This window comes from Gossypium hirsutum, chromosome A02 (genome assembly GCF_007990345.1).
Source record: "Gossypium hirsutum isolate 1008001.06 chromosome A02, Gossypium_hirsutum_v2.1, whole genome shotgun sequence".
In the NCBI taxonomy this organism is placed as follows: Eukaryota; Viridiplantae; Streptophyta; class Magnoliopsida; order Malvales; family Malvaceae; genus Gossypium; species Gossypium hirsutum.
This window is the reverse complement of record NC_053425.1, coordinates 9,157,956-9,302,134: the sequence shown is the minus strand read 5'-3', so window position 1 is coordinate 9,302,134 and position 144,179 is coordinate 9,157,956. Positions and strand designations below refer to the sequence as shown.

At 34.4% G+C, this 144,179-nt stretch overlaps 7 protein-coding genes, 1 long non-coding RNA gene and 1 other non-coding gene across 24 annotated transcripts; 5 read left to right on the top strand and 4 right to left on the bottom strand.

The window, feature by feature from the left end:
- Positions 1-26,719: 26,719 nt before the first annotated feature.
- On the bottom strand, positions 26,720-26,826 carry LOC121217381 (small nucleolar RNA R71). Its single transcript, XR_005913485.1, has one exon. It is a non-coding gene; the product is annotated as a small nucleolar RNA R71 (small nucleolar RNA).
- A 44,717-nt stretch (positions 26,827-71,543) lies between these two features.
- LOC107951542 (rRNA-processing protein fcf2) lies at positions 71,544-74,244 on the top strand. Of its 2 annotated transcripts, none has more exons than XM_016886627.2 (6): positions 71,544-71,735; positions 72,074-72,329; positions 72,410-72,470; positions 73,254-73,328; positions 73,469-73,584; positions 73,961-74,244. In XM_016886627.2, exons 2-6 carry the CDS (start codon positions 72,082-72,084, stop codon positions 74,067-74,069), a joined length of 609 nt encoding a protein of 202 aa, XP_016742116.1. In that variant the 5' UTR covers positions 71,544-71,735; positions 72,074-72,081; the 3' UTR covers positions 74,070-74,244. The 2 variants fall into 2 exon arrangements, with proteins under 2 accessions (XP_016742116.1, XP_040946379.1); XM_041090445.1 differs by having other exon boundaries at positions 71,558-71,735; positions 71,903-72,329.
- Positions 74,245-86,178: 11,934 nt separating this feature from the next.
- LOC107951541 (novel plant SNARE 13) lies at positions 86,179-89,464 on the top strand. Its single transcript, XM_016886626.2, has 10 exons — positions 86,179-86,632; positions 86,877-86,969; positions 87,053-87,146; positions 87,403-87,440; positions 87,680-87,777; positions 88,226-88,305; positions 88,382-88,438; positions 88,521-88,613; positions 88,700-88,774; positions 89,153-89,464. Exons 1-10 carry the CDS (start codon positions 86,553-86,555, stop codon positions 89,246-89,248), a joined length of 804 nt encoding a protein of 267 aa, XP_016742115.1. The 5' UTR covers positions 86,179-86,552; the 3' UTR covers positions 89,249-89,464.
- A 380-nt stretch (positions 89,465-89,844) lies between these two features.
- LOC107951540 (DNA-directed RNA polymerase III subunit RPC6) lies at positions 89,845-93,862 on the top strand. 2 transcript variants are annotated; one of them, XM_041090439.1, is made up of 2 exons: positions 89,845-89,979; positions 93,041-93,862. In XM_041090439.1, the coding sequence occupies exon 2, from the start codon at positions 93,042-93,044 to the stop codon at positions 93,732-93,734; it is 693 nt and encodes a 230-aa protein (XP_040946373.1). In that variant the 5' UTR covers positions 89,845-89,979; position 93,041; the 3' UTR covers positions 93,735-93,862. The 2 variants fall into 2 exon arrangements, with proteins under 2 accessions (XP_040946373.1, XP_016742114.1); XM_016886625.2 differs by lacking the exon at positions 89,845-89,979 and adding an exon at positions 91,562-91,736.
- A 3,562-nt stretch (positions 93,863-97,424) lies between these two features.
- Positions 97,425-101,169, top strand: LOC107951538 (probable receptor-like protein kinase At5g18500). Of its 6 annotated transcripts, none has more exons than XM_016886614.2 (8): positions 97,425-97,858; positions 98,591-99,230; positions 99,325-99,429; positions 99,574-99,696; positions 99,781-99,951; positions 100,114-100,243; positions 100,336-100,548; positions 100,750-101,169. In XM_016886614.2, the coding sequence occupies exons 2-8, from the start codon at positions 98,611-98,613 to the stop codon at positions 100,873-100,875; spliced, it is 1,488 nt and encodes a 495-aa protein (XP_016742103.1). In that variant the 5' UTR covers positions 97,425-97,858; positions 98,591-98,610; the 3' UTR covers positions 100,876-101,169. The 6 variants fall into 6 exon arrangements, with proteins under 6 accessions (XP_016742103.1, XP_016742107.1, XP_016742104.1 ...); XM_016886618.2 differs by having other exon boundaries at positions 97,469-98,401; XM_016886615.2 differs by having other exon boundaries at positions 97,473-97,853.
- Positions 101,170-101,629: 460 nt separating this feature from the next.
- LOC107951539 (pto-interacting protein 1) lies at positions 101,630-105,018 on the bottom strand. 6 transcript variants are annotated; one of them, XM_016886619.2, is made up of 8 exons: positions 104,768-105,018; positions 103,892-103,984; positions 103,427-103,695; positions 103,208-103,334; positions 102,781-103,054; positions 102,359-102,491; positions 102,183-102,269; positions 101,630-102,079 (listed from the first exon to the last, which is right to left on the bottom strand). In XM_016886619.2, the coding sequence occupies exons 1-8, from the start codon at positions 104,877-104,879 to the stop codon at positions 101,942-101,944; spliced, it is 1,233 nt and encodes a 410-aa protein (XP_016742108.1). In that variant the 5' UTR covers positions 104,880-105,018; the 3' UTR covers positions 101,630-101,941. The 6 variants fall into 6 exon arrangements, with proteins under 6 accessions (XP_016742108.1, XP_016742109.1, XP_040946347.1 ...); XM_016886620.2 differs by having other exon boundaries at positions 103,427-103,683; XM_041090413.1 differs by having other exon boundaries at positions 103,892-104,257; positions 104,768-104,888.
- An 11,769-nt stretch (positions 105,019-116,787) lies between these two features.
- On the top strand, positions 116,788-131,303 carry LOC107951537 (squamosa promoter-binding-like protein 1). Of its 4 annotated transcripts, none has more exons than XM_041090391.1 (11): positions 116,791-117,286; positions 117,399-118,037; positions 118,337-118,501; positions 119,670-120,310; positions 120,800-120,874; positions 120,963-121,070; positions 121,161-121,278; positions 128,740-128,881; positions 129,043-129,193; positions 129,678-130,316; positions 130,605-131,303. In XM_041090391.1, exons 2-11 carry the CDS (start codon positions 117,788-117,790, stop codon positions 131,058-131,060), a joined length of 2,745 nt encoding a protein of 914 aa, XP_040946325.1. In that variant the 5' UTR covers positions 116,791-117,286; positions 117,399-117,787; the 3' UTR covers positions 131,061-131,303. The 4 variants fall into 4 exon arrangements, with proteins under 4 accessions (XP_016742100.1, XP_040946325.1, XP_016742099.1 ...); XM_016886610.2 differs by having other exon boundaries at positions 118,320-118,501; XM_016886611.2 differs by having other exon boundaries at positions 116,788-118,037; positions 118,320-118,501.
- Positions 131,304-136,643: 5,340 nt separating this feature from the next.
- On the bottom strand, positions 136,644-138,403 carry LOC121215576 (uncharacterized). The gene is made up of 3 exons (XR_005911496.1): positions 137,703-138,403; positions 137,543-137,624; positions 136,644-137,459 (listed from the first exon to the last, which is right to left on the bottom strand). It is a non-coding gene; the product is annotated as an uncharacterized lncRNA (long non-coding RNA).
- A 2,156-nt stretch (positions 138,404-140,559) lies between these two features.
- LOC107951536 (S-adenosylmethionine synthase-like) lies at positions 140,560-142,444 on the bottom strand. Its single transcript, XM_016886609.2, has 2 exons — positions 142,175-142,444; positions 140,560-141,963 (listed from the first exon to the last, which is right to left on the bottom strand). The coding sequence occupies exon 2, from the start codon at positions 141,951-141,953 to the stop codon at positions 140,772-140,774; it is 1,182 nt and encodes a 393-aa protein (XP_016742098.1). The 5' UTR covers positions 141,954-141,963; positions 142,175-142,444; the 3' UTR covers positions 140,560-140,771.
- Between the last annotated feature and the right edge of the window lie 1,735 nt (positions 142,445-144,179).

Here is a 144,179-nt window from a genome sequence, read left to right as displayed (position 1 = left end):
ACTAAGATTATGAAGGGTTTTGTAAGTGTTGTTTTTTTCTTCTTGTGTCAGGGGTTTAATCGTTGTGAAATCTGTTGATTTAGGTGAGAATCCTGAAGTTAACGTTCCTCTTGCGAATCAATTCTTGTTGGAAATCTCTGTTCAGATTGGGTAAGTAGTTGATTTTTTTTTGTGAGGTTAAGATTGTATCATTTGATGATTTTGCCATTTAAACATTTTAATTAGGAGTTTGTTACTAATTGGAACATTCTGAATACTGATTTTAGGTTTAGGAAGGCTCCTATTTGGTTTCGCATCAAAATCAGATCAGGTGTGTAACAAAAACCCAATAAAATAGTGAATAGCAAAAGCTGAAATTAGAGACTGCTAATGCCACATGGCGGTGTGGCAGGTCGTTTGTGACACATGACCGTGTGACAGGTCATATGCCAAACTGTGTGGGCTCAAATTCCAAATTTTTTACCTAAGATTGTATACGTCATACGAGTCAAACGTAGGCCTTCTGTAGGGTCCGTATGATACAAATTAAGCTATAAACCATGATTTCTGATATTTTATTAGTTTTAAATATGATTTAAGTATGCATGATTAATAAGTTTTATGCTAAGTATAATTTGTATTATGTTAAATACGATCTATTATTTGTTAATCATGATCTGAATCTGCTATAAAGAGCATGTATGTCATATACATTTTTTATATTTGTTAATTATGCATGTACATTGGAGTGAGAAATATGTTTATGGAGGGAGTGTGGGCAGTTTAATCTATTTGTCGTATTTGGTAGCTCAGCCACATATATATTTATTTCTAGCGGATTACTGCTTAATGATCTGGCAAGTAGACTACAAATATTCTGAAAAGTGACGTAAAGTCACTTAGCGGTGTGTAGAGCTGAATGGGTATTAAATACCCTATATGGTGTGTAGGGATGGTCGAAAATGGTGTATAGGGGATGGGGGTAGGATTTTAAATCTGTAGTTGATCTGTTCTAATTCCATTTTTGTTTATGAAATTTGTTTGGTTGAAATATGAAACTATGTCTGAAATCATATCTGATGAATTTTATTATTATATGTTACACACTAAGCTTGTAAGCTTATTTTCTGTTTTTTCATTCTTAGGTAATCCTCATACTTAGGTGAGTCGGTGCAATGGGAGCTCGGTTATTTATTTCTATTGCATATATTTGATTTATTTGTATTTAATCTGGTTTCTCATGGACTACTTTTGAATTGTTTTTAAAGTTTGGATTTTATTTTTCATTTTTAATTATTTAAACGTTTTTCTAATGGTATACATTTTATTTACAAAACGTTGAATTTTCAACAATAAACCGTATTTTCCAAAATTGAACTTGATTAAGAATTCGGTTGCAAACTTATATGTTTTAAAAGTATAGATAATCAACAAATTTACCTAATTAGTTAAGAATGGAAATTCCCTAACAACTGGACTTTTGCTTAGCAAAATTTAGCTTTGTTTTTACAAATCTCAAATGGTTTCTGGGTTTTCAAATGATTTGTAGTAACTTCTCCCGATCTGGCCATAACGTCTAGGCTAGGTTTAGGTTGTTATATTTGGTGGTATCAGAGTCTAGGTTCAAAACTCAGGCTATGATTCTGGGTTTAAATTTTTGTGAAAAGTGTATTTATTTCTATTTAAAACTGAAAAATGAGTTCATAAAATACTGAATCTCTAGCGCCAATCCTATAAGTTCTTCTGCCTTATCTAAACTTTTAGTTTAGAAAAATATTGTGATATTAGAATTAGTTTATTGTAGTTAGAGACTATAATAACTCTATAAAATCTTCTGATAAAATTTTGGACATGAAATACCTGATAACAAACTTCAAAACTGATACATAAAATTTTGGTAATGTAGATAATTTACTATGAGTACGCGTGGAACTCATGGACGAGGTTCTCGTGGGGGTGGTGAGCACCGAAAAAAGGCTCAAGCTGAGCCATTCTCAATGGGCACTATGCCTAATCTGATATGAGCAAGACTATGGCTACGCCTGCTGCCGAGACAGGGTCTCAAACTTATATGGCTGGGGACAATGCATTATCCTAATCCATGTTAAAAGTTCTTGATATGGTCGTTGGGACCCATTCTGGATCTGGGAGTTAAAGGTCAGTAACTGAACGAATCCGGTCTAATGGAGCAGAGTTATTTAGGGGCATTATTAGGGTCACCTTGACTGTGGCTGAGTATTGCTTATTGGCCACAAAAAGGATCATAAACGATTTAGACTACACTCCTGAGCAGAAACTAAAAGGTGTCGTGCCATTGCTTCGCGATGAAGCCTATCAGTGGTGGCTGACCATTGAGAAAGGTACTCAACCCAAACGGATAACTTAGGATTATTTTTGAAACGCCTTTCAGAACAAGTACGTGGGGGCGAGTTATGTTAAAGCTTATAGATGCAAGTTTATGGGGCTAACTCAGGGAGATAGGACCGTGGCCGAGTTTGAGGCTGAATTTTTTAGGCTGTGTAGGTATGCTTGTGGGTTAGTAGCGGCTGACTATAATAAAAGTATCCAATTTGAGGAGGGCTTGAGATATGATATTAAGGTGTTGGTGGTTCCACAGAGGGAGCGAATATTCGAAACTTTAGTGGAAAAGGCTAATATCATTGAGGATATTAACCACGCAAAACGCGAAAAGAGAGAGAAAGAGAAGGACTAAAGTAAAATTAAGACTGATTCGAGTCCTTCTAGAACTGTTCAATGGCCTAACGAATGGGCCAAGCTTGATAGGCCTCCAGAGATTGAGGCACCGGTTGCTACGTCTGAGATTCAATTATACAGGGATTGTGATAAGCGTCATCCGGGCGAGTGTTGGAGAAGATTGGAAACTTGACTACGATGCAGGCCTATGGAGCACTATATGAGTGATTGTTCGCTCTATTCTGATCAGGTGCAAGCTCTAGCTCCGGGTTTGGTTCAACCACAGTGGGCAAGCCAGAGGTGGTAATTGTTTGGGTAAGTGCTAGAGACGATCAGAGAGAGGTGCAAATTAGATTGAGGGCTGCCTAGACAGCCTGCTTTGGTATATACGGCAAGGTGCTGCGAGGAAAGAGACGTCGCTAATATGATAGCTGGTACGTTCTTTATTAATTTTCTTCTATATTTTGCACTGATAGATATTGGCTCAACTTACTCTTATATAGCTAGTTCTATTTCTCTAAATATGAGAATTCCTATTGAGAGTACTTCTGGTGAGGTTTCTATAATTAGTCCATTAGGTCAGTCGGTATGGATTAATAAGATTTATAAGAGGTGCCCACTAGAGATACAAAGAGTTGTGTTTCTGGCTAATCTGATAGGATTACCGTTCGGGGAGTTTAATTTGATACTGGGAATGAACTGGCTCGTAGAGCATCAAGTTAGCTTAGACTATGCTACTAAGAGGGTAACTTTGAGATCTAAGAATGATATGGAGATTATCATAATCGTGAACTTCAAGATTACTTTTCCAACGTGATCTCCGCTCTAGTAGCCGAAAAGTTAGTGTGAAAAGGGTGTAAGGCATTTTTCGCTTATGTGCAAGACTTAAGTTTCGTGGAATGTTATGTTGGGGTTATTTAGATAGTTAGATAGTTTTGGAATATTTTCTCGAGGAATTGTTGGGGTCGCCTTCAGATAGGGAGGTTGAGTTTGGCATTGAGATTTTGCCTGGTACAGCTCTAGCGTCTATTACTCCTTACAACATGGCACTGAAGGAGCATATGGAATTTAAAGCTCAGCTTCAGAAACTTGTCGATCGAGGGTTCATTAGGCCTAGTGTGTCTCCGTGGGGAGCATGAGTTCTTTTTGTAAAGAAAAAAATATGGTACTATAAGTGTGTGGACTACCACTAGCTGAATAGATTGATAGTAAAGAATAAGTACCACTTCCAATGATTGACGACTTGTTTGATCAGTTTAGTGGGACATTTGTATTCTCAAAGATTGATCTTCGTTTTGGGTGCCATTAGCTAAAAGTTAAAGAGGCTGATGTATATAAGACCGCCTTTAGGACTCATTATGGGCATTACGAGTTCCTTGTCATACCCTTTGGTTTAACAAATGCTCCAGCTGCATTCATGGATCTTATGAATCAAGTTTTCCATCAGTATTTGGATCAGCTCATCGTGATTTTCATCGACAATATTCTGGTATACTCTAAGACAGAGGATGATCATGATGAACATCTTAAAGTAGTTCTGTAGATACTACGTGAGAAAAAGCTCTATGCTAAGTTGAGAAAATGTGAGTTTTGGTTAAGGAATGTCACTTTTCTAGGACATGCAGTTTCTGCTGAGGGAACCCGAGTCGAACCTAAAAAGATCGAGGCTGTGCTTGAATGGAAACAACCTAGTAATGTGTTTGAAATTTGAAGCTTTCTCAATTTAGTGGGGTATTATCAGAGATTTGTTGAGGGGTTCTCGCTTATCGCAATTCGTCTAACGAAGTATTTACATAAAAAAAACACCTTTTGTGTGGATTGATGAGTATCAATCAAGCTTTTGAAAAGCTCAAGTCTGTTTTGACTTAGGCATCTATTCTGATACAACCTGAATCTGGTAAAGAGTTCGTGGTTTACAATGATGCTTCTCAATTCGGGTTGGATTGTGTTCTGATGCAAGATGGTAAGGTAGTGGCTTACACGTCCCGATAGCTTAAGTCACACAAAGGCAACTATCCCACACATGATCTTGAGTTGGCTGTTATTGTATTCACTTTGAAATTTTAGAGGCACTATGTGTATGGTGAGAGGTGTATCATTTACACCGATCACAAGAGCCTTAAGTATCTCCTTACTAGAAGGAGTTTAACCTTAGGCAACATAGATGGATTGAGTTGCTTAAGGATTACGACTGTACCATTAAGTATCATTCTGGTAAGGCCCATATTATGCTCGATGCTCTTAGTCGTAGGTTGGTGCCTAATTTGAGGGCGATGTTTGCACGCCTAAGTCTATTTGATGATGGTAGTCTGTTAGCTGAGTTACAAGTTAAGCTGACTTGGATTGTTCAGATTCAAGTTAAGTAGTTAGTGGATGATTCTTTGATTCTACGGTTTTAAAAGGTTAAAAAATGTGGGACTTCTGATTTTGGGCTGAATAATGATGGGGTTTGTGTTTTAGAGGTCGGGGTTGTATGCCTAACGATGCTGAGTTTAGGTAATCTATTTTACGACAATTGCATAGTAACCCCTATGCTATGCATCCTAGTGGAAATAAGATATATCGAGATTTTCGAGAGTTATATTGGTGACCCAATTTGAAACGGGAGGTGACTAATTTTGTCTCTCATTACTTGACGTGCCAGCAAGTTAAGGCTGAGCACCAACTACCTTCGGCTTTGCTTCAATCCGTTAAGATTCCCCTTTTGGAAATAGAAATGGGTGACTATAGACTTTATTAGTGGGTTGCCCTTGACACCCACTAACAAGGATTATGTTTGGGTTATCGTGGATTGTTTGACCAAGTCTACTCATTTTATTTTGGTCAGGGCTAACTATTCTTTGCAAAAATTTGCTAAACTGTACATTTCTGATATCGTTAGACTTTATAAGTTTCCAGTCTTGATTATCTCTGATAGGGACCCACGTTTCATTTCTCAATTTTGGAAGAAACTTTATGGAGCTCTAGGTACTTGATTGGACTTCAGTAATACATTTCATCCTCAGATTGATGGGCAATCTGAGAGAGTGATTCAGATTCTAGAGAATATGTTACGAAGTTGTGTAATTAACTTCTGAGGTAGTTAGGAAGAGTTTTTGCCACTAGCTAAGCTCGCTTAAAATAACAACTTCTATTCTAGTATTCAGATGGCACCTTACGAGGCTCTGTATAATCGTAAGTGCCATACACCTTTGTGTTGGACTGAGTTCGGTGAGAGATGGATTTTGGGTTCTAAGTTGGTTTCTAAGACTAAGGACAAGGTTAGACTGATTTAAGATCGTCTTAAGGCAGTTTCTAACAAACAGAAGTCATATTCGGGTTTGAAGAGGAGAGATGTTGAGTTTTTTTGTGGCTGACCAACTTTTTCTTAAAGTATCTCCATGGAAGAAAGTTCTTCAGTTTGGACGTAAAGGTAAGTTGAGCCCTAAGTTCATTGGGCCTTAACAAATTCTTAAACGTGTTGGGTCAATCACCTATCAGTTAAAGCTACCTCCTAGATTGTATATACGATGTGTTCCACGTTTCTATGTTTAGATTCTGATATCGATCTGACCCATCTCATATTGTATTTGATAAGGAGATTAAGGTAAGACCAGATTTGACGTTCAAGGAGGAGCTGGTTTAGATTCTAGGTTGAGACGTTAAGGTCTTGAAGAGGAAGACCATTCCTTCGATTAAGGTTCTATGACGAAATCATGGCACTAAGGAAGCCACTTGGGAACCTAAGGACTCGATTCGATAGCAATACCCACATATGTTTGAATTAGGAAAATTTTGAAGGCTGAATTTTCTTTTAAGGAGGAGAGTTGTAACGCCCCAAAGATTTGAATATTTGATTTGTTAATTTTCTTTTCATAATTAAGTATATGTTTCAGTGGTTAAGGGTCTTGATTGTGTGTTTGAAGTCCTGGATTCAAATCTCTCTTTTGGGAAAATTTTGTTATTTTTGTTCCTAAGCCTATCTCTGTTTATTTTATTTAAATATTATTTTCGATCAGCTTGTAACAGAATAAGCCTACTGGACAGTGGTGTAAGGTGTTAGCATACACATTAGTCTTGTGTTCGAGTTCCTAAGTAAGCAAAAAGGTAATATTTTTGCTTCCCGATATGTGTGCCGCATATGTAGTAGTGGTTTGATGGAATTTGAATTATGGAGAAGTTGGATGGTAGTAGTATACCGGCTTTTTTAGGATTTAGCGGGTAGTTGATGGAAGTGGGAAGTTCCAATTTATTTTTCTTAAAAAATTATTTTTGGTTTTATCCAAAATTCCCTCAATTTTGACTATTTTTGTCGTCCTCGAAGCCTCCTTATTTTGCATTGTTTTTCTTATCTATTATTTAGTTCTTCTACTTTAATTTGATTTCTCTTCTCTTATTCTATATTAAATCACTCCATTCGAATCTGAGTTTCATTGTGCCGATTAGGTTTTTTGATCAAGTGGGTAAGTGTTTTATACTAAGATTATGAAGGGCTTTGTGAATGTGTTGTTTTTTCTTCTTGTGACAAGGGTTTAATCATTGTGAAATCTATTAATTTAGGTGAGAATATCGAAGTTAGCATTCCTCCGGTGAATTACTTCACTTTGGAAGTTGTTGTTCGAATTGGGTAAGTAGTTGAATGTTGTTTGGAGAGGTTAAGGTTATATCATGTGATGTTTTGGTCGTTTAAATGGTTTAATTAGGAGTTCGTTACCCATTGGAACAATCTAAATACTATTTTTTTTGGGAAGGCTCGTGTTTGGTTTCACATCAAAATCAGATCAGATATGTAACCGGAACTCGAAAAAACAATTAACGACAAAAGTTGAAATTAGGGACTGTCAATGCCACACTGTAATAGCCCGATTTTAGCTAAAATAGAACAGTGGTTTCAGGACCATAAATCAGTGGTCATGAATTTATTTTAATATTATTTTTGGTGTTTACAGTATGTGATTATATATGTGTGAAAGTTTCGTGTGAAAATTTTATCGTTTAAGTGGTTAATTTGAGAAAATGACTAAATCGCGTAAAATGCAAAAGTTGCATTCTATTTGAGAAAGGTGTCTATTTGATAAGGCTTATTAAAATTGAGGTCCTTATGTTGTAAATAAACCATTTTTAGTGGATAAGGACATATATGACCTTATATTTGATGATTAAATGGTTTATTAATCAAAGGTAAAATGGTAAACATAGTATTAAGTTAAAATAAATAAAAGAAAAACAAATTAAAGCTTATATTCTCATATTTTAAACTGAAATTGAAGAAAGAAATAGGGTTTGGAATGCTTAAAACATTCGGCACTTGTGTGGCTTGATTAAGTTATGTATTTTGCTCGATTTTTGATGATTTCTACGTTTTTGTGATCATTGCTTCATGTTCTAGCTAGCCCATGCTTCAATTTTTGAAAGTTTTGATGATTTTTAAAGTTTCCATTGATGAATGCTTGAGTTCTTGAATGTTTGATGATGGAAAATGAGTATTTGTTGATAGATTATTATGTTTTGTAAAGCGATTTTTAGTGAAATTGCAAAAAAAAGGGTTAATTTGAGAAAATGTAAAATTTGGGTTAAATGTGTGAATAAATGATAAATATGGACTAATATGTTTACTATGAAAATTCGGCTAGCATGGAATTAGAAAGAAATTGTGTAATTTGTGATTTTTGTTAAATAGGGACTAAATTGAATAAATATGAAAATTTAGGGGCTAAAGTGCAAAAGTGCCCAAATGTATATTTTTGGATGAAATTGAATGAATAGGAGATTAAATGAGTTAATTTTGAATTTATATAGATCGAGAAAGAAAGGAATCGGATTTAGACCAGGAAAAATCGAAGTTTATCGAGTAATCGATCCGATTCGTCAATTCTGAGTATGAGGTAAGTTCGTGCGTAATAGACATTGTTACAATCATGTTTGTAATGCTTTAATATTGCATAAATTGTATAAATATGACTACAATTACGTACGACGACAAATCGACTATGTTTAGCACTTAGTGTGCGAATTGGAATAACTTCGGTGTTATGTGGCACTAAGTGCGCGATACTGAAATAGCTTCGGTTTAATGTGATGGAACTAAGTGTCTAATATTGTTATAGCTTCGGCTAAACAATTATGCACTAAGTGTGCGAGTTCTTAAAGCATTGAAAGATATCCAAACGATTTGATGTATTGAATGAATAAGTGAGAATAAAAGACATAAATACGGGAAAGTACAGGTACGTACGATACCTATGTTGTAGATGATACTATGTGTATGAAGCTTGATGAATATATATATGATAAATGGCCATGGATTAGAATTGAATGTTGATATGAGAACTACTAAGTGTTTATAAATTGATGATTTGTATACTATGAACTGTTGAGTATTTTTGGTACGAACTTACTAAGCTATGAAGCTTACTGTGTGTTATTTGTCTATGTTTTATAGATTATCGAAGCTAGCTTAGACTCGAAGATCATCAGGAATACGTCATCACACTATCGATCATCTTGTTGGTACTTTTGGTAGCCTTGTATATATGGTATATGGCATGTATAGGCTAGTGATGTTTTGGTATGTTTTGAGTCATGATATTAGCCTTGATATTTGACTTGTAAATGTGGTAGGTATAGCCATATAAGTTGGGTTGAATTATGTATTTGGTAAGTTTTATGATGTATATAATGCTTATGTGATGGCTTGGTTATGGGATGTTGAAATGGCAAGTTTTATGGCATGATATAGGTGTTAAGATGATAAAGATGAAATACATTTAGAAGTTATGCAAACTTAATGATTTTAGCATATTGAAATGATATGTTTTGGTTATGGAATTGAGTAATTGAGATGGTTGTGTATAAATGACATAATATATGCACAAATTGGTTGGTTTTGGTTGTTTATATGTGTGTTGAAATGGTACCATTTAGGTTAATTTATGTGCATGAGAAAAAGGTGGGCAAATTGGATTTTCAAATGGCCTATTTTGGTCCACACGGAAAGAGACTCAGGCGTGTGTCTCAACCGTGTGTGACACACGATCATGTTACACGGCTGTGTGTCCCCTAGGGTACCCTTTGAATTAAGGTCAGTATACCCTACAGTTTTGACATGGCCTAAACACATAGGCATGCCTACTGGTAGTGTATGGCACATGGGCTAGCACATGGGCATGTGGCCGACCGTGTGATCCAAGTCAGTAACCTCCCTAGTTTTCCCACGGCCATGGCACACGGGCATGTCCTCGGCCGTGTGGTACAAGTCAGTATATATGCCTTGTTTTCACACGGCCTGTGATGGGTGTGTCTGGTGGTCGTGTGAGGCACACGGCCTGTTCACACGAGCGTGCGACTCTTAAAAACTTGAAAATTTTCTATGTTTCTTAAAGTTTACAAAATTTATCGGTTTAGTCCCGAACTTCATTTAAGCATGTTTTAAGGTCTCGTAGGACCTTATAAAGGACAAAATGATTGTGATGAATGGGTTAGAATTATGATTGCATAAATGTATGATTTATGTTGTGTATTGATTGGTAATGCCTCGTAACCCTATTCCGAAAACGGATACAAATTAGGGGTGTTACACACACGGTCGTGTGAACCACACAGTCTGGGTCAATTAGGCCATATGGGCCACATGAACGTGTGTGAGACCCTATGCCAGGCCGTGTGGGCCTAAATTCTAATATTTTCCCCTAGGATCGCATTCATCGTATGAGTTGAATGTAGGCCTTTTCTAGGGACATATGATACAAATTATGCTATAAACCATGATTTCTAATGTTTTGTTAGCATTAAATACGATTTATTTATGCATGATTAATAAGTTGAATGCTAAGTATGATCTGTTATTTGTTAAGGATGATCTGAATCTGCTATTAAAAGCATCTATGTCATATGCATTTCTCGTATTTGTTAGTTCTGCATCTGCATTGGGGTGGGAATTATGTTTATGGAGGAAGTGTGGGCAATTTAATCTATCTGTCATATTTGGTGGCTCAGCCATATATACATATATATATGTATATATATGTATATATATTTGTTTCTAGCGGATTACCGCCTAATGATCTGGAAGCTAGACTGCAAATATTCTGAAAAGTGACATATAGTCATTTAGCGGTGTGTAGGGTTGGATGGGTATTAAATGCCCTATATGGTGTGTAGGGATGATCAGAGATGGCGTGTAGGGATGATTGGAGATAGTGTGTAGTGAATGGGGTAGGATTTTAATTATGTATCTGATATGCTCTGATTTTTTTTTCTGTTTATGAAATATGTCGGGCTGAAATATGAAAACATATATAAAATTGTATCTGATGAATTTTATTATTATATATGTTACACACTGAGCTTGTAAGTTCTTTCTCTATTTGTTTGATTCTCAGGTAATCCTTATACTTAGGCGGGTTAGTGCAGCAGGAGCTCGGTTATTTATTTTTGTTATGGATCTTTGAATTATTTTGTTCGTACAACTTCAAACAGAAAAAAAAAACTGTTCATGCAATTCTATCAAAAAATATAATCTGTAAAATAACAACAATAAATTTAAATTCCATGTATTTTATCAATCCCTATGCAAAATGGTTGACAGAGATATTAACATGATGTTTAATCCCTTATTGGTATCTTGTATTTTTACAGGACTTATTAAATATATTAATATGATCGTTTTTATAATTAAACTAAAATAAAATTTATTTTCAATATCATTAAGTACACCTTTTTTAGATTATTATAAAGTACACTTGTTTTTCTTTAAATTTTCTGTTATACTTAACAAAATCTTAAATGATGAATTAATCGTCTTATATTAACTTCCGTTTTATTGGTAACTTGTATTTTTATAGGAGTTATTAAATTTATTAACATGTTCATTTTTATAAATAAAATATATTTCAATATCATTAAGTACACCTTTTTTAGATTATTATAAAGTACTCTTGTTTTTCTTTAAATTTTCCGTTATACTTAACAAAATCTTAAATGGTGAATTAATTGTCTTATATTCCGTTTTAGATCTCAACTAGGCCTATTTATACATTTTAATTGGGCATGGGTTTTTTTAACTTTTATTTTACAAATATCTTAATTTAACATTTTAGTTTACCTTAACAATGGCTTTCCTTAAGCATTTCTTCTCATTTCTAATGTTGATGATTTACTTGACTTCAGTGATGACCGATATGCAAATACACATTGATAGTTCAATCACTTATCAAAATTCACCATTCTACGATGATATCAATGGTGCAGGACCCATGTGTAACTGTATATATAATTTTTTTGCATATACCTTTAACACATATTACAAAAGATTTTTTTTCTCCACATGCATTAATAATTCAGGTCTTGGATAAACTAAATTAATACTTCTAAATTTATTTCAAATTGTGTGCTTTTAAGCTATGACTCATCTTAGGTGATGTATTTAAAATGCGGTGATGTTAATAAATAAAACTATATAGGTCAAAATTGTTAAATAACTAACGTGGTTGTTTAAATTTTAATATCTATAGATGTAGAAGGAGACAAGCCGGTGGCTAAATCAGATGCAAAATCAAAATGTTGCAATAACCATCTTGAACTTGGGAAATGTATTCCTGGGGAAGATGATAACCCTGACAAAGATGGAAAATGTTGGAATTACTGCATTGTTGATTGTGAGAGAGGAGGTGTTTGTAAACTAATGTCGGATGGTCACCATGAATGTCATTGTGCTTGTTAATTTCCTATTTTCATCCAAATAAACTAATAAATCATGTATTGATGTAGTTATGAGATAATTGATGCTAATATTTTGTAGAATATGTAAGAAGCCATACACTATTTTGTGAAGACTATGTTAAAAATAAGTTTTTTTTATCATTTCAAATTTGGGAGGGGATAGGCAATGTTGCAGATAAAAATGTTTTGAAATCCCGCCCTACAAGTGACACAAACTCAAACAGTTTGTGTTTGCTAACAAACAATGACTTTATCACTTCAACTATGTTAAATATGACTCCTATTTTCAGTCAATTTTGAAAAATAGTCTATCAGTTAAACTATGTTTACTTACTTCAATCAAACACTGATTAGTTTAGATTATTTTATTATTATTTGATCTATGAATCTAGCCTATAAATAGGCTCTTTTACAGCCTTAGAAAATACACCCATTAAAGATTAGAACTCATAACACATTTAGAGAATTTTGTGTTTACGTTTTGTGGGTTCTTTGTTTTCGGATTTTCAGGGTTTAGTTTTTATCTCCATCTTTTGTACTCTTCGTTCTTTTGCCATTATAGTAAAATTATCTTTGCCCGTGGTTTTTTATCCTCTTTGGAGGGGTTTTTCCACGTTAAATTTGTGTGTTCAATTTCTCAATTTATTCTGCTATTTTCTTGTTCGTTACTTAATCGGGTTAAAATCCTAACAAGTGGTATCAGAGCTAGTTTAATTTTCATAGATCATCCCGTTCAGAGATGGCAACAACAAGGTTTGAAACTGAGAAGTTCGATGGTGAGACAAATTTCAATCTATGGCAAGTTTGGATGATGGCAATTCTAGTTCAATCGGGCTTGAAAAAGGTTGTTATCGGGAAAAAGCCTGAAAATCTAAATAAAACAGAATGGGAAGAGCTTGATGAAAAGGCTTTGTCAGCAATCCAGTTGTGCCTCGCGAATACAGTTAGAAACTCATCCGCCTTGTGGAAAAGGTTAGAAACTCTTTATGTGACTAAGTCTCTGGCTAACAGTTTAATGTTGAAACAACGTCTATTTACGTTTCGCATGAACGAAGGTGAGTTTGTTAAAGATCACATCAGTCAATTCATTACTCTTTTAAATGATTTAAAGAATGTTGAGGTTCATATTGACGATGAAGATCAAGCTATGCTATTATTGTGCTCTTTACCCCCTTCATACAAGTCTTTTAGGGAGACCCTGATTTATGGCAGAGACAAACTCTCATTCGAAAATGTGAAGGGTCATTTGTTAAGTAGAGACAAACTCGACAATGGGCTTCATTTGGATAGCAAGACAGATAGGCAAGCTTCCGTTTTGGTAGCATCAAAGAAACAAGATAAAAGGTGTTGCTATTGTAAAAAGCTAGGTCACGTCAAAGCAGATTGTTATAAACTGCGAAATAAAAAAGCTGCTGAGAGTAACGAGGAAGATGTAGCTGGTGCCAATTTGGCCGATGAAAATGGGGATGATTTCTTGTTAGTGTCAACAAGTGATAACACCAAGCTCACGTCCGAGTGGATCCTAAATTCAGGATGTTCTTTCCACATGTGTCCCAATAGAGAATGGTTCTCCACATACAGTTCAATTGAAGGTGGAGTTGTGCGCATGGGAAACGATTCATCTAGTAAGGTAATTGGTATTGGTACTGTTAAAATTAAGATGCACGACGGGACGATTAGGACACTCTCAAATGTCAGGTATGTACCTGATTTACGAAAGAATCTCATCTCCTTAAGTATTTTAGACATGAAAAGATGCAAAATCAATATCAAGTCGAGCGGTATTAAAGTATCTCGTGGAGCTCTCGTTTTGTTAAAAGGTAAAAGAACCGGCAGTCTTTATATTCTGGAAGGTTATACAGTGACCGGTGAAATCGGACGTCCTTCGTCCGTTACGGAGTTGAAGTCAACTTGTTTGGAGTGGAGGCAACTTGGTCATAGGAGGGAAAAAGGTATGACTATTTCGTTGAAGAGAGGTTCTCTTTTGGATGCAGGTTTTTAAAAGTTAGGGCACTGTGTTCGTGAAAATCAAACCCGGGTTAGTTTTTGATTTGGCAGTGTACAAGTTGAAGGCTAGAAGTCTTCCAGTTTCTAAGCATAAATTCGACTCAGTTAATTCCCTTCATAGTTCAAGATAGGCTCGTGGCGGGCTTTGGCAAAGATGGTGTTGTGGAAATACGAGTCAAGGTGGAGATTTGTTAAATATGACTCTATTTTCAGTCAAATTTGAAAAATAGTCTTTCAGTTAAACTCTGTTTACTTATTTTAATCAAACACTGGTTAGTTTAGATTATTTTATTATTATTTGATCTATGAATCTAGCCTATAAATAGGCTCTTTTACAGCCTTAGAAAATACACCCATTAGAGATTAGAACTCATAACACATTTAGAGAATTTTGTGTTTACGTTTTGTGGGTTCTTTGCTTTCGAGTTTTCGGGGTTTAGTTTTTATCTCCATCTTTTGTACTCTTCGTTCTTTTTCCATTATAGTAAAATTATCTTTGCCCGTGGTTTTTTATCCCCTTTGGAGGGGTTTTTCCACGTTAAATTTGTGTGTTCAATTTCTCAATTTATTCTGCTATTTTCTTGTTCGTTACTTAATCGGGTTAAAATCCTAACAAACTATAACTTCAATGGTATATTTGACCTAATAATTCCAAGGACAAAATAAAAATAATTAAAATACAATATCATGAACATGACACAAACTCATAAATTTTATATTCAATAATGATGATTTCCAATCATTAATATCAATCAACGCATAAATTTTTATTTAAATGAAGGGTAAATTTTGAAATTTTCTTGCTACGTGAAAAAAACATTAATCAAATAGATGATTAAATTTTTATACATTCATATAATAAATATGTTTTTGAAAAAAAAAAGAATATTGTAATACTCCATCATTTAAAGTTAAAGTTTGAATAAGTCGTTCTCAATTTTTTTTTAAAAAAAAAGAAGAAGAAAAAGAAGCAGTACATGGTTGATGCATTCCCACGAATTAATTAATACTATAGCTATGGTGAGTACAGATATCGTTCCCACGAAGACTAAATGTCACATCCTAAAAATTAGTTTAGAAGAAATTGGGTTATTGGAACCAAGAGTGTTCACATCCTGATTTTCAGTTATGATTGTGAAATTTATGTTTAGCAAATTAATTTAGTTCAGTGTTTAAGTGTTGTGCTTGTGTATCAGAGGCTTTGAGTTCAAATCCTTTTCCTTTCATTTTTGTTAATTTTTTTCCCAAACCCTAACTTTGGATATTAGAGTTATATATTATTTTTGTTCAACTAATGATAAGAATGAACTTGCTGGTTTAGTGGTAAGTCTTTAGCTTATCTTTTGGTCCTATGTTCGAATCCCTATGTGTGCAAAGTTGAATTATTTTTGTTTTAAACTTTGGGAAAAAATTCAATAAGGATAAGGTATATTACAGTGGGATTGGTAGGGGAAGTGGTAAGTTTTTAAAAATTCTTATTTTTGAAATTTCCTAAAATTTTTCTTCAAAATCCTCCTTTTTCTGCCGTCCACTTCTTGCCATACTGTTCTTGTCATTTTTTTATTTTTTTCCGTTCTTTTTGCTTTATAAGTTTTGTTGTTTTTCGTTCTCTTTTTTTCCCTACTATTGTCTCTTGTGTTATTCCATTTGCAAGTTGTTAAATCTCTGTTATTTCTCTGGGTAAGTGTGGTTCTTCCTTCATTTCAAGAGGGTTGTTTTTGAGTATTTGTTATTTGAGGACTTTTTAGTCGGTGGTAATTGCATTTGATGACTCTCCTTGGTGTGGGAATCCGTTAGTTGAGGTTTGTGAATCGTATGACTTACTTCCATGGAAGAAGAAGAAGAAGAAGAAGAAGATATGTATAGTGATTTACACCATAGAAAAACTAAGGAATGAAAATAAAAGGGAGAGGAGACTTGGGAAAATAAATAAATAAAGAGAGAGAAAGATACTAGTGTAAAATGGCAGTAAAGAAAGTCAAAATAATGCTTGTAGTGATAATTTTTTAGGATTTTTAACCCAATTAATATTAAATACATAAAAGGGGAACTTTGTATGTCACATCCTAAAAACCGGGTTAGTAGAAATTGGGTTAGTGAGATCGAGAGTAGTCACGTTTTGTTTTTGAGTTAAGGTTGTGAAAATTTTAAAAAGTAAATGATCTGTTCATTGGTTAGGTGTTGTGTTTTTGTGTGAGAGATCCTGTGTTCACAACCCTTCCCTTGAATTTTTATTATTTTTGTCTTAACTCCTATCTTTGAACATCTAGTTTATATATAATTTTTTTCTAAATTGATGTCAAGAATAAGCCTGTTAGTTTAGTGATATTGTGTTAGAATCCTATGCGTGCAAAGTGAATGTATTTTTACTATTCCCTGTTGTGTCGTCCATATGGTCAGAATTTGGGTTAAGTTAAAATTATGGAAAGAAAAAAATAGATAGGTTAGGATATTTATTCAATATTATTTTTTATTTCTATTTTAAAATTTTAGCTCCTAAAAATTCTCTAGGATTTTATTTTGACGTTTCATTACAATTTTTTCCTATTTTCCCAGTTTCTCCACATTTCTCCTTCATGTTAGTTACTTTTTGGGATTTTCTCTTTATCATTTCTTCTGCTTTCGTATCTCTTTCCCTTCTTTTTTTTGAAATGTTATTTAGTCCCATTTGATTCAGGTAACATCCCTCACCCGTACTCAATGCCGGAATAGGGTTATGAAGCATTATCGGACTTACAACACTTTTAAACATACACTTCATATACAATTTATAAATTCAAATACAATTCAAACATAAACAATCATAGTGTCCCTTAAATGAGCCTACAAGGCATTAAACATGCATTGAGAGTGGTTCGAGACTAAACTGAATACTTGGGAAATTTTTCAACACTTAGTAATTTTTTTCTCAAAACAGGGGACACATGCCCGTGTAGCCAGGCTGTGTGTCTCACACGGCCACCAGACACACCCGTGTCACAGGCCATGTGGACATTCAAAATGGGAGCACATGGTCGTCTCCCAGCCCATGTCCTACCTCGTCTCCAAACAAATGAGGTTACTAACTTGGGTCACATTGCCAACCACACGCCCGTGTGTCTAGCCCGTGTGCCAATCAAAAGTCACCACACACACCCATGTGCTAGGTCATGTGCTAAGCCGTGCCAAAACTATAAGGTATAATGACTTATGCAACATGGGCAAGTCAAACGCCCTTGTGCTAGGACGTGTGCAAATTATAGGGTATACAGACTTGTACCACACGGCCGATTACACGCCCGTGTGTGAGACCGTGTGGAGTATACTGACTTCATTTCAATTTCAACACCAGGGGACACATGGCTGTGTAACATGACCGTGTGTCAAACACGCTGAGACACACGCTCGTGTCTCTGCCCGTGTGGAGAAAATAGGCTATTTACCAAGCCAATTTGCCACCCCATTTGATACACACCTTCACCTACACATATGGCACCAAAACAAAACATAGTAGGCAACCCAAAACTACCAAATCAAACATAATTCCTACCATTTCATCTAAGAATTTCTTCGCCTAAACCTCAATCACAAACATCAACAATTCATCAACCATTTCCAGGTAACATTAAACACATCACAAAATGGCATTAGCACATCTAAAAACATTTACCAAACATACATCATTTTGCTCCAATTCACAAGCATGATACCAATTCCACAAACCTCACAAGTATAAGCCATAAGCACACTTATATATATATAAGAAAACTAGCCAAATTAAGCCAAGTCTCATAACTATACATAGATACAAACCAAAACATAACCATTCACAAACCATCTCAAATGGCAAAACTCACTACCAAAACATAACCAACATGAACATAATCGTATACATGTCATATGACCAAACCATAAGCTCAAAAATACCAAAATGATAGTTGGATAGTGTGACGTAGTCTTCGACGATCCCTGAATCCGAGCTAGCCTTGAAATCACTATAAAACATGGGAAAAATAAACAAAGTAAGCTATAAAGCTTAGTAAGATCGTATGAAGTATACTCAACAAATCATCGAGTTGAACTATATAATATATAATTCATGATAGCAACAAACCTTCCATATGTTTAATCATATGCTTATATGTAAATTCATAACTTCTTCTATTTGAATCTCATACTTTATATGTACATACCTATACAATTTCGTAATGAACTCATACCTTTCCGGAATGTTGTCGAGTATTCAATATCTCGCACACTAAGTTCTAATACATAGTCAAAGCTATTATAATCCCGCACACTAAGTGCCTTATATACTTGAACATATCTCGGTCTCGCACACTAAGTGTCATATATAGCCGAAGCTATTTCGAATTGCAGACTAAGTGCATATATAGCCGAAGCTATCTCGAATCGCACACTAAGTGCCATATATATATATCTAAATCATTTTCAACCATGAATATAATCTCATATACACAATTTATGCAATATCAATGCATTTAAAGAATAATTGTAACAATGCTTATCACATACAAACTTACCTCAGATGTAAAAACGATAACGAGAATTAATTAATCTGACACCTTGTTCTTACCTCGATCTAAGTTTGTATTTCGCTTTTCTTGATCTATATAATATCAAATTCACTCATTTAATCATCTATTTATTCAATTTAATCCAAACTTCACTTAAGGCATTTTTACATATTTGCCACTAATATTTCACATCTTTTTCAATTTAGTCCTTATTTCATAAAATCACAAATTAATGAAATTTACAATAGACCCATGCTAGATGAATTATCATAATGCCCCTAGCAGCCCATAATTTTCATTTATTTCACAATTTAACTACCATATTTACACATTTCACAATTTAACCCCTAATTGACAATTTTGTCAAAAAATCACTTTACAAATGTTGTTTATCTAACAACAAGCATGCATTTTTTACTATTAAACATCAAAATACTTCAACATTCATCAATGGAAAAACCCTAAACCTTTAGCAGTTTTGAAAAATAGTTCTTAGGCTAGTTAGATTAAGCTGCAACAATCTCAAAAACGTAGAAATCATTAAAAACGGGACAAAAAATCACTCACCAATTGCACAAATCAGCTTGGCCAAACCCTAGCTTCCAAAATAGCTATTTCTTCTTGATAAATTCGGCTAATGAAGATGAATGAATCAAATTTTATGTTTTTGTTTTATTAAATTATAACTTAATTACTTATTTACCTTTTTAACCTTATTACTAATTCAAAATTTCAATAGTGTCATGCCATTATCATCCAATATCCCATAAATGGATTAATTACCACATAAAGACCCTTACTTTTAAGTTATATAGCTATTAAACACCTTTAGCTATTAGAACACTAATTTTACACTTTACGCTATTTAGTCTTTTTTTAACAAATTAAACACTCAAACGATAAAATTTTTAAACGAAAATTTCACACATACATAATATCATGATGTAAACACTTAAAATACTATTAAAATAATTTTATGACCTCATATTTGTGGTCCCGAAACCACTAGTCCAATTTGACTAAAAACGACCTGTTACAACTCTCCCCCCTTAGGGATTTTCATCCCTGAAAATCTTACCAATGAATAGGTTAGGGTATTGTTTTCTCATAGCTTCCTCAGGTTCCCACATAGCTATTCGATATCGTGACGATGCCACAAGACTTTTACTAATGCTATGCATTTATTTCTTAACTCTTTGATCTCTCGAGCTAAAATTATGATCAGTTTTTTGTTGTATGTCATATTGAGTTGGATTTCAATTTCAGACAGAGAAATCACATGTGATGGATCTAATTTATATCAATGCAACATCGACACATGAAATACGTTATGAATCTTCTCTATCTCAACTACTAATGCTAGTCGATATGCCACTGGCCCTATTCATTTAATAATCTCATATGGCCCGATGAAACGCGACCTCAATTTACCTTTACGACCAAATCGAAGGATTTTCTTCCACAGAGTTACTTTCAGAAACACTTTGTCACCGATCTGAAATCCAATGTCTTTTCATTTTAAATTTAACACCCCAAACTCGGTCTAGACATTATGGTCGAATCTGGCAATGTCACATGGAATGGGATTTAAATTCGAATTTATCAAGTTAAACTGCTTCTGTTTATTAGCTTCTATTTGTCTCTTGTCCATTTCAAATTTATCTTCTTGTTAATTTGATTCGTTTAAAACATACTCCGTGGCGGAAGCTTTTAAAACCGTGATTTTAAAGGAAACTGTTCGTGTTTAGGAAAAATGTTGTTTTAATTAAACTGAGTTTTCATTGAGTTTTGCAGTTTAAAAGTCCATGAAAACAGTTAAAATCCAAATAAAGGAAAATAGTCCAAAAGTCCCAAATTACATCAAAAATAGGAAATAAAAAACCGTAAATGAAATTAAAGCTGTTCAAAAGACATGTGGCCACCGTGGAGTCCTCCGTCGCACCGATCTGTCTAAGTCGGGGGATTTCCTATAAAGATAAAATAGAAAGGGGTGAGTTTACGTAAACTCAGTGTGTAATCCCCATAGAAGACATGCATACAGTCAAACAATAGTTATCAGTCAAATGCAGTCTGGGGCCTAAGCCCATTACAGATTCAGATACAGTTTAGGCCTTAGCCCATTCAGATACAGTTTCAGGTATAAATAAGGGCCTTAGCCCATCTCAGATACAGTATACATATAGTAACGGAAAATTAGTATCCTATCCACTAACCTTTACACACTATGTGGGGTTTAAAACACCCACCTAGCCCTACACACCAAGTCGTATCGAATGCGGCACATATCAGTAATATTGCAGCTGAGCTACCAGATAATAGGCATGAAAGCCTTTCAGTACACTTCCTCCAATAATCAATCATTCCACCCCAATGCAGATGCAACTAAACATGCTCAATGCAGACATACAGAAATACATGCCCACATGCTAGAACTCAGTTATCAGTCATACATATGGATTAGTAAACATGCATACATTTTAACATGCTCAATACATACATTATATATATTCAGGTCACATGATTTAGGGTCTAAGTAGCACTTACCGACCCTACAGTAGGTTCACAATCGACTTGGGCGACCCATGCAACCCTAGAAAATATTGTAGCTAAATGGGCCCACACACCCATGTGGTTTACCCGTCTGGGCCCACACGCCCAAATTGGCCATTCTCGTGTAGATTACACAGCCTGGCCTAGTTATCACACGCCTCTGTTGCGTGTCTATGTGGGCTCACATGCCTAGTTCGATTTAGCCCGTGTAGCCCACACGGCCACACCCCGACCATCACACGACCGTGTCTTGCGCACGGCCGTCTCTTACGCACGGCCTGACCTTCATCAATCACACAGCCGTGTTGAAGCACACAGCCTACCACACGAGTGACTATACGCTCGTGTAGAGCCTATAGTGGCCTTTTTCGGCTTTTATCGAAAGCATGATTTTTGCATTTTGGGTACACACCTAGTTTGATATTGGAACACTTGCAATCCTAAAACCACCAGAACCTAAAACGTAGTGTTCAAATGCCCAATTAGCAGTCAATTAGGAAAAGATACCAAATCCTGAATTAACGCATAACACTTACCGACAACTAGCACAGATAACAACATGGTTCTGATAAACCGTAATTTATACATATTTTTACCCCATGCTTAGCATATTTTTGGATGAATTATCCTTATATTTGGTGAATTTGATGCTCCTAATCCTTTAATTTCATGTTTTATACTTAGGTGAGCATAGGAAAGTAAAAAGAGCAAGAAACGGGCCGAAAACGGAGAAAATGGACCAACATGTGAAATCAACAAGGCCTGGACTTTCGTACACGGGTAGATTACACGTCCGTGTCCATTTAGTATAATCGAGCACGAATTACACAGGTAGACCACACACCCATGTCTATTTAATAGCCTTAAACATAGATTGAAGAAATCGAACACGGGCGTGACACAGGCGTGTCCCTGTTGAGCCTAAGTTTAGTCCTATTCGGAAAAGGCCACTCTTGAGGGCTTTTAGGCATTCTAAAGCCTATTTAAACACACTAGAGGAGGATTAAAGGGGACACATGGAGTAGGAGGAAAGGAATTACTAAAGAAAAGCCGATTGATCCATCTCAGAAGCCGGATTCACCTTCAAGACTGAAGATCTCCCTTCAATTCCCTTCAAGAGTTCTTGGATTTTCTTTATGTTTTGTTATCATTATTCTTTTAAGATGTTTTCTTTCATGAATATGAACTAAACCCCCTAAATACCTAAGGGGAATGAAACCTAAGATGGATCTTGTTATTATTATCTGAATTATATGATAAATATTTGACTTGTTCTTAATTATGAGTTCTTAATTCTTGCTTTAATATTCCAGGATATTGATTCAAGTGTTGATGTGCTTATTCAGAGGAGCAAAAGTCTCTGTCTAAGAGTAGATCTAAAAAAATTAAGCGGAGTTGATTGCACGCCTAGAGATAGAGTGACATAATTTTGCTGGATTAGGGTGAAACCTAATAAGGGAATCCATAAATCGAGTTAATGCAACACTAGGGTTTTTAAATAGAAAGAGATTTAAATTAATCAACCTAAGGTTAGATGTTGTTAGTCTCGAGAGAGATACTAATATAACTTAAGGATTTTTACGGATCAAGTCAAGTGAATAAATCGTCTGATTCAGAGTAAATAACAAGTGAAGTCTAGGTGGATTTTTCCCTTAAGTATTGTCCAAATCATTCAGTTTTCCCACAATTTATTTCCCCAATTTACTTCCTGTGCATTCTTAGTTTAGTTATTAGTTTAGATAAAAAAAAACCCCTTTATTTCAAGGCTAGCTAATAAAAAGAAAGTTAATACTAGTACTTTTAGTTCCTTTGGGTTCGACATCCTGATAATCTATACTACTGTTCGATAAGGTGCGCTTGCCTTTGTTGTGATAATAGTTAGTTTTCAAGAATGAACATTCATAAATTATAAAACTTATCAAGATTCACATCACATCAAGTTTTGGCGTCGTTTCCGGGGAGCTAAGATGTTAGGAACACTCAATTTTTATTACTTTAGCTATTTTACTTTTATTGAAATTTAAATTTTTATTTTCTTTTCTAATTTTTCATTTATTCGCTTCTGGTAGGTTTTTATAATTTATGACCAGAAGAAACCCGTCAGGACCATTACTTTTTGACAGTGAGATCAATCGCACAGTTCACAGAAACCAAAGAGAAATAAGGTGAAGCCTAAGATACACAGAGAAAGAGAAAGAGCAAGAGGACGATATTTCCACCACAACCGAGGAGATGGTTGAAAATTAGGAAAACCTGCTACCTCCTGCGATAGTTGCTGATCCAGTAAATCAGTATCCTGCTCCACGCACTATGTATGATTATGCTAAACCTACTTTAACAGGAACTGAGTCAAGTATAGTTAGGCCTATTGTTGCTGCAAATAATTTTGAACTGAAACCTAACACAATTTGTAACATCTCGAAATAGGGCCTAAATGGAATAGTGGTTACGAAACCACAAATTTGAGATAGAAGAGTTTATTTCGATTAATTTTTATGATTTACCGAGTGATTAGATGCATATGTTAGAGTATTGATAAGAAATTTTATAGATTGCATGTTTAATTTGCCTATTAGGGCTTATTTGCAAAAGTTGCTATAACAGCCCGATTTAGGGCCTAAACGGAACGATGGTTTTAGAACCACGAATTTGAAGTCAAAAAATTTATTCCGATTAAGTTTTAAGGTTTATTTATTGATTAAATATTGTGTAAAAATATCGTTAAGAAATTTTACTGATAAAGTGCTTAATTGGACTTTTAGGACTAAATTGCAAAAGTTGCAAAATATGTGTTCTAATTCATAAGTACTTGATTGAAATGGGGTTTTAAAGAGGATGCCCTTAAATGGTAATTAGACCATTATATTTTGTTTGGACAAAAATAGGCATGAATAGGACAAAATTTTAAAGAAAGCCCTTAAGGGCATTTTAGTCATTTGGTAATTAAAAGAAATAAAAAGGGAAAATAAAGCCAAAATTGACTCAACTTTTTCATGCAGGCTGAAATTAGCATGGGGGAAGCCATGGCTAGGGTTTTCAAGCTTTCCAAGCTCAATAATCCCGAAAAACGATATTTGAACCTAGAATGGGAGAAAAATCAAAAATCGGGAAAGTTGGTAAAATAGTCGTTTTAGTATCGAGGTAAGTTCATATGTATAATAAGCATTAATTTATGAATGTTTCAATGTAAAATTGATATATTTACTATGATTTCCGAGGTGTTGAAAGTAAGTATAATTATGATGATTTAAATGTTCAATATTAATTCGACATGGAAATGAGAAAGTATGTAAGTTTGTATGTAAATAATACATTATCTTTATTACGTTTTTATATTTCAGCATATTTTATGTATTGTAGCTGATTTTTGAATCATAATTGACTATTAGAAGAATGGAATAAAGTATTAGAAAGTGAGATACTTCCCGTTTGAACCTTCGGAATCAAAAGATACAGATGGTATGTAGCTAGGTCACATGTGTAATACGGGATGTATACCATGTGTACAAGAGAGCTACGAGACATTATAAGGTAGCTAGGTCGCATGGGTGATACTATGTGTACACCATGTAGACAAGAGAGCTACGGGATATATGTAGCTAGGTAATGTAGCTAGGTTGCATGTGTGGTTCCAAGTGAAGGACACCATGTAAACAAGAGAGCTATGAGATAAAGTGGCTAGGTCACATGGGTGGTACTAAGTGTTCACCATGTGTACAAGAAAGCCAAAATTATGTGTACAATCGAGCTAGTTCACATGATTGGTGCTAAGTGAAGGCCACTATGTGTACAAGAGAGCTTCGATTTTAAAGGTGGGCTGTGTGCGATACCATCGCGTATCTGTTATTATTCCGAAGCGTTCAACTGGGAAATTGATTAAATGAAATTGTGTATGACTTTGTGATGATAAGTGTAAGTATATACGTGTGTAACTTATGAGCAATATGCTCGATGTGTGATTGGAAATTGGAAAGATTGTTATGGGTAAGTGATGAATACAATTGAAGTGTGAAAGATCAAAATTGACAATAAAACTATTCTGGATAGTTGCAGTGATGAGAATCTAAAAATTTACCAAAAATAGTATAAACTGAATCAGAGACTGAATGAGATATCAAATTAAAGCTTAACGAGTCTATTTTCATATAACAAAAACAAAGTAAGCAAAGGAATTCTATATTCTGAGATATTTAAGTTTCTATGAGACTGGTTCAAAATGACTACGTGATCCCCTGTTCTGACTTTGAAAAATCATTATAATTGTACAAAAATAATTATGGCATATAATTTATATTTTTGAAATCCTTGATGAGTCTAGTTTCAAATAAAATAAACGATAACATCATATGAGTTCTGTACGAAGAGAAAATTTATTTGTAGTGAAGAGTGGTCATGGCAGTTGAGTAGTGAAATAGGGGTAAATTCAATGAATAAACTGCACTAATTGGATAGACCAAAAATTATGAAAATTTTATGGTAAGAATATACGTGAATCTGGTTTCAAGGAAAATTTACAGTTTGTAATTTGGAGTTCTATAGCTCCAGAAATAAATAATTTAGCTACTGGTACTCTGCTAGACAGCTTATTTTGAACCTGTTTATAATTGTAATAGTGAAAGTATGTGTGTTTGTGATGGTAATATTCCGGGAACATATTGTGACTTTCTTTAATGTATTATAATGTATTGTTTATTAATATTTACATATTTACTTACTAAGCTATAATGCTTACTCACTCCCTTTCCTTTTTCCTATAGTGTCGCAGATGTTAGCTCGAGTTGGAGGTCGCCGACGTTAAATCACACTATCAAACTATTGATCGATATATAAAGGTTTTAAAGCATGATATGGGCCTTGTAAGTTTTTTTTAAGGGACAGTTTGAATATGTTTGAAAAGTTTAAAATTTGATGAAATTTTATGTCTCGGTTTTAAATGATTACAAGTACTCAAGTCCGGTAATACCTCATACCCTGTTCCGGCATCGGATACGGGTAAGAGGGGTTACACAATTCAAATGATCCAACAGTTTGTTCAGTTTGATGGCTTGCAGGACTAGGACCCAAACGCTCATTTGACGAATTTTTTAGAGTTTTGCAACACTTTTAAAATCAATGGCATTTCTGATGATACCATTCGCCTTCGGTTGTTTCCCTTTTCGTTGAGGAACAAAGCTAAACAGTGGTTGAACTCGTTACCACGAGGGTCAATCACTACTTGGGAACAAATGACAGAAAAATTTTAACCTAAATATTTTTCACAAGCTAAAATGGCTAAGTTGAGGAATGATATCTCTTCTTTTTTGTAGATGGATCTAGAGATACTCTATTATGCATGGGAGAGATACAAGGACCTATTTAGAAGGTGCCTTCACCATGGGTTACCTTTATGGTTGCAGGCTTAAACGTTTTACAACGGCGTGAACCCCTCAACAAGACAACTTATCGATGCAACTACTGGTGGGACTATCAATAAAAAGAACACCTGAAGTGGCTTACAAATTTATTGAAGAGATGTCACTGAATAACTATCAGTGGTAAGTCATGAGAATAAAGCTGACGAAAGTAGCCGGTGTTTTCAACCTCGATGCAGTTACTATGCTATCTAACCAGGTAGAACTCTTAAATAAAAAGATTGGTGGTTTGTGTGGTTCTACTCAGGCACATCTAGTGTTGAGGTGCGATTCAAATGGAGGAGGAGCATACACAGAATATCAACCCTTCAACCCTAACACCGAGGAGGAACAAGTTCAATTTATGGGTAATAATAATTCTAGATCTTAAAATAACCCATATAATAACACATATAGTGCAGGTTGGAGGAACCATCCCAACTTCTCGTGGGGTGGTCAAGGGAATCAAAGGTCACAACATCCTCCGGGTTTTTAACAACCACTTTACCAACAGGAAAAAAAGCCGAACCTTGAGGAGATGCTAACTAAGTTTATCTCGGTGTCGAAAACTCGCTTTTAGAATACTGAAACAGCACTTAATGATCAACAAGCGTCGATCCAAGGGCTTGAAACTCAGATAGGCCAACTCGCCAAATTGATTTCTGAACGACCACAAGGTAGCCTACCGAGTAACACTGAATCTAACCCAAAGGAACAGCTCAATGCAATTACCATTCAAGATAAAGAAGATTTAGTCGAACCTGAACCAGAATCGAGGCAAGGAATTGTGGTAAGTAAAAGCAAAGGTGAGGTAGAACACAGTGAACAAACACCGGTAAGTAAAAAGTACAAACCTCGTGTGCCATACCCCAATGCAACAAGGAAAGACCGTACAGATGAACAATTCGGTAAATTTCTTAAATTATTAAAAAAATTACATATTAACTTACCGTTTATTGAAGCCCTTTCGTAGATGCCAAAAGCAGTGAAATTCTTAAAGGAACTTTTAACAAATAAGTGGAAGTTGGATGAGGCGTCGCATGTGGAGTTAAATGTAGTTTGCTCAGCCATACTACAGAATAAGTTGGCCAACAAATTAAAAGATCCAGGGAGTTTTACAATTCCTTGTTTAATTGGTATCTTAGATGTTAATAATGATTTGGTTGACTTAGGGGCTAGTATCAATGTCATGCTTTATAAAATGTTTAAACAACTAGGTCTTGGGAAACCCAAACAAACTAGGATGAGCATTCAGTTAACATACAATGAGTTGGCTTCGGGCCATGATACAGCACTTCAGGTGTGAGATAAACCGATTTGGCTTCGGGGCCATGCATATCACTGATTTGGCTTCGGGCCATGATATCAGTATTTCAGATAAATTACCTTGATTTGGCTTCGGGGCCATGGTTTAAGTACTTATCGTGTAAGACCCTTGGGTATCTGGCTTCTATTTCAAATGGTTCAATGAGTAAATGAAAGACAAGAATGTGTATGAGATTGTTACAAGTAGGTACAGGTATGTACTTAAACCATATTAGTTTTGAATTGAAGAAATGGTGAAGAAAGTTTATAACTTTGTGAATGAGTAATTGAAACGTTTGTTAGTTGATATGAATTTATGTATCTATAATCAATTGTTGAATTATGTGTTTATGATTTTATCGAGTTTATTTCATACGAGCTTAATAAGCTTTACAGCTTACCTGATTTATTTTTCCTGTGTTTTATAGTGTTATCAAAGCTAGCTCAGATTCGAGGATTGTCGAAGATTGTATCACACTATCCACCTATCTTTTGGTACCTTTGAACTTTGGTAAATTAGGTATATGGCATGTATAAGGACTTTGATTATTTTGGTATATGTGGCATGATTTTGGCCATTTGTGTTGGTTTGTAAATATTAAGTGTTTGGTTTTGTGATAGCCATGTAAGTTGGCTTATTTTGGAAATTATGTGATGTGTATATATATATATGTTTCAATGCCTCCTAGTGATGTGGTTCATGCTTCCTTGGTAATAAATTGTTGAGTACAACATTCTAGGTAGCTAATGGTTGATGAATTGTGAATGGTTGTGCTTATGGTTATAGGCTAAGAAATATTTAGTTGAAGTGGTGCATATTAATGTTTTGGAAATGTGAAATGGCATGATTTGAATAGGCCAAATTATGGTATTATAAGTATGTTAGTTATTGATATTGAAATGGCACATTTTAGTCTTGGTTGTGGTTGATTTGGATGTCCAATTATGCTATGATTTGGTGCCATTTTGGTTGTGTAGGTATATGCATATTTGGGTGGCAAATTCTCTTGGTAAATAGCCTATTTTTGTCCACACGGACAAAGACATAGACGTGTGTCTCAGCCGTGTATGACACACGGTCAATTTCACAACCATGTGTCACTTGGTGTTGAAATTGAAATTAAGTCAGTATGCTCCACACGGCCTCACATGGACGTGTGACTTGGTCGTGTGGTATAAGTCAGTATACCCTACAGGTTTGGCACGACCTAACACACGGCCTGGCACATGGGCGTGCGAGGCCACTTCGAAAGGCACATAGGCTAGACATACGGGCGTGTGGTTGGCCATGTGACGTAAGTCAGTAAGCTCACTTGTTTGGACACAGGGTAGGACACAGGCTGGGACATGGCCATGTGCTCCCATTTCGAATGTCCACACGGCCTGTGGCACGGGCGTGTCTGGTGGCTGTGTGAGACACATGGCCCGGCCACACTGGCGTATGCCCACTATTTGAGAAAAATTTTTTAAGTTTCATAAAAATTTCTTGAGTTATTGGTTTAGTCCCGAACCATTCCCAAAGAATGTTTAGGGCTTCGTAGGCTCGTATTAGGGACAAATTAATCGAGATTGAATGATGAATGCTTGAATTGAGAAAATGTTTGCTAAATGGTTATTTAATTATTTTATAAGTTAAGTAACACTCCGTAACCCTATTCTGGCATTGAATACGGGTGAGTGGTGTTACATTTATTAGTATCAGAGCTACGGTTTAGTTAATTCTAGGGCTAACATAGCGTATGTGAGAGTCTAGCTATACATGCCATATATAAATTGTGATAGTGTGATGGCTCCTGACATTTTAAAATGTGTTTTCATATAGTAAATGGATCCCAATCGAGCTATAGCCGATGAGGTTGAAAGTAATGTGCCCGCTCTCGCTCAAAGGACAGTGTCGTCTAATTCTAAACCCGTGTCAAGTAGGTAGGGAGGAGAAGCTAGAGAAGCCTTCTTCCAAATGATGAACAAGTAGTTCACACAACATATTTGAATGAACCCAGCTACTCAACAACCTTCACCCCCTCTTAATCCCCAACTGGTTCCTATAGCTCTTCAAGGTGTTGAGCTTTTAAGATTGAATAAGCCTCTAGTTGACAAGATCCATAAAAACTGGGCTGAAGAGTTCAGAGCTAATGTTGATGATGATCTTGAGAGAGTCAAGTTTTAGCTTGAAAATACGATTCGAGTGTTTGATGAGTTTTCTTGCACACCGACTAAATGTTTAAAATATCTTATACCACTTCTGAGAGACACCGCATATCAGTGGTGGAATACATTAATATTAGTGGTGCCGAGAGAGTGTCACTAAGGAGTTCTTTCAGACCGAGTTTCGGAAGAAATATATATGCCAAGGTTTGTGGATCAAAAAATAAAGAGTTTTTAGAATTGAAACAAGGTCGTATGACTGTAACCGAGTATGAGAGAGAATTTGTACGGTTGAGTAAATATGCTCGGGAGTATGTTTCTACTGAAGAGATTATGTGCAAGCGGTTTGTTGATGGACTGAATGAAGATATTAAACTTCTAGTCAGAATATTAAATTTAAAAGAATTCGTTGTGTTGGTTGACCAAGCTTGTAAAGCCAAAAATTGTAGTCGAGAAAAGAGGAAAGTTGATTCAGAGGTTAGAGATTCAAGAAAAAGATCAATGAATAAACCTTATCATTCTTCGTCAAAGAAATCACAAGATTTTTATAACCGATCCAAAGCTTCAGTGGGATATCAAATTAGAGATCATGGAAATCAATATGTGAGTCCTAAAGCTCAAGCAACTTCTGTCTCGAGTATTGGCAGTGCGAAAAACAACAAACTCGAGTGTCAACAACGTGGGAGAAGACATTTTAGAGAGTGCTAGAATAAGAGTGTTAAAGCTTGCTTCAAATGTGGTTCGCCAGATCATTTTAATAAAGATTGCCTAGAGTTATCCAAGAAAGCTAAATTTCAAAATGCAATACCAAGCAATACTATTGCGAGAGGGAGACCACCGTGAAATATGGGGACTATGTCTGGTTGCAGAGGTGTGACTAGGGACTTCACTATGAGATCTGAGGCCAGAGCACCTGCTAGAGCCTATAGGTCACACGAGCTGGGTTAACTCAGCCGTGTGGGCCACACGGGCTTACATTTGACTGTGTGGGCCAAACAGGCTGGGCCAGTTAGGTCGTGTGGGCCACACGAGCATGTGGGCCCATTTTTTGAAAATTTACCCTAGGCCCATTTTTTATGTGGGAATTGAATCTAGGCATTCCGTAGAGTCCATAGTATATAAATGATACTATAAAATGTGAGATATGACATTTTACTTTTGCTAATATGATTTCTGTAAGCCTGATGTGTATCGTATGTGTGAGTTTGATATTTGATATTTGAAAGTGATATCGCATGTGCAACATCTGCAAGCATGTCAGTAGTGTGTGATTCATATCTGAGTTGTAAATTTGGGAGTTCTGTTTTCCTGTTTTCTGTTTAGTAAGTTATATCTGATTAATGGTGAGCTATGTGTTGTTTCATTCCATAGCATGTGACATTTTTGCTTTTTAGGTTAAAGTGATTTTTAATATGATATATCTATCTGTAAAGCATACAATTGCTTGCTTACTAGTTTCTGTTAAAAATATGGATGCATGTTCAACATGCTTATCATTTTGTTTCTATATATTCATGCCATGTCACATTGCATGGGATTGGGCTAATATGGTAAGGAAGAAGTTCAGGCAGTTTAATGATTTGCACTATATGGTGGTTTAATCGCATACCTATTTTGGCAACTTGGCTACAATATGGAAGGTTTAACTGCAACTCTGGTGGCTTTGTCCACAACCATTTGTTAGTGTATGTTTGGATGGATGAGTTCTGGGGAACTCAAATTTTGGTGTGTAACGAAGTTGAATAAGAAGTTTTCTGAAAAAAATTATGCATTTTGTTTTCTGAAAATGATGCATCGACATAATCATGCAGCATGATTTTGTCATACAAATTTGTTGAAATTCTCTGTAATGTTTTATTGGTTATTATGTTATTTGTGTTTTTTTATTGGGTTTAGTTACACACTGAACTTGTTAGCTCACCCTTCTAAATTTGATCTTTCAAGTAAAAAGTAAATTTAGGGCCGGAGGGGTGCAGGAACTCGAATTGGTTTCTCGCTTAAGATAGTTTGAATTATTTTTAGTTAAGTTTTCTAGACTTTTGATTTTTGGACTAAGTTTTCGGTTTTGGTTTTAGGTTTTGTTATTTCCTTAAGTTTTCTACATGGTTCCTGTTAAGTTAAAGAAGGCTTGATTTTTAAAATTAAACAAATATAGATTTTTAGCTGCAAATTTGAAATAAGTTTTAAGAAAGTCAACAACGGAAGCTTCAGATCAGGCACAATAGGTAACTATATGTTTCCTCTAATCTATATCATGGTTTTCGAATCAGCTACATCGAAATTTCCACTGCAAATCTTGGCATCAAATTAAGCGTATTTTTGTAAAACAAATACATTCTGCATGTGATTTCATAATAAACTTGTAAGTGTTTTGACGTAAATAATATTTTCAAAATTCGCGATTTCTAAAGCTAGATTTAATTTTTTTGGGTTTTTAAACAAACGAATGTAATTTCTCCAGATTCAACTATAATTCCTAAGCCTAGTTTGGGGTGTTACATTTAGTGGTGTCAGAGACAGGTTGTAAAACTCGAGCTGTGATTTTTGGGTTCCAAATTTTCCTTTATGAAAATTGTTTTAATTTGGAATTTGGAATTCGGAAAATAATTGATATCTGGTTATAAAATGTAAATTCAAGTTTCTGGCATCGATCCAAGTACGAAACCCTATACTTTAGTTACTTTAGTTATTTTTACATTAGTATTTTAGTAAAATTGTTGAACTTTAGAAACTATAGAGTAAAACTTTCCTACTTTAGGAAAAGAGATTGAGTTATTTATGTTAAACATTAAACTTAGGATTTTTAATAATCTAAGCTAAATATTAGATTTCTGAATTGTAGGTAAATATTATGAGTGCTCGTGGTGTGCGTGATTGTAGTGTGTGAAGGCGCGATGAGCGTAGTTAAGTGGCTCACGCTGAGTCCTCTTCATCGGGTAGCATGCCTAATCTGGAAATAAGTGAGATTGTGAACACGCTTGTTTTTTAGGGTAGTAATCAGTAAGCTGGGGACGAAGAGCTACCAAGAATTTTGAATAGGGTTGTCGAGCCCCAATTTGGATATGTGGACCAAGAGTCTGTGATTGAGCAATTTCAAACGAATGAAACCAAGTTAACAGAAGAGAGTGATCACTTAGAGGGCAAGAATAAGGAAAGGAATAAATTGTTGAATAACAGGGATTTTTGTCCTGCTGGCTCAAATTCGTGACCTTGGAAGCGAGCTAGAATGGACAAACCAAAGTGGGTGGGGCATCTATGAGTGTGAATTAGGATCTGATTTGTGCTCTTTGCTATATGCGCCATCCGAGCGAGTGTTGGAGGAAAAAAAGAGTGTGTTTCAGATGTGGGTTTGTTAAGCACCGAATTAGGGATGGTTCACTACACTCTCTTATTCGGATGTAAGCTTTGGCTCAAAAAAGGAATCAGAGATTGAGTTATGCAACCAGGTATCGAGAGGATCAAGATGCATCTAGAAGCGATATATGTACTTTTGTGATTCATTTCAATTTTACTTTATATTGATTGAGGATTGGTAGTACTAAAGTGTCTACTGTCAATTATGTATCTGAGAGTTTGGGGGTGGAGGAATCATTAGTGATATTTTAGTAAAAAGTTTCTTAAGACAATTCGAGATAGTGAATAGAAATTTCATTAGATATATTGTCTGGATTGGGAGTGAAATATTGATTGCATTGCATTAAAATCAAAGTCGTGCAGTGATAGTGTGGTGTGATCAGTTTAGAAAAAGTATTGTGTTTGTGTGTATGAGATCCTATGTTCAAATCCCTTCCTTTGATTTTTTTTTTTGTCTTAAACCCTACCTTTGAGCATTTGGTTTATATATTAATTTTGCTTAATTAATGTCAAGAATGAACCTGTTGGCTTAGTGGTAATGTTTTAGCTTACCCTTTGGTCTTGTGTTTGAATCCTGTGTGTGCAAAGTGAAAGTATTTTTGCTATTCCTTGTTTGTGTCGTCCATATTGTTAGAATTTGAATTTAATTCAAATTCTTCTTTCTGGAAAGAAAAAAAACTGATAGGCTAGGATATTTATTCTATTTTATTTTATTTTATTTTATTTTATTTTATTTTATTTTAAAATTTTAGCTCCTAAAAATTATTCAGGATTCTATTTTGACATTTCTTTACACTTTTTTCCCATTTTCCCAGTTTCTCCACATTTCTCCTTCACTTTAATTACTTTTGGGGATTTTCTCTCTGTCATTTCTTCTGTTTTCCTATCTCTTTCACGTTCCTTTTTTTTTAAATGGAAGTTAGTCCGATTTGATTCATTTGTTGCTACTTCTTCTATTTTCTACCCTGTTGCTACATTGGACTTGTGTCATTTCTATTTGATCGGTTCTATTTAAGTGAGATTTGGGGGTTTTAGTGTTGTGGGTACATTATTTGGTAAGTGCCATGTTTCTCTTTTTACGGGACAGTTATGTTATTATTTTCGTCTTGATTTCAATTTCTAGAAAGGAGTTTTGGGGAATGTGTTGGTTAAGCGATAAATTGTGTGTTGATTATAAATTTTTTGTTTTCGATGAGGAAAAGTTTGAGGGACGGGTGTTTCTCTAGAAAATTTAGGATTTAAGGAATATTTATACTTTGGGTAAGTGGCTGATCACCTCAGTTTGTGGCTAGTGGTGAATTTTGGCAAAAGTCGAATGTTCATTTATGTTTGGTTAATTTGTTATTTGAGTTTGAGTTGAATGTTGAGTTCGATCATATTAATTCGTGTTAGTTGACAGTTTCGAACAACTTTTGTGCAGTGTTATTGTGGTTGGAGAGTTGGCATTGAAAATTGATCAGGTGTAATGAGAAACATGAAAAACAACAAACGGCATGATATCGGAAGGCCTACTTTTGACGTCTCAAGGCCGTGCGCAGGCCATTTGGCAGACCGTGTGAGCCACACAATCGTGTGCCAGGTCATGTGGGTCACACTAGCTAGGTTAACTGGGCTGTGTAGGCCACACGGGCGTGCATTAAACCGTGTGGTCCACACAGGCTGTGAACACCCTTGACCCATAACCAATTCCGGAATAGGTTAAGAGGCATTACCGAACTTGTAACTCAGTTCAGAACAATCATTTATCAAAAATCTTCTCAATACAGTCAATATTATCTATTCACATTCAATATATCTACTTAAATCAAGCATACAAAGCTTAAATCATGCATTTAGGTTTAAATCGGTAACATATTAAAATTTTAGATACTTAGAAAAATTTCAACATTTCAAGTGCCACACGCCCGTGTGAACAGGCCGTATGCCTCACACGGCTAGTAGACACGCTCGTGTCTTGGATCATGTGAAAACAAGGCATACATATTGACTTGTGTCACAAGGCCGGGGACACGTCCGTGTGCCATGACCGTGTGAAAACTGGAGAGTATACTAACTTATCAACACGGCCAAGTCACAGGCCCGTGTGCTAGGCCGTGTGTCATTTAGGGGGTATACTGACTTGAACACACGGCTAGTCACACTCCCGTGTGTGAGGTCGTGTGGAGCATACTAAATTTAATTATATTTCAACACTAGGGGACACACGGCCGTACAACATGACCATGTGTCACACACGACTGAGACACACATCCATGTCCCTACCCGTGTGGACAAAAATAGGCTATTTGCAAAGCCATTTTGCCACCAGATAAACACAAACATTTATAAGCATAAATGACCACATCTCGCAACTTAGTTGTCAAACATTTCATAGCCATTTCATATACAATATATATCAATTCAACTTGACATTCAATTACCTATTTAATACCTCACTTTCATACTTTCATTCAAACATTACCTTACCAAAACATATCATATTTAAACACATATACATAACTAATATTTAGCCAAGTTAAGCCAAATCACATGGCTTAAAAATATCAATGCATATAAGTTTCAACAGCTAAAATACCTCATATATCTCATACAATTGACTAGCCTATACATGTCATATTATCAATTTCAAAGAGTTCAAAAATACCAATTCAACTCTTGGATACTGTGATGAAATCTTAGATGACTTCCAACCCGAGCAAGCTTTCAAATCACTGTAAAATACGAGAAATAAATAAAGCAAGCTAATAAGCTTAGTAAGCTCGTATGACTAGTATGTACTATATACCATTTAACAATTAATTCACAATTAGATAAGCATGAATACATATACATCAGTTCCATCAAAATTAACACTTATTACAATAATAACTTGATAATTCCTGTATGTATTCATCGGTTTTCACTTACGTATCATATGAAATTATTAAATATTACTTACATGTCAAGTGTGTCTCGTATACCTAAACTGATTCATATTATCATTTCAATTCTCGTACCATTATCTTATCCATTGAACCATAGAGATAACATCAAACATTCTGTAGTTTGCACACTAATGGGCATATATGGGGTTAAACCACCTATATCTCATTTCACATATAACATTTATTCGTACGTCACAATAACCTATATTTTCACTTCAATACAATCCAACCAAATTTTCCGAATGCATAAGCATATAAAATCATCAGTAGATTAGTATCATTATATAGATGTAAACATTAAGTCACCATATCATGAAAATAATAATTATTCAATCTCAAGTACATATAACTTCATTCCATATTTAATTCATCAAATAACATCAATACCATGTAATTCACATAACATTATGGCAATTCATTTTTATTCGTATAAACTGTAATTTATTCATTTCAACTTTTCAACATAGCTTATTATCATTCCAATTTCATATATCATGTATAACATTAATAACATTTATAAACCGTAACTCATATGTATAACATTATTTAGGCCCGTTGAACCTATTAGAACTTCAAAGGATAGTCGAGTGAACAATGTCAGTAATCCATCAACTCATCATCATACATGCTCTTTCGAGTCATGGTCAGTAAGCTCCTCCTAAGCTGATGGGCAGTAAGCTCCTATGAGCTAAAACGGAAACCTCTATCGAGCTGAACAGTAAGCTCTATCGAGCTGAATTAGTAAGCTCCAATGAGATGAAACGGTAAGCTCTTACGAGATGAATTGGTAAGCTTTAATGAGCTAAAATAGTAAGCTCTTACGAGCTGAATCGGTAAGCTCATACGAGCTGTAGTGAGTCCGCAACAAATGCAGGAGCTCGACCATTACGGTAACCCCAGTAACATGTTACTCGTATCCAATGAGTTCTTATAGTTCAAATGGGGCTTAGTAACGAATACAATATATCATTAAAACATTCATATTTCAAGTTTATCAATTATATACACTTAATTCAACAATTACAAGTATAGAAAAGTTTGATTCTAATTATACGAACTTACCTCGTAACCTCGGATAAAACTATTGGCTATTCGTCCACTTTTCGTTTTCCCCGATCTAGTTCTCGTAATGGCTTATCATGATCTAGATATAATATCAAATTAAATATATTAACTTCCAAATTTTCAATTTAACATATAATACGTATTTTGGAAAAATTACGCTTTTGCCCCTAATGTTTTACATTTTTATAATTTAGTCATTATCACGTAAAATTGCAAATTCATGCAATTTAAGGAAAACCCATGCTAGCCAAATTTTACACCTTCTACAAGCAGCCCATATGTTCAATTTAATCACACATCTAACCATGAATTTCACACTTTTCTCAATTTAGTCCTTAATTGACATTTTTGTCAAAAATTACTTTATAAAACTTGTTAATCTAGCTTCAAACATTAATAATCTATCATAAAAAATCTAAACAACCAAGAATTCAAAAATGGAATCATTCAAAATCTAGAGCGGTTTTGAAAACGAAGGTATGGGCTAGCTAAATTAAGTTGCAACGAGCTCAAAAATTTAGAAATAATTAAAAATCGAGCAAAAACCACTCACCAATTAATCTTCAGAGCTTGGCTGAATGTAGCTTCATCCATGGCTATTTTATTCATGCATTTTCGGTAGAGAAATAGATGGAAGATGGTGATATTTAGTTTTGTTTTATTTTATTTTATTATTAACATTTCAACCATTTTACCATTTTAACCTTATATAATATCATAAATTTCAACAATACCAAGACATAGAATTCCACTATCAACAACTATGGGATAATTACCACTTAAGAACTCCCACTATTTAATTTCATAGCCATTTAATACCTTTAACTTATAGAATTTAACTTTTACACTTTACGCGATTTAGTCCTTTTTACCGAATTAATTACTCAAACGGTAAAATTTCTCTACGAAATTTTCACACAAACATTCTATCATACTGTAAATCTTAATAAAATAATAAAATAAATATTTTGACTTCGGGCTATGGTCCCGAAATTACTGTTCTGATTAACCCAAAAAATAGGCTGTTCAACTCTCCCCCCTTAGGGATTTTCGTCCTCGAAAATCTTACTAAGAAACAGATCAGAGTATTGTTGTTGTTTTTTGTTTTTTTTTCATAAACTATTCAAATCATGAGGAAATCTCTTCAATCCTGTGCCGATACAAAAAAGAATACTTTTAGTAACGCTATTCTTTTGTTTTTCAGCTCTTTGATTTCTCGAGCTAAAATCCGGATCCGCTCTTCACTATACTATATATATATACTGATACGTATCTATTTCTCACCATTTCATATCTTCGATATATCTGTTGAACCATTCGAAATACTATCGGATACTCAGGAATCTCACACCCTAAGTGCCAAAACATAACCGAAGCGATCACAATCTCATATCACATATAATGCTCACTCTCGAGCTATCAATGGGTCTCCTCACACAAGTTGACGGTCATGACGTAGCTACACGGTGCTACTCACACAAGCTGACAAGAATCCGTAACACATGTCGGATAACTCAACCACTGGTAGGATGTACGGACCAGCGCCCAAAACAAATAACCCTAACGACATGTCATTTGTATCCTAATCTATTAAGGTTCAACTGGGATTTTTCAATGCCAAATCTTTGTTGATTATATCCACAAGATCTCATTTCAAAAATAATTTAATTGTAAGCATTTAAAACACAATTATATTAATGCTTCTTAACATACGAACTTACCTCGAATGCAAAAACGACAACATGAGTCGATTAGTCCAACACTTTGTCTTTCCCCCGATCTAAATCCGAATTTTGCTTTTCTCGATCTATATGTAATAAAATTAACTTATTTAATTATCAATCTATTCAATTTAGCCCACAATGCATATTATGGCAACTTTACACTTTTTCTCGTAATATTTCAATATTTTTATAATTTAGTCCTTATCTCATAAAAACACAAATTCATGCAATTAGGTCCCTAGCCATGCTAGTCAATTTTTATATAGCCCCATAGCAGCCCATATTTTTCATTTATTTCACAACTTAACCACAAAATTTACACATTTCACAATTAAATCCCTAATTGACAATTTTGTAAAAAATCATTTTACAAATGTTGTTTATCTAACAACAAGCATACAGTTTCTACCATCAAACATCAAAATACACATAGGTTCATCAATGGAAAACCCTAAACCTTTAACAATTTTGCAAAATAGTCCTTGGGTTATCTAGATTAAGCTGCAACGATCTCAAAACATAGAAATCATTAAAAATGGACAAAATAACACTTACATGCAAAGAAGTAGCTTGACCGAACTTATCTTCCCCTGTAATGGTGTATTTCGGCCATGGTTGAAGGAAACAAGAAAGATGACAACCTTTTCATCTTTTAATTCTTTTACACATTCAATTATTTAACAAATTACTTTAATAACCTTTTTAATTAACCTTAAAAATCACCTAATTTAAGTCCATCTTTGTCCACTAACGATATAAATGGGCTAACTACCACTTAAGGACATTTACTTTAAAGTTATATATCTATTAGGCACCTTTAGCTAATAGAACTCAAGTTTTACACTTTACGCGATTTAGTCCTTTTTATCAAATTAAGCACTCAAACGATAAAATTTCTTAACAAAATTTTCACAAAATCATATTATCATGCTGTAAACATTAAAATAATAATAAAAAAATGATTTTAACCTCAAATTTTTTTCTCAAAACCACTATTTCGATTTGACTAAAAACAGGATGTTACAACTCTCCCCCTTTAGGAATTTTCATCCCCAAAAATCTTACCAGAAAAGAGGTTAGGGTACTGTTTTCCCATAGCTTCGTCAGGTTCCCACGTAGCTTCTTCAACCCCATGATGTTGCCACAAAATTTTCCCTAAAGCTATGTTTTTCTTTTTCAACTCTTTAACCCCTCGAGCTAAAATTCTGATCAGTTCTTCGTTATACGTCATATCAGGTTGAATTTCAATCTCTACCGGAGAAATTATGTGTGACAGATCTGATCTATATCGATGCAACATCGAAACATGAAATACATTGTGAATCTTTTCTAACTCTGACGATAAAGTTAGTTGATATGCTACTGGGCTTATTCTTTCAATAATCACATACGGCCTGATAAATTGCGAACTCAATTTTCCTTTGCGACCAAATCGATGAATCTTTTTCCACGGAGATATTTTGAAAAATACTTTGTCGCCGATTTGAAACTCAATTTCTTTACGTTTCAAATCCGCCTAAGATTTCTGTCGATCTGAAGCTCCTTTCAAACTGTCACAAATTACTTTCACTTTCTCTTTTGTCTCTCTAACCAAATCAACCCTGTGAATCTTTTTCTCACTAAGTTCGGTCTAGCATAACGGATTTCGACATTTGCGAACATACAATGCTTTATACGGTGCCATCTTTATACTCAATTGAAAACTGTTGTTATACGTGAATTCAACCAGCGATAAATATTTTTCCTAGTTGCCTTCAAACTCTAAACCAAAACAATGAAGCATATGTTCGAGAATCTGAATTACTCTTTCAGACTGACCGTCGGTTTGAGGATGAAAAGCAGTACTAAAATGCAATCACGTACCTAAAACTTTTTGCAACTTCTTCCAAAATCGCGACGTAAACCTCAGATCTCTATCCGAAATAATAGAAATTGGCACCCCATGTAATCTAACGATCTCAAAGATTACAACTCAGCTATTCTATCAAGTGAAAAGTTTGTACGTACCGGAATGAAATGTGTCTATTTCGTCAAACGATCAACAACAACCTAAATAGCATCTTTCTCTTTTTCGGAGATAGGGGTAATCTTGATACGAAATCCATCATAACTCTATCCCATTTCCACTTTGGTATCATCACAGGCTGTAATAATCCCAAAGGCACTTGATGTTTAGTTTTAACTTGTTAACAAACTAAGCATCTCGACACAAACTCTGAAATGTCTCATTTCATGCCCGACCACTAGTACAATTGTTTTAAATCATTGTACATTTTAGTACTCCTCGGATGAATAAATAAAAAACCACTGTGTGCTTTTTGTAGAATTTTCTGAATAAGCTCGAAATTTTTTGGTACATAAATTCTATTTCGGAACATCAAACAATCATTAGATTCGATCTGATACTATGAATCAGTAGTCGACTTGCACTGCATTCTTTTAGCTTGCAATTCATTGTCACATTTTTTAGCTTCATAATTTGTTGAAGAAATAATGATTTAGCTTTTAACTCAGCTAAAATCAGACCATCATCAGATAAAGTTAACTGCGTATTCATCGTTCGCAACGCAAACAAAGATTTTCTACTCAAAGCATCCGCGACTACATTATCATATTATCATGCTGTAAACATTAAAATAATAAAAAAATAATTATTTTGACCTCGGATTTGTGGTCCTGAAACCACTATTCTGATTCGAATAAAAACGGGCTATTACAAGAATTATTTGGGGAAGCATTTCGACAGGCTCATTTTCCATTAAAAGCACCTATGGGAAACTTCGAGAAACATCTTAGAAGCCAAAGGAGGATGTGTGGCAGATTCCTTGGAAGTTTCAAGGACCTCAAAAGGTTAGATTCTTTATTTGGCTTGCCTTCAAGCAGAGGTTGCTGATTAATATGGAAAGAGTTGTCAAGGTCTCAGGCACAATTTAGTGTGTAGGGTTTGTGGACATATTTATGAAGATGTGTTGCATGCTATTAGAGACTATAATACGGCATGTAACATTTAGAATCTTTTAATCCCCACTGATCAACATGACAAATTTTATTCTAACAATCTACATGAATAGCTCACCTCAAACTTACAAACCTTCATAATTTTTGCTTAAGTGAGGCTGATTGGAAATGTTTGTTTGGGATTATTATTTGGTGTACTTGGAAGAACTATAATCTCTTTATATTTCAGGGTGTTTCTTGGAGTAGTAATGATTCTATTATGGTTTCATATAGTTGGGCCAAGCATTTTGCTTCATCTAGTAGGGCCCTAACATGTTCAACTCAGATTTCGTCTCCTTGCACACATTTGTTAAGGAATTGGGCCTATTTGAACTTTGATGGCTCTGTAAGGTATGGGAATGATTCTGCTATTGCATGGGGAATTGTGAGAAACTAAAATAGGGAGTGGATTTTTTTTATTTTAATAGATTCTTGGGGAGTTGCTCAGTGTTTGAGGTTGAACTTTAGGGCATCTTGGATGGTTTAGGCATTTTAATTGATCGGGGCTATGATCACGTCTTAACCTAGACCGATAGCCTTAAGACAACTAAGGTTATTCAAAATAGACCTATGGAAGGATCTAATTCCACCTCGATTAGGAGGTTTCTTTAGCTACTATTACAATTTGATCATTGGAGTATTTTGCATATTTCTAGAGGGGACAATCAGGAGAATGATAGTCTGGTCAAGCTAGTGCATGGGGGAAGCCATGGTTTGAGAATATTTGAAGTGTCCTCGTTTGGGGGAGCGGGATAGTTTATGTAATCTATGTTTATTTTATTTTCTTCACTGTCACCAAAAAAATTTGTAGTTATTTACTTACCAAAAATAATAGTGATTACTTATGCAAAAAGTATTCATCTATTTTTTTAAAACAACTAAACCTATAATCTATCTCAATTCGATCAATTTTTTATTTATTTGGAATTATGTTATGATTTTATCACCACTAAATTTAAATTTTTTTTACATACATCCAAAATTTTGTCCATACAACTTCAAACAGAGAAAAAAATTGTCCATGCAATTCTATCAAAAAATATAACCCATTTAATAACAACAATAAATTTAAATTGCATGTATCTTCTCAATCCCGATGCAAAATGGTCTACAGAGATTCTAATTATTGGGCATGGGTTTTTTTTATCTTTTATTATACAAAAATCTTAATTTAACATTTCAATTTACCCTAACAATGGTTATCCTTATGCTTTTCTTCTTATTTCTAATGTTGATGATTTACTTGACTTCAATGATGGTCGATACGCAAATACATATTGATAGTCCAATTATTAATCGAAATTCACCATTCTACAATGATATCAATGATGCAGGACCCATGTGTAAGTTTTTTTTTTCAATACCTTCGATACATATTACAAAAGATTTTTTTTTCTCCACGTGCATTAATAATTCAGGTCTTGGATAGACTAAATTAATACTTCTGAATTTATTTCAAATTGTGTGCTTTTAATCTATGATTCATCTTAGATAATGTATTTAAAATGCAATGATGTTAATAAATAATACTATATATATATCAAAATTGTTAGATCTTTGGTTTTCAATTGATTGGTTCATTCAAACGAGATCTTAAATATTTAAAAATGATTTAAATGTTAAATCAATATTAGGTTTAGTAAATAATCTATAATATTATGTATATAACTTAATATATTATCTTGATATGTTTATAAGATTTCATCAAATTAACTGGAGATTGGGACTTTGCTATTTTAATGAAACTTAATTAAAAATGGAGATTGATTTCAAATTAATAACTAATGTGGTTGTTTAAATTTTAATATCTATAGATGTAGAAGGAGGCAAGGCGGTGGCTAAATCAGATGCAAAATCAAAATGTTTCAATAACCATCTTGAACTTGGGAAATGTATTTTTGAGGAAGATGATAACCCTAACTAATATGGAAAATGATGGAATTATCGCATTGTTGATTTTGAAAGAGGAGGTGTTTGTAAACTAATGTCAGATGATCACCATGAATGTCATTGTGTTTGATAATTTGTAATTTTCATTCAAATAAACTAATAAATCATATGTCAATGTAGTTATGAGATAATTGATACTTATCTTTTGTAGAATATGCAATAAGCCATATGCTATTTTGTCAAGATTATTGTAAAAATAAGATTTATTTTATCATTGCTAATTTGGGAAGGGATAGGCGATGTTGCAGATAAAAATGTTTTGAAATCCACCCCTACAAGTGACACAAACTCAAACAGTTTGTGTTTGCTAACAAACAAAAACTTTGTCACTTTAACTAGACTTCAATGGTATATTTGACCTAATAATTCCAATAATGATATAAAAATAATTGAAATACAATATCATGAACATGAAACAAACTCTTAGATTGCACATTCAATAATGATAATTTCCACGCATTAATATCAATTGCCGCATAAAATTGATTTAAATGAAGGGTAAATTTTGAATTTTCTTCCTACGTGAAAAAATTTATTAATTAAATAGATTATTAATATTTTATACATTCATAAAATAAATGTGCTCTTGAAAAAAAACATTTTAAAATCAATCATTTAAAATTAAAGTTTGAATAAGTCCTTCTCAAATTTATAATAAAGAAGAGGAAGAAGAAAAGAAGCTCACCCATGTACATGGTAGTATATATGTATAGCAATTTACACCATAGAAAAACTAAGGAATGAAAGTAAGAGGGAGAGGAGACTAGGAAAAATAAATTAAAAGGAGAAAGAACTAAAGTAGTATAAAATTGGAGTAAATGAAATCAAAATGATGCTTGCAGCGATAAATTTTTGGGAGTTATAACCCAATTAATATTAAAAGATAACCCTAATCATGCCAACCCTAAATATCATAGGGTGGGCCAATTTCATGCTAACCCTAATCCTGGCCTACCCACTGACCATTTTTTATAAAAAAAACTTGACTAGAAACTCAATTTTTTGGAAAAAAAACCCCCTCCCTATGGATCAAATCGGCTCGAAACCTATCAGTTTTGGGTTTTTTTTCCATCCCTATTCAAACTCCTCTATTTAGGTCTGTAAAATTTTTATCCCAACTAGAAACAAATTCATCTTTCTACTAAAAAATGGCAAGGAAATCACATATGCAAGAGGGATTAAAGTCAAAATACTCTCCTCTCACATAAACCTTTATATAATTCTTGGACTCTTTATCAGCAATGTCCTTCTAAAAGTGAGTGTAGAACTCTAGGACAACTGTTATGCCCTCAAAGTAAGGACTAGAAGTTAGAGAGAAAAATAAAACAAGAAAAAAATTTATGCGATTAAGTGGCAGAAGAGAAAATACGAATTTAGAAATTTTAGGAAAGTGAAATTTAGGTTAGAGAATAATAACTAGAATTTTGGATGAGTTAAGGTGAACAGATGACTGCCGGCTAAAATACATTGGATGAACCACTGGTTGAGAAGATAAACTACCGACTACTTCCTCCGTTCAAATCGTCCCACCTCATGCAATACAACATGGCATGCTGTAACATGCTTATAAAAAATATAGCAGCAATAACATGCATATAAAATATATATATATACAGTAGCAATTATCATCCTTATAACAAATCATGACAATAACAATAAACTTGCTTAACATGTATTTGGTTTAACGATAGAAGTAGGCATGTATGTCATGTAATTAGTAACACTGTGGTATGGAAAACATTGTTTGATCATCAGAATTATAGTGATAGTAAACATGTAATATTTTCATATCATGCATATATAGTAATAATTTAGTTAATCAAATTAGGGATTCGAAAATATTTGTATTATTAGGGACTTAATTGAGTGAAATAAAACTCTAAAAAATATTTGGGGACTAAATTGAATAATACACAAAATTATGGGTGAAACTGTAAAGCAAGGGACACACGGCCGTGTGGCCAGGCTATGTAGGATGTTATAGATCGTGTGGAAGGGTTACACGACCGTATGGTCAGGCTGTGTAATAGATTGTTGACCACCCTTGGATGTACTAACGTCTAGAGTGTAAATCTTGCAACCAAATATAATCATTATGCAATATAGATTTATACAACGAAGTATTAGAGTACCCCGAGAATCGTACCCAAGGGAGGCAAAACTAAACTAATTCTAACTTCCACATTAATAGATCTACTTAGTATTAAATTAAACAATATTATGATAAATCCTAATGTGATGAAAAATCATATTTTATAAAAAAAACATAAAAATTAAGATGGGAAAATAATTTGTAGACTTTATCAATTCTAAGGAAGAAAGACTAACTTGCTTTGGTGATCATAACTAACTCTTATTTTGGGTTCTATTCAATCAACTAGTCATTAACCTAGTAGAATCTGTAACACCCCTTACCCATACCCGAGACCAGGACAAGATACAGGGCATTACCGGAAACATATACAGACATTTCGAAAAATATGAGTTATAAAATTTCGTTCTAATTTAAAACCAATCAAAAACATCATAGTGTCCCTATTAGGGGCCTACGAGGCCCAAAACATACATTGAGAGCAATCCGAGACTAAACCGAAAACTATAGAACATTTTAGTAAAATTACTAGGTTATATCTCATACACCTGTGTGGAGGCAAAGCACACGCCCGTGTGCTTAGGGACACGCCCGTGTCCCTTACCCATGTGGAATTAATTGAATTTATTTTTCATTTCGAACCTACAGGGGTTTTCACACGGCCAAGCACACGCCTGTGTCCCACACATAGCCTAAACATGCCCGTGTCATCGCCCGTGTCCAAAACCCAGACATCCTATTTATGACATCATCATTCACTTTGAGGCACACACCCTTGTGCTAAGCCGTGTCCTCCACACGATTGAGACACACGGTCATTTCTCTGTCCATGTGTCTACTACCATGCAAACTGACCTAAAATTTTAAGTGCAGGGGACACACAGCCAGACAACACGCTTATAGGGGCTGACCGTGTGTCACATACAGCCTAGACACATGCCCGTGTGTCTCTACCCGTGTGGACCTTTTTAGGGCTATTTTCCAAGCCTTTGGTCACCCTTCATCATCTTTACACACTTAGAGACTTCAATGGTAGGTAACATGGCATAATTATACTCTTAAACAACCTTGACATAATTCATTGCATGTTAACCTCATCTCATCGGTTTAGTACATGTTACATTATCCTTTTTGCATTAGGGATTAATATTGCATATTTTTATCTTTTACACTTAGGCCATATTATAACCATATACCATTGTGTGCTATGTCCACTCTCAATTTATTAGGTTCCATTTCAAGCATCCATCCGTGATAAACCTCATCATCATATCTCATGAAACATTTTAAACATAAACATGCATCCTTAATAGGTTTACAACCTATATCAATATGAGCCATATCTCATGGCCATATACAAAAGAATAAGTATACCAATTAAGCCCTTACATTGGCTAGCCAAATGACACATATAACAAAATAACCAAAAAAATCCTATACATGTCATTAAACAAAATAAAGTATCTATATACCAAAGCAGGACAAGTCGATAGTGTGTTGATTCTCCAACCGCCTTCCAATCTTCACGAGTCCATGAGCTCTGTAAGGCAGGGAAAAGAGAAGGGGGTAAGCATTTATATGCTTCGTAAGTTCGGATAACTGGAAAATAAAGTTACCGGTTAATTAGCATCCAACCCTATTCAGGCAATAATTCCAACAAGCAAGAAATAGTTTCCCTATCACATGCACTCAATCATCAAGTTAGTCTCATAACAATGCATCATGTCATTCATCTTAGATGAGCTCATCAATTCAATATTTCCATTCATTGTTACTTATGTCAATCTCGTTGAATTTCTCAGAATATCTCGATGGATAGCCCAATAATCGCCAAGTCATACAAGTGATCATCTCAAGAATGCACTCCCGCGAACATTACATCTTACGGTGGGATTACCAGTCCAGGTTAAATCCCCCAGAGTAATAACTCATAGAGCAATGTCGTGATTACCAGTCCAGGATAAATCCCTTTTACGATAATTGCTCTCATAAGCTCGGATCTGAATTGCCAGTTCATACTAAATTCAGTCCTTAATCGGATTACCCGTCTCGGCTAAATCCTTAATGCACCCATATTCTTTGGGAGGCTCGATCACTCAAGGAACACCCGTCCGACTAGATCCTTTCTATTTTGAGATTATTGGATTACCCGTTCGGGCTAAATCCTTTTCTGCAACACATGCAGGATCTCATGTCACGTAAGCCATAATTTATCCATCGGATCTCTCTTTATATTTCAATCGGGATATTTATCATCTTTTCATTTACACTACCACATTTCATGGATTATCATAAAATGAATATCAAAATTTATCAACACAATATTTATCATGCATTGTTTCACAACCATTATCAATGTTATACTGCATACATGAATATACATTTTTAATGTAATTTAAATAGTTTACATTTGAGTTACGCAAACTTACCTAGTAATCGTTTCGGATTTAAGTCTCGGTTATTCTGAAACCTTTCGTTTTCCACGGTCGACCTCCGAAATTGGTTCCTTGGGGTCTATATCAATAAGGTTAGATTATTAATACATCACATTATTCGTTTTAGGCCTAAACTCACCCCTGGGCAAAATGACCATTTTGACCCTAACCTTTCATAATATTTACAATTTAGTCCTAAGGCTCGTATAATGAAATGCATGTAATTCCTTGGCTACCCAAGCGTAGCTGAATGTTATTCACACTCATAGCAGCCCATGTTTTCCCTTCATTCTATATTTTCTTACCTCTTTCCACAACTTTTACAATTTAGTCCTTTAAGCCATTTCCATGAAAAACCACTTAGTAAAAGTTGTTTACCATCCTTTAAACTCTCATATCCCTCTATAAATCATCAAAACACAAACATCTCATGCATGGGTAAGTTTTTGAGCATGAACCCTAGCTTGAAATATGGGTAGAAATAGAGAGAGCATGTTACGAGGATCTTAAAAATACGAAGAATGTTAAAAACGGGGCTATGAAGCACTTACTATTGAGCTTGAAAATGTTGAAAACCCTAGCTATGGAGACCCTTTAATTTTCGACAACCATGGAGAAGAAATGGCTGAATTTTGCTTCCTTTTTCCCTTTTTATTAATTATATTACCAAATGACCAAAATGCCCTTCCTTACTAAACTTCCAAATTTTTCCATGCATGCCCATTTTTGTCCAAAAACTTAGAAATTGGGAAAATTACTCTTTAAGGACCTCTAAATAATATTCTATAGCAATTTCATACTAATTGCTTCTAGAACCTAAGTTTTTCAATTTATTCAATTTGGTCCTTAATTTCCAATTTGACTACACTTAGAATTTCTTCATGAAACTTTAACACATGCTTATTTTCATATCCTAGACCTCATAATGATCATAAAATAATTTATTTTAACGTCTAATTTGTGGTCCTGAAACTACTATTGTGACTAGGCCCTAATTCGGGATGTTACAAGATCTCTTCATCTTCCATTAAATTAATGAGTCAGTAAGAACTACTTATCTCTCAACCTCAAAGTCCAAACCAGATTGGGGTAAGGTGTTCACGAATAGGCAATACCAATTTTGGGTTCATTCTCACCTAGATAACTTCCTAAGGTTGCCAAGCCAAGTGGTTTTAAGTTCTTCCTAACCCAACCAATTGATCCAGTAAGAAACCCTACATAAAAGTTAATTACTCCCACGTCCACTCGTTAATCTCCCATAAAAGGATTAGTTCCTCATAGATCTAATAAACATTATAAACTTGATTGAAAAGATAAGCATAAATAATAGATCAAGAATAAAGTTTAAGAAGGATCCTGATATGTATTGATAATTGCGAGAATAAAAATCCACAAAGAATTGATGAATCCACAAATCGAGTCCCATGACGAATGAAAATAACCTAAGTGTAAAATAAACTAGAAATAAACTAGAAATAAAGTTGTCTATATATAGGCTTAGGGTTATGTAACACCCCAAAACCTGGCCTAGAAGTTTAGACTGGATCCCGGAGGTTACAATAACCACCCTACACACCACATATTGTGCAACTAAGCGAATTAAATAATAATATGCAGCTATGCTGACATGTGTATCTTGCAGACGTATAGCTATCAGATTGTTATGCAGTTTAACTGCCCAGAACAGTCTTCCTTCTTTTCATATCCAAAATCCAAAATTTAATGCATATGCAAAATTGTTCAGCACATACAACAGTCATACAAAAGCAGAAATACACATATTCAATTCATAATTCATATCACGTTAATGTTTAACAAGTTGTTAAATTAACTCTATAATTACAAATACTCATACGAGTCTAAGCTGAAACAGAGTCCCAAACACAAATACAGAGGCCACAACGAACATTGGAAGACACAAGAATTGAAACGGGATAATTAATGTCACAAAAAAATCTGCAAAACAAGGCCATACGGCTATGTGCCCCGGCCATGTGGAACGGTCTAGGCCATGTGTAAAAAAAAGCCCGTGTGCAAGAAGCGTACACCCTTGTAGAGGAGACACATGCCTGTGTGTCCGAGTTACATGGCCGTGTAAGTAGCCCGTGTAACTCACTGTCCAAACATGTCAAATAAAGGAGCAAAGCAGACACGGCCGTGTGAAAATCTCACATGCCCGTGTAGCTAAGGGACACGACATTGTGCCCAAGGCACACGCCCGTGTCGAAACCAACAAAAACCTCCCAAATAGTAGCCACACTACTGTGTGGCACCAAAAATCATCAAAAACCCTAAATTCCAAATGTCACATGGTCGTGTGGACCGCTCATGTGTGGCACACGCCCATGTAGCCACCCGTGTGGTCACAAAACCACACCGAAACAGGCTAAAAACTGTGTTTTTCTCATCAAACCTTTGATAGTTCAAAAAATACCAAAATTTCATGTAATTCAACAACAGTTCCTAAACCTAAATTAAGTAGTTTTAGAAACACACCTGATTTCATGATCTAAAGCACCCGAAAGATCGAACGTCACCACCTACCTAACTAAAATATCAACTCCACAAACATGTTAGTCTAAGAATTAAACTAATTAAAAAGAAAATACTAACAAAATAAATCAATCAATAAACCCCAAAAGACTACACTTACCCGATACTTTTGACGATGAAAGTGTAACCAAATAACAAACAAGAAGCATAACTCGAGTAGCAAAAATAACACAAAATTGATGTCAAGAGAACAACTTTTTAGAAGCAAAAGACTAAGTTTTGAAATTTGGAGAAAGGAAACAAGAATGTAAACTAAAAAGAAAACAGAAAACGTGGGATGAAAATAAAACGTACAACTTTTATGAGATTTTCTATTTTCAAAACAAAATAAAAAGAATAAAAGAAAAAGTTAAAAGAATAAATAAATTTGATGTAAAAATAATATTTACATAAATTAAAACAAAATTTCCCTTATTCACACATCAGGATTCAATTTCAGGACCAAGAGTAAGCTGAACATCTAACCATAGAAACACATGCTCATCTTGTTCCAAAATCGCTCAGAAAAAATCAAACCTACTCGAAGTCTCTGACTTACACGCAAAACCTCAACCCTTCTAACCCCTACTTTCGAGATGTTACAAGTTGGTTGTCACCCATTAACCTAATTTAGATAATATTTTTGCGTTAAAGTTTGTTGTGAGGATCAAAATGCCATTGGGTTTTTAATTCTTCTCATCAATGAGGTGTCGCGACACCCTCTAGCCTATGCAATGACACTGATGGCAGTTTACAAGCTGAGGCTTGATTACAATGTTGTGTCGTGACACACTCTGGCTATGTCATGACACTGAAGGTAGTTTGCTCCTTTTGAGTGCTCTGCTCACTATATTGCAACATCGAAACTCCATTGCAACACTGCATCTAGTCTCATGTTTCTATGCCTCCGAATGATGTCCTGAACACACACTAAATGTGTTAGCCTTCCTTTAAGCCTATAAGGGAGACACGGTCGTGTGGTAGATCATGTGGCAAATGCAAAAATTAACCTACAAGGGAGACACGGTTGCCTGGCAGGCCATGTAGTTCACGAACTAGCCTAGGGTTTCAAAGGTATATGGTCATGTGAGGGGTCGTGTGTTCCACTTGTGTGGGAAACCATGTAGCCCTATTCATAGACAGGGTTTGTCCTGATTCACTTGTAAAAGAACATACACCTTTCACCAGGATTCCAACTAACATTTCTTATGCTCGTTTTTGGTCTAATTCACTTAAATCGGGTTTTTCAAACGACATTTATACACGAATTAATAATATATTTCAAGATTCATCAAGATTAACAATAGGTTCTGCAAGAACCGTAAAATTAACAATAGATTCTACAAGATCCGTAAAAGATTAATTAATCAAATGTAAGATTAGCATCGGATTATCTTACGAAAATTCGGGATCTAAACATTAGAAACAAGATGTACTTACCGATTCTTGGCAAGAATAGGGATTCTATTGACGAAAACTACCAAAAAACTGATAGAAAGAACAATTGTATAGAGGATGATTTGATTTGGGAAAGCAAAATAATTATTAACAATTAATATGAAAATATGGTGTAAAGAAATGGGAAATTAAATAAATAAATAAATAAATAAATAAATAGAGTGCAAATTCTATTAAGATTTGAAAATGGGCAGTATGATAATTTAATTAGAAAAATATGAGAAAATGATATTGACTCTATTAGAATTTTGAGGAAGGCCAAGATATAAATTCTAATTATGAAAGAATTGGGTCAATTCTTGGGGTTTGTAACCCTAGGGGTATCACTTGCAATTTCCCCAAAGCTGGTTGAATTTCAAAAGAAAATGAAAAGGAAGGGTGTGGTCCAAACCTAATTGTACATATTGTTTTCTTTTTGGCGACTTGTTGAGTTCCTAAAATAAAAAGGGAAGGAAAGATTTGAACCTAGGGTCATATAGGGAAACTAACGCTTTAGCCATTGAGCTATCACTCATTTCATATTTATTTTTTACGCTTAATCATATAGAAATGTTTTAGGGTGTTTTTGTTGAAATTACAAAATTAAAGGAGAAGAAGTGACAAGAACTTGGGCAATAAATGGAGAGGAGTGGCATGTTAACCATTAGGCCGACGGCCTATTTCTTGCTTAACCTTTACTCTTAATTGTATATATTTTAATGTGGTTTTTATTCTACGTTGTTGAAAATAAAATGAGAGGAAATAAGTGGAATGGAGTTTGAACTTAGGACTTTTAGGATAAGATAGTAACATTTAACCATCAAGCCTATTATTATTTTCTTGCATAATTTAGTCACTGAACCATACATATTTAATTTTTTTAATGCACATAACCTTTGTTCATATTCATCAATTCACATTTTTTCACATATTTTTTAATAGAATTAAAACACATTATTTTCTAATTAAACCTCTTAACCTAGTTTCGTTTTAGATTAATATGATAAAACCTAATTATATTATTTTAATACTTTAATTAATTATTTAAGACCCTAATTTTGGTATCTATTTCAAACCCTCGGTTTATTTACAAACACACAAAGTTAACTTTATAAATAGAGGCGTGACCACTCTTAGTTTTTACAAACTCGATTCTCCTAACCCCATTTTTGAGATGTGACAGGACTACCTTAGAGGAGGCACATTAAGAGGAACCTCCTTATTAGATCTAACTTTTATTATGTGGATAGAGGAAGGGCTTGCCATAAAGTCTTATCTACAAGATCGATAATTTTGTGCTCTTCATCACATGTCCTTACATCATCATCAACAAAAGCATCGAGTCACACATCAAAACCTTCAAAAATCAAATTAGGTTGCACTCCACCCTTGTCAACCCTTTCAGTAACACCCTATACCTAGCTCGGTCGTTGATCCAAAGAAAGAAGATGCTACACTTATATCACATCATCAACAAAGCATAATACATCTTATTGACATTTTATTATCATCATAATCAAATAATTATAGGAGGTTTAAGTCTAAATTACCTTAGATGAGGTTAAAATTACTAACCATACATTAAATAACCTTATAACGAGTTAGAAGCTAACTTAAAGACCACTTAACGAAAATTTCTGAATAAATCACGTAGGTATCGGGACTCATATCTAGTATCGGTATTTCTCTTAAAGGGTATCGATACAGTTTAGAAAATCGGTACCTTTTTAGTATTTTGTTTCTCAGCAAAATTTAAAACCTCGCAATATATCGATACAATTCAAAAAGTATCTATATTTTCACCCCGTATCGATACTCGAAAAAGGGTATCTATAACAAACTAAGCTACTGACTTCCTGTACATTCATTTCAACATGGAGGTATCAATACTAAATACCCGATTATCGATACCTCTGCACAAAATAGCAGAAATAACACCAAAATAGTGCATTCAACACAATTAGACATATACCACTTCAACAAGTTTATAAAACCTCAATATTCATCAACAAAATGTCCATATTTGTGGTTCAATGCGTCATCAAATATTCAAGCCAAGCAAACCAACGAACTAATAGCAAACGTCTATGAATTCTATGAGTTATAAAATCAAACATTTAGCTAAAACATTATGGCAATAATCAATCAAAAAATCTACCATACGGCCTTATTCCCACAGTTCAAAATAATAGCTATAAAATCACCTACTCAATTACTAAGTCTAACTTGGACCACTCCCTTGGAATTTTCGCACCGCCCACACCAGTAACACTAACTATCTGTAAAGGTTTAGAGAAGAGTGGGTGAGCTTAAGCAAGCTCAATGAATGATCAAAATAACCACCAAATAAAAATGAATTCACATGTTAAATGAAAACGACCAAAGAACAATTACATAAACAATTTACTATAATGACATACTAAAAAATTCATGCAATTCTTACCAACTCAACTAGCTTATTAATCATATATTTAACAATACATCACATTTATAATGTCACATTTAATGATAAATTGGCACTTGAAGCTATGAAACATAGAAGTGGGCTCTATCACCACACATTGGATACATGGATCTCCAACAGACCAATGACTCGATGAGCCAAACATATCCCAAAAGTCTAGCATTTAGCTAACACTCTCCAGTACACCAACATATCCCGCTGAACAGAGCTTAGTTCTCATTCATTTATCTCTCCAAACTGTCCCAGGCCTCAATGCCTCAAATTCACAACACATGGTTGAGTACTCACAACCCTATGGCATGCCAACTATATCCAATGGTCCCAAAAGGTCATAAGGCCAAAGTTTCCACAATTAAAACACACATTTTCTTACCGTTTTCTGCACTCTTTCACTACATATATACATCATTAACACAACATCGTCACTTTCATTTAGCAAGTTTAACATGCCCACAATTAACATATTCCACATTAGCTATCTCAAGCATACATCTCATATCACATTTACACATCATAATACACAATCCACTTCGCATAATCACATATCACAGAAAAGTAATTATAGGAATAATAAAGCTTACACTCGAAACTTACAATAGGGGTTTGGGCAACTCCTAAGCACCCATTTAACACTATTAATCGTGTCTACAAGCAACGATACCAAACACTCACCGTTCACGCTTTCGCCCAGTCGCCGAAAGCCTAAACTAGCTTTTCCTTTCCTTTTGTCTTGCTCGTCAAAAGCTCCATCAATTTTGAATCTTTAACAAATTTAACCACACAACAAACATAATTAATATTCAGCCCCAAACTCACCTAAAGCAACCAAAAACACAAGCCTAAGCTAGATCCTCTTGAAATTGAAACTTCGACTAGCTTAGCCGAAATGCAAAAATCTCAACTCCTACTCATTCCCATTGCTTAAAACTGATTCCCATCATCTAATTATATATCTAAGAATAATTCTAAACCTTCAAACTACACAAAACTACACAGATTCATGGTTCCAAAATTTCAACATACAATGGCAATTTTCATGAAAACTCAATAAAACCTTAGAATTATTTAACAAAACTTTAGGAAGGTTTAGAAACCTTATAATCACATCAAAACAAGTTAAAAACTACTTTGAAACATCATTTTCATTCAAAATCTTGAATTTCACCATTAACGACCCAAATTTCGGCATTTATTCAAATTTGACAATTAAATAGATAAAAACTCAATTTAAAAGGTTAAATATCATCAAAAACTAACAAAAAATGAATCATTACCTTCAATGGGAGAAAAATCAGTGTTTTATTGAAAATTCAAAAAACCCATGAGTTTGAACAATGGTAAAATCAATGGTATTTGTGGTTTTTCTCTTTGTATTTGGAAGGGATTTGGTGTTTGGGATTTGATAAAAATCAAAAGGATTAGATTTTGGTGGATCAATATAGATTATTGAGGTTTGGGGTTTCAATGGACGACACAAATAGGCGAATATGCTCTCTTTTTTTAATCGTCAAAATAAGCTGAAAATGGGGAAAGAATTAGGCTAATTTAAAACTTAGTACATTTGTTTTAAAACTACTCTTAATTTAATCCCTTTTACGAAATATTCCTCTTGTAAAATTAGAGGTCTTTTCTACATTTTTTTTCAAAAATCTATTTAACTACCAAAAAGCCATAATCGAATATATTTTTGGTTTACCATGCTTCAAATTTCCAAACACATTTTGAGCTAAAATCCATAAATTACCCTCAAAACTACTAGGCCCAATTTTAGGGTGTAACACTTTTAGTGATGTCAACCAACATCAGAGAACTTGCACTGCAACACCCCTTAACCTGTATCCGTCGTCGAAACAAGGCTATAGAGCATTACCGAAACTTTCAGAACGTCTTTCAGATAACTCATGTAACTGTTCATTAACCGAGATTATTCATGTCATCCCTTAAATGGACCCTCGAGGCCCAAATACGAACATTAGAATCGATTCGGGACTTAATCGGAAACTCCAGGAATTTTTCATGACATTTCAAAATTTTTCTAAGTTACAGGACTCACACGCCCGTGTGGTCCAAGGGACGCGCCCGTAATAGAGGTCGTGTTTGACCCCGTGTAACTCTCTGACTTGTGCACACAGCCATGCCACACGCCCGTGTGCTAGGCCGTGTGGTTAATTAAATTCTTTTGAAATTAGGTCCAGGTTTCACACGGCCAAGACACATGCCCGTGTTCTAGGCCGTGTAGTACATACGGCTGAGGCACACGCCAGTGTCTCTGCCTGTGGGCTCAATTCTGAGCATTCTATTTTCTCGAATTTAAGGTGCAGGAGACACACGACCTAACCACACGCCCATGTACCAGGCCGTGTGTCACACACGGTCTAGACCCACGGCCGTGTGTCTATCCATGTGGACAAAATAAAGCCATTTCTAGCTTCATTTCTCACCTAAAATCTCACCAATGACCTGCACTTAAAACTCACATCCAATACCAACCAATTCAAGCATTCAAATTAAACAAATTCCATCATTCAACAAGGCATACCATTGCATGCATACATGTTTATAATCTTCCTTTGGTATATTTCATATGATAGGCATAACTTGAACAACCATTTAACATGTATGTAGCTACCATAGTATGACATTACAAGTATATCAAAAACAACCATTACTAATCATTCCAATGTCTAGGTTAGAAACCATATAATTAAGCCATCTATGGCCAAGTTAGCATATACATGCTATTATACCAAAATGATTTTACTATATATATACCTAAAATAAGCTAGTGGATAGTGTGATGATGCTCCAATGATATCCAACCTTCGCAAGCTTCCAAGCACTATAAAACAAGGGAAAATTGATAAATGCCAAATTACACATATTTTTACCCCAAATACTTAGCATATTTATGGATGTTTATTACTAGATTTTTGGATTTTGGTGCTCTTAATCCGGTTATTTCATGTTTTGTACTCAGGAGAGCACCAAGAGTCAAACGGAGCCAAAAACGAGCAAAATGGGGACAAAACATACCAAATCGATAAGATGACATGGCCTAAGCCTTGCCACACGGGCAGCTCACACGCCCGTGTCTTTCGAGGGTGTCGACCAAGGCTTTCACGATTCACACGGCATGGCCATTGTCCCATACGGCAGTGTGCAATTTAACAGATTGAACACGGCCTGGCAATCACGTTACACAATCGTGGCACACGGGCGTGTCCCTTTTTCAAAGAATTGTATTTTACACGAAAAATGATACTTAGGGAGGAAGAAAGCCAATCCAAAGCCTATATAAACACCTTATCAACAAGAGAAGAAGCCAAACCTTGAAGAGATGCTATCAAAGTTTATTTTAGTGTCAGAAACTCGCTTTCAGAACACTGAGATAGCACTTAAGAATCAACAAGCATCGATCCAAGGGCTCGAAACTCAGATAGGCCAGCTTTCTAAACTAATCTCCAAACAACCACAAGGTAGCTTGCCAAGTAACACTGAACCTAACCCAAGAGAACAGCTCAACGCAATTAATATCCAAAATGACGAAGGAGTCGTCGAGCCTTAGCCAGAACCGAGGCAAGAAACTGTGGTAAGCAAGAGTCAAGGTGAGGTGGATCAAAATTCAAACAAACTGGTGAATGAAGAATATAAACCTCGTATCCCATACCCTAACGCGACAAGGAAAGACCGCTCAGACGAACAATTTAGTAAATTCCTTAAACTTTTAAAAAAATTACATATTAACTTACTGTTTATTAAGGCTTTGTCACAGATGCCAAATGCAATGAAATTTTTAAAAAAGCTTTTAGTAAATAAGTAAAAGTTGGACGAAGCGTCGCATGTGGAGCTAAACGTAGTCTGCTCAGCTATTCTACAGAATAAGCTACCCCACAAATTGAAAGATCCAAGGAGTTTTACAATTCCTTGCTTAATTGGTAGTTTAGATATAAGTCATGCATTAGCTGATTTAGGGGCTAGTATTAACATAATGCCTTACAAAATGTTTAAGCAACTAAGTCTTGGGAAACCTAAACAAACTAGGATGAGCATTCAATTGGCAGATAAAACTATAAGATTCCCTAGGGGTATTATTGAAGATGTACTAGTGAAAGTACATAAGTTCATATTTCCCGTTGATTTCATTGTTCTAGACATAGAAGAAGATAATAACACCCCTTTGATTTTAAGGAGGCCCTTTTTAGCAACTGCTAAAACAATTATTGATGTTGGCACAGGTGAGCTTACACTCCGTGTGGGAGACAAAACGATCACCCTTCAAGCTCGTACTTTTGGCATCCCATCGAACAATGAAGGTAATAGTCCACACCAGTCTACTAAAACTGACAATATGACACAACCTGCTTTGCAGAAATTAAGTTTGAAAGAAATTTGTGAGCCATGTTCCAGCAATGATAGAGGGCACATTCATGAAGAACGAAGGCTACGGATAGAGGAGCTAGATGAATGGCGCCACACAAACCAAGAACACATGATAAATCGAAACTACGCCAAAACAAGCCCGATACCTCTCCAAATCAACATAAGGTTGGCGATAGAGTCTTACTAGATGCTGCAAACCCCCACATTGTCACTACCACACCGAATGAGGAAATCCCTCTTACGATACTCAGTATTTTTCCATTCGGTACGGTGGAGGTGAGTCATCCCAAGTTCGGCACTTTTAAGGTAAACAACACCCGATTAAAACCTTATCTTGATGAGATAGATAGCAGGAATGAGGAGTAAAAACTCCTCGAACCACATTGACCATTCACTAGAGAGGTAAGTCGAGCTTAGACTATAAATAAGCGCTTCTCGGGAGGCAACCCGAGCACTAACATATTTAGATTTCTTTATTTTTTTTATTTCTAACACTTTAAATCATTAAATTTATCTTTGAATAACAAAGTTTTTCAGCACACACGGCCAGGCACACGGGCGTGCCTAAAGCCGTGGCCAAACAGGGGAAGAGACACGGCCGTGCGATACTGTGTGTGGAAATAGGACATGATTTCCCCAAAACACGGGATGCGATAAATCCCCACGGCCGAGCGACATGGCCGTGGGTGAACTTGATAGGTGAACACGGGCGTGGGAATAGAAAAACACGAGCATGCCAGGGGCAAGGCTTGATTCTGTTTCTTTGACATGGGCGTGCGACACGCCCGTGCCGATAAGCCATGGACAATAATACACGGGCGTGGTACCCTAACACACGGGCGTGGGAAAAGCGAACAGGGCTAGGGACGGTCGTGCGATATGGCCATGTGCCACACACGCCCAAGACACACGGGCGTGGGATAGTAGCCGGGCACGACCTAAATTGAAAAGTTTAAAAAATACGGGCTCACCTTCAGAGTACACGGGCGTGGCCCTAGGCCGTGTGGCCCTCCCCTATATAAGCAAATCACTGTTCATTTTCTTCTTCCTTTCAAAACCCTAGCCGAAATCTCCCCTTCTACACTCCCTAATCCTTATTCCAGCCGCCATTCCCCAGATTCTCACTTCCTCAACCCCCAAACCACCCTAAACTCCACTCCCCCTGCGTTAATCCTCACTTTCCCCTCTCTTTTCCCTCTATTTTTCCCCCACACGGTTGTAACCCCATGCCACACACCCGTGCTCGCCACCAACACGCCCGTGCGCCACCCTACAGTAGCTTTTGGTTCACTTTCTCAACCTGAATACCTTAGGAATTTGCTTTAGTATTTTCTATATTTGAACTATTTAAGTTACTAAATAGCATATACTAGTTATAGGATTCTTGCTTAACTAATGATGCATCTTTGATTCCAGTAAATGTTTCTGAATAATCATATAAATTTCTCACCTCTCGCTTGATATCATTAAATGTTAACATATCTTGGACCTACGATATCAATGCTTATACATTTTCAGGTCCATTATATCATCATCGAGAGGCAACAAGGCTGCAGTTCCATCCTCAAAGAGACGTAGGGGACTGAGTTCTTCCTCGGTACGTGCTACAGTCGAAGTTCGGCACCCATTCCTTGAGTTTCCACAAGCTTCGCAGGAGGAGCTATTTCAGATACTACACACGCGACCCCTCACTACAGGTCACTGTATCGACTGGGCTGCCGTAGAGCAAGTCTAGCTAGCTGATGCCATCTGTGCCCTCCTGTCCACAGACCCATAGGAACGGTTCTTCCCTATTACCGAACCCACTTATTTAGAACTAACTTTAGAATTATGCTCTACTTTTCATTTACAGGTGGTAATGACGAACAATGACGACCCCGTCACCATTCACTTCTGATTAGGTAGTCTAGTTCGCGCGATGAGTGTCCCAAAGTTTAGAGTCGCTCTAGGACTTTACACCGATGAGTTTATGGAGGAGGAGGACATGAATGCACTAACACGCAATATCCACATTTCTCCCTCCTTGTGCTAGAAGGTTTTGGCACCACTCTCTCCCACCTACAACCCCAGCCGCTCGAAGGCCTCAGCTCTCGCCCCCTTACGATATCTCTATGCCATATTGGCACACACCTTGACCGGAAGGAGAGAGAGCACCGGTGTCGTCAACACCCACGATGCCTACTATTTATGGTGCATGGCGAACGCACACGTGACTGACTTGGCATACTTCGTCGCTTTCGCCATTCGCCATCAGACCGAGCGGCATCGGAAGGAAGTAATCTCTATCGGCCCCTACGTGATGCGCCTTGCTAGACACTTCGGTATCCTCAACACCGTGGGCCAGTCATCAGCGCTTACACTAATAGGTCAGATGTCCCCACAGGGCATCACGACTATGTTACACATGAGGATGATTGAGCGTCGACGTGGGACCGATCCTCCTCAGTACCGTCTTACTCATGCCATTGACAAGGAGGATATTGAGGACATTCCTGATGATGTCCCCCCATAGCACGAGGAGCCTTCTACCACGCCACCTAGGGAACGACCAGTTTATGCGGCTGCTTCATTGGCACACCTTTCCGACCGACTCGCTCACTTCGAGCAATATTGCACTACCCAGTTCGAAATGATCCACGAGCGAGATCGGCGACGTGATAGACAGATGGATGACATGCAAGCCATGATCCAGCAATTGTGCCAGCACTTTCACATCGCCACTCCAGCGCCACCACCTGAGGGCCCCACTGACGAGGATCATTGAATCCTCTTATCTTTTTATTTTATTTTTATTTTTATTTTTATTTCAATTTTATTATTTTCTTTTGAAAGACATATCTATATTAGTAAATTTTACTTTCTCCATTTTTCTGATATTTCTAACAAGTAATCCCACTACGCTCTCTTCCACACCAACTCTTAATAAGCTCTTCATGATTCTACAGGCTTCCAAGCAAAGCTACTAGGAATATTTTACGGAATAAGAAAACAAATGGGGAACAATACCTCACGAGTGCCATGTTCAATGACCCAATTTCTTCATCTAGCCAAGAACAATGGCAGCTACCACTTTCCCCAAACACTCCAACCTCAAAATCAAGCTCCGCATCCATATAATAGGGAGTTTCACCTCCTTCCCTCTTATGATTTTCTTTATTTTGAATAGTCTATCTTTGTACATTGAGGGCAATGTACATCTTAAGTGTGGGGGGTGAACATGAACATGATACCTAACTTTTTGCATTATTCTCAAATCCCTAAATTTGATCTTGTGCTTAAGTGGCTTTCTCATAATGTTGATAGAATAAATTCTGATTGATCTATAATTATTGTTGATATGTCATGAATTAGACCATTGGAGTTATGCATGATTATTCGATTATAGGACATTAGAGAATCGAGCATGATAAGTTGATATTTTGAGAACTAAAATTTTTAGGTTATTGTCCTGAATTGAGGTATTATCTTGAAATCTTAAATATATAGGAATGACATCAAAAACCCAAATTTTTTATGAGATTTTTGAGCCTTTTGAGAATATAGCTTTCTTTCTTGCTCACTTCTTTTGTGGTTTGAGTGTGTCAACATTGAACTGTTATTCTAGAACTTGCTTCGATTATACATGTCGAGATCACGTATGATTTGATATACTGAGATGATAAAGGCACTTAGGATTTAACCCACTTACTCCATAAAAAGTCTTCCCACATAATTAAACCATTAGTGAACCCCCTTAAGCCTACTAACCCTTTTTATTGATTAACCCTCATCATTAACCCATTAACCCATTATTGTTGAAATCTTCTTACTTAATTTGACCCTTTTTATCGAGATTGAATTTAATATTGTTACCTCACTATGTTCACCATTTTTTGTTACTGAATCATGAAGTATGATTTTTATATTGTATTGACTTGATTTGTTATGATTTCTATATTGTATTGACTTGATTTGTTCTTAAAAAAAACTCAGTATTATTATTGTAATCTTCAGCAAGCTAAACTTGTCATGAAAAAAAAAAGAAAGCTCATGTAATATAGTTCTAGATATTTGTTTGTGATTCAGTAATTAAGTTTTTTATAGTGGGGTAATATATTGAAATTATCTCGATTCTAACCTTTTTCTCTTCAACTTGTATCCATACCCATAACCTAAACCCCGTTACAGCCATGCAAAGACCTTTTGATTTGTGTATCATATCATTTACAAGTGGTGGAGATTTGATTTTCATGCAAGCCTATGGTAATAACTTCTCATGTTAGACAATCGAGTGCTTAATCATAAACCTTAAACACTTTGAGTGATTTGAGTGAATCTTTAGTGAGGACGTCATCTCTTGTATATTTAGGACTAAAGTTAATTACTTAGAGAAAGGAGATTACCTATGATTTTATTATCAAAATATTCGATTTAAATTGTTTGAGGTTTCTAATGCCCCTAAAGTTGAATTCTCACTGTATGATTTTCCGTGGAATAGTTTGTAACATTATCAGTAATGATTATGTGATTGAAAAGAATGAATTCTAGCAGTAAATGAGCGTTTTTCTTGAGGACAAGCAAATGCTTAAGTGTGGGGGTATTTGATAAACGCCAAATTATACATATTTTTACCCCAAATACTTAGCATATTTATGGATGTTTATTACTAGATTTGTGGATTTTGGTGCTCTTAATCCGGTTATTTCATGTTTTGTACTCAGGAGAGCACCAATAGTCAAACGGAGCCAAAAATGAGCAAAATAGGGACAAACGGACCAAATCGAGAAGATGACTCGGCCTAAGCCTTGCCACACGGGCAGCTCACACATCTGTGTCTTTCGAGGGTGTCGACCAAGGCTTTCACGATTCACACGGCGTAGCCATTGACCCACACGACCGTGTGCAATTTAACAAATTGAACACGGCCTGGCAATTACATCATACGGCCGTGGCACACGGGCGTGTCCCTTTTTCAAATAATTGTATTTTACATGGAAAATGATACTTAGGGAGGAAGAAAGCCAATCCAAAGCCTATATAAACACCCTAAGTATGACTTAAAAGGGCTCCCCTCTAGAACTTTTCTGGAATACAGAACCATACATCGGGAATTACTTGAAGGAAGCCAGACGATCCATCCCAAAAGTCGGAGCTACTCCAAGACTGAAGATCTCTCTCAGAATTCCTTCAGAGGTTTTAGAGTTTTCTTTATGTTTTGTTATTTTCATACTTTTGAGATGTACTCTTATTTTATTATGAACTAAACCCCTTAGATACCTAAGGGGGTTGAAACCTATGACGGATCTTGTTATTATTATCTGAATTGTATGATAAATACTTGATTTGTTCTTAATTATGTGTTCTTAATGCTTGAGTTAATATTCTGGGTATTAATTCATGATTTGATGTGCTTATGCAGAGGAGCAAAAGTCCCTGTCTAAGAGTAGATTTCGCATAATTAAGCAGAGTTGATCGAATGCCTAAACATAGGGTTACGAGATTTTGCCGAATTAGGGTGAAACCTAATATAGGAGTCCATAGAGTGATTTACTGCTTCCCTAGGGGTTTTAATTAAGAAAGAGATTTCAATTAATTCAATTGAGGGTTAGACGTTATTAGTCTCGAAAGAGATAATAATATAGGTTAGGGAGTCTCACGGATCAAGTCAAGTGAATAAATCGTCTGGTTCAGAGTCAGATAACAAGTGAAATCATAGGTGGATTCCTCTTTGGGTGTCGTCTTTATCAATTACTCTTCTTCAAGTCTTTTTCCAAAGCTTCTATTTGCCTTAGTTTAATTAGTTAATTAGTTTAGTTAATCAGTTTAATAAACAACCCCCCTTTATTTCTAGGTTAAATAATAAAAAGATAGTTATTACTAGTATTTTTGGTTCCCTTGGGTATGATATCCTGGTCTTGCCATTACTATATGATTGTTCGATAAGTGCGTTTGCCTTTTCGTCGTGATAATAGTTAGTCTAGGTTTGATCTTCATTATAAATATTTATTACTTGTTACGAATCACGCGATCAAAAATAAAACAAAGTAAGCATTACATGCTTAGTAAGTTCATATAACAGAAACTAAACTTACCAATCCCGTTTATTAAATCTAAGCATACAATATCATGTTTTCCATCAACTTGGAAAAATTGCCTAAACACATGCATTCAATCAAATATGTTAGTCACAAAATTTCATATACATCAAGTAAACATAGATGAGCTCATCATGCAACATCATTTCAAGACTTTATCATTTCATCTCGTAATTCTCTCATCATGCCAAGAGTTTTGTCTGTTTAATCATTGAAGTTCCGATGAATGCTCAAATAGTACACTCGAGGTGTACGATTCAATAATCCGTCAATTCTTATTCAAGAGTACCCATTAGGCCATTTAATCAAGGAACACATTCTCGAGCCACATATCGTATAACAGAATTACCAGTCCAGGCTAATTCCTAATTGTAACGTAGACTCGAGAGGTATTATATCAAGATTACCCGTCTGGGCTAAATCCTTTCTATAACTAGGACAATAGGATTACTCGTCCTAGCTAAATCCCATCAATAACAAATGCAGGACCTCATTCATTTCGGGAAGCACATATATTCATCGACATTCAATATTCAAACGAGACTTTAACCTTTTTTCTGACATTTTCGAAGATGTAATCATTTCACACATTTATAATATTCACATAAATATAAGTCACATTCCATACAAACACAAAATTCCATTTAACATATTTACATGCTCGATTAAGTTACACGAACTTCTCTCGACACTTGTTCGCGTAAATAATTTACTAATCCGAAACTTTTTCTTTTCCTCGATCTAACCTCGAATTTATGTTGATTAATTTCATACATTTCATACTCATTGGACTCAATTTATGTCCTAGGTAAAATTACCATTATGCCCCTAACTTTTCCATAAATTCCTATTTCATCCCTAGGCTTGGAAAATGAAACTTATGCAATTTACTCCCTGTTCCAAGTCTAACGGAAATTTCAAAGTAGAATTTATAGCACATATTTTCTATAAGTTTCAAAAAATTTCATCAATTTTCACAACTTTACATTTTAGTCCCTAAATCATGTTTTCACCAAAAATCACTTTGTAAAAGTTGTTTATCTATCAACAACCTTTCATTTTCTACCATAAATTTTTAATTTTCAGCATATACATCCATGACCCAAATTTCATACTTTGATAACTGTTCAAATTGATCCCCCAAACAGATAGATTAAGCTATCCCGATTTCAAAAATATCAATATTACTAAAAACGGGACAAGGAAACTTACCCAATTAAGCCATGAAAGTTTATTCTCTCTCTCCTAGGGTTTCCATGTATTTTAGGTTGAAGATGACATAAAAATAAGATGATATATTTTATCATCTTTTTAATTAATTATTTATTTTTCAATTTCCAATTTAGTCATTGCCCTTTTTTCTATATTTCCATGGATGAGTCATCAAAATATCTACATACTTTTCTTTAATGGTCTAATTACCATATAAGGACCTCAATTTTAAATTCCTTAGTTATTTAATCCTTTCAGCTACTAGATTCAACTTTTGCATTTTATGCGATTTTGTCCATCCCGAAATTAAGCATTAAATTGATAAAATTTAATTATCAGAATTTTCACATGACGTTTCTAGCATATTATGGACCATGTAATAAAATGAAAATAAATTTTATTTTTGGATCGGATTTGTGGTCCCAAAACTACTGTTCCGATTTCACTAAAAAATGGGTTGTTACATAAATCGTCTCCATGAGCCCCTCGTTACATCTATTTTTATTCAAGGCAATGGGCATATACCACCAAGAATCTTCTTGATTCTTCTATCTGGTCTATTAGAAATTTTCTACATGATAGTTCAACCACATACTAATATGCATAAGCCTTTCTCACCTTCTTTAAGTCTCCTCACCAAGTTCTCATCCTTGTAATTATTGGGCTCTTCCCTTCCAAGCCATGTAAATAAGAATTCTTAGTGTGATCTACTTTTCTACCTCCAAGAGGTTTCCCTAACATAGCCTATAAGATTGCTTCATCGCAAACTCATCGATCAAAGGCAATCTAAGGTTGCATTACCAAGAAACGACCACCTTATAAGAAAAAGGAATTCTTTGGAAAATAAATGGTTAACCAAAACATATTCTTCCTTATCTGAACAAATGATTATTTAGGATATGCTCGATCAACATCTCTTCTTTACCTTGTTATTTTGTGAAATATAACATCCCTTGCATACACTAGTCCTCCCTTTGAACTCTAGACATAAGTTTGAAGAGGTTTTAAAAATAAGCTAGATGTGAAAGCTCCTTATAAGTATGATAATTTAAGAAGAAAGTGGTTAAATTCCTCCAATGCATGCCTACAAATTTTGTGAAATCTATACAATATGATTTTAGCACCACACAAAAAAATGATGTAGAGGCAAGTGAAAACCTACCTCGAATATATCAAATGATTAAGAAAAGAAAAGCTAGAACTCCCATCAAGATTGTGAGGTAGGTCGCCTAAGTAGTATATAGGCTAAGGAAGAACTCAAGCTTATATTTGTTGATATACAAACTGCAACATTGCAATAACCTTTTCAATTCCAACCTTGTAGTAGTTTAATCATTTACCACCACATCTTCCGACCTTTTCTACTTCAAACCCATAAGCTTATACTTACTGAACTATAATTCTCCTCCCACCAATGGTTTTCCCCTGACCAACCATTATCATTAATGAATTTCATAAGTAGCAAAGAAAAAGAAATCTAAAACTTACCAAAAATTTGAATGCAACATCATCATCCAAAATTTTCTTTTATTAACTCCTTACCTTAAAGAAATTTCAAACTCAATACATTAAATGCGAGAATAAATTTCAAGGAAAAAAGGAAGATCTTAAAGAAAGTAAGGAAACTATTGAGGTGTGGAAATGATAAGTGTTAACATGTTTTAAACTCATTCTTAATGCGTTTTTGGGTGATTATTCGATGTTAATGGTGAATTTTATTCTCTTAATCCTTCAAATTCATGCTTTTATATTTAAGAAAGTATTTGGAAGCAAAAGAAGCGAGAATCGGAGCGAGTTATAGGAGCTACACAGGCTAACCCTTTCCACACATCCTGGCCACACAAGCTGCCACACGGTCATGTGGCAGGTCGTGTGAATTTCACAAATTTGGACCCTAAATTGCAATAAAACAAACGTATATATGACAAATTATGAAGATAGGAGTGAGTCATCATACAATACTCAAGAAAACAACTCGAAAAACACCATTGAAGCCAATTCTGAAGAAGATTTCCGTCAAGATTACAGACTCCCAATTGATTTCTTAGGAGATTATAATGAGTTTATTCCTTTCGGATATACTATATTTTGGATGTTTTTATTTTCAAGCACGAACTAATTTTCTAAACACCTAGGGGAGATGAACCCTATGATGAATTTTATCGTTTGATTTTTTTTTACATAATAAATACTAAGATCATGTTCTTAATTATGTGTGTTTAACTCTTTATTTGATATTTCTAGACTATTGATCCATGTTTGATGTGCTTAAATCAGAGGAGGAATAGACCCTGTTTAAGAGTAGATCTAACGTAATTGAGTGGAGTTGCATGAAATCCTAGAAATAAGATAACATAAATCTACCATATTAGAGTCAAATATACTAAGGGAATCCATAAATCGAGTTAATGTGATAATAGGGATTTAATTAGAAAGAATACTAAGTAAATAAATTGCGTAATTTAGATTGATAGTGACAGATGAAGTCTAGGTGAATTCTTTCCTGAGTATTATTTCGCTTATTGGTTTTTAATCGTTTAATTTCCTAAATTGTTCTTTGTTGTGTTCGTAGTTAATTAATTTTGTTAATTTTAGTTTTTAATCAATCACTCGAGTTTATCGATTAAATAATAGAAATATGGTAATTACTAGTACTTTTAGTCTTCATGAGAACGATATCTTTGCTCATCGTAACTATATTATTAATTGATAGGTGCACTTGCCTTAATTAGGTTTTTAGTTAGTTTACTACTCATCAAGAAATTCAACATCAATGACCCCATAAAGGTTTAAGGAGTAAAACATGCTAAAAAAACATGACAATGTGTTCCCAAATAAGTCGCTCCTCAAACTAATATGAAAGTGACACGTAACCCATCATCAGCTCTCACATCAATTACACCAACTATAAAGCATGTTCCATCTTAAACTATATTCCCATCAAATCAATATTTATCTCAAGTTTCAAATGTTTTCAAACTTTTGAACTCTTAAAATGTTCTTAAATTTTTTTCCTAAGTTCAAATACTTACACTCCCTAAAAATGCTACACTTTGCAAGATTAGGTACCTTGCACCCTGCGACATTTGAAAAACTAATTTTCTTAATAATTTTGTTTAGAAAATTATCTAAAATGCCAATTAGTTATTAATTTGCTCATATGTTAAAAATATGTTAAGTAAGGATATTTTTTTTTGTTAAGTAATTTAATGGTGTTTTTGTAAATGATCTAATTTGTTAATAATTGAAATGGAATGATTTAATTTGATTAAATTAAATATTTATTATTTATTAAAAAATTATGTTAGGTTTATACTAATTATATCTAAATTATATAAACTAAATTATGTTATACGCCATGAGTGAAGAAAAAATTATATAAAAAACTAAAAAATCAACAATAAGGATTCAACTATACAGAGAAATTTAAATATTTAACTTAACCAATTATCCATTTTGAGATGTATTTTAAAATTGTAATTTCAATTATTTTTTTAAAAAAATTATAAAATTATTGAGAGACATAAATATTCTTATAATAAAATTCATTTAAAAAAGTTGACTTTTTCTTTCAATTTTTAAATTGTTTTCAATTGAGAACATGTTTAATATAAAAAATAATATTTTTAACAATTTGATTTTTTAAAGGTGTTGGATAATCCATCATGAAGACTACTAGATTATTTTTTTCGACAAAAAAAAAATGTAGAAAATTATAAGTAAATATTTATCACTTAAGAGAGAATAAATTCGATTATATTTTTATTTTATTGTATTTCATTTAAGATTATATTATTCTATATTAAACAATCTAATTATATTTAATTTTAAGTAATTTACCAAACAAATTTTATAACTTTTTTTCAATATTTATTTTTCAATTATTTTTTTCATTTTATAACCTAAATTGATTCCTTGTACCTCGTAACAAAGTTCATTAGTAGTATAAATTTAACTTATTATTATTAGGTAAACTACAAATTGAATCACTTATGTTTGGTTTAAATTACATTTCGTTCATCAAACTTTAAAAATGTTATGATATGGTCACCAGGATTATCAATTCTTGACATTTTGGCCACTTATTTAGTCCCGTTCTTGACATTTTGGGGGCCCTAAATAAAACAATGAAATAGGGTTTTAAGTCCCTTAAAAGTTGGAGAAAAAAATTTCAAGTTAGGTTGTAAAAAAAAATTTAAGCCTTTAAAAGCTAAAAAAAAATTTGCCCTTTAAAATTTGGTAAAAAAATTTGACTTTTAAAAGTTAAATTTTTTTTGAACCCATTAAAAACTAGAAAATAATATTTTAAATCACTTTTAGCCTTAGACCCTAAACGACTGCACCTATAGACGACCTAATGGTCGAGCCTGCACTTATTATTAGGGTAAACTATGAATTGAATCACTTATGTATAATTTAAATTACGTTTTATTTATCAAACTTTAAAAAATTTATGATTAAGTCACTATCATTATCAATTATTGACATTTTAATCACTACACCTTTAATGACCAAAATATAACAAATTAATAATATTAACAAATTAATAACATTACTCATCATATCATAACTCTTGGAAATTCAACCACCAAAAACATAAATTTAAATCACACATAATTTACCCCTATTATTTGACGAACTAACTGTCTATTGACTACTATAATATAAAAGATTTCCTTAAAAATTTCCGACCCTGTCCAACCCTCTTCACACATCCCCCGCCGCCAAACAAGCCTCTCGCCACTCTGTCACAGCATCGTAAACCCTCTCTTGCCTTCAAATTTCCGACTGGCCTCGAAATTAAGTAAGGTAATTTTTTGAAACCCTAAACTTGAAGATTGATTTCTATTTACACTCTCCTATATTTGGTTTCCTGTTTTTGATCCTATTGCTTGTTAGTTTTTGTTATCGAATTTTATATAAACCTATCGGTTTAGCTGAAGTAGCGAACAGTTATCCCCTCTATTGTCTGTTAGACTGTCATTTGCGGCCGGGATCCAATGCTATTGATGTAAATTGATTTGCACCGCTATTGATGTGTTAGGCGGTGGCGAACGGCGCCGCCAGCTTCGCCACCTCTATTTTGAAACCTTGCTTGGAACATTGCTTTATTTCCTCAAATCTCATACTTTCAACTTGAGCGACAGGGATAAACATGCCAGAAAGCAAGGCGGTGATTGGTCTGAGATGGGAGCCCAAGCTCCCTGCATTGCCTTTCCAATCTAAAACCGCCTCTATGTCTGGTTCTGGGTCTGTTTCTAAATCCGGGAATGAGCCGCAAAGCACTTCCCTCTGGAAACCCAACCCACAACTCATCGATGGCCTTTTTCTACCGCCTAATGATCCTTCTAAGGTTAACAAGTTGCTCAGAAAGCAAGTCAAAGACACTGCTGGCACCGCCTGGTATTCGTCATATTTTCCCCCTTTTTTCCTCTTTTTTTTTTTACCCGCCCACATATAACTCCCAATTCTTACTTCAACAGGTTTGATATGCCTGCCCCAACTCTCACCCCAGAGTTGAAGAAAGATCTTCAATTACTCAAGGTGCCCTTTTGCATTCCCTTTTGTTTATGCATTTTTGTAAATTTTATCTTTTGCAGCATTCGCTTCTTAGATGTTGAGCCTTGTCTAGGGCGCAAGGCACACTTTAGCACTAAAACCCTTATGTTACCTTAGGAGCAAGGCACAAAACAAGTGCTAACCCAAGTGAAGTGAAGCTCTATATGTGTGTGAGTTTTTGCATGTGTATATATAGCTTAAGATATATAGTGAAATCTAAAGTATGGTCTAGTTTATTTACAAAAACTTGAACTTTTTTTTTTGTCCAATGTGCATGATTTCCTCATGGTCAATTTTTATTGTTGAATGCTCAAATATTGAGAAGTATAGGGTTTGATATTATTCTATTTCTAATTGAAGGTTTATCAAACGAAAAAAGTGAAAAATAAAAGAAATTAAAGAGAACTTCAATCATATGGATCTTTTCTATGCCTATTGCCTTACAAAAATGTGCATCTAGTCAAATATGCCTCACCTGAATGGGTTTGAGGCACTTTTGTTGTATAATGCTAAGGCGCAGGTGCGCCTAGGTGCACTCCTTGACAAAAGTGGATCATGTTGTTTTATATCCAATGGTTGATTGCTATATCTTCAGTTCATGTTCAAAACTAATGACCCTACCAAGATAATTGCTTTGATTTTTAGTTTGAATTTGAGTTCACTAGATTTTTTTATTCTAGGGGTTTATTGTTTTAGGATATTAAATGTTCATGGTTTCCAATGGACCTAATTCTTGACATTGGCTACTTGTGTTTGTTTGTGATACAGTTGAGGGGAGCCATTGATCCCAAGAGACACTATAAAAAGGAATCAAAATCCAAAGCACTGCCGAAGTATTTCCAGGCAAGTTCACTAATATAGTATAATGCAAAGCAATACACGAGGACATGATGAGACTTTGCATTGTTTTTATTGTCCTTCTATTTTATGTGCATCCTATAATTGGTTTATCTGCAATATTTAACTCTTTGGCAATCAAGCAGGTGGGAACTGTGGTAGAATCTGTGACAGACTACTACTCAGGTAGAATGACAAAGAAGGAGAAGAAGCCAACCCTTGCTGATGAGCTGCTTTCTGACCCTGCTGTTAGGCAATACAGGTGAGATATTGGATTGATAAGTTCCTTCAGATGTCATTTATTTCCAGTTAAATGCTTGATAGCATTATATAAGACCTAGTTCCGTGATTGAATAAGAAGTGTTTGGCCTGGAAATACTACCGATTCCGCTGTTGCAGAAATAAAGTTCTAAGAATAAACTATTGTCACAACTCATAACTACTGAATTGGTTAGTGTGGCCTGCCTTAGATAAGTGTCTAGCATAATCTGCATGCATAAACGGAAGAGAGTACCATGTATCAACTTCTTCATAGTCAAACATTGTTGCTATCTTTTTATTATTATCATTATTATTTAGGCAATAATGCTTTTGTACGATAGTGATGAACCACTCATTGTCTGTCAACTATTTTACAGGAAGCGCAAGGTTCGGGAGATTGAAGAACGTAATCGACCAGCCGGAAATGAGAAATGGAAGATAAAAGGTCGTCAAACGTTCAAGCGAGCAAAGCAACGAAGGCATTAATGTTTCCACACTATATTTTGTTTTGGAATTTTGACCCATGTGTAGTACTAGAGTGGAAGGAAAGTTTTATGCCCAATGTCCCAAGAAACAAGTTGAACTATGGATTTCTTGATTCTAGATATTTTAGCATTTTGATTGAGCTATTTATACAAAAATGCAAAGGGGTTTTGAGTAATCTGCTATCATTTACTAGTTACCAACATTTTCTGCACTTAAACATGAAGTCTTTGCAAATTTGCATTGGTTTTTGATTTGTTGTTGTTGTTGGATTAGAATTACAAAGAACTGCAAAATGATTAGGCTTTGTTTTGTTTGTTGTTGGATGTTAAAAGTCATACTGACAGCGCATTCCAACCAAAATTTGGTATACAAAATTATTTTCATGTAGACTACTTTATTGTATCTTCCAACCAGCTCAGATCCATGCTTCACAAATAAATAAAATAATTTCCTATATATAAATGTAGTATTTTTCAATGACAATGTCCTAATGATCCTCAAATTCATCATCCCCTTTTGCTGTCTACTTTTTCCGTTAAACTCTTATCAAATTTTATTGTGATATGCAAAGTATAATTTTAACTAAACTATTAATGCTAAATACTCAAAAAAAAAAAGAATACCTAATGGAATGAAATAAAGCTAAACTGGTTTAATAATGCCTTCATAAGTTTTTTTTGTGAAATTTTAAAATATTCATTTTAAATTTGGTGGTTTAAAGTAAAAAATATAAGTTAATTGAAAATGATGTTTAAATTTTTTAATATTTTAATACATAAAATATTAGTTTTAAATATTAATATAAATTATTTGTAAAATTTGATTTGAATATATAAATAATATTTTAGATATTAAAATAGCATACAATAACTATTATAAATTAGTGAAAGTTTTCATAATGGAAAGAATAATTGACTCGAATTCAAAGTATATTTCTTTTTTATGTCATTATTATTACCATGATGTCGCATTATTATTATTATGGTATTAATAAAATATTCAATTTAAATTATAATAAAACATAAAAAAATATTTTATAGTACTTTTTAAGTAATTAATATAAGTTATTGAAAAATTTAATTTAAATAAATAAATCAACCATATTTATAATTTATATAAATAAGAGTAAAATTTATAATTTGCCAAAGAGAAACTAGCTTTTAAAAGGCAACTTAAACTAGTTTTAAAAAGATTGCTTAACATTTGTTTGGGGATAAAATCACTCATATTTCACTTAAAAAGCCATTTGAGAAACAATACTAATTGCAACTGTTATGGATAAATATGAAATTTACACAAGTCTTGATAAAACGTAATGTAATACATAAATTTTTGTTTTTATTTTGTAATTATACACATCAAATTTTGATTTTGATTTAATTGTAAATATAAATTTTTGGAAAGAAAAAGGGAAAGTGTGTCCAACTAGACGCGTTTTCCTACAATGATCAATTCCAACGGCTTTTTGAACGTTGGCTGGCAAAGGTAAAAAAATTTAAAGGCCCAATAGTCAAATTTTTTTCTATAAATACCATCCCATTTTAAAAAAAAAAATCACTCAAATCCAACTCTCTCAATTCTTTAAACTCTCAACTCTCTTAATTCTCTCAATTTTCTCAAGTTCTGTTCTAAATTTTCTAATATAGTGGTTTAAAAATATATTTTTTAATTATTTCGTATTAGATTCGTTTCGATTAAATTTTCACGAATGAAAACTTCTATGATTCATTTCAATGACAAGCACGTTTCTGTTGCTCAAGTGATATAGGTAAGACGAAATTTTAAATTTCGTTATTTTCAATTAAGTTAAATTTAAATTTTTTTATTTTTAAAATATTTTAAATTACTTTTTTTGTCGATATAAATAGGCGAATGATCGTGTTTTGAAGGGTTTCATACACAATTTGTCAAAGGTTCCAATCATCGAAATTCGTGGTTACTTGTAAGACGCGGGATTCTTGCATACGTCTCGTATGCTCAAGGGTTGAAAAATTGATCCTACACTCATCAGCTTGTTGGTGGAAGGACGGAGGTCGGAGACACACTCTTTCCATCTTTCATGCAGGGAGTATACAATCACACTAGAGGACGCAGCTCTACAACTCGGTTTATCGATGAAAGGGCCAGTCGTCAATAGGTTAGCGGTCGTTCTCAGTAAAAAGGACATTTGCGAGGCATTTTTAAGGAAGGTCCCGAACAAGTTTCAAGGTGACCGGATAGAGATTAAGTAGTTGGAAACCAATTTCAAAGAGCTTCCTCCAAATGCAATCGACGTCATTAAAGAACAATACACCTGAGCATTTATTCTGAGGTTAATCGTGGGCATTTTAATGTCGATAAATCTCAAATTTTGGTACACATAAGGTGGCTACTACACCTAGCTGACTTTAATGAATACGGACGACTGAGTTAGGGATCAACCGTGTTGGCCAGGTTGTACCAAGAGTTGTGTCGGAAACGAAATCGGATAAAATATCAATTAGTGGTTGCCTGCTCCTGTTGCAGTCGTGGGCCTGCTGACAACTACCATTTCTACGTCCTTGAGTGAATAACCCATACATGTCCTATTGGTGACAAGGTAAAAATCATTTCTTAATAAATATGTAGTTTGTCTATTAAACGTTATTTATTTATTATAAGTTTGAATTAACATATCACTTGTATAGGTGGAACCATGGGCCGAGTTACGTGGAACTACCTAACCAGCTTGAAGATATCAGGCTGCTATTAGATCAACGCTCGAAAGCCAATGTTAGTTGCTTATTTTTTCCAACCTATAATAATTACACAATGACTTGTAAAATAAAATTCTATACATAATAAAATTTATAATTGTGCACTACAATTTGAATAGATGTTGTATACTGAGTCAATTGATAGTGTACGGGACTATAGAAATGCACGAATCGAATCAAGTGATGCGCCATTTCGAGTGGAGGCAGCAAATTTCGTCGCAACCACGAAACATGGATGAACTACACAATGTGGACCTATAGGGAAAAACGATGATAATTGGTGAGACATTCACAAGGAATACATCGATACTTAGGATCTAGGAGGAATTCTTACCCATCCACGGCCTATTTTTCTTATCGAACACGGTGGCCTATTTTGAGTACTTGCCATGGTTCGGACTCGCAGGAAACCATATCTGCTATCCCTTGAGGTAAGTAGTAGGCAACTTTGTCAGAAGAGGGAACGACGATCTCCCCAGTAGCGTAAGTCCAAACGCTGTCACACGTCGAGTTTGTCATCAACTCCGATTGAACAAGCATCGCATTTGTCTACTCCACATCCCAGTCAATTCACTCCACTTATTCTTGTTCATTTCACTGACCCCGTGTTTTTTTCACAATTACCACACCACACACCACTGCACATCCATATTTTTACCTCTCTTGTAGGTACATATTTCAAGGCACTGATGTCTCCTACATTTTACACCCTCATGTCGATATCAATGTTGACACAAATGTCAAGCCAGATGTCGATGCATGTCCCATCACTGATGCCGACACCGATCCAATCATCAATGCTAGTGATAACGCCTTAGTCATTGCCAACATATTGGGGTTTTACGACACCTTACGGCTACAAGTCAATAGTGTCACAAACATCCACAGCATCATTGTTTTATCGGGGTGGGTCATCAACGAAACCATCTTCTCGTGGAGTGGAGGATACATAATGGGAGGCTAGGATGGCACCGTACTTGAGCACAGAGGAAGCCAATGAAGATGAAGATGAAGTTGAGTGTGGAGATGAAGATTAAGACAATGATGAAGATGAAGATGAGCTCAAGGTAGAGGTGAAGACAAAGTAGATGAGGACGATGGTCACGATCCAATGGAAAAGCCAGTACTACTAGTTGTACGCAAAAATTCTATACGCACTAGTTAACCATAACCATGTGGCACACATTCGACTCAACAATGCTAATGATGTATTTTTAATTTACTTGTTTTGATATAAATATAAAAGACATCAATAAAGAAACGATGAATTGTTTTGGTCTATTTATATTGTAACTCATATTTGTCTTTCTTAAATTGTGATGTAAATTATACGTAAATTTGAATATTTCAAATCCTTGATAAATTGAAAATGGTAAATACAATTGCAAATACAATTGGAATGCAAGTTTCAATAAAATAACAAATTTTTTAAGCAAAAAAAGTAAGCATTGTAATCAAATTTATATCGTAAAAAAAATGAACGCTACCGACTTTGAGGCCCCAACGTACCCCTCAATACAGAACATGTTGTCTTCATATGCACTCGATTTTTATAGCACACACATAGCCTTTATTGGTTGTCCCTCTCCTGAATATCCATATAGGTGCATATCCGAGTGGAATTTGAGCGACCTTTTGGGACTCGACATAGGTTCATGTTTGGCGATAACTCATACAGCATGCTGGACATTGGTGGCCACGTTCTCTCATCTGGGATGGTTAAGAATTCAAAACTCCACACACTGTGCATGCATTTAAGTCTATACACATAGTTGATATAAAGCATGTACTCAATTTGTAAGTTCATATATACGACAATTACAGGCATGCATGGGAACCAAAGTGCTTGAAACCTCTCACAATCACAAGTCCCTCCCAATAGGTGAACACGATATGATGCCCCTAACATGTCCTGGTCAAGCCTAACGTACTCCATGACTCGAAATTCCAAGTTTCGACGCGAGTTGCAAACTACATATATAGTGTTCGCTTTCGTTGTATTCCGTCTAATTTCTTTCATGACATCCTAGCACCAAACATGGTCGCTTGCTATCTGTCTAGCATAGATGCCTATTGCTTTGGAAATAAGGCAACTAGGTGAAAGTATATTTCTTTGACAATCAAGATTATTGACAAATAACACATCTCCTTCAGTACAGATTTTTTGTATTCGACTAAGTTGGTCGTAATGTGCCTGTACCGTAGACCCCTGTCATACGATTGCTTCTACTGATCGAAGTGTATGTTCCTTAGGTATGCCACACCATATCTATTAGTGGCATGCAGGTTTTCCAAAATTTCATAGAAATGATGTTGGATGAGCTCGTACCTTGTTGAGAAAGTCATACCCATGAATGAAAACAATAAACAAAATATGGTTATGCATAATTGGGAAAATAGTAACGACTACATACCCATGTCAATGCATTGATCTCAATCACTTTTTGAAAGCCATTTTTGGTAGTAGTTTGAGTCAACATGTCGTATGTAGTACTTATGATAGGTGCAGTCCCAAAGGCTACCCAGTCACTTAATAACAAACAAGATCCTCGATCCCCTATTTGACATGACATATATCGAGCTGCAAGCAAATGTGGTGACGTAATCGGCTAAGGAAGAAATCTAAGTCATTTGCCTTTTCAGATGAAGTTATTACAAACGCAATGGGCAAAATCTTCTTATTACCATCCTAAGTAATGACAATCAACAACCGATATTGATACCTCCCGTATAGCTAGATACCATCAATTTGCACAAAAGGCTTGTAATACTGGAAAACTTCTTTACATTAATCAAAGGTCCAAAAGAATCGATGGAATATTATTTTCCCCAAGGACCAGATGATCGCCGAAGTACGTCTGGTGCATTTTTCAAATCAGTTATGGAACCTGGTACATACCGCTCTAGCACCTGGCATTATTGCCATAAATAGTTGTATGAACTATCCTAGCTATGATGCAACTTATCTATAGCCTCTTTTTTTTGCGACCTACGCTTTGTAATACGAGGGCGTGTAACCATGCTGGCTACGGATGTTGGAATAAAAATCGGGACGAGAATCTTTGGAATCGCATTCACCATTGTTAGAATGATGTTAAAAATCATGTTTGAGTCTAGCCCAGGATGATCCTGACTTTTACCAGCAAATTTTGGGTTAAAGTTACGTAATTGAAAAAAATAAAAACCTCGATCAGGTCTTACTATGTCAAAAAATGTAAAGATCGCATTATGCACTCGCCGCAACAAAAGTATGTAGACTGGAATATTTCTTTATTATCCACAGTCTGGTTTTCTTCCACAAAGATGTCATGATTTTCCATTTTCACCTCACGTCGTACATTGTGTACTTTCTCTTGAACTTCTACGAATAGGATTCCGTGATGTGGTAGTTCACATCTTTCCTAAAGTTGTACCACTTTAATGCAACAAGGAAATCATCGTTGTTTGGGTATTCCATTCCAACCTTCAATGCCAAGTGTTCTTTTCAGTAGCTACCGAAACACTAAACCACCATTGGCGAATAGGTCGATGTTGGTCATGTGGGGTGAAAGTTCATATGCCCTAAATCACAAATCTGGATCCGGAGTATTATCTAAGCCATTGTCATCAAAACCACAAGGTTCTTGCTCCGTTGGAACTAGCTTTGGTTCACAGAAAAGTGTCACATCTAAACCATCCAGATAGCACTGCGTCAACCACATTCGCTGCCCCTTCTTCCTTGACTGCATATTCTTCATCATCTGTGCCTTCATTGTCATCTTCCACCAAGGGGTTCAATGTATCATCGCCGAACTTGGTCGTAAGAAGTAAGTTATCAGTTCTTCTGTAACCCAAGTGCTTGTCAAAATCTGCACCAGATTACTAATTGGTGTATGTCGGTGCTCTCCGGTATAAGTATTTTTTCCCCAGGACATCGATCCACTGAAGTTGAAATCAAACGCACTGATTAAATGTCGTGCCTAAGTGTCAAGGTTCAGGTTACGCTTAAACATCGACTGATTGTGGCCACTGAAATTTAAATTAGTGTCGAAAATCGAAGAATGTCTACCTGTTACTATTTTGAGGATGTTATAGTAGGAGCTCTATAACAAATTGATAAACCCACCACATAACAGTATAGTAGGACTTTCTACTTTAGCTTCAGTTCCAACATTAGTCGCAATGGTAACTAAAGATGGGTCAGCTTCGTCAGCCTCAACAAACCCAACATATAACTTCATTACAGCATTTTTACTTAGGCAATGCGATAATATCACCATCTCTAACTCAACCTCGCCTTTCACATCAAATAGATCATACTTAAATAAGTCATATGATGCAAGAAATCTACATTACGATTTTGAAACCCTTTCTCGGGTCAAACCCTCTACTTTCCTTCTAATTCTAGTCTGTAACTCATGAAGTTTAATTGTATGGTTGAAATCCAATTCCACAGACTAAGTTTCATAGAATACGACCCCGATTTTTGTATTACATATTTGACCGTCGTAGTAAATGACAAATTTCACTCGTCAACTCATTCCAATATCATATGTGAACTGGATGAAAAGTTTCAAGAAAACCTTTCGACGATTATCCAAATCTATGCAGACGCCTCTCACAACTGAACTATTCAATGTTTGATATGAATTTGTTGTGTGTCTAAGTTACGAACATTTCGTTACTTTAATAGGATAATAGACCAATGAGAAAGGGTTGTGATTCAAAATTCATTTCTTAATACGCGCTTTAATGTGTGATTCAAAATTCATTTCTTAATACGCGCTTTCATTCAATAACGATAATAACACGTTATTCGGTGCTTGAAAGTGTGTGCCAGACATCATGTAAATTTAATTAGAAGAATGCGTATTCAGTGCCTTAGAAGGTGTACCAAATTTCACATAGATTCTCGGGGTCATGTAACTTTCTTTTAGCTTTCAAAAATGTTAGAGAAGGCTCATCCACTAGGCGAGCTTTCTTGCTATGCCAGTATGGCAGCTCATCCTGCTAAACGAGCCATCTTTAACATTTTCAAAAGCTGAAAAACAAGTACCTAACCCCAAGAATTTTTAGCAGATTTTAAGCACGTTATGAATATATTCGATGAAGACACTAGTCTTGCGGCGCATTTTCAACTATAGGAATTTTCTACTTTGCAAACCCACCTTTTCCCGCACTTATAAAAGGGGTCTCCCACTCCATACTTCATCATCCCTTCAACATCTTCTCTCTTAGCCTCTTCATCCCTTCATTATAAAACATGTCTTAGTGTTAAAAATTTCGGTCACTAATAAAATTTCGACCATTTGAGGTAGTTTTTAGTCGTTAATGGTGCGATATCACTCTAAGACTCACACATTTCATCTATCCTACTGAGATAGGACCATTACCTCCCAAGCCTATCCAATAGAAGTCGGGTTTCGAGGCGATTTTTCTTTGTATAATCACGAGTGGAAGTCTACGTAAAGGTCTCGATCGACGATCGTTATGCACTCATGGATCGAGGTATAACGGGGGAGCCAGTTGACAGTCGTTACACAACCATGAGCTCAAACTTTTTGAATACACAAAAATTTTGCATTATAAATACCATACAGAAGTTTAAGGGCATAATTATAGGGAAAAACTGTAAGGTTTTCCGCTATAATTAATATAATTTTTTCTCCATTTGTTAGCAATCGGTACATTCTTATCCAAAGGCCGGCACTGTCGTGGACTCATGAAGACTCTTAGGCAGAGAGTGGCTATTGCGGTGTAGTAAAGATGATGCTCTTTTTGGAGTGACGACAGTTGTCGTTATTAAACAATCTATTAATAACAATAACCGCTGCCAAGCCGACCCGAGTTTGACATTTATTGTACCAAAACATTTGCTCTTCACCTAAGAGCCCTCTTGTGTCCATCTCGGTGTCAGCCTTCGGATAATAATAAAAGGTTAAAGACACTGGTTACTTTGGAAATAGAGAAAAATTACATCGATTACATAAGAAATCCTCCGTTTTTCCCTATGATAAGACATGAATCTTATGTATGTTATACATAAGGCATTATTTATGGGTATCCAAAAAGCTTGAATTCGTGACCGTATAACGGCCGTCAACTATTCCCCGATTATACTCTAACCCATGACCGCATCACAGCTACCGACTAAAACCTCCACCTAGACTTCGACCCATGACTATATCAAGTACTATCACCCTAAAACTTAACTTTTTTAGGATGAGTTTCGGGGTAATGGTCCTATCCCGCCATGACATATGAAATGTATGTGTTCTGAGGCGCATTATTGTTGGGAAATATACCCATATCGTAGTAAACATGTAACTATTTTCTATGTATTTGAATGATGAATAAATTTCACGTTTCATTGTTATGTCTTTTGTATTTTTTTCTTTCATATTTTTCATGCATAGCGAAATTGTGAAAAACAAATATTAGCTCATTGATTGTCGAAGTTCAAACAGATGATAAGTGGCATTGTAAGAACATTTACATTACAAGGAAGACAACTTACTTTAGTAGATAATCTAAATAAGTTTGTAATCCCATAAAAGAATCAAAGTGAGCATTTGATTCAAATACTAAGAAGTATTATTATACTGTCTACAATTCTAATTGAGGAGATGACTAGTCTTGGCTATCGGAGCAATTGACTCCACGGGTAGAGACAGATGTATTCATTGGCAGAATGATACATTGGACTGGACCCAAGATGAATTAATTCTTAATCCATTTGTGAATTAATTCACTTGTAACATTCATGTTGATTTACCTAAATCCTGAGTTAATCATTGACCATGCATATGTAACTTATGTGCTTTGATATAAATAGAGGCTTAAGCTCTGACTTGTGTATGACATGACTTTATTTGGAATCCATAGTTTAATTAAAGAGTTAACGACATCCTCTCATTGGCATTGTGTGGATTGATAAATATGGAATGTAACCACGGGTTGTTAGTTCTCGAACAAACAATTTATCATAGCCATTTGTTGACAGTGGTCATATTAATCATTAAGAAGACACAATGGTGACAATGAGATAAAATAGGATGATATTGAGTGAATTGTATTGAGTGAACGGATTTAACTTAAAGGAATCAAAAGTATCATATGAGGGTAACACATTGGACAAAGCAGTTGAATGAATAGCTTTCCTAAAAAGTATAAAGTAAGAAATTTTCAATCATGGTACTTCTTGTGGACTGACTCCATGATTAAATAATTGCGAATTATCAGAATGATGTTTATGGACATAATTGCAATTACTAAAGTCTAATTGTATATGTTCAATGGGTCCCTTCGCTAGCTCAACAAAAGTTCGATCAAACTACATTTGAATTAGAAGTAAATTTTACGACTTTGAAATAATTTAATTGAGTCAATTTATTCTATGTGAAATTAAATTGTGTGGTCATAAGAATTGTTCAATTAGAGAATCTGATCAAATAATTTTCTTGAAAAATTAATTTGGAAAATCTAAATAATTTTTGAGAAAATTAATTTTGATCAATTAAAATTAAATTAATCAAATTACTTAAAATTAATATGTTTGGAAATTAATTTTCAAGTTAGACAATTGGCTCAATGGGTAATTGAACTTGAAAATTGGACTTGAGATCGTAAATTGGGCTAGGGAGCCCAAAACCAAGACCAAGACCCAAAAATTTGTCGAACCGGGTCTAGCATGTGAAACCGGACTGACGGTCCAATTGGTGGTTGGACCAGACCAGCCGAATTGTCACTAGCTCAGGTCGAACGATAGAGACCGAACTAGCTCGGGGTGTCTACAACATTCTGGTAGCCAGAAAATAGTCGGCAGCGATGGTTTTTCGGTGGTTAAGCAATGGAAAATTACACTCCTATTGGGACTCTACCAAAAAATTTGATCTCAGATTAATTATTTTAAAAATAATATTATTTTAATAGATCTAATATTAAATTAAATTTAATACTTATCTTAATAGTATTTTATTAATTTAATATTAAAGTGAGTATCTTAATCTTCATAAATATTATATTAATTTAATGTTAAACTGATTACGTCTAATCATAGTTGAACTCTCTAAATTCTTTTTATATAAAGAGAGTCTTAGGTCATTATTTTTCGCATAGAAAATTCTCTGAAGAAATTATTTCAAAAAATTTCTAGAGATATTTTTTTATTTATAATTTAGCCCAAAAGTCTAGAGAAATTGCAAAATTACCCTACTAGTAATTTTTATGAAAAATTTTATGATTCGAAGCGAGCCCACACTCGGTAGACGTGAGTTTAAGGAAGTTTGAGGATCGTAGAGAAGACTATTCGATCGAAGCGTTCATCCTAGACGAATCGAAAATGTATAATTTTGAATAAATGTTTATTAGTTTAGATATCACAACCATTTTATTGTTTTAGAAAAAATTTTAAAAATTTGATTTTTCCTTAAATTTATTATCGTTGCGTTTTTCAAATATGATTTTCCAATAATTATCACATCCTGACCCTTCAAATCTACCTATTTACAAACCCTTCAAAATAGCTATAATTAACAACTTTAACCCTAACCCCAACAATTTATTAAAATAATATAATAAATGTCATTTTTTGAGAGAGAAAGGAATAGTGTGTCTAGTTGGATGTGTTTTACTGCCACATATTCTTTCTCCAAAAAGGGTAAATTTCTCAAAATAAATAAAAAACGACCTAAAAGGTTAGATAAAAAAAAGTGACATATTTTGTTAATTTAGCCAATAATAAGTAGGAAAGGAATACATACAAAAAAATAAATGCATAATAATAATTTTAGCCATCAATATTTATATTTTCTATTAATTTGATTTTTATTCTATTTTTTAAAATAAAATTAGTTATTATCTTTTCAAAAAAAAGTTGTATCATTTTTTTAACGAAATTATTAATTAAAATATTAATTTCTTTAATGACAATGACATAACAACCAACACTATTTGTTTAATTTATCAGGTCAACAAATAATTTAAATTTTTTAAAATATTAAAAAAAAGTAAAACTCAGAAAATAAAAAGTTCATAAAATTAAAAAAAATGAAATACATATAAATTATCATATAAATTGTAGTTTATATTTAAAAACTTCAAAAATTTTAGTTAATATTTCTGTTTAAAAAATAACAGTAAATTTTTTTAAAATTAATAATTTAATTTAATTTATTTAAAAACTTGAGGTCAATTTTAACTAAAATAAAATAAGTAGTAAAATGAAAAAAAGATACAAATACATTGCCCTTACCTGCCGACTAACGTATGTATATTACAAATACAAATATTGAAGTACATAATAATACTAATAGTAATTTTTTTAAAATATTATAGTTTATTTGATACATTATACTTTGTTTTTATCTGTTGGTAGTTACAATAATAATCATATAATATATTTTCACAGAAAAATAAAAATCATCTAAAAACAATAAAATAATAAAAGACACACAGAGACAGCGATTCTCTTGATATCGATCTCTGTGTTACAGTTTAATTCCATTCCACGCTTTGTTGCTTTTATCCTAACTTTTGTTTTTTCTCTCTCTCTCTATAACCCTTCAATTTTCAATTTCATTATCTTTCCAAATTTCTCCCCTTTTTTTTTCCCTAAAAATAGAGAAAATTTTGGGAAAAAAAGAAAAAAAATTCCCAGCGTGGGAGTGAGTGTTTAGGGTTTTTTTTTGAATTTTGTACTGTGGGGGGTTTTGAATGAGGAGAACTGAAATACTTTTGGGAAATTGAAAATCTTCAATCGGCGGATTAGATGGCCACCACGGAGTTGCAGATGAGTCCTCAGTTGGAGCAGATCCACGGCGAAATCCGGGATCTTTTCCGTGCTCTTTCGTATGTTCCTCCCTCTTTCTTCTACTTTTGACTTGTTTACTTGCTCCAATGGTTTAGCCAATCTACAAGGGGATTTTTGTTAATTACCATGTAATGTAAATCTGCAATCAGTTTCTCAGCATACTAGTGTTTGACTTCGGTTTTTTTTTTGTGTTTGACAAGATTTCAACTTTGTTGTTTTGAGTTGTCGTTCATGCTCTAAAATTTTGATAAATGTCTTAAAACTTTGATGTTCTGCTTTCAGAAATGGCTTCCAGAGACTGGATAAGATGAAAGATTCCAATAGGCAAAGCAAACAGCTGGAAGAGCTTACTGGCAAGATGAGGGAATGTAAAAGGTAAGCCCTAGTTTTTGCATTTTTCAAGGAAAGCTAATTGTATTTGAGATATTTAATTTCCTAACTTCAATGAGTTGTTGCAGATTAATCAAGGAGTTTGATCGTGAAATTAAAGATGAGGAAAGCAAAAATCCTCCCGAAGTGAACAAGCAACTCAATGATGAGAAGCAGTCTATGGTAAGTTTTTTTTCGAACCTTTAATTTCCTTACTGTTGGCAACAAAAGGAGTACGCATGATAGAGTGTTTTTGTAGCCTGGAGGTCAGCAAATGTTTTTTGTTATCATATCTTAAAAGGGTTTAATTGAGGAAATAAGATTGCCCTTGGTGGAGGGAGTTTAAATGGGTAATCATATTGGTTTATTGTTGAATTATCTCCCCTAATATAAATTCCTTTTGTGTTATGACCTCTAATCCATATTTTTCTTTTGGCAGATCAAAGAACTGAATTCGTATGTAGCTATGAGGAAAACGTAAGTTTGCCTGTTTTAAAGGGAATATGGTGATTTTTAGTTTTCTGAAATTCAATTTGATTTATTTATAATAATGTCAGTTGAGGTGTGAAGTTTGGGGAATATCCAAGTCTGAAAATTGGTACTCCTAGTGTAGGATGTAACCAATTTTTAAGTGATAGAGTGCAGCCTTTAAAATCGGATGTGGCTGCCTTTTTTTTCTTTTTGTAGTTTTAATGTCTTTCTGTGTATAACTGCAGATACATGAATACCCTTGGTAACAAGAAAATTGAACTCTTTGATATGGGAGCTGGAGTCAGTGAACCTACAGCTGATGAAAATGTTAAAATGGCATCATGTAAGATCTTATTTCTTCTAACCCTTCATTGAGTTTTGATTTATATAGAACATTTACTTTGGATCAAAGACTCTAGTTCTGAAAATGATGGGTATGCTTTCATTACCTGCCATTGGTTTTTTCTTTTAATTTGATGTATTTAAATATATTCTAATACCAAAGTATCTCATATCAATTATGATTTTGCCGATTTAGTTGATTTTATATATTGTCATGCTATATGCATTTTCAATCAACTACTGCCTAGAAAACCGGGATGTGAAGTCTTCTTTGAATGTTGGACAGTTTGGGAACAAGGCTAAGCATTCTCGACTTTGGATGCTACAAGAAAATTGATCTAGTCCATTATCTTTACCGAAAGTTATGAACTTAATAACAACAGAATCTCAGCGTAGAGGTTTACTGTACTTTTTCATCAAACTATCTTACTATTGCATGACTTGCACAGCAATGTCAAACCAAGAGCTTGTTGATCATGGGATGAAGACAATGGATGAGACTGATCAGGCCATTGAACGCTCAAAAAAGGTAAATTGAAACAGCTTTTTGTTCAGTTGTGCAGTCCTCAGGCCATCTTTTGTTTTCTTAACTTTATGATTCACAGGTTGTTGAACAAACAATTGAAGTAGGAACTCAAACTGCTGGTACTCTAAAAGGACAAGTAAGTTAGATTAAGCTGTCTTATTATTTTTTGTTTCTTCAAGCTGTTGTGTTGCATGTGTATACTGATAGAAGTTATACAGACTGATCAAATGGGCCGTATTGTAAATGAGCTGGATACAATTCAGTTTTCAATTAAGAAGGCCTCCCAGCTGGTGAAGGAGATTGGTAGGCAGGTTAGTTGATTGTTTGCACTCTAAATTCTACCTTTGTTCGGTTTGACTATTTTATGCCATATTAAATATGTTTCTTCGTCCTCCAGGTAGCCACTGATAAATGCATCATGCTATTTCTTTTTCTTATCGTATGCGGTGTTATAGCCATCATAGTTGTGAAGGTATTCTTTTCCCTTACCGATTTCAATTTTGTAGTCTATTAAACTTAATGACTTATTACAGTGGAAGTGTGAGGTGTGCTATGGTGTTTTTATGAAAATAAAGCCTTTCTAAAGAGATATTTGTGAGGACTTGACCTCCAGGGATATTTTCCCTAAACATATACAGCTGCTCTATCATCTCTTTTGTGATATGACTAGATGGAAGTGTTGAAGGTGACAAATGTTTGTCACTAGTTACGGTTAAATAGTAAATTAAACCACTCAGTACCTGTGTTTTTTTAAGTACATTAAGAGAGATTCAGATGCAGTCTTAACAATGTTTGTGATGGTACCGTGCAAAAATTTCCATTTTCTAATTGCAATGCGGAAAAATTTCAGATTGTGAATCCGAACAACAAAGATATCAGAGATATTCCAGGATTGGCACCTCCAGCACCTTCGAGGAGATTGTTATATCTAAGGGACCCGCAGTAAAAAGGTGATCATTTCAAATAAGTGAGTGGTTTTGTTCTGCTTATGCTTGAATAGAGACAGGAGTGGGGAGTATTGGGAAGTTGGTATTTGAGGGATGTGATGGTTTTTCGCTTTTCGATTTTATATGATTGATTCTTGCCTGAGATGTGCATATACGGTTGGTGGTGTTTGTTGTCTTTGTAAATTTTATGGGAGCAGTTGAATTATTTGAATGAACTTTGAAGATTATTGTAGGGTTAGAAATAAGTCATCTCTGAAGTGAATTCCATATAATTTTCAAATGTCCTTGGGGGATATACATGTATGAATTTTGTGGCCAAGCTCATCTCAACCAAAAATAGGTATCTGGACCGGGTTAGCCTAGAACCAGAACTGGAGCTTATCATAAAACTAGTGCTCAGCTGCCAACTTAATGAACACATCATAATACATACTTGCTGTGACCATTTGTGAATGACAAATATTGGGCCCAGTTATTGTAGACTCCGAAAAAACAACAGAGGAAAGGGCAATCGGTAACCAGTCCTTTAGAACGCCAGCCAGCGACCCTGAAGGTGACAGCTCCAGTTCTTCCAAGTTCAGAGCCCAATGCAGAAAGAGAAATGGAGAAAAAGATTCGGTAATTCGATTGTATATATGGAACTGCAATCCTAGGCTTCTCCAGCTGAAGGCACAAAAAGAAGTACCAGACTGCAAAAAGGGGAGATCAAACATTGACCCTTCAGCCACCGGTATATTGCACTTAATATATAATATAATAAGATCTACGTACATTAAATTTTGCCAGCGAGTTGGGCATTTGTGTTTTTATTTTTTTAAAATCTTTTTTTCATGTTTCAAAAAGGACATTTACTTTTTTAAAAAATTTAAAGTATTTTTGAAAATTTTAAGAGATAACAATTATAAATATTAAATTATAAGAGATAATAATAATTTTAATGTGAAAACCACATTTAGAGGAATATCTTACTCTTTTTTTTAATTCTAATATTTTTTCTTATAGATTTTTGCTTGCACTTCTTTACAAATTTAAGGTAGTTTTCTTTTTTAATATTTTATTGTTTACTATAATCTCCCAAGGTTCTTCATTCATAATTTTTTCTACTGTTTTTTTTTTATCCCTTATTCCAGATTCTTACTTTAGCTTAACTGATCAAAATGTTTATGAAGCAACATTCATTCGCATACATATTATCCAATTTAGAACAAAAATTACAGGGCAATCTTTCTCAATCTTTATTTTAAGGTAACACTAGAACTTCCGTTTTTTTTATATTAAAACTTTCCCTTTTTAACCTTTTCTTCTTTATTTTTTTGTCTACTAAAACTCCTCTTTTCATCAATTCACTCAAATTCTCCCACTCAACAATTCGGTAATGTTTGAAAAACCACCTAATAATTAAATTTTGGTGTAATTGATTGTAATTACACAATAATTGACGGGTATCACTAAATTGAGTATAATTAGAGTACCCCAACTATATTTTCCGATTCTTAGGAGGGAAAGTGAAAATTAAAGTAATTTATTTGGGTAATCCAATTACCTTATGGCTTTCAAAACATTCATAAATTATTTAAATTTAAGAAATTATTTTTATATAAGTTTAAACTATAAAAGTTATATTATAAGCATAAATGCGTATAACTATTTAAGATGATTATGACGAAAAATTTTAAATTTATATTATAAATCTTAAAAAAATATATTATAAAAAATAATTTATGTGTATTTTATAAAATTATAACCACAAATTAGAAATTTTCTAAAGTTCTGATTAAAAACTATATTATAAAAAAGAATTTACATTTTATAAAAGACTAAAGTGTTATAATATACTTATTTATAAAAAAAATGAAAAAAAAAGTATAGAGATTGCTTATTTACATATTTATGCTATATATTATAAGCAGAAATATACTTATTTATAAAAAAAATATTTGACTTGCAAATTTTTTAATTACAACTTAAAAATGTGGTTGAGACGATATTTAATATTATAAAAAGAAAATATTTCCCTTATTAACAAAATTACCTTAGCATAACATAAAAAAATAAAATAAAAGAAGCAATGTTAGAAATGTAGTTGAGGGTTAATTTTTTAAAATTATGATTAAATTGATATAATATATAAAATTTTAGGGTTAAATTTATTATTATACTATTTTTTTAACTGCCACGTCAATTTCTCGTTAACTAAAATGAACAAACTATGTAATATGAGTGCTTAAATTGCAAAGCTTTTTAGAACCTAAAATGAAAATTTTAATAGTTTGGTGACTATCTGTAAAATTTACCCTTTTTTTCAAATATGAGGAAAAAAAAATCCTCCCAAACAGAGCCTAATTACAGTTTCCCATAGAACTACCATCTCTATTCCGTCTTCACTTCACTCGTTCCCCGCCTCCAAACAAACCTCTCTCACCACCACTCTGTCACTGCCTCCTAACCCCTCTCTTGCCTTTCAAGTTTCCGGCGAAATTAATTCAGGTAAGTTTAGGGTTTAAGTTAGGAATTAGATTTCTATAAAAAATCATTGGAGATTTTTTTTTCTTTTGAGTTATATGCATCACCTTGAAGCAACGACATGGCTATTCCGCCTTCGTACCGGTGTCGTACGGGTGTCCGACACGCCACGGATACGCCGGAATACGATAAGCCATTCGTATTCTTCCACAGCTTTCTTGAACTGCAATTTCGTGTAATCAGATAACCTGTTCGTTGCTGTCGTTGACGGCGCTTCATACATACGAGTACATTGTTGCAGTTCAATAAAGCTGTGGGAAGATACAAACAGGGCCAAAAGTCAGTGATTTAAAATTCAACGCTCAGTGCTTCTTGACATGATCTGAGTATGAATATATAGATTATAGGTCAATGATTTCCATGGATTAGTTATACCTAAATGTGTTTTCTCTGTGTTCTTTTTCGGTACAATCGAAGCTTACGTTACAATGTACGCGATGTTAATAGTAAAACTCGAATTTGTCTCTTTTGAAGTAAGCACTGTAAGCAAAAGGAGATAGAAAGGGGAGTGATAAACTGTAATTTTGGTGCTTGGATTTTCTATAGGTTTAGATTCTTGTCTTTGCTGTGTTTTTCTATTTTTTCTCCTCACAGTTCGTTTTTGGATCTTAATTGTGTTCTGTCTTAATTTTTGTTTTAACTATATAATAGAGTTGCTCGTACTCGAATATTGAGCATTAAAGTTCTTGTTATATTGAATTTTACCTTAAGGATCACTTGCATTATCAGCCTTTTGGCCTAGCCTGTCTCATTTGAAAAATCCCCACCCAATTGATCAAAGTTACCATACTTAAAAGTTCATCAAATTTCATTTTGAAATTGAAAATGAAGCTTTATATAACCCTACCTTTTTTTAGTATAATAAATAAAAGTATATAAAAAATATTTTTTATTGCCGTGTCCTGCCATACCCGTATTGTGTGTCCGTGCTTCTAGTGCTTCACTCTGCTATATTTTGTTCTTTTTTCCCTTTTTGATCATACTGCTTGTTACTCTGCCTCATCTCATTTTCTTTCTCTCTGTTTACTTTGTTGAGAAAGTGAATGTTTTTATAAAGCCGTCAATTTAGCAGAAATAGTGAACCTTTATTGATCCATTACGCTGCTATTCGCAGCCAGGATCTGCCACTATTGATGTGCTACTGAGGTCTTTAGCAGTGGCGGACAGTGCTGCTAAAGCAAAAAGGATAAAAAACTTATACAAAATTTGTATATATATTTTTTCTGATAATTTAATATTCAATTAATTTCTTTTTTTTTATATGTTAGAATGAATGCGAAAAGGAAACGCCCGGATACGATTTCTGATTCTGTAACAGAACAAGAACGAATTGTTCATGAAGTAATCCGAAGCAAACAAGACATGGGAATATCGCAACAAGACATTAAACGCGAAATTAATCTTCACAGCAACCTAATCGCCAAATGTATTAAGTCACTGGTATCTAAGAATCTCATAAAAGAAGTGAAAAACATCCACAGCCGGAGACAGAAGCATTATATGTCCGCGGAGTTTGAGCCTTCCAATGAAATAACTGGTGGGGCATGGTATGTTGAAGGTAGCCTTGACAAGGAGTACATTAATGTTTTGAAAGAGCAGTGTTGGAGGAAGATTTATGGTTTGAAAGTTGCTACTTTGGAAGGGATTGCGGATGCTATCAAGAGGAGCAATGTTTCGCAGATTGAGTTGTCGAAACAGCAGGTTGAAGAGATTGTGAAGGCTTTGGTTTTGGATAATGAGGTTATGGAAGTGAGAAGTACTGGAACGGGGGAGTTTGCGTCGATTCCAGTTGGGAAAGCTTGCTATAAATGTGCTGGTAAGAGAGGTTATGGAGGAGAACCCAAGCTTGGTGCCTTGGCTTCCATTCCTTGTGGAGTTTGTCCACAGATAAGTCGTTGCACCCCTGATGGAATAATCTCTCCCATCACCTGTGAATATTACAAGAAATGGTTAGAGTTTTAGTTTGATTGCATATTTTAGATAGTTGATGGTTGATGGATTTGAGTGGCTGGCCAAAATTTTACATTCCTGAATGTTTTTTAAGTCTAGCCTGATATATATTGCTCATTTGGTTTGTTGGTTCTTGCTTATTGCTTGTTTGCATCACTCTTTATTTCTTTCTTTGAATGATACAGTGATTTGATTATTTCTGCAAGTGTGAACTGATCCTTGATAAAACATGCTCTGCAATGTTTGAGAGTTGCCTAGACTGCTACTGTTGTAGGTCGAAATTCAAAAGTTTCATAGGTGTTATATACATTTGATTATGGCTTCTGGTAGATATATTAGACTACATAAGCACATGCTAGATATGGAAAAGAATATTTTCGGTGTCTTTCCGTCTTTCTTTGGTTAGCTTTTGGTTCACAAGTGCTACTAGTGACCATACACTGTAGTTTTGGTAAGGTTGAAACATCTGAGAACAAGTGGGATAATTTGCCATTGCCTGTTGGACATGATACAAATGTGGTATGTATAGAGCAAACAAGACTTGTCAAATATTCTAGACATGTTACTAGAAAACAGCAGATGTTAGATTTTGTATTGCTAACAGAGATTGTAATTGAGAAGATGATGAGAGCAATCCTCTTTTTTACTTCCCTTTAGAGAATCATCCTTCCACTACCTCAGCATATCAAAGCCTTCAAGGTAAATGCTACCCACTTGTGCTTTAGTACAAGATTGTTTTAAATTAGATTTTCTTCTTTTGCTTCCATGAATGTGAGATACAGAAGTTGCCATTTTATTTATAGGGGGCGAGCAAAAGTCATTTAAACATTTGGACGGTTTTGGTTAAGTCAGTTATTAATAATTGAGAACCTCAATTTCATTGAAGCATTGAGCATTTGAAGATGTTGCATTTATAAATAATATCAACTAGTTCTGTTGTCTAGAAGCAGCAAGTAGAGGAATAGGTAGGTAAAATGTCTAGTTGATTACCTAAGACACCTTGAATCATTCAACTATGATAAAGATTATGGATCCCCCCCCCCCAATTGAACAGATTGTTTGAACACTAATAAAATATTGTAGTTGAGACAGCTCAGGGTATACTTGAGGGGTTTCCTTGACTTCTGGGGCGAGGCCGGGCCTAGCTAATCTATAGCTATCTCCACCATTTGATGTTTAAAATGGAATAAAAGGTTTGACCTTTCATGTTTGAAGGACGGACCACTTTTACTTACATTAATTGTGCAACGAAAATAACAAAAGCCTGATAAACTACAACATGTAACACAACTCTTGAAGCAATTATCTGTTGAAATCAAGGGGCTTCCTTCCAGAATCAACAATCCTATAAATTAAAAGGCGGCAAAATTTGAGTCAATAGAAAAACCAGGTCTAATTATGGTTTTGGAAATTTTAGATTTAATCATTTTAATTTGATCTCTTTATTTTTATAATATTATTTGTAGATAGAGTAATGAATTTTCTATTCTTATTTGGTTACTTAATCAGGATCACAAGAAAGTTCAATAATCATGCTAAATTAATATTAAAATTTATATATTAGCCAAATAATAATCATGTTAAATTAATATTAAAATTTATATATTAGCCAAATATATTTACGTCAATCACTTTATCGATGTTGTCAATTTGAATGTATTAATAGTATTATAAAAGTAAAAAATTAAATATGTGAAATCTATACTATAAATTAAGGGGTTGATTGAGTTGATGTCAGCCATCAACTTGAGCTCAATTCAATTAGAAAATTATCAAATATCATTTTATTTTATAAAATTTAGAAATATATATATATGCATATTAACGGATGAATAATGAGATTTAAACTTAAGATATCAAAATATTAGTTATTTCAATTTTACTCTTTTATAAATTTATTACATAAATACTTTCATTCGCATATCGTAAATGTAAATAACATTATTAGGAGGGACAATCCTAAACATGTAGGATGAAAAAGCAGAAAGGAATATCCAATGTGGTGATGAAGGCATGTTTCTCCATCTTCACGGCCACGGATGCATATGAGAGGCTAAAACTGTGAGAGAGGTGATGAGCGTGGTGGCCAACTCAGACTCCTAAATAGCCATTTTCTTTGCTTTTAGATTTATTCTATTCTATATTGTAAGGTGCAAATGGTAGACACGTGAACATAAAATGACACCACGTCTTCTAGGTACATAAAATGTTGGGTGGAGGGAAGAATGTGAATGCATATGTAGATAAGAATAAGATAGAGATACCTTTTAGTTTGTTTATACACAAAGCATGAACAAGGTGGCAATAAATAATCATTGATTTTTACCACTCCCCATTCTTTATAAATCTAACACTGATAATGATAATTGATAAATAATAACAACAATAAGAAAAAGAAATCACATCTCTGCTGCTAACTGCTATCTGAAGCAATCTGGATTTGGCTTGCCTTGGGTGCCATCTATTTGAGTTTACAATATTTATACCATACTCGCTTCAATTGCTTAATACTTTGTTAATTATCACAGTCTCATTTGGTAGGTAATTTCTAAGTTTCATTTTCAATCCTCTTACCACTCAATTTTTTATTATATATAAAAAGAAAAAGACATCCCTAATATCAGTCAATCTTGATATTTAACAAATTTATCTTTCTTTCAAATACGAGTAACTAAGGGTAATAAATTATCGAGTTTACTTTTGTTCATCTATTTATCCTACCTTTGATTGGTATAATAATAAATTTAATCTTCAACGGTTACAAATTTTATAATTTTGATATCAATAAATTTAGAAATAAGATCAAGTTCAAAGATGGTGTAAATATTAAAGGTTAAATTAATTGAATTTTTTAAATTAGAATAAATTTTACAAAATATATAAATATTTAAAATTATTATTTCAATTAAAAGTAAGATAAATCGTGGAGAGAAATAAAAAGTGATTAATTTTAATAAAAAAGTTAATTTGTTGAATAATGAAAGGATTGGAGATATTTTTTTTATCCCAACTTATATATAAAACATGGAATTGGATTAGGAAAAAAAATACATGTATGTAATCTTGAGATTAAAAAAAAAAGTTGAGAGTTGGGAGAAAGATGAAAACAATAGGTTTGTCATTGAAACCATTTTCATTAGTTCAACACTGCCACAGATATTACAGCCATTGAAACCCAATTTGGATGTTCCTTGTTTCTTACATTTATGTAATTCAGAAACAACCCATCATTCCTCTGTTCATCTTTCATTCATCCAAGGTTTCATTATTACACCAATTATACCCTCTCTTTATTTATATTATTATTATGATTTGGGATATTTGGCCTTGGAATGAATGCTTCTGCAATCTTTGTAATTCCAACCCAGCTTAAGTTTTTTTACTTTTTTTTTATCTTTTTGTTTTGTGGGGGACTATGCTTTGATTCCCCAATCTTCTCTCCATGTATGCCCATACAGACATGACACCATCCATCTTAGTATGAAGATGGTCCCTACTCTCTAGAAGAAAGATTAAAGGGATTGTATGTTATTAATTTAAATATTTTGAAACTAAAGCAAGGGTGTTTAAGGAAAAACAATGACAATGTCAATCAAAAGCCTGTTGGTATTGGAGTCCAGTCTGTTTCTTTGACTATGCATGCAGATCTACTAATCTATATTAAAAGAAATTTACCTTTATTTCAAAAACACTGTAAAATTAAAATCTCAAACTAAAATAAATATCAAGGATGAAATTTATGGTCATTTCTTTTTTGGATCATTCTCCCTTTGAGTTCAACCATACCATTACCCACTTGTTTTGTTTATCTTTTCATTTTTTAAGTTAAAGTTTTCAATGATTAAAAAATGAAACTACTACCTTGAAAAACTAAAATTTACAGAAAGCACAATAAAGAATAAAAAGAATCATTTTCCACAATTGGGTTCTTAATTTGTAAGATCTTTTTTATTTTTTATTTATTCATCAAGAAGAAGAGTCTGAGACTCAATTTATAAATTGTTTTCCAATAATATACAGTGTTTTGAGTTGTGACAATGAAAAAAGAAAAGTGAAGAAACAGCAAAAGAAAAACAAAAAAAAAGCTTCCAGTTGTTGTGTTGTGTAAGCTGCTTCCATTTCACTGTTAATGTAAGGCATGTCTTTCCTCATCACCTACCTCTGACAACTCCACATCTTCTTCTCATTACCCCGGTCAATACCCATTTCGCAAAATCCCCACTTCTCACATAGAAACCCTACAAAAATCCCTTCATTTTTTGACATTGCAGTAACCCCTTTTCTAGCTTTTCAATATGGTTTCTTCTGGGATTTCCTCCTAGTTCTTCATTGCGTTTATTAATGCTTGAAGTTTTTGTTTTTATTTTTATTTTTTGGTTGATCTTGTCAAATAATGACTGAAATTATTATCATTTTTTTGTTGGAAATAAGATATCTGGTTCAGTTTTATGTGTGTGTGATGATTTGTCAAATGTAGAGTGTGTGTTGGAAACGTGATGCCTATTCTTATTCTATTTGATTTTTTATGTTTGTTTATTATTTGAAAAAAAAAATAAAGTTTTTGGCAGTCGGTGGACTTTGATTTAAAGAACAAACTCTTTGCTTTCCTTCAAGCTTCTCTCTCTGATTGAGGGCTCTCTTTTGGGGTTCTTTTTTTGGAAACTTGATTGTGGTTCAAGGTCTGCTTTAGTTTTCCTTATCTTTCTATATTTGCTTTACCCTCTGCACTTGTTTACTGTGAAACTTAGCCATTTGTTTCTCTTTTTATGTCATAAATTAATTGGTATCTTGAATAAATGCAAAATATGTAACAGTTTTTTTATTAGATGGTTGTGGTTCTAAGTTATTTTACTTAAACATGTTTTCAGGCATCTTGGTGTAGGTGAAGATGGCCTCTGATCTGAACAAAACTCTGTCAAAAGAGTACATTGGTCTGCAATTGTGGGTTCTTATTGTAATTTGCTTAGGAGTGGTATTCTTAGTTATCCTTAGCATATCATTGTGGCTTAGTTTTCGGAAGAAATCGAGAAGGGCTAATGTGATGCTTCCTCTCACCCAAGTTCCATATGTTTCAGAGGAAATTAAAGAGATAAGAGTTGATCAAGCTTCTGCAAACAATGGTAACACCCTTAATGAGAAATTTAGTGACAAAGGTTCGGAGAAGGGTTTGTTTAATGTAGATAATGGAGAGGATAGCGGTCAGTCAGGTTCTTTTAATCATGTAGATAAAGATGTTAAAGGATCTCAACCAGGAGAAGAGGGAGCTACTGGGGCAGTATCTACATACAGGCCTTCTTCAAATCCTTTGACAGCTCCTTCACCTTTGTCTGGCCTGCCTGAATTTTCGCGCCTAGGCTGGGGTCATTGGTTCACTCTCAGGGACCTACACCTTGCAACTAACCGGTTTTCAAAGGATAATATTATTGGTGATGGTGGATATGGAGTTGTTTATAGAGGCAATCTGATTAACGGGACTCCTGTAGCCGTCAAAAAGCTTCTTAACAATCCGTATGTTGCAGTGAAGATTAGTCCTTTTGTTAGTTTTATGCTGTCCACAGCTTGTAATGTTGACTGGTAATGATTCTATTTTTTTTTTCTTTAGCGGACAAGCTGACAAGGATTTCAGGGTGGAAGTTGAAGCCATTGGTCACGTGCGGCATAAAAACTTAGTTCGTCTTCTTGGGTACTGTATCGAGGGCACACAAAGGTACCATGTTTTATGTACTCCCTAGTTCTGAAGAGTTCCGCAAGTTTTGTTATGTCTATGTGTTAATGTTCTTATAATACGTAGAATAGAAAGAAAAAGAGATATTTACCGTTGTTTTGTAAATTTTTCTTCTATAAAATCCAGGTTGTTGGTTTATGAATACGTCAATAACGGCAATTTGGAGCAATGGCTCCGTGGAGATATGTCTGACAAGGGATATCTTACCTGGGAGGCTCGCATAAAGATTCTTCTTGGCACCGCCAAGGCGTAAGTCTGCCATTAACTAAATCTTGATCGTTAATGCTTACCTTGGTTTTAACCTTAATTGTTACTCAAAACTAAATGTTACAGGCTGGCATATTTGCACGAGGCCATTGAACCAAAAGTCGTGCATAGGGACATAAAATCAAGTAATATACTGATTGATGACAACTTTGATGCAAAGATATCCGATTTTGGTCTGGCCAAATTGCTAGGTGATGGGAAAAGTTTTATCACAACTCGAGTTATGGGTACCTTTGGGTGAGAATTATGCATTCCTTTATAATCAACTGTTACTAGATCATTCATTCTCCATTTTATTTTAGCATTGTTTTTACTCGAGTAAGGAGTTGTATCATTCAAGAAACTAAAGAAAGTGATTGTTTAATGTCATCTTTTTCTCCTGTTCGGACAATCTTCCAGTTATGTTGCTCCAGAGTATGCAAACTCTGGGATCCTGAATGAGAAGAGTGATGTTTATAGCTTTGGCGTTGTGCTCTTAGAAGCAATTACTGGAAGATACCCAATTGATTATGGTCGCCCTCAGCCTGAGGTACTTACGAACACTTTTTTATCAGCATAGGTTTGACAAAGACAATATGAAGTTCTTTTTTACATATGATCAGTTGCACGGTTAAATCTCAGGTAAATATGGTCGAGTGGTTAAAGATGATGGTTCAACTCAGACGCTCAGAAGAAGTAGTTGACCCAAACATTGAGACTAGACCATCAGCTAGTGCTCTTAAACGGGCTCTTTTAACTGCTTTGAGATGTGTTGATCCCGATGCTGATAAAAGACCTAAGATGAGTCAGGTTGCTCGCATGCTTGAAGCAGAAGAGTATCCTCTTCCTCGAGAGGTTTGATTCTGATACGTTGCATTATTAGTTAAATTGTATTCCAAAGAAAATCGTAGAAGTTGCATTTTATTTCTAACAAAATGATGATAGTAAATACTGTTGGAAGAACTAGGCGAGTTGCTAGCAACATGTTGCTTTTAGATAAATTGTCTTACAGGAGAATGTCTGGTTCCTAATATGCATGGTGCACGGAATTTTCAGGATAGAAGACGCAGAAGGAATCAATCAGTTAATTCAGATGCCGATACACAGAGGAAAAACTCTGATGCAGACCGGAGTGATGATCCAGATTTGAGGTTGGAGAGCGGAATGCACCATCACCCTTAGACTTGGGGACAAAATGAGCTTTAGAAGCTGAGAACAAGGGAAACTACCATCATTACATTCGTTACTATCCAATGCCTTCAGATGACCCCTATATAGTTGAGATTTGCAGCACATGCAGGAAACTGAGGGATTTTTTATTTTATTTTTTATTTTTAATTTTTTTTTTCTTTTGTGGAGCATACATACATATCTTCTTCTAGATTGTAGAAAACATTAGCTTGTCTTGAAAAGGGCATTGGCACTAGATTTTCTGTACAGGTCTATATGGATTCTATATAATTTTTTGCCTCGTTATTCGGATGCTATATTCTTAACTTTAGTTGTTGCTGGGATGGAGAAAATGAAAATGAATGTGATGCTAATACAGGGACAATAAGTACTCCATACTTGTTTATGTTGGATATCTTTTGTTAAGGAATGTTGAAAAAACAAAACAGGATGAGATTGTACTTATGCTGTAATAGCAATACTTGAAGCTGAAAATTAGGACCATGGATCCATGTGTAGGGCTCGGCCAGGTCTGCTTGATCATTTATTTCTCATTAGAGATAAGAATTAATGAGTTAGGACCTGAAACTGCAGATAAGAGTAGCTTAACAGAAAGGTAATGTTGATTTGCATTGCATGTGCAGAGGAGGGGCAACAACAATAAGTGCGCCCACCACCACCACGACGTCCATGTGCAATGGCATTGACATCTGCATGCATCCAGCACATGGTTTTAGGTCCAATGAGAATGAGAATGAGGCAACCATTTTCAAACTATACTATTTTCATCTATTTCCATTGTCTTTTCCTCTCTAATGTCACAATCTCATTCTTTGGAATTCATGGAAACAACCAATATAAAATACAGACAGACTACGCTTATGAATTATATGAAATATCTCTACATTCTACAGCTACTCTTTATTTGGCAGCTCTAGTAATTCAACTTGTGGGGTTTTAGGGTGGAATACAAGCAAAGCTACCTATTTACAAAACAAATCATAATGACAGGCAGGTTTTTCGACTTCAACAGGTCTTGATTCAGTTTCCAGCCACTAATTGGCTCATCATCACGATGTCACCTTTCACCGTAGGCACGGGATGTTGTTGCTGGACGAGTTGGATTCAAAAGAGGCTGAAGAGCTTTCACTACAATGCTCATATTAGGTCGAAAATCAGCTTCATATTGAACACACAATGCAGCCACAGCAGCCAGCTGTTATCAACAAACAAACATCAATAAGGCTAATGCTTTGAAGCAAAGCTCCATCAACCCCACTAATAAAGTAACAATTCCCATGTCCCAAATTCAACAATACCTTTGCAAGTGCTTTGGGAGGGTATTCTCCATTTAGTCTACCATCAACACACTGCTTCACCTTGTCTTCACTTAGTTTTGGGGTTGCCTAATGCAGTCCACAATGGTGATATTACATGTAAAGCAGATATTATTGTGAAGATATGGTGAATATGAAATATTAAATAGTAATAGTACCCATGTCACTAGACTCTGCTGTCCACGTGGCAACGTATGATCTACCGGTTTGCGACCAGTTAAGAGCTCTAGAAGGATGACACCGAAGCTGTAAACATCGCTCTTAGAACTAAGTGTTCCTGTCATTGCATATCTACCATTCAATGCCACAAGTAGGAATTAGATCACTGTTATACTGTCAACTATCATGTGACAAAGGGCAACTAAAGGAGATCAGAGCACGCATACGTCACATATGCCAACACATGACATCATAATTTTAAATTCCTAGTCATTTTTCTTGCATTTCCTGTTAGTTATTTCAATTAAACTGATTGACTAACAAGATCATTATTTGAAATGAACCAATACTGACTTATTTTGTTGGAAGAAACTTAAAAGGAGAAAGATGTGAAATAATAGAATTTGAAGGAATAACTTACTCTGGAGCATGATAACCGAAAGTTCCAAGAACCCTTGTAGAATGGAGGCGAGCGGTCGCGTCGGGGGCTTGATTTGACAAATCAAAATCAGCAATCTTAGCAACATCATCATCAAAAAGAAGCAAATTGCTGGACTTAATATCACGGTGGATTATATGAGGATGTGCCTTTTCGTGCAAATATTCGAGGCCTTTTGCGGCTCCATAAGCAATTTTAACTCTCTGTGTCCATGATAGAACTGGACCTGGCTGAGCTCCTTTCACACCTTTCTTCCCTGTATATGTTCATACATCCACTATAAAACCACCGACAGACGACTCATTACCGATAAAACTATGAAGAAATCAGCAGTCCCTCCTAGCTGGAAAGAATCTCTTAGTTACAGATCAGTTTTCAAACAACTATTTCATGCGTGTATGTTACTTACCATGAAGTCTATCATGGAGTGATCCATTAGAGGCATACTCATACGCCAGGAAACGGAGGGATCCATCAACACAATAACCAAGAAGCTGAACAACATTTTCGTCTTTTAATCTCGAAACCATGGAGACCTGTTAGTTAAGTTATTTGAAAATAACAAAGTCACACATTCTGCATTACATGCCAGCATTGTACTATGCAACGAAATTTGTAAAGGTCCAACCTGCGCTAAGAATTCTTGTTCCGGTTGCTTACTCGAGTCCAACTTTTTGATGGCTGCAGCCTTCCCACTCTTTAGAATGCCATAATATACTCTTCCATAAGAGCCCTCACCAATTAAGGATTTCATACTGAAATTATCAGTCATTTCCTTTAGCTCATCCACCGTTATTGCAGGGATGGCAATAGGTTGAATAGTAACAGGCCGTGGGTCCCTTGTTACAGCTTCCCTTGCTTTATATCCATATCCTCCGGTATTGCCTACATGAGAACCTACTTAATTAGTTCCAGTCGTCCACGCAAACTAACCAGATGCTAATCATGTTGTCAAATGTAAAAGAACAAAAAAAGAACATATTTGTGGCAAAGATGTCAATCCTTAGCAACTAAAGCATCTCATATCCATTAATGTTCCTTTTTCCTGCTTAAGCATGAAACTTTACAAAGAGATAAGAGAATGTAGAATTACTTGCGGGGGTATTCGCCATGAACGACCCATTTCCAGAAGCTTTATGGATGTCATCTTCTTCACAACAGCTAAAGCAACTCATGTTTCTTTTTCCTGCTAGTTTAGATTACTGGACTCGAGAAATGAAGGATGAAACATATGATCATTTTAAAGACTATTATGCATTTTTGAATAACATCATCTTCTTGCAAGCAATTTGAGCGGAATTCACTGCAAATGTTTCTCTCTCAGACAGTCTTTGGTCTGGTTTGCAACTATCCTTGTGCATCTATACGAATCTATTGACGTGAGAAACATCACACTAGCCAGGTGGCACCATACTTGTCCACGCGACCTCCTTATCCTAATAGTCTTATGTTCAAGTCTCTACACACACAAAGCTCTTCAATGGCCATGGTTACAAATGTTTATGCATCATGAGGCGCCCCTAGGCTCTCTTTAGAGACGGGGGACAAAACCTTGAGGTGCTTCGCAACGGTTTTTTCATGAAAGCAATTCGTTTTATATAAAACAGGGTTTATGAGGATGAGTGTAAATGATAAATTTGTGGGCATCTAAAAGTACTAAACGTATAGAAAACCTTCCATTTCCTTTAATACCAAAACCAGAAAAGCCACTATCCATACAAGAACAATCAACTAACCAACCAATGTTCTTTTTCTTAATATATGACCAAGTTTAACATAAATCAACAAAAAATCTAAACTCTCATCAATCATATTATCATACCATTCATCCCCTGCTACTCAAAACAACAGCTCTAATCCAAACATCAAGCAAACATAACTAAAAGAACCAACAAAACAAGACCCAGTTCTGACAAACAAGACTTTTAAACACCAAAAAGAAGACACCATAGAAGTAGAGATAACAAACCTTGAAAGTCAGCGAAGACGTAAAGGCTGTGTGTTTGCAGAGTTTGGTCTGAATTTGCGACTTGAACATAGTTTAGAATAGACTGGATTCGTTTACCAGGCAGGGCAGACATGTACCATTTACATTTACTACAGCCATTAATTATTATTATAATGATGTGACAAGGACAGGAGACATAAGGGCTGAAGAGGGTGGCTATGGTACAGAGAGGCGTACGATAAAACTTTTGATAAGGAAGTAAAACAAGGACACACACTTGTAATCCATATGGTATGCGAAATTTCAGGCTCGTTGGTCCCGCCTTGTCTACTTTTTCTCAATTCTTTTTTGACTTTTCTCTCTGTTTTTTTTTTCTTTCACCGCAAAATATCAATACCAACTTTAGGGTTAATTCCGTCAAAAGTCCTCAAATTATTTCTAAATTTTAAATTAGTCTTCATGCTTTAAAATTTTTTAATTGAGTCCTCAAATGATCTGTCTTTCCGTCAATTAATGCCTGTTGAAATTTGAAGCTTAGCATAATTAAAACACTTGATCAAATTATAGTATATATGTACTTTTGTGTAAACATTTTTGGATTTGATGTGTTAAAAATAACAATGACAATAAAATTTAAGAGTGTTGTTTTTTTAACGTATCAAATCTAAAACTATCGTTACAATATGTGCATACATGTTTATAATTTAATCCATTATGCTTCATTTTTAATGCCTAAGCTACTCCATTTCCCCTAAAATTCGAGTCGATATCATAAATATTTGTTGAGCAAATAAATATGAAACCGAAGAATTAATTTTTTTCCCCTTAATAATGGAGTAGACATTTAGAATGATGTCATAAGCAAAGCAAAATAAGAAAAAAGAAGAAATGATAGCAATAAACACTTAAAGTAGAAGAAAAAGAATACATAGAAAAAGGCTGTGGCTGTGGTGGAATTGGGTGGAAAAGGGGTGAATCCCATGTGCCATATGCATTAGCTGATAGTAGTCTCTCTCTCATATATCATCATATAATTCATATGCATGCAATTGCTTTCATTGTTGGCGTTGGGTGATGGAGTGGGCCAAGTTAAATGTCCAAGCCCACATATCTATTACAACATTGGACCATGGTCCTGTCATGGTACAATAGTGTACTTGATTTTGATGTGAAGGTAACCTTCGTTTTCCCTTCCTTCATTAGCTTCTTACCTTCATCTCGTTTTTGTTTGTGTTGGAACATTTTGGTTTTTTTCTAGCTAGAGGCCGCGAGAGGAGCACAACTTTGTAAGTAATATATTACTACATTTACCAATGCAAAAGCAAACCCAAAATCAAGAGACGTGTGGTGAATTAGTTAACACCACTCACTGTCACTTAAGATGGACAATACCAACAACTCAATTATTGCCACATTATATACATTTCACCTTCAATAAATACTTATGTACATATATTAATTGATGTATTAATTAATTATTTGTTTTCAATTCAAAATGAACAGTGAGAATGATTGAGAGATATTCTAACTTTTATTATTTATTTACCGTGGATGTGTTATGGACTGCAGATTAAAGCGCATAGTATCATTCAACAAGCTCAATTGATTAAATTAGGCTCATTTAACTCACTTGAATTGACCCGATTCATGGAACATAAAGGGAAGCACATATACTTGAAGCATGGAGAAAATGTAAATTAATACTCTAATAACTTGTATTTTACCAGGGAAAATATTTGTAATCTTAAAAGGATAAGATTGTTAGTGTTTAAATCCCTTAGTACTCTCATATTATAAATAGGCTTTAATCTCAGTTATCGATGTAATTTAAACTATACTGTTAGATCTAGGAGAGTTTAGCTATAAATTAATGTCTTCCTCTTATTTATAATTATTCATTCATTAAGTAATCAAATACTTTGAAAGTATTTACTCAAACACTTTGTATGCAATATTTTCTAGTGTCTTTTTTTTTTTTTGCTAGTTTCGTTTGAGTGTTTACTTCCACGAAATTTTGATGCCTTGAAAATTTCTTTGAGAATTTTCGCATTTTTTGGAGTTAGATTGACTTAGGCAAATTTGAAGTAAAGTTATTACCTAAGGCTGCACAATTTACCAGACTAGAGTTATAGCCTCATGGCAGTTGGTATCAGAGTTAAGGTTCATTAAGACATTGTTAGAGATGACAAAAGAAGAAGAGGATTAGAATGTCCCGATAGATACCCGTGGAAGGGTCAGGAAAACGAGTAGATTGAGGGATATGATGTCAGTTTTGGAAGGGAAAGTTGCCAAACTTGAGGGTTCCGTGGGTGATATAAAAGAAAGCCTCAAGATAGTTGAGGGACGCACTTTAGAGCTAGATTCAAGGAAAAAGGAGCTCAAGGGACAAGTGTTGAATGCTCTTAATGCTAACATGGAGAAGATGCAAAGGGCTCCAATATAAAGCGAATTAATGGAGATTCAATCTTTAATGAGATCTTCAATATAATCCCAAAAGATTCTCCATAATCCAAGGGGTGTAAATGATCAATCTAAACCAATCCAATCTTTAAGGATAGTAACATGCAATGGATTGGTCTTTAAATTCGGGCTTCCATATATCAACAATATTAGCACCATTCACAGCCAATAGATTTTGTTTCAATAAATTACCACGCAAGGTTAATGGCCGCTTTCAATTGGCACTGAATAAACCACTTCAAAAGCTTGACTCAACAATATTGATAAATCATATAGATTAGACAACCAAACATCAAATGATATTAAAAATCTACGTTCAAAAAATTTTAGTCTAAGCAAAAATTAACAAGAATTTAGTGTTGTAGCATATGAGTCATATTTTTAAACAAATAATATAAAAGAATTGTGTCAAAAGGAATTCTTAATTCCTAATTTGATTTAGCAAATTTTAAAATCTTCATAGAATGTGTAAAGGAAAATTAAACAAATATAAAGAAAACATATGCCAATAGGAGTAAAGAACTTTTAGAGTTTGTTAGATAAAAAATATCAAGAGAGGCTAGATTGGTGTTTTAAAAATTTTCAAAATGAAAGGTAGGACAGTTGAAAATAAATTAACACAATGATTTATAGTGATTCAACCTCAATTACCTAGTTTGACAACTTTAGCTCCTTTTGTAATGACCCGATAGTTACGGGTATCGAAAAGTGTATTTTAGGGTCTCCGTTTTCGTAAAACAGACTCGTAAATATTTATTAAAAATATTTATGAAGTTAGTTGTGTGGTTAATTAGGTTTTGGCTAGGTGAATTAGCTTGGATTAAGGGAAATTAGGTGTAAAGATTAAATTAAATAAAAGATGAAAGTTTAATTACAGATTAAAGAAAAGTAAAGGGACTAATTGAGAATTAAACCTAAATTTACAAGTGTTTGGTGTTGAAAAGGGAGATGTGTAAAATTAATATTCATATAATTAAATTATATTATAAATTTTAAATATTATTATATTATTATATTATTATATTATTATATTAAAACATAAAACAAAACAAATAAAGAATAGAAATAGAATAGAACCGGACAAGCAAAAACGAAAAAGGAAAGAAAAAGAAAGGAGGAAAGAAAGAAGGAGAAATTAGGGTTTTAAGGTTCAAAGCTCAATTGGTAATTTAATTTAGTCTTTTTTCTTGTAATTTTTATGTTTTTTAAAGTCTTAGAGTTAAATACTATTTAATCTATGTTGAAAATTTAGAAAATGCTAAATTTTTAGATGGTGTTCACGTTGAATAATTTGAGTATTTGGGACTAAATTGATAGAATTTTAAGTTAGAAATGAAAAGGGAATTGAATTGTAAAATAAAGTATTAAGTTTTGAGTTATAGGGACTAAATTGAGAAAATTTCAAAATTTAGAGATTTAAGTGAAATTAGAGAGTTGAATTTAGCCTAAAGTGGAAATTGAATGAAAATATGGAATTAGTTTGGAGAAATAAAGTTAGTCTCAGTTTAAGGACTAAATTGGAATTTAGGCAAAAGTTGAATAAAAATTTAAATATTCAATGTGAAATTGTATTGTATTAATGAATTTCAATTGTTTCAATTTCGTAGCTAACGTTATGTAGAAAACCTCGGTTAAGAAGGGAAAAGAAAAAGTCAACAAGGAGTAACTAGGAAATTCTGGTTTGTATTTCTATAATCCAAATATATTAAATATTAATTGTTGTATTTTTTATTTAATGCTTATGGTAAGTGAATAAGGTGAGTAAATAGTATTATGATATTGCATTGAATATATACGAATTTATGATTAATGTGATATTTGAATATTGGATGATTTTGGCAACTGAAAAATGATTTGAAACCCTATTAACTGTATCAAGTTGAGTCGGGTATAGATGGCATGCCATAGCATTGGAAGAGTTTAAGGATACTTCAACTTCGAGTTGATGAGACACTGGGTGTCACATTATTACTTCGGATAAATTTGATGAGGTATTGGGTACCAATTTACTTCAGCATGGCTGATGAGACACTAGATGTCAACTTATTGCTTCGAATTATCCGATGAGGCACTGGGTGCCAAATTGGTGTGTTTTGGTTGGATCCGTGTATCCGTCAGAGTCCGAGTTATGTTAATAAGGGAAAATATAGAAAGAGGTACTTTGAATGGTATTGAAAAACATTGAATGTGGAATGGAAATGAATTGTGTAATATATTGAGAAAAGCTATTTGAAATAGCAAGAGATGAGAATTGGAAATACCATGAATGGTGCATTTATGAAATTGATTATTTTAATAATCTTTGTTATGGTGAGATTAATTATATAACTTTGATTATTGTATGATTTAAATGTATATGTTATATTAATTTACCTTTAAGCATTTGGATTATAGAAATACCACTGAGTTCATACTCCCCGTACGACTTGTTTTCCGTGCGCAGGTTAGATGTTAAAGTTGATCATCGATTCGACATCTACAGCAATCCCTATAACACCCCCTACCCGTATCCGTCGTCGGAATAGAGTACGAGGCATTACCGAGGAGTACAAAACACTTACAGATAATTTAAATATATTTTCATAACAACTTGTCTCGATTTCATACTATTTCATATTTAAGCTTTACTCACCAAAGTATTTGAAATATCATCTTTATGCAAATAGCACACATGAGGTACATAATTCCATAATTAAGAATGAACACATTTATCAAACATATTCCACATTCATATATCAATGTCTCATGTCTCCATATATCAATAACCGTTATTTTTCTTGTTTTTCAGATAATTATGTGTAATCATTCATAAGCATGCAATTCATTGTTTTTTCCTGTCAATCACAATTTCAAATGACAAATTCATGTGAATGAGCTCAACCTCATTAGCTGTTTAAATTCTGTCACTTTGATTCACATACTCAAAATTTACTAACATAACCTGTCAAACACAATCTCTGAATGATGAAATCACATAATTGAGCTAAATTTCAATGTTCACTAAAATCTGTCATATAAATTCAAATAATAATTACCAAAACTTTGTCAAATTGGAGAACGTCTTATGAAATTGAGTACGTCATTACTCAGTGCTACGATTCATAACTCAGTATGGTTTTCCTCATTGAAATACCATACCTACATTTCACAACTCGGTATGGGAAATGCCATACCTACACTTCTTAACTCAGTATGGATAATACCATACCTATATTTCTCAACTCGGTATGGATGATACCATACCTACGTTTCACAACTCAGTATGGATGATACCATACCTACATTTCTCAACTCGGTATGGATGATACCATACCTACATATAAATTCAAATAATAATTACCAAAACTTTGTCAAATTGGAGAACATCTTATGAAATTGAGTACGTCATTACCCAGTGCTACGATTCATAACTCAGTATGGTTTTCCTCATTGAAATACCATACCTACATTTCACAACTCGGTATGGGAAATGCCATACCTACACTTCTTAACTCAGTATGGATAATACCATACCTATGTTTCTCAACTCGGTATGGATGATACCATACCTACATTTCTCAACTCGGTATGGATGATACCATACATACATTTCACAACTCGGTATAAATGATACCATACCTACGTTTCACATCTCGGTATGGTTAATACCATACCTACTTTTCACAACTCGGTATGGCTAATACCATACCCACGTATCATAGCTCAGTATGGACGACGCCATACCTACATTTCACAACTCGGTATGGTTATACCATACCTATATTTCGCACTTTGCCATGGATCAACCATTATCTTTTCCATCAATTCATATTGTCACTGAAAGTGCTCAATTTGATCGTTTATTCAATTTTCATGCTTTTACATTATTCACGATTTTATCATCAATTCATATGAAATAACACATCATGAAATTCATAAAATTAACAATTGGTCACTAAAATTTAGCTATACAAACTCACAAGTACGATTTTTATATTATAACGATAATCATAATTTCATAATAAATATTTTAAATAAAACATTATATCATTTCTTATTCAACATTTATCGATTATAATCGGGCATGTGATCAATTTATACCCAAGTCATTCACCCTCCTCCTCCTCTCCATCCACGTCCTTAGTATAAATAACACACTTGTAATTAACATTGTCCATAATTTTTACTATTTACTTATGTAAATATTCAAGCTGTCCATCTATGTCATAGTCACTAAATTATTTTTATCTTGAGCTAAAAAAATCCAAATTAAGATCCATAAATTTTCCAAGAAACTAGACTCATATGTATTCTTACCATAAAAATTTCATAATTTTTGGTTGGGCCAATTAATACAGTTTATTCATTGAAGTCTCCCCTTATCTGCTGTCTGACAGTTCCGACCATTCTTCACTAAAAATTAATTATCTCCTCGTACAGGATTTGAATGATGTCTTCGTTTATTTTTCTTAAAAATAGACTCATTCAGGATTTTAAACATATAAATTTAAGCCCCTAATTATTTTTATCCAATTTTTTATGATTTTACAAAATCAGAACAGGGGAACCCGAAATCATTCTGACCTTGTCTCACAAAATTTATCATATCTCATTATTTACAATTCCATTGCTTACATCATTTCTTCTATAAGAAACTAGACTCAATAAGCTTTAATTTCATATTTTATTTATCCTCTAATTCCATTTCTAAAATTTTTGGTGATTTTTCAAAGTTAGACTACTGCTACTGTCCAAAACAGTTTTAGTGCAAAATGTTGATTTCCATTTTGCCCCAAATTTCACAATTCATACAATTCAGTCCTTGCTCAATTAACCCCTAAATTAAGATAATTTTCTCAATTGATACTTTTCCTAGACATTATAAGTTATTTCATAACTATTGAAATTCAGAATTTCTACATAAAACTCTAACTTCAAACTCTTTTACAATTAGGTCCCAAACATTCACTTTCTATTCAATTCTTTCAATAAAATCAGCATATAAACAATTTAAAGCTATAATTCCATGCCAAATCATCATATAATTCTAGCACATATTCATATCAACTTTCAATTTCTTTCATAGAATAAAAAACTAATGAATTCAACAAGTGGACCTAGTTGTAAAAGTCACAAAAACACAAAATATTCAAGAAATAATCAAGAATTGAACTTACTTGAAGTAAAAAAATATGAAAACCCAGCTTAAGGGAACTCTTCCATGGCGTTTTTGCTGGTGAGAATGCAGAAAAATAAAGAGAAATCTAGAAAATTCTACTTTAGTCCTAGCTTTATTAAGTAAATTTTGCAATTTTCTAATTTTGCCCTTAATTCTCCTTATTTTCTTGCTAATTTCATGCCCTGGCCGTCCATCCCAAATAGACCTTGGGTCTGTTTCCTTTTAAACCCTCTTTCTTTTATCATTTAAGCTATTTAATCATTTCCCACAATTTTGCATTTGATATAATTTAGTCCTTTTTGTTCAATTAACTATCAGAACTTTAAAATTTCTTGACGAAACTTTAATACTAACATATTAACACTCCATAAATATTTATAAAAATATTTATGGCTCAATTTAAAATTCTCGAGGTCTCAATACCTCATTTTCGATTCTAATTATTTTAATATTTATTTTTAGTACACTATTCACTTTTTCAAAATTTTTCCTAACTTTACATTTAACTTATACTCACTAAATTAATAATATTTCCTACTCATTTTTTGGATTTAGTGATCTCGAATCATTGTTCTGACACCACTGAAAATTAGGCTGTTACAATCCTGAACTTAAAACATGCTGACATAGGTTTCTTTTTGTGTCGGCATGTACGTAGATTGTCTTAAGTATGTCATTTTGGAAATGAATGTAAATGATATTATAAGTTGAAATTGATTGATTATATAAAAGTATATGTGTTATTTTGATGCTATAAAATGATATGTTTTGGTTAAAGTATGAATGAACTTAACATAGGCAAATTTGAGTTGTTATTTGGTATGAAATTAGATTTGGCTTGAATGAAATTAATTGGATTGATTTGAATAGTATATGTGAAATACCTATGAGGGTACATTGGTTAGGTCATTGGATTGATTGTTTGGGCATGTTTTATATGTATTTAAATGTGTTTTGGATTGGTTGAATTCTGGTTGAATATTTGGTTTTTTAGTTGCTTGGTGTTCAAGTTTGCATGGAAGGGAAAACTTGGTGAAAAAGGTTCATTTTGAGTCCATATAGCAAGACATACGGGCGTGTAACTGGACTGTGTGAGACACACAGCTATCACATGGGCGTGTGGTTCGGCTGTGTGTCCCCTGCAACTTTAAAATTTCAAAACAGAATGCACAGGTAATTTCACACAGGTAGAGACACGGGCGTGTGTTTCAGCCGTGTGGCCTAAGTCAGAGAGTTACACAAGGTCAGACACGGCCTACGGCACGGGCGTGTCCTATGGTCACATGGGCGTGTCCTTTGACCACACCGGCGTGTGTGCCCTGGATCTAGGAAAATTTTTGAAATTTCACGAAAAAATTTCGAAGTACTCGATTTGTTTTTATCATGTGTTTTGGGCTCAAGGGCTCATAAAAAGGACAATATAATTGAATTATGATGTTTATGTGTGGACGATTAAGTAATATTTGTTTTTAATCTGAAAAGTACAATAATGCTTCATAACTCTATGCTAGCGACGAATAAGGGTTAGGGAGTGTTACACCTTTTGCTAAAGATTTTTTCAATTCTCTCTTTTATAGTTAATACCTTTCAAGGATAGGGTATAACATTTACAACTTCTATCTTTTGCTAGCTTTGCAAAGCCTAATTAAAAATCCTCTCAATTTACAAAATGGTGAAATATTGTAAACAAAGGACCCTTGTAAGGGTGGGTGTTTAGAAAGTGTAACCTGTCTCAATTATAAATAAACACTTAAACAAAGAAACGAAACTAAATCTAGCAAGTGTTTACGTACAAGGCGTGAGAATAAGAAGAATGAAAAAAGGAATCTTGAAATATAAGCTCTTGATCTTTGAAACTTGTTTTCTTATCTTCGTTTGAGCATAAAGTAAAACTCTATTTATATCCTCTCATTGATTTCTAGCCGTTTGGGATAGTCGCATGGAGTTTCTAGCTATTTGGAGCATTAAATGCATGAGTTATTATAACCTTGCAACTTGAGGTATTGATACCTAGGTATCAATAATTCCAAGAAAAATAACTATTAGAAACATAAAGATATCAATACCTTGAAACCCAGAATCAATACTTTTGGGTTAGGTATTGATACCTTAAAGTATTGATTCCTTTAAAATATGTATAAATACTTTATCCTTTTAGAAATAGTTGTGGCTACTGACTTCTTGATGTATTGATACTTCAGTGTAGGTATCAATATTAATACATTAACCTCTAGAATTGATTGTGAAAACTGTTTTGAGGTATTGATTACTTAAAGGTTAGATATTGATACTAAACCACTAAAATGCCTTAAAATCATTTTTAAACACCTTAAAAAAGACTCGGGATAAACTCAAAAACATTTAATACAAATCAAAACTTTTTTGACAACTTATTTTTGAGTATTTGTAATCATTGAAAATATTTTAAATGTATTAGTTGATACATACAAACATTTATGATTCATTTAGATTGTTTGGTGATATTTAAATTATGAAAACAAGTTTTTGTGCACTAAAGTCGTAACTATGTATTATTCTTCGAAAACATAAGCAGGAGATTGTTTGTAATTTTTTATTTATTAGACTTGATTATGGTTTGAGTTATCTGTTTATATTCGAATGTTCATTTGAAAAGTGAAAGTGTTTGGGTAAAAATATAGGCTCGAAAAATAGATTTGGACAAAAAAATAAGGCCCGTTTGTTAAATGGGGTGGGCCTCAGGTAAGATTTTTTGCCTGGGCCCGACCTAGCCCGGTCTGAATAAGTTGCTTTGTTGTTGTTTTGTTGTCATTTCACTACTATATTGCTACTATTTTGTTGTTATTGTTTGGATATTATATAAGTCTTATTTTATTGTTAATTTTGCTATTGTTTTAGAGACATTTACTTGTTAAGTTTAGTGTTTTTTAAGTAACTTTTTTTTAATTTATTTTCAATTTGTTAGAAAACATTTATATTAATCAAAGTTTTTAATGTATTATATTTTTTTAATTTGTTTTCATAAAAAATATAGAAAAAATTAATACGGAAGGGTCAAACTCGGGTTTAACATTTTTAATTTAGACAGGACTTGGACAGAATTTAAACTCATTTTTACAGGCCTAAAATTTTGCATCGACCCAACCCATGATCAGGTCTAGTTATACTCGTTATGTTTTTGCTCTTTATCTATGGAGAATAAATAAATAAACTAAAAAATATCTTCATCGCTTCAAAAGCTTCTCCAAATAGATCAGACTACGGTTTTTTTTTTTAATTATCTATTAATTTACTAAAGATGTTGGATTTTATAGTTTATAGAATCCACATTGCTAGAATTCTATGAATGAACTGCAGTTTAAATGCATTGTACCTCAGACAAGCTTGATTACGTCTCATTCTCCCTATGCCTATTTTAGTGTGCAATACATACAGCAGGCTGCTGGGAGCATACAGAATATAACGTTAGTAATACTAAGGTTCACAATCACAGCCACTACCAGCCGCTGTGCTTCTCACAATTCATTCACAACCTTTCCTTATGGTCAAAATACCAAGAATCAAATCCATGGAAATGAATTACCTAATTTATCTTTCACCTTTTTTCACATCTCTCTCTTTCAACTTTGAAAATGTTTACATATACGAAACCAACACCTGCTTTCCTATCACAATGTTCATACATGTTGCTTACACATGTCACATGTGTATATGTAACACGTTTTTTTTTCTTTTTGAAAATCATGTAAAGTTTTAGGTTTAGATTCACACAGATTTGTCAATATTTTACACCAAATTTAGAGATTCAGCAAAAATAAATTTCTAGGAGGTTCAAAGAAAGGAGAAGGAATTCAAAATATAGTTATAGTGAGTCAAAAACTCGAACGGCTCCCCCATTAAGGAAGGTGACGACAGAATCAAAGGGAGTCCACTCATTGAATGGTCTCCATCAATTTCTCCAGATTCTTCTCTTTGATGCTACCTAATTATATTTGCATTTGCTTTCACATTTGCTGTCCAATGAGTTGAGAAATGCACATGCATGACTTCAAATTTAATGTGAATCCTTGAAGCTTTTGGGTACTGAGGATCAAAGAAAAAAATAAAAGAGAAAGATGGACATGCGAACACACCAGCCTAGTTGGGAACTTTTGGGGTCCTATTTTACTTCTACTACTAATCTACAATACAGGTCATTGCCATTCCCAAAGAGTAGGAAAAGGTTTTTTTTTTTTGGGAAGGGGGGGGGGGATCCTCCAGTTTCCACAAAGAAGAGTACTTTTTCATAATTTTTTTTTTGGGGGGGTGGTTAATATTCTAGTCTAGCAATCATTTCGGTTTAATTTTTATTACAGTGAGTTTGAGAGTTTGAGAGCGAAAGACACGGATGTGGGGCTTGGATTCCTTATAAAATAAATGCTAGTACTTTTTAATAAACAGAAAAAGTGTTGTCTCTTTCTCTCTATGAACCACCTTTATAATCTCACAAACTCTCTCCTAACCTTTTCCTAAATTTCCTCTCTCTTTTTTTTTTGGTAAATAAATTTCCTCTCTTTTCACCTTGCTTCCAAGCACACCACTGTTCCTTTCCCTTCTTCAACTTGTTTCCCCTGGGGTTCCACTTCTCCTTTTAACATTTTCTGCCCAAGTTTTTTCTTTTTGTATTGCTTACTTTTTCTCCTTTTTTTTTCCTCATGAATTTGATGCTTATTGAAACTGCTGGCTTATCACGCTTGTTGTGGCTGTTGGTGATCAACTCTAATTCAAAAACTTTCCAGAATTTGAATAAAGGGATGATTTTGTTATTTGTTTTGAGGTGATTAGCTGATGATTAGACAAGTTTGGACATGTGGGTGAGCCTTCTTTTTGTCCATGAATACCTTGGGTGAATGCTTATGGACTAGTGCCGGTGAATGGATGGTAGATAGGCTAATCATTTTCAGGTTTTGTGTCTTTGGACAATTCACCCGCTTTAAAGTTTCATCATTTTTATAATAGATTCTTGTTTAATTTCTCAACTTGTCTTAATTCAATTGGAATTCTGCAACTTGGTAGTTTTGAGGGCTTTTTGAGTAGATGAATGGAGGGTAAATTTGGAGGCAAGCCTCATCATTTTTATGGTCCAACGGTATCTGATTTGAAAGCAGCTGAAAAGAAGAGTGTAGAATGGGATTTGAATGACTGGAAATGGGACGGTGATCTTTTTACAGCTACTCCATTAAACCCGGTGCCATCAGATTGTAGGAGTAGGCAGTTGTTTCCTGATGGGCCTGAAAATGCGCCAAATGCAGGTCCCTCACATAGTTCATCTTCTTGTTCAGAACACAGCAGTCCTGGAAATGAGAAAGGAAAGAGAAAGATGCAGAATAAGAAAAGGGCTGTCGTTGTTCTCGATGATGATGATGATGATGATAATGATGATGATGATGATGGGGTAAAAGGTGATGCTGGTTCACTTAAGTTGCAACTTGGAGGACAGGTTTACCCTATCATGGATGAGGATGCTAAGTGTGGGAAGAAAACCAAGGTTACTGGGACTCCTTGCCGTGCAGTTTGTCAGGTGGAGGATTGTAGGGCTGATCTTAGCAAAGCCAAGGATTATCATCGACGGCATAAAGTTTGTGATGTGCATTCTAAGGCCACTAAAGCACTGGTGGGAAATGTTATGCAGCGCTTCTGTCAACAGTGTAGTAGGTGGGTTATATTTTATTACATTTGTGTTTTTGTGTGCGTGCGTGTGTGTGTGTGTGTGCGCGCGTGTGAAATATATACTACTAAGAATCTGAATCTTAAGAACATAGACTATGATCCTGACCTTGGTCATTATATATTGCTTTGTGAGTGCATTTCACATATTATCATCTTTAACTTATTGTTTACTTACGGGTTTAGTTTAGATGCTCTTAAAATCAGCCCATGCTGCAGAAAACTCTCTGTTCTCCATTTAGATGCAACTTGCTTAAAACTTATGGGCAGGTTTCATGTTCTTCAAGAGTTTGATGAAGGGAAGAGGAGCTGTCGTAGACGTTTGGCTGGTCATAACCGACGTAGGAGGAAGACTCATCCTGATAATTTACCTACTGCTAATTCACTGAATGATGAAAGGAATAGTAGTTTTTTGCTGATAAGTCTTCTGAGGATTCTCTCCAGTATGCATTGTAAGTATCTTCTCTAACACAAAATTAGTCATGTCGCTGCTTAAATATGACAGTGGCATCAATTAATTTGCTTAGATGACCTACTGAAAGCTACAGATGAGATCAAGGCTCCTGGATTTTCTGCTTTATGCACATTACCTTTTACTTTCCTTGTCAATAGGTCTATGAAATTAGTACCTACTTCTCTTTGTGACAGAATAATAGATGGATTGACAATGTTCTTGTGGTTAACATGGTCTTCATTGCAGATAAATTGATTTGCATTGAACCACGTAACATAGGACTCTTGAATCTTGGAGTAGATAGGACTTGTCCATACATCTAGCTCATTTGAAATGCGGCCTAAATCGTAATGACTTACTATAGAATAAGTTCTTGCAAGTCAGTTCTTTTAGTTAGAGTGCTGGAGGGTAGTAGTTGATAGGAAATAAAGATAATGGAAAAACGAACAAATTGCTTATAGGTGTAAAAGTATTATTTTACTTTGATAACTAGAATTGCAAAATGAATTCGTAAGTGTAGTAATGGTAAACTTCGAAACTTGGGACCGAGTACAGGTTCTAAATAGATTTTGAAAATATATCTTAGAGGTAGTAATGGTAAATTTTAAAACTTGGAACTGGATATAATTTGGAGCTATGAGTTATGGTAGATGTTGGTTTTACTTTGGTAACTGAATTTATAAAGGAATTTGGAGCCACGAGTTTTCATATTAAGCTTGAAAGAGATTGGTGACTTTGCAAATCCTAATGTTTCCTACTAACGACAGAATGGTTAAAATTTTCAGTATTTTGTACTTATGGTTTTTGAGGTATCTTCACACACATGTTTCCTGCCCAATCAAATTACATGGAAGTTTACAACTGAAATAGATGTTAGATCTGATGTGGATGACATATTTTCTGGTGATGATTGGCCAGCGGTTATGTATAGTGTCACTGATCACTGGTTCCTTGGCAAATCCTACACTTATTTAGAACTCATTAAATTTATTTCTTCAGGATACTTGGAAGATGGAGCCACTTATATTAACTTGCTTCATATTTCTCAAATCATTTTGATATGCTTTTAGTTTAATCATTATATGTTTTTCCTCACTTCCTCTCTAATTTCCTCTGTCACTCTTCTTCCTTCACTTGAAGAACTTTTGGCTTCTATAAAATTGTAGCTAACAACTCTGACCAAGCTAAGGATCAAGATCTACTTGCTCATCTGTTGAGGAGCCTGGCCAATGTAGCTTGTTCAACTAATGGAAGAAACTTATCTGGATTTCTTCAAGGTTTCCATGGTGCAGCAAATGCTGGGAGGTCTCTTGGGAATCTTGAAAAGCCGAATGATGTAGTTTCTGGCAGTACTGAACATGTTAGGCCTTCTGGTTCTGCCTCTAAAATAGACGGCTGTGCTAATCTCGCGGAGTGGCAGGGGGCTATGGGTTATTGTGGGACTGTGCCTACTTCTGATTTGTCACATAGAAGAGCTAACAATGATGCTCAAGATGGAATTCTGTCTGGTTCGCCATCTAGAACACTGATTTGGTCGGGGGCCGGCTTTCAACCCAGAGCAAGTGAAACAGGGGATACAGTTGAGAGGATCAGAATTGATAAGATAGACTTGAATAATGTTTATGATGACTCACAAGACTATGTAGAGAACTTAGAAAGATCTCTGGTCCTTAAAAATCCTGTAAATGGTTCTTTGCATGGCTCTGTGGGTGTGCCTGAATCACTCAAGTCAAGTCCTCCTCAACTGAGTAAGAACTCAGATTTAACCCCTAGTCAGTCACCATCTACCTCTAGTGGAGAGGCTCAGGTGTGTTACCATCTCTTTTCTTTTTAGAGAGCTCAATTTTCTTGAGTTTTGTCACCTTCCAACTATATTTTAGGACAGACAAAAATTGCTTGCCGACTTATTACCTTCTATAAAGATTTATTATCATTATGTTCAATTGAATATTGTTAGATCGCATGATATTTACCATTCATTAACAGTATGTAAAGCTTTTTAAGTTATATTCTCCGTTCTTTATATCTGTTTCTCTTAAGTGTATTTTGCACTGAGATAGACACTCTCATGTAATCAATCAACTAATATGCATGTGCAATGCAACTGTGTTTTACTTGTTTTTTCAGTTTTGAAGAAATTATTTTGAAAGGCTTTTGGACTGCCTCATTCTCTATTTTCTAATATTTTGTTCTATGATTGAAAGAGCATAATGCATCAAAGCAGAATTATGTGAAGTTATCTTAGGGATGTTAAAACATTTTCTGACTTGACTGCAATTTTCTTGCCTATGTTCAGAGTCGCACTGATCGAATCGTTTTTAAGCTCTTTGGAAAGAACCCAAATGATTTTCCTATTGCTCTACGTAGACAGGTAACTTGTAGAATTATTTAGTTTAAAGGTATTTTGATAATTCTTCATGGAGTTGGTTCCATTCTGTGGAAATCATTGAACTTTTCAGATCCTTGAGTGGCTATCCCACAGTCCTACCGACATTGAAAGCTACATAAGACCTGGCTGCATAATATTAACAATATATCTTTGTTTACGAGAGTCTGCCTGGGAAGAGGTATGCTTTGTCGGAGATGGTAAAGTGGGAGTTACATCTATTATTCAGGAAAAGCCTTACTGATCTTCTTTCTTACTGTTTTACATTCAGCTATGCTATGATCTCGGTTCCAGCTTGAGAAGGCTAGTTGATGTGTCCAATGACTCTTTCTGGAAAACTGGATGGGTGTATGCTAGGGTTCAGCACTCTGTAGCATTTATTTATAATGGTTCCGCTCTCTCTCTCTCTCTCTCTAAAGACGCACACACAAACATATGTGTATATACAATATATATATGCATCTGCTTTAGTGCTTGTATGTGTCTATTTGTCTGTCTATGATAAAATTAGAGATGAATACTCTAATGTATGGAGGAAAAACTCACTCAAAAGTATATATTTCTTAAAAATATGTATATATACATGAAGATTGAATCAACTTAAGGAAAGAATATCTCTTAATTAGAATATCTAAAAATCAGTTGTAATCACTAAAGATACTAATTAATGCTAACAAATAATCAAAAGGTTATCAATACTCCTCCTCAAGCTGGTGCATAGATGTCTCGCATGCCCAACTTGCAAAGAAGATTATGATAAGTCTTACAGTTGAGCCCTTTATTAAAAACACCTGCCAGCTGTTTTTTGGATCCTAGATAAGATAGACTTAAGGCAACATTGACTACTTTTTCCTTGATAAAATGACGATCTATTTTGATGTGCTTGGTTCTATCATGTTGCATTGGATTTCGAGCTATACTGATGGCCGCTTTGTTGTCACAGTACAAGGTTGTTCCATTTTCATTCAACAACTTCAGCTTTTCCAATACCTTTTGCAGCCATAAAAGCTCACAAACACCTTGAGCCATGGCCCTATATTTAGCCTCTGCACTTGATCGAGTCACGACATTGTGTTTCTTACTCCTCTAAGTGACTAATTTTCCTCCCACAAGAGTACAATAACCCGTTGTAAACCTTCTGTCATTAAGAGAGCCAGCCCAATCTGCATCTGTAAATACTTTTATCTTGAGATGACTATTTTTGGAGAAGAGAATATCTTTGCCTGGTGCAGACTTCAAATAGCACAATTTGCAATACTGTCTGCATACGAGTTTCGCGAGGATCATGCATAAACTGGCTTACCAAACTAACTGCATAGGCTATATTAGGTCAAGTATGTGCAAGATAAATCAATCTTCCGACGAGTCTTTGATATCTCTCTTTATCCACCATTTCATCGATCCTTGCTTATAACTTGTGATTACTCTCAATAGGTGATTCTGTTGGTTTGCAACCTAACATGTCTGTCTCTATCAAAAGATCTAAGACATATTTTCTTTGGGAAATAAAGATTCCTTTTTCGATCTGGTCACTTCTATTCCGAGGAAATATGAAAGTTTTCAAGAGAGCTTTTAATAAAACTGTTCTATTATTATTAACTAAAGAATTGAACTTAAATAGAGAAAAGAGTCCTAATCCTAATTAGAAAAATAGTTCCCTTATTCTAATAAACTACTAAAACATAAAAGAAAATAGTTCCCTTATTCTAATAAACTACTAAAAGATAAAATAAAAATATTCCTAGAATATGAATAAAACTTATCTAACTAAATAAGATTTATCTACCTAAATAAATTTAAAATATATACATATTTCAACACCCTCCCTCAAGTTGGTACATATATATCAATCATGCCCAACTTGCTAACAAGAAAATCAAAGCTCGTCTTAGAGAGTCCTTTGGTGAGTATGTCAGCAATTTGTTGTTTTGAAGGAACAAACGGCATGCACACTTGGCCTTCTTCAATCTTCTCCTTGATAAAGTGTCTATCAATCTCAACATGTTTAGTTCTGTCATGTTGGACCAGGTTGTGAGTAATACTAATGGCAGCTTTGCTATCACAGTACAACTTCATTGGTGAAGTTATTGGTTTCCTCAGCTCTTCCATAATTCTTTTTAACCACATCATTTCACAAATTCCTTGAGCCATTGATCTAAACTCAGCCTCTGCACTACTTCTTGCTACAACACTTTGTTTTTTGCTTCGCCAAGTCACAAGGTTTCCCCAAACAAATGTACAGTATCCTGATGTAGATCTTCTATCTGTTATTGAGCCTGCCCAATCTGTATATGTATAAGCTTCAATTCGTCTTTGTTCGGATTTCTTGAAGAATAAGCCCTTTCCAGGTGAACTCTTCAAGTATCTTAGAATTCGAAACACTGCTTTTTCATGTTCCTCCATTGGGGAGTGCATAAATTGACTCACTAAGCTCACTGCAAAAGTTATGTCTGGCCTTGTATGTGATAAGTAAATTAACTTACCAACTAATCTTTGGCACTGCCACTAATCGACCTTCTTTATTTCCGAATTTTACATTTGGATCAATTGGTGTGTCAGTTGGGCGGCAACCACTCATCCCAGCCTCTTTTAAAAGATCAATCACATATTTTTTCTGAGAGACCATAAGACCCTTCTTTGATCGAGCAACTTCCATTCCAAGAAAGTATTTCAAAGGGCCTAAGTCTTTGATCTCAAACTCCAATGCTAGATACTCTTTGAGACGCCTTATTTCATCGACATCATCTCCTGTAAGAATGATATCATCGACATAAACTATAATAACTGCTATTCTACCTTTTTGTGAATGTCGATAGAACATTGTGTGATCAGCTTGCCCTTGTGAGTAACCTTGTTTTTTAACAACTTGAGTGAATCGTTCAAACCAAGCTCGAGGAGACTGCTTTAGACCATACAAAGATTTCTTGAGTTTACATACTCGAGTTCCAAATTTTTCTTCAAAACCTGGAGCAGGATCCATGTAAACTTCTTCAAGTTTCTCATTTAGGAAAGCATTCTTCACATCTAGCTACTGTAAAGACCAGTCAAGATTAACAGCAATTGAGAAAAGAACTCTAACGGAATTTAATTTGGCCACTGGAGTAAACGTTTCAAGATAATCTATCCCGTATGTTTGAGTCTACCCTTTAGCCACCAACCGGGCTTTGTATCTATCTAAAGATCCATCTTGTTTGAATTTGGTTGTGAACACTCATTTGCGGCCTACTGTTTTTTTCCCTACAGGTAATTCCATTGTTTCCTATGTACCTGTTTTTTCAAGAGCGCACATCTCCTCTAAAATAGCCTCCTTCCACTCAGGAACCTGTAAAGCATCTTTCACATTTTTGGGTATTTTTACAGTATCGAGACACGAAACAAAGGTTGAGAATGTCGAAGACAAGGCTTTATAGGATACAAAGTTAGACATGGGATATTTGACAATATTTCTAACACCTTTTCTTTTGGCAATTGGAATATCTAAATCAAAAAAATCATTGGCTGGATTATGAGCTTTACCTGGACTTTTGACAGGATCTTGCGGGTCGGATTCTTGGTGATGAATCTGGTGGATTCCACTTTCTTGATTTCGATTTCTTCTTGAGTAAACAATTAACTCCTTTGTTTGTTCTTTATTCTCATGATCAGACTCTACACCTTCATACTTCTTTTCATTAACAGTAACATTATTAATTTTTGTGTTAATCATAAATTCGCCTTCCCCATTATTAGAATCCCTATGTTGTATATTCCTAGTCTTTTCTTGATCAATTATAGAATCTTCCTTAGTATAATTCCCTCTCTGAATATTAGAATCAAAATAAGATTGTGTTTCTACAAATTTGTCATCCATGGTAACAATAATCTTCCTATCAACTGGATTATAACATTTGTAACCATTTTTTATTATAACATGGTAACTCGAGTGTGCCAATATTTTTTGCAGTGATTGCACCAATGTTTTTTTCTTTTTTCACTATCATCATAAATTTTAATAGATACAAGAGCAGAATTATCATCATTAGCTTCAAACCCTGGCTTTAACATTACTTTTCTCCTTGTCTCCTCTCTTCTAACCTCAGAAAAAATCTCACGAAGTTTTGGAAGCGGTTTTTTCCCTAGGATCCGAGATCTCACTTCATCAAATTCTTTATTTAAACCAGCCAGAAACAAATAAGCTCTTTCATTCTCTTCTTTTTTCATAGCTTTTACACCATCTCCGAAACACTCCCATTCATCATTATAACACTGATCCAGTTCTTGCCAAAGAGACATCATCTTGTTATAATAAAGAGTAACTTCTTTTTCCCCTTGCCTAGCTTTTCACAGTTTTATTTTTAACTCAAAAATCTGTGAAGCGTTTTCTAAATCTGAACAGGTGTCTTTCACAGCGTCCCAAACATCTTTAGCAGTTGGGAGAAAAAGAAAAGGTTTACTTACGGATGCTTCCATGGAATTAATAAGCCACGCAATTATCATAGAATTTTCTGACCTCCACTTGCTTGGATCGTCCACCTGTGGTTACTCAACTTCTCCATTTAAATGACCTAGCTTGTCGCGCCCATCAATTGCTAATTTTACGAACTGCGACCATTCCAGATAATTCTTGCCATTCAACTTGTGAGATGTCAGTTGAAAAGAAAGGTGAGACGCCTCTGTCCCTTGAGTCCTTGTACTCTCGGTAGTTGTTTCAACGGTACAACTTTTTTCCTCTGTTTGATTGCTGGACCTCTTATCTCCAGTGAAGGTTGTTTTAACCATGATGTTACTAGAGATTTAACCTAGCTCAGATGCCATGAAAGTTTTCACGAGAGCTTTTAATAAAACTGTTCTATTATTATTAACTAAAGAACTAAACTTAAATAGAGAAAAGAGTCCTAATCCTAATTAGGAAAATAGTTCACTTATCCTAATAAACTATTAAAATATAAAAGAAAATAGCTCCCTTATTCTAATAAACTACTAAAAGATAAAATAAAAATATTCTTATAATATGAATAAAACTTATCTACCTAAATAAGATTTATCTACCTAAATAAATTTAAAATATATACATATTTCAACAAAATATTGTAATTTTTCCAAGTCTTTGATTTCAAATTCCTGAGCCAATTATTTCTTAAGTCGGGTCATTTCTTCCTTTTCATCTCCTGTCATAATTATGTCATCAACATAAACTATAAGGAGAGTAATCTTATCCTTGTGATGTTTTATAAAGAGGGTATGATCGCATTACTTTGTCGATAGCCAAACGAAACCATAGCCTTACTAAATTTGTCAAACCAGGCTTTAGGAGATTGCTTTAGTCCATATATGGACTTTTTCAGTCTACATACCTTCCCTTGAGTATCGTTATCCTCAAATCCTAGAGGGACTCTCATATACACTTCTTCTTCCAAGTCTCCATGTATGAAGGCATTTTTTACATCAAGCTGCTGTAAGTCCCAGTTGAGATTTGCTGCACATGATAAAAGGATCCTAATCGTGTTCAACTTAGCAATTGGAGCAAATGTTTCTTGATAATCCACTCCATATGTTTGAGTGAATCCTTGCGCTACTAATCTAACTTTGAGTCTTTCAATTGAACCATCAATCTTATACTTGATAGTAAACACCCATTTGCAGCCAACCATTTTCTGCCCCTCAAGAGAATTAATCAGTTCCCATGTCTCATTTTTTGCTAAAGCCCTCATTTCTTCAATCATAGCCTTCTTCTATCTTGGATCAGTGACAGCATCTCTTTGATCATGTGGAATAGACATAGAGAACAAAGATAAAACAAAAGCTCAATAGGATGGGGATAACGAATCATACAAGACAAAGTTAGAAATAGGATGTAAAGCGCAAGTTCTAACACCTTTCAGTAGCAAACTTAGGTAAAGAAGACTCACCTGACAGTGAAGAGTTAGGGCATAAAGTAGATTGTATGATGACATAATTTTTCTTGCCTTCTCTAGTGTAAGTCTTTAAATCAGGCCTATCCAACAATCGTTTGCTAGTCTTCTCTTAAAGCGAAGTCTCTATTAGAACTAAATTCTCACTCGAAAGAGTAACAGAATAAGGTGTCATCTCTTAATTTTCAATCTCCCCCCGAAGAGATGATTGTTATAAGTAAAGTAGGGTTCATCCTCACGAAATGTTACATCCATACTGACATAATACTTCCTAGATAGATGATGATAACATTTGTAACTCTTCTGTCTGGAGGAGTATCCAATAAAAACACATTTGACTGCTCGATGATCCAGTTTGCTCCCATATCGAAGATGAATGAAGCAAACACAGCCAAAGACCTTCGGTGAAATTGGGTAATCCGTCTTGCCCTGTAAGGTTTCTATGGGACTTTTAAAATCAAGGAATCGAAGAGGCATCCGATTAATGAGATAAGCAACAACCAAGGTTGCATCCCCCAATAAGGCTTTGGGAGGTTCATAGTGAATATAAGTGATCTAGCAAGCTCCAAAAGATGCCGATTTTTTTCTTTCGGCAAGACCATCTTGAGCACTTGTACCTGGACAACTGGTTTGATGCAAAATCCCATATGAATCTAAATAATCATTAAAGTTATACTCGGTTCCATTATCAGTTCACAAAATCTTAACCTTAGCATCAAACTGAGTAGTAATCAATTTATGAAAGAATGAAAATACGATAAAACATTACTTTTGGACTTTAATAAAAAAACTCATGTCATCCGAGTGCAACAATCAATAAATGTAACAAACCAACGATTATCAAATAAAGAAATAAGGCAAGTAAGTCCCCAAACATCCTAATGAATAGTCTCAAAAGGAACAATACTTCTATTATTACGTAAAGGATAACTGTTTCTTGTATGCTTAGCAAACTCACAAGCATCACAAACTAAAGAGTCTAACTAAATTCTTGAAAACAAAGCAGCAAACTCACGCGCAGCGCGTGAAACAAAGCTGCAGCAGCTTGCAACGGCACGTGAGGCCCACGCGCGGGTCTTCTGGTCACTGGTTTCGCCGGTGAGTGTATGCTGACTCCAATGGTAGGGGCGGTGAGGGAAAAAAATAATGCTAGGGTGGAAAGTACCAATTCTGTGTTTCTAGGGTTTTTGGAAAAAATAAAGAAAAAAATCTCAAAAGTATATATTTCTTATAAATATGTACAACTATATATACATGAAGATTGAATCAACTTAGGGAAAGAATATTTCTTAATTCAACTTAAGGAAAGAATATTTCTTAATTAGAATATCTAAAAATCAGTCGTAATCTCTAAAGATGGTAATTAATGCTATCAAATAATCAAAAGATTCTCAACAGTCTGTGATCTTGAAAGAGTTCCTCAGCGACAGTTGCTCCGTTTTTTTTTGTTGCTAGGGCAAAAATTTATCAATACTTGAAAACATTTCATACAATCCAAAGAAAACCATAACTCCTAATTCTAATACATTACAATCACCAGAAAACGGTAACACGTAAACCAATATGCAAGCAAGACATAGTAGTACAAAGAAACCAGAAACACCACAAATCAGAAGCCAGAAAACAGAAAAAGATCCATAAAGGGCAATACAATCACCGAAACATCTCAGCTTCAAGAACTGGATTCTCCACATCTGCCTCAGTATCTCCGATACAGTTGTCTGTTTTAGTGTGTGATAAATACCAAGAAATCAGATGACTTTATCTGCACATATTTTGATATGCTTCTCTTTCTATAGGCTGCAAAGACTGAAATATAATCCCACTGAAGCCATGACTCTCTGCTTTCATTAGCAACTTTAAAATTCTTCTTTTCATTTAATTACCAACAAATTAGTACTTCGCATAGACATTGTCAAAAGACTAGCCTATGTTTTTTTGCCCCCATCTATGCTGCAGGAAGGGTTGTGTTGGATGCTCCTTTACCTCTGAAAAGCCACCGAAATTGTAAGATCTCAAGCATCAAGCCAATTGCTGTATCAGTAACTGAGAGAGCTCAATTTGTTGTTAAAGGCTTTAACCTTAATCAATCCAGCACAAGGTATTTCTTCATTATCTTTGAATCCAGCTATGCTTTCTTTTCATCCTTTATTCAGTAGAATGTGTACGCAGACAGACGTAATAAAAGACTAATAGTATAAAAAAAGAGTTATACTGTTAGTTTACCTGAAAAAGTACTAAATCCAACTACCTCTGGTTCAGGTTACTCTGTGCGGTTGAAGGAAAATATCTGGTGCAGGAAACTTGTTATGACTTGATGGATGCTGTTGATCCCATCAATGAACAAGATAAACTACAACACCTTTGTTTTCTATGCCCTATACCAAATGTTTCTGGAAGAGGATTTATTGAGGTGCAGTCATAGTTTGGTGTTTTCCTATCATATTCTTTGTTCACGATGAAATTTGATTAGACATAGTAAATTACTTAAGTATCTATGATGAAAGCTTGTTTGAGATTTCAAGATGATAGATCTATAGTACAAAACCATGTAGCCTTGTAATGCAGTTGTGGATGTGCTGTTTTGGTTGTTTGGGAGAATAGCGTTGGGGTTGGATATGGGCCTTAACATCTCATTTCCTGTGAAATATTGTTACTAGATATGCATACTGTCTTGATCAAATAATATCATCTGCTTTGAAACCAAGCAACCGAGTCAGTCACTTGGTAAATATCATTGGAAAGGAGTCCACTAAGTGCTAGTTGAGAGCTGAGACTTGGTCTTAGATTTTTAAAAGAAAATAGCGGATCCACAAATTATTTGTGTTCTGCATAGATGGGAGTGTGTTTTTCCTCTCCACTCTAATGCATGGATTTTGGTCATATGATTCTATCAGGTTGAAGACTTTGGACTCAGCAGCACCTTTTTCCCATTCATAGTTGCAGAGCAAGAAGTGTGTTCTGAGATTTGTACTCTGGAAGGAGTGATAGAAACAGCTGTACCAACCGTTGACATTAACAAAAACGAGGAGAAAATGGAAACCAGGAATCAGGCACTGGACTTTATACATGAAATGGGATGGCTTCTTCATAGAAATCACTTGAACAGGAAGCTGGGTGACATGAACCCCAATCTAAATCTCTTTCCTTTCAGGCGGTTCAAGTGGCTTATGGAATTCTCCATGGACCATGACTGGTGTGCCGTAGTTAAGAAACTTCTGGGCATTCTCTTTGACAGAACAGTTGATTTAGGGGACCATAGTTCTATGGAGTTTGCTTTGTTGGATATGTGTCTGCTCCACAGAGCTGTCCGAAGAAACTGCAGGCCCATGGTAGAATTACTATTAAGATATGTTCCTAATAAAGTATTGGATAAGCCTGGATCTAAGCAGAAGCTATCAGTGGATGGAAACGACTATGGATTTATGTTTAAACCAAATGTTGTCGGGCCTGCTGGGTTGACTCCTCTTCACGTGGTAGCTAGTCGGGAAGGCTGCGAGAATGTTTTAGATGCATTAACTGATGATCCTGGATTGGTATCTCCTGATGTCTCTCTTTGTATTTTCAACATAATGCATTATGTTTGTCATTGGCAGGCATCCTATTGAGTATAATAATCATGATCCCTATGTGCCTGCCCCTCCACATCCTCTTTCTATATTTTACTGATTTATGATCTTAACTCCTGAACTTGAACTGCTCTAATGCTGATTGATATCTTTGGACCATCTCTATCTTTGTGAAAATGTTTTTTGATTTTCTTGGGTTAAGATCCGCAATAATGCTCCTCTTCCGGTGCCGACCTGACTGTGTGTCTTCTCCAGGTGGCAATTGAAGCATGGAAAAGTGCTCAAGACTGCACAGGTTTGACACCTAATGATTATGCACGCCTTCAAGGTCACTACAGCTACATCCACTTGGTTCAGAGAAAAATCAACAAAAAATCAGAATGTGGTTATGTTGTGCTGGATATCCCTGGAACCCCATTAGACTGCAACTCCAAGCAGAAACTATCAGATGGAACCAGATCGGCAATGGCCGTCAGTCTGGAGATTCAAAAGATTAAGAAGAAACCGAGGCAGGATGGTTGCAAGGCATGTGAAAAGAAGCTGGCCTATGGAAACAGAACAACATCCCTGGTATATAGGCCGACCATGCTCTCCATGGTTGCTATTGCTGCTGTGTGTGTATGTGTGGCTCTGCTCTTCAAAAGCTCCCCTGAAGTTCTTTATGTATTCCGACCATTCAGGTGGGAACTGTTGAAGTATGGGTCCAGCTAAGGTAGCTAGGTAAGATACCAGATTCTGATTAAAGGCTGAAAAACATACGCCAATTGTATCTACATAGCTAAGTGGAAATTTCACCATATAATGTACTTGTGATAGTTCACTTCAGCTAAATATAGGGAGAGAGAGTTTACAATTATGGAGGTGTATTTGATGGAGTAATCCAGATCACCTCTTATTCTTACCCACATTCCAACTCTGGGTCTGCCTAATTCTAACACGAAAATGCCTTTAAAAGAACTTTAAAATTCTTTCTCATTAATTTACAGATTGCTATAATGGTGGCCTTTGCACTACAAGTAATATTGGGTCCGATCTTTAGCCTAAAAAAATGCAGCTTGGGGAAAAAGGAGGGGGGGGGGGAAGCTTCAGCAGGCTTGATAGGCCTTTGTGGTAACCAAATCAGTCCATCCATCCACCAAGCTACCATTATAATCCCAAGCCAGCAGTGTTTCCAACCCTTTTGATCCAAGTTATTGCCTCTGATATCCGCTCAGGTTTGAGTCCAAGAGAGGTCGGGAGATCCAATTCTTCCACGCTTAACTCTAAACTTACAATTGAAAAAGATATTTGCATCTTAATCCAAAGTAACTCCAAAAATGATGAAAATTAAACAAAGTATGAATAAAATATAACTATAAATATAATAAAAACTAACATAAAGCTAAAATTCCTAAAATACTAGGAAAATTAAACTTAAATAATTCTAAATATGAGAATTATCAATACTATCAATACTTTTTTGGTCGTCCTAAAAAATAATTATTTAATTTAAGCCATTTAACGCAAATTTTAGTTTTGTTCCCTAAAAATCTTTTAATTTCATCTCAAAAACAAAAATTTTGGCTTGGGTTGCAAGCTTTAACTTACGTGCATAATGTTGGAATCACTAGTAATCTTTGATCAGTCATACAACGATGAATTAATTCTCGAGTATTATACACACGATTGTCACTCTATGGAGATGGGCATGCCCGAAATTAGCTTTTTTACAGTAATAATATTAAATAAATAATTATATACCAAATTAGTATGTCAGCCAGATTATATATTAAAATGGTATATCAGAGGCAGTGGAGGGTGGTGCATAGGTGGCATCACCCATTTTTTTTCTTAAAATTATTTCTTTAATGTATGAAAATAATAATTTTATATTAGTAGTGCCTTGTTGGTAGGAGGCACCACAAAAAAATAAGGGTTTCAGGTTTAGTATATGCTCGCGTAGAAATAGGGGAATGGTATATAAGGGTGGTGCCATATCAATAGGTAGCACTAGTGACCCTTATCTGATAGGCGGCACCGGTGAAGTAGATTTGGGGGTCTTTTCAATGGTCCCAATGAAGAAGAAAAATAGTTTAACAAAAAAAAAAGATAGCAGAAGAGAAGAAAAAAGAGAAGGAGAAAAAAGAAAGAAAAAAAAAAGAAGAAAAATGAAAGGATAATGAATTTTTATTTTTTTTTAAATAGAAGGGATTATGATGAGGATAAATATTTATTAGTATTGTGTAGTTTGTTTATTGTTATTTTTATGTTGTTTTTAATTTATTTTGTTAGTAACTATTATAAATTGTTTGTTTAATTTAATGTTTATTGTGATTTGTTAGGTTATGAATGTAATTTTTTTTATTTTTTAATTTATTTTACAGTTATTGTGTTAGTAATTTTTGTGATTAGGTTAATTGTTTGTTTAGTTTCATGTTTATTGTGATTTGTTAGGCTATGAATGTAATCTTTTTATTATTTTTAAATTTATTTTAAATTTATTATTAATTGTTAATTAGTGATGACACCAGAGAAAAATAGATAAATACTGAAATTCGAAAAAAAATTATTTTCTGTCACGGATATTGGTAGAAATGACAATAAATTTTATATTACCTGATGAGATAACAACTTCAGCATAAAGGGAGAAAGTTGATAAGATGATGAGAGAATTGTAAGATTATAGAATGAAACCAAAAGAAGACAGTTCAACACCTTATAGTCGTAAATCAAAAGATGCAAGAAGTGTTATGGAAGGGTCATGAACTGATTAGAAAGAATAAAGTGTAATAATTGACCCTTAGAGGGACATTAATAGAACGGAGCATCAAATCATTTTAGACCAAATTTGGAAGACATTGGTACTACGAACCTATTGGAATATAGTTATATACTTCGTGAAGTTTATAATCTCTTATGGAGCAAAGAAAATAGCGAGAGAAAATGTAGGTTCGTGAAAGTTGACTGAGAAGTAAAATGCCTTTGACATGCCATGGATGGATAAATTAGTTGTTAGGAAATTACCAAGAGAATTTATAAATTCAATACCCATTGTAAAGATTGAAGAGGAAGAAGATCCTAAGGAACTTCCAAATTGGATTGTAGAAGATGAATTTGAAAAGAATTCAAAATTTAATATAGAGAATTTCTCGGAGGAAGATACAAAATCGGAGATGGAAGAAAACGTAGAAAGGAGTTTAAGTGGTTAAATGTAAAGATAAAGTAAACGTTGGAGAGTAGATAATGTAAAAAAAAGGAGTAAATATGGTTGTGCATGTAAAAAATGAGAACTAAAAAAGTCTGAGCTTATGAATGAAAAGTTTTGCATATTGATACAATTTTGGTCTTTTTTTCATTAAATTTTTTATTTAAGTAATTTTTTTACTGTTCGAAATTATTTTGAGAATTTTTATTTCTTTTTTAACAGATTTAGTATTGAAGATGGATAATCAGTTTTTCGTATGCGTTTATTTTGATGGAGTAATTTTGACAACAACAGTTGGATGTATATTTGAATGTCGCCAACAAATAGCAATGAGATTTAATAGAAATGTCCCGTTTGATTATATGAAGGAAATGATTAGTGCAAAAATTGTTAGACATTGTGGGAGAAGGATTTCAAAACTTTTCTACAAGTTTCCAGTTTCGATAGATCCCATCAAATTCACCAAGATGGAACTTGTAGACAATGAAGACGTGGAGACAATGGTTGCTCTTTATTGTGGGAACTGGAGCGACTAAAATGCACCGATTCAGTTATTTGTTGAGTTAGTTGGTGTGAAGCCAACTAAAGATCCCACTCCATTAGGTGAAGAACATGGAGCTCAAGAGTTGTGTGTGGTGGTTCCGATATCGTACATTGATAGTCAATAGACTGTAAGTGGGATCGACATCGATCTCACTGTTGCACTCGAAACTAATGTGGTTGGTGACGATGGATACGATAATAGTGATCCTTCTGATTATGAGGTCGATAGAGATAGTGATAGTGATCCCGATGTGAATGAGGTCCCGAATGATATTGACGATGAAGGCGTGAATGATAATAGAAACATTAATGTGTCTTCAATTAGGAACTAAATTTGACGTATTGTGATACACAATAATCCTGAGACATACATGTTGCTTATAAACCCCAATGCAACGCATGCAGCCTAGTTCTCGGAGTTCCTGAAATATTACCTGCTCACTAAATGGCCATAGATTCTAATCTTGAGGAGTTGTTCGTGGGCCAGAGATTCAAAAGCAAGGAAGAGTGCGTATTTTCCATTAAGCTGTATAGCATAAATGTGTCAGTGGACTACAAAGTCACTGTGTTTAAACTGACATTATATATTGAGGAATGTTGGAGGTCAACGGAAGGATGCAATTGGCAGGTACGAGCCGCATTTATCCATAAGTCATAGATGTGGGAGATACAAAAATTTGTTGGGCCCTCATACATACATTTCAACACGTATGATAGAAGATCATCGGAACCTTGATTCCAAAACTATCTGTACGTGTATCATGCCAATGGTGAAGGACATGCTGACTATTAAAGTTTCGGTATTGATTTTTGAAATGTAGGTACGATTCCAGAATCGAGTATTATACCAAAAGACATGAATAGCTAAACATATGGAAATGGAGCAATTGTACAGAGATTTCGATACATCGTACAATGAGCTATAGGGATGGATAACCACTATGCGAGAGTACGTACCAGAGACTGTAATTGAGTTGTAGACATGGCCTTATTACGACCCGGATGGCTAATTACAACCGGGAAAGAATTTTTCAATGAATGTTCTAACAAATGTTCTGGACGTTTGATCCATACATGTGCGCATTTCCCCTTTTCAAGTTATTTGTACAAGTAGATGGGACCTGGTTATACAGTAAATATATACAGATATTGCTTCTTGGGGTTGCTCAAGATGGGAACAAGAACCTGCTCTTGATAGTGTTTTCCATTTTGGATAAAGAGAACATAAAATCATTGGAATTCTTCTTGACAAGCCTTCGGAGGTATGTTATTAATAACAATAATATTTACATCATCTCCAATAAAGAGAATGGATTAATTACAGCCATTAGGCATTCTGGTGTATCATAGAGATCCGTTTATTACATCCAGCACATCGCTGTTAACTTTCACTGAGATTATAAGAATATAGACTGGTGGAGACAAGTTGTGAGAATGGGTGAAGGATGACCTTATCTTTTCAATATACATTTTAATGTTTTAAGGCGAGATTGGAACTTATCTTTTCTTAATACATACACAACGTACGAGCTAAAGCCACACATTTTTTGGCAAAAGATGACTTGAATTGAAAGTGACATGGAGGGTGAAATGAACACACCTTTCCGACAGTGGTTGGGTACGATGGAGCCGTGACAATAGGCACAAAGTTTCGATGAGGGCTTTCACTATGGTCATATGACCACCAACTTGGCAGAGTCGGTTAACTCCGTGTTGATGAAAACACGACATCTTCTGATTTTATCTGTGTTCTCGGCTACATTCTACAGGTTGGCTACCTTGATGCTAAGAATGAGGCAGCAACAAGTTAACCAGATGGAGACGAGACATGTGTTTGTCGAAAATGTCAAGGATACAATGGTTGTAAACTGTTGGATGGCGAGGTCGATAAATGTAGAAGTATATTCATGACGTCTTGAAACGTTTCGAGTTATGGAGACTATCGGTCGTTGACCCAGCATACCACCTACGTCTTACGGAGTTGATCTCTAAAACAGACAATGCAATTGCAAGAGGTTTCAGACACTTCATTATCCATGTGCGTATGTTATGGCAGCTTGCGCTAAAGTGTCACTCAATGTTGAATAATTTATCGATGAGGTGTACACTCTCGAGCGGACGTTGCATGTTTGGGAGAACGAGTTCCCCATCCTGCCTGACCTGTCCACATGGGAGGTACCTCCAACGACTTTCAAGCTTGCCCCGGATAAAGGGTTGCGTAAGAATCCGAAAGGTCATACACAATCATCCAAAATCCATAATGAAATAGACATTAGGGAGAAATCCGACAGGAAGCTTTGCGACATATGCAGATTAATTGGTCATAATTAGAGTAAATGCCCACACCGAAATTACCATATTGGACAATCATCTCGATTGGGTAGGAATTGAACTAATGTACTCCAATATATCTAATTTATATTATAAAGTTTGTTCCTCGTTTTAATGTTGCAATTAATCTAATTTAAATTACAAATTTTGTTTCAAGTTTTAATGTTGCAATAAATCTCAATTAAATAAATACAAATTTTGTCTAAAGTTTGTTGCAATTAATCTAATTTGAATTACAAAATTTATATTTTTGCATTTATATTTTTGTAGAATTAAATAAATACAAACTTGACTATTTAAATTGTAAAAACTCATAAAATTAATTATTTGATGGTGTGGTCATAGGGGTATATTTTTGTGGAGGTCGACGTTTACGTTGCGGATGATTGTGGCAATCAACGTTCTCTTCACCCGCACGTGAGGGTGTGTGAAACATAAAAGAAAAATCATATGCCTCAAACGCTAGTAATGCGGTGGTAGTGGGCTGAAGATATCAAACTCTAAATGATATTCGTAGCCTAACGAGCCCGAGAAATTATCATCACACCCAAGTCTAGATGATAAGAACTATTTCCAGAGTGTAGCTCTGGCTTGGGTGCAGGAGGCAGATGTGGAAGGGGATGGGAGGGTTGCCCTAGTCATGTGATATGCGGAGGGACAATCATCAACTGCCCACCAAATAAAGAAGATTTTCCCATCTCAAAATATCAATGTATGTACTTTAACGAGGGCTACAGATCCAAAGGACGATCCATCTGAGGTATCCGCCCCAACCGATTGTTCCAAACTGCAATATATTATTCATGCACTATTGCCCAATCAGTTCAATGTTTCCCCCTCTTGTTAATCCTGTGAATGTCCCCCAACTGTACTGGCAATGTCGAGATATATTATATGTAACCAAACTGCCAGAGTACTCAATCCATGTGATACCACTTCACTGATTAGAAATAGATAATGGGTGCATTAATGCACTATAAGTCTGAGTGGACATGGACAGACGAGAGAATAACCGCCATAATTTCTAAGATAGAATAGGACATCTAGATAAACTGCACAATTAATAACATGGTTATATTAACGCGGGTCGAGTAAGATAAAATAATAAAATATTATGAATATTGGAAAAACTTACTCCCTCTCCAGCATGATTCTCAATCATCAAATGGTATATCAAAACCGTGTATGACCTCCTGATACCCGAATTAGTACTCCAACTACATAAACAAATTGTTAGAATAATATCATCCAAAAAAAATGTCAAATAATTGTTATAATGAGTAAAAATTCATCACCTATTCACGAGTGAAAATACATATGATTGGTGACTAATCGATGGCAAGAATGGCATACGGTAAAGCGTCCAAGACTGCAGCAATATGAGGCATCCACCTATGTTCATGGCAGAAAGATTTGACGTCCGACAAAGTTTGCGATACAACATAACTAACACTACAGACCCCTAACTGTACAAACGGATATTATGCAAATCAGATAATAGATGCAAGTACATCAAATGGACCTTGTTGTTGTTTGCATTCGGCATGAGTACACCCTCTATAATGTGCATAATGTAAGCTTGAACAGCGTACATTACCTTCCATTCAGTGGCAGTACTCAATAAATGCTCGAAATTAGCTTTTTATCTATGAAAACCTTAAACTCATAAATTTCCCCTCACCGGGCGAGCATCCAAGTTATAGCAAAGGGCTGCCAGCCTAGATATCGAACTTACGCCCGTGACCGCATTCCTGTCAATGGGGAGCCCAAGTTGTAGTGCAACATCCTGCAGAGTGATAGTGTATTCCCCATATGGCAAATGAAATGTGTGGGTCTCCGGGCGCCATCGCTTTACTAAATCAAATATTAAGTTGTATCGCAAATCAAAGGTCTAGATCAATGTCGTTGATCTGAATCCGGCTAACTTCAAGTGTGGCATGAGGCGTTCATCCAACAGATAATCTACACCATTCACATGACCCCTCAATGCGCGTTACGGGCCCTGAGATTATTAAATTAGGGAAATAGTTAATATAACCTAATTTAATTCCGTAAATGACGTAACAAATAACAATTTTATTACCATCTCATTAATAGTATTTGATATGTGATCATCATTATTAATCAAAGAACTCATTTGTTGCAAATCTGCAATTAAAAAAAAATCAATTAGGTTGTTGCAAAAAAACACAGCACGGTAGGTAAATAATTTGGATTTGAGCCTTTTTATCCTAATAATAGAAGAAACAATATTAAAATACAAAACTGAGACACCTTAACAATTTGTTGAGAATAACAAATTTCGATAATTAATTTCTAGAGGGTCTATTTTTAATAATTATCAAAAACATTAATATTATACATATAGTAAATAATACGATAAATATAGTACAATAATAATATAATTACAATAAAAAATATAATAAATTCTCATTTTTACCTACTTAAAAATTATGTTAGTTTACAATAATAATATAATTAAAATAAACATAAATTATCTAAACATAAAAAAACATACAAATCAACAAAAAATAAATAGAAACATACCTGTTTAATTTCTTACAAACAACCTATAAAATTATATAAAAATAAATTTAATCAACATTTCAATAAATTAAAAAATTATCAAATAAATCAAAAAAAATTAAAATTACATTATAACAAATCACAATACACATTAAACTAAACAAATAATTTATAACCTAATCATAAATTACTAACAAAATAACTTTAAAAAATATTAAAAAAATTTAAATTCATACAAAATCACAATAAACACTAAACTAAATACAAACATTTAAAACCTAATCATAAATTACTAACAAAAATAACTTTAAAATAATTTTAAAAAACAAACAAAAAAATTTACATTCATAAGAAATCATAATAAACACTAAACTAAATACAAATAATTTATAACCTAATCATAAATTACTAACAAAATAACTTTAAAATAATTTAAAAAAAGAAAAAAAATATTACATTCATAAAAAATCACAATAAACACTAAACTAAACACAAACAATTTATAACCTAATCATAAACTACTAACAAAATAACTTTAAAATAATTTTTTAAAAAATTACATTCATAAAAAATCACAATAAAACACTAAACTAAACACAAACAATTTATAATAATTACTAACCAAAAAAATTTTACAATAAATAAAAAACAACATAAAAAATAATTAATTCTTTTTATTTAAAAAAATACTAATCCCTTTAAATTAAAAAAGTTAATTATTAACAAACATACATTTTCTCTTTTTTCTCTCTTTCTTCTCATTCCTTTCCTTTATTTTTTTCTTTCCTCTGCCGAATCTTCTCTACAACGAGGACCTTATAATCATGGTCCCCCATTTGCTCCTCCCTTTTTCTTTCCATGCTTCGATTGGATTTAACATTGCATTTGCAATGCATTGCGCAATTGACGGAGGGGACGTGCCGCTAGCACCAATGCCGTCTATCAGAGAGGTGTGACTAGTGCCACCAGTAAAATGGCACCAACTCTCCTTGTCCTATGTTGCTTATTTAATATTGCATTAAAACTTGAAACCCGTATTTTTTTGTGGTGTCACCTACTAATAAGATACCACTAATATAAAACTGTTTTTTTAAAACATTAAAGAAATAATTTTCAAGAAAAAAAAATCATACCGCCTATACATCACTCCCTACAACCTTTAGTATATCATTTTAATATATAATTTAATTGACAAACCAATTTAATATATAATTATTTATTTTATATTATTACTGTTAAAAAGGCCCCCGAAATTATTACCTTTAAGGCTTTGACCGCAGAAAGGGAGGGCTAGTTGTACCGGAAGATCCAACTAGACAAAAAGAATATAACAAATTTTTAATTTTCATTTTAATCTAATCCATGTCAATGCTTGTTTTGCCTAGATTGGGTTGAGCTTTCAATTCCATGTGGTGGGGGTATGGTACCAAAAAAGGACGCACATCTACTTTTATGATTCCTTCCTTCGCACACCGAACAAATCCCACCGACACAGTTCACATGAACAACTGGCAGCATTTATCCATCCAAAGGCTAATGCTGCTGAAATCTACACCATCATAAATGCCTAATACCCATTTCCAAGTTACTTCCAAAAGAAATGCTACCCATTAAGACAAAGAAAAATGCTTTAATTCATTTTCTGTTATTATCTTTCAAATTGTAATAATAATAACATTCATTATCGCTCATATCATATCATATGCATAAATATAAATTTTAATCAAATTTCAAACCCAAAAAAGAAATTAAAGGAAATTGTAAGAAAAGCAGCCTCATATGGTAGCAGACAGCAGATCAAATAAATCAGACATAGAACCAATGTGATGAAGCTCCAATTAAGCCTGGACCTTGTCCCACTTGAGTGGCTTGACAACCTCCCAAGTGAAATCTTGGTCATCCCGACCAAAATGACCATACGCAGCAGTCTTCAAGAACCTGCTATTGCCCCCTCTCTTAAGATCAAGATTGATGGCAATCATTCCTGGTCTGAAGTCAAAGGTCTCCTTCACAATCTTGAGAATTTCCTTGTCTGGGATCTTTCCAGTACCGTAAGTGTCCACAAATACAGACAATGGTTCAGGTACACCAATGGCGTAGGAGACTTGCACGATGCACCTCCTAGCTAGTCCATTAGCAACAATGCTCTTTGCAGCCTGCCTCACAATGTAAGCCCCGCTTCTATCCACCTTGGTAGGATCTTTACCAGAGAAAGCCCCACCACCATGAGCACCCCATCCTCCATAAGTATCAATGATAATCTTGCGACCAGTGAGACCAGCATCACCATGGGGACCTCCAATGACGAAACGGCCTGACGGGTTAAGGTGGAAAATGGTTTTCTCATCAAGGTACTTCTCGGGTATAACCGGCTTGATGACATGCTCCTTCAAATCAGCAGCTATCTCATCGTTAGTCACGGTCTCGTCATGTTGAGTGGAGATGAGCACGGTGTGGACACGAACAGGCACCATGGCACCCTTATCGTTGTAATACTCGACGGTGACTTGAGTCTTGCCATCAGGCCTGAGCCAAGGGCAAGTTCCGTTCTTGCGAACTTCAGTGAGGCGAGCACCAAGCCTGGTTGCCAAAACATGCGTCAAAGGCATCAATTCAGGGGTTTCATCTGTGGCGTAACCAAACATATGGCCCTGGTCACCAGCACCGATTTCCTCGGGACGCTTACTGAGATGGCCATGGACACCTTGGGCAATATCAGGGCTTTGTTGCTCTATGTTAACCAGCACTTTGCAGTTGTCAGCATCCAGACCCACATCGTCAGATGTGAAACCGATGCCACGGCAGGTGTCACGCACGATCTTCTCGTAGTCTACGTTGGCTTTGGTAGTGATCTCACCAAACACCATCACCATGTTTGTCTTGCTGCAGGTCTCGCAAGCCACCTTGCTCTCAGGATCCTGTGCCAAACAGGCATCTAGGACTGCATCAGAGATCTGATCACATAGCTTGTCGGGATGTCCCTCGTTCACAGACTCCGAGGTAAATAGGAAGGTCTCCATTCCTTAATTTCTGCAAAACCCAATTCAATAAATCCTTTATTCCACTAAAGAAACACGCTAAAAAGACAAGCAGATCTGCAACTCAAAAGCAGAAATAGCAAAGATTTATAGCATTTCATATGCAAAACATGAAGTACGAAATGACCCACATACAAAAACTAATACCAATAATAATATCACAAGAAGTGAACTAAAACAGAAAAAGGAGGAACGTTGGGTACCTCTGCTGTTTTCCTAAAACCTCAAAGGGAATGTTAGAGTGAAGTATGAGAGGAGAGATGGGGTGTAAGGCATATAGGCAAGGTGGGGGAGAAAGTGCATATATAGGGAGGGGCAATGTAAGAGAAACCGAAGTTGGCAGCCCCCTGGAAACGAGATTGAGGCTAGATTCATCGAGGTGTTGGGTGGAAATTTCAATCTGACGGCTGAGATGAAGCCCCAGAACGCGTTTCTGAGAATCAAGCACGTGTTGTCGATCTATTCGGATTGCTGAAAAGGAGGTGGTGAGTCGGTGTCGGTGGGTGAGATTTTTTAATCTTTCCAGAAAAATGATTTTCATTATGGTTAAAGTTTGGGACAAAAAGATCGCCGGTTAAATCAATTCAATTAAGTGTTTTATTTATAGTATAAACCATTACCTTTTTAACTTTAAAGAGGGTAAGAAATGAAAGTAAAAAATTAACCACCGTCTTCATCAAACATATACCTCATTTTTACAGTCCACTAACAGTCTGTCGGATAATTTTCCTACACCTAAACATCAATTAATAATAATATCTGATGTGAAAAAATATCTTACACAATCAATGAGACCAACGGGGTTTAAAACTTCGGGGGTATAGGCTGTAATTCCAATTCCCAAATGCAAATCTCACAAACCAACACCCAGCCTGTCCATTGTTGTATCTTTGACTTCCTTTCTCTTTTTTTTTACTAAAAGGATCCTAACAGGGGTTGGTAGGCTCTCGCTTCAAAAAATAGAAAATTTTTTATTTACCTTCTTTCTAATTTAAAAAATATAAAAATTTTATTTAACCTTTTAAAATTTATAAAATTTTAAAATAATAAAATTATATTTTATTATTATAAAAATATATAATTTAATTTCAGTCTCAAAAAAATTTTTAGCTTCACCCTATATCCTATTGTGTTAAATCGAGTTATGTAACCTAAATTATTTTAATATTATTTTTTCTATTTACATGTCTTGAACTTGAAATATTATTTAAGAGATATTAAACTTTTTTGTCAACAGATTCAACAAATATTCATTTGTAACATAATCATTTGTATATTATATTGAAAAAAAATTTGAATTAGGCTTTATTTGATAACAAGTGGGAAAATTTTTTTGAACAATTTCATTATAGATTTTGATCATACTTACTCTTTTTGACACAATGTTTAGAACTACTCATAACTTCTCCTCAACCCATAAATAGGAAGATAATGTACTTTAATGCACTCAAACCCACACCCTCTTACATTAGCAATAATGTTCATGCCAATCGAGTTAAGACTCAATTGGCATTTGTGAAAAAATTAAATCAATTGAAATTTAATATTTTGAGTGATTTATTTTTTTTACACATGTTTGGTAATAACAAAATAAAAACAATCCAATAGAATTTTTCTATAAAAGTGTGAAAAATGATAAGTAGATAAGAGCTATTTATCACTTGATGAAAAATATTTTCAATTAATTCAATTTTATTTTGTGGTAATATTATATTATCCTATAAAAATTTACTTTCGAAATTTGATTTTTATTTAAAATAAGATAAAATGTTTGAAAATTAAGGATAAAATGTAAAATTTAATTTTTGTTATAAAATAAAGAGAGATGAGGAGAATAGAGAACAAAGAAAATATGAAAGTAATAGAGAATGTACTTTATTGATCAAAAGGGATGATTGCAATCTTTATCAGAGTCTCTATTTATAGGCATAAGAAGTATAAAAAAAGTAAAGATCTAATTCTAATAACTATTAGAATTTAAAGTATATTAAAACTTTCTCTTAATCATGATGGGCATCTACTTAATAAGATATTCATAATACTCCCCCTTGGATGTCCATTGATAGATAATACGTCTTGTTAAAATCTTATTAGAATAAACACTGTGGGATATAAACCTAATGAAGGAAAAAGAGTACACAATCTATGATACGCATAATATGCTGTCTTGTTAAAAACCTTACCAAGAAAACCCAATGGGACAAAACC

Excerpts from the sequence above, each read along its gene's own strand:
- LOC107951542 (XM_016886627.2), top strand. The coding sequence starts at position 72,082 with ATGCCAGAAAGCAAGGCGGTGATTGGTCTGAGATGGGAGCCCAAGCTC. Across the intron at positions 72,471-73,253 it reads AAGATCTTCAATTACTCAAG|TTGAGGGGAGCCATTGATCC; the intron begins GTGCCCTTTTGC and ends TTTGTGATACAG. Across the intron at positions 73,329-73,468 it reads CACTGCCGAAGTATTTCCAG|GTGGGAACTGTGGTAGAATC; the intron begins GCAAGTTCACTA and ends GCAATCAAGCAG.
- LOC107951540 (XM_041090439.1), top strand. The coding sequence starts at position 93,042 with ATGAATGCGAAAAGGAAACGCCCGGATACGATTTCTGATTCTGTAACA.
- LOC107951538 (XM_016886614.2), top strand. The coding sequence starts at position 98,611 with ATGGCCTCTGATCTGAACAAAACTCTGTCAAAAGAGTACATTGGTCTG. Across the intron at positions 99,430-99,573 it reads TGTATCGAGGGCACACAAAG|GTTGTTGGTTTATGAATACG; the intron begins GTACCATGTTTT and ends TATAAAATCCAG. Across the intron at positions 99,952-100,113 it reads CGAGTTATGGGTACCTTTGG|TTATGTTGCTCCAGAGTATG; the intron begins GTGAGAATTATG and ends ACAATCTTCCAG.
- LOC107951539 (XM_016886619.2), bottom strand. The coding sequence starts at position 104,879 with ATGTCTGCCCTGCCTGGTAAACGAATCCAGTCTATTCTAAACTATGTT. Across the intron at positions 103,985-104,767 it reads CGTCTTCGCTGACTTTCAAG|GAAAAAGAAACATGAGTTGC; the intron begins GTTTGTTATCTC and ends CTAAACTAGCAG. Across the intron at positions 103,696-103,891 it reads CATGGCGAATACCCCCGCAA|GTTCTCATGTAGGCAATACC; the intron begins GTAATTCTACAT and ends CTAATTAAGTAG.
- LOC107951541 (XM_016886626.2), top strand. The coding sequence starts at position 86,553 with ATGGCCACCACGGAGTTGCAGATGAGTCCTCAGTTGGAGCAGATCCAC. Across the intron at positions 86,970-87,052 it reads AAGATGAGGGAATGTAAAAG|ATTAATCAAGGAGTTTGATC; the intron begins GTAAGCCCTAGT and ends GAGTTGTTGCAG. Across the intron at positions 87,147-87,402 it reads ATGATGAGAAGCAGTCTATG|ATCAAAGAACTGAATTCGTA; the intron begins GTAAGTTTTTTT and ends TTCTTTTGGCAG.
- LOC107951536 (XM_016886609.2), bottom strand. The coding sequence starts at position 141,953 with ATGGAGACCTTCCTATTTACCTCGGAGTCTGTGAACGAGGGACATCCC.
- LOC107951537 (XM_016886611.2), top strand. The coding sequence starts at position 117,424 with ATGGAGGGTAAATTTGGAGGCAAGCCTCATCATTTTTATGGTCCAACG. Across the intron at positions 128,882-129,042 it reads CTTAATCAATCCAGCACAAG|GTTACTCTGTGCGGTTGAAG; the intron begins GTATTTCTTCAT and ends CCTCTGGTTCAG. Across the intron at positions 130,317-130,604 it reads TAACTGATGATCCTGGATTG|GTGGCAATTGAAGCATGGAA; the intron begins GTATCTCCTGAT and ends TGTCTTCTCCAG.